The following is a 144179-nucleotide window of genomic DNA, read 5'->3' on the forward strand; positions in this document are numbered from 1 at the left end:
CTAGAGGGCAAACGGTTGGAAATAGGTATATACCATCGCGGACTTTTTTTGTAGAGGTTTCTATGCTCTACAATTCGTACACTTACACTTGGGGTCTATCGTTGATGGTTCACGCAGCGTAAGCCAAGAAAGCAAGTAAACGACCGACATTTTTGTCTCTTGAGCCTCGAAATATATTCAGAAATATAAGTTATTTATTAATGTTATTGGTTTTACGTCCCACTAACTATGAATTTGAGCACCTTCACCACAGGACTGAGACAGGATCGAATTTGCCAAGTTGGGCTATAAGAGGGCCAGCGCTCTACCATCTGATCTGAATCCTTAGCTTAAACCTCAGTTTCATACAGCTTAAGCCAGTCACAGATAACCTCGGCCTACCACTTGCACTCCCCACTGTGAAACTCGTCCAGCGTTTAAGCTCCCGCTTAAGCCCGATCCAAGGCTTAAGCGTATACTGTGAAACCGGGCCTTAGAAAGATGAATGAAACGATGTTTTACGTAATTAGATGCCTTGAGAACACCAGCAGTCGATGGGAGCAGGGAGCACATCCAGCACTGTGCTCGCACATCCAGCGGGGAACGGCCTCTCGTTCAACCTGGCGAGATAGACCGGATGACGAGTATTTATGAAGTTCATTCCAGAAGTTGCGAGACATAGAATTGACGTTAGGTGAGAGGGAGAGTCAGCTTATTGTCCGAGATGGCGGTCTGTAAGAGCAAAACAAGGCCGGCAGAAGGTAGTGAACACGAGGTGCCGGGCGTACACAAGCTAAGTTCGGGGCATCACAGCACATACCGACGTCTATGTCAAGTTCTGTTTAACATTTGTCCGTTTCTGTTTCAGAATCACGGGAAAATGGATGGGTGGATTTTAATGAAACGTAGTATTGAAATTTAAAGTAAGGTCCAGGAAGACTTTAGCTATAAGTGTTTCAAAACTTTTAGCAGGACGGGGAGCTTCAGAAGGAGTCTACATCATAAAACTCGATGTATCTCTCTTGCTTTTATACGAAAATACCAGATAGGGAATTTTTATCCTATACCTTTTCCCGATACAGTGAAAAATAAGGGAAATATAAGTAGCAGTCGCCTGAAATTATAAGTCCTAGAACCGATAATTAACTTTGTAGAGAGTTGCTGTGGAGATCATTACAGCAACGTTTCAAAGGCTTTGTAAATCTGTCAGCATTATTTAATGTTCAGTCTTCAGCCCTAAGGCTGGTTGGATCCTCAACAGCTCTGCCATCAACTGTCATAGATTGCCTAGGCATCACTGAAGAGGCATACTAGGGAAACGAGGAGTGAGGTAGTTTCCCGTTGCTTTCCTCACTGAGCCAGAAGTTGCTCTTACATATCAGTCTGCCAAGCCCACTGATATGCACGCACCAACCGACCCTATGAGCAATATTTTCACACCATTCATAGCAGGGACTGGCTGCAGAAGGAATGGCATTACTATCATCGCTCATACCTCAGTCACTTTCATATTGTCAAAGCCAAAGATAAGACAAAGACAGATTAATGAAAGTAACAAAATTGCTCTAGCCCATACCAGAAGACATAGTGCACTGTAAACACTAGGTCCTGCCAGTAAAGGCATCATTATTTAATACTATTCTTTATGCCGGAAAAAAGGAATCAAATCATGATCAACAATCATGCCAAAAAGATATGAAACTGCAAATGGCCACAGAGAGTAAGGAAGCGAGTACATCAGAACAAGTCACTACAGGGAGAAGGCCACAAATGTGCCTCAGAATCTGGGGAACATTATGAGGGGTGGACAAAATGTAATCAATCATTGGCATGCTGAATGATCGACGGGTGATACAGTTAGTTTTAAAATAAGTTTCTTAAGATTCTTTTTTGCTATTGGCTTTATGTCGCACCGACACAGATAGGTCTTATGGCGACGATGGGTCAGGAAAGGGCTACGACTGGGAAGGAAGCGGCCGTGGCCTTAGTTGAGGTACAGCCCCAGCATTTGCCTGGTATGAAAATGGGAAACTGCGGAAAACCATCTTCAGGGCTGCCAACAGTGGGGTTCGAACCTAATATCTCCCGAATACTGGATACTGGCCGCACTTAAGCGACTGCAGCTATCGAGCTCGGTTTCTCAAGTTTTAGTATCGTCAGTGCGAACACTAACGGGAAAACGGACTCTTCGAATTTTTCATGAACTGGAAATAATTTCGCCTCGTACTTTTGAGTGTATCGTCGTAAGTATGATCCTACTTCTACAAAGAATTCCAATGCTTCCAAGATCAAACTTATGTTATGATTACCCAAATCCGAATCAAAAATTAGGAACTGTTAACCCTTGGTGCTGGCCCCATGGTGTAGGGGTAGCGTGCGTGCCTCTTACCGGCAGGCCCCGGGTTCAATGCCCGGCCAGGTCAGGGATTTTTACCTGGATCTGAGGGCTGGTTCGAGGTCCCCTCAGCCTACGTGATTAGAATTGAGGAGCTACCTGACGGTGAGATAGCGGCCCGGGTCTAGAAAGCGGAGAATAATGGCCGAGAGGATTCGTCGTGCTGACCACACGACACCTGCAGGCCTTCGGGCTGAGCAGCGGTCGCTTGGTAGACCAAGGCCCTTCCCCGGGCCATGGGCTGGGTTGGTTGGTTGGTTGGTTGGTTGGTTGGTTGGTTGGTTGGTTGGTTGGTTGGTTGGTTGGTTGGTTGGTTGGTTGGTTGGTTGGTTGGTTGGTTGGTTGGTTGGTTGGTTGGTTGGTTGGTTGGTTGGTTGGTTGGTTAACCATTGGTAGTTTAGGTAAACGGGTATATGAATCTTATAACACTAACTCTTGCAGCGACTTATGTTAATTGGTCCTGTGTCGATTCTGAGCCCTGTCGACAGTTCTTCTCAGGTTGTTGCTATCTGATAAACTATATAACTTATTTATACTGAACGACGTTGAAAACTGTACGCACAGTACGCTCTGAAGGTTCATTCGGGTGTTTAGCTCACTCAGCTCACTCAGCTCGGCTTAGTTCGAAGACCTGTAGCTACTGAGGTCGGTATACGATCTGTAGATAAACAACATACCTTGAGTGTCATCAAACCCTAAATACAGTTGAGGTCAAAAGATCCTAGAAACGAAGCTTAGGGAACACAAAGGAATAAACATAATATTAAGTTTTGATGTGATTTTTTTATTTTCAATAACTTCACTCAGCATACATGTAATAAATAAATACAATTAGATTTTTTCTTTGAATACGTGAAACATGAGTTACAACCAAATATACCCCGAGAATACTTGGTGCTCATGCGATTTTACAGGAATTACTGACGAATGAAGTCCAATAATACCATAATTCATCTAAAAATATGATTGGATAAATGTGAGTTCGAAAGAAATATATCACAGAAAGGACCTGCATCATAAAAGTACTTAGGAATAGCTTGTTGTTCAAAAGAGTACTTCTTATCTTTGTTCCAATGAACATACCGTAGTTAAATGTAACTTAAACTCGTAGACGCGTCGTAGCGAAATATCTGAACCAAGACCGATTTACTTCAGATATAGTGTAAATTACCTTCGACCGTCCGGCTCCATGGCTAAATAGTTAGCCTTTGGGGTTTGGCCTTTGGTCCAGAGGGTCCCGGGTTCGATTTCCGGGCGGGTCGGAGATTTTAACTTAAATGGTTAATTCCCTTGGCTCTGGGACTGGGTGTTTGTGCTGTCCCCAACATTCCTGCAACTCACACACCACACATGACACTATCTTCCACCACAATAATACGCAGGTACCTACCCTAGAAATAGCCACACGAAATTATAATTATTATACCTTTGACCAACCACTTATTTGTTCCATGATTTTGCTATTTTGAACAACTTGCTATTCATATGTAGTTATATAGGAGTGAAATATTATTCAGTAACTTAAATATCAGATAAAGAGCCAAATATTTATGAGTTACCATTGACGATCTCCTTAATATAACATCTCTAATGCATTATTCTAGTTTTCAATCAGATACTCACGGTCATCGCTACCACGGAGCAAATTGCGATTACCGAGTAAGCTAGCTGCGTGGTGCTGGTCGTATAGCTGTGAGCTTGCATTCGGGAGATGGTAGGTCAGAATATTTCCGTTAGCAGCCCTGAAAATGTTTTCCCATGGTTTCCGATTTTCACACACGAAATTGGTAGTTCTGTACCTTAATTACGGCCATTGCCACTTCTTTCCAAATCCTAGCCCCTCCCCATCTTTACATCACCGAAGACCATCGATGTGTTAGTGCAACATTAAAAATCTAGCAAAAATTAACGGGAAATTAAGGTTCTTACAACCGGAATATAATGAATAGAAGAAGAGCTCTCCTAGCTATTAAATAACGAGCGATACTACTGACGAACCCGTGCGATAAAAGAATTCATTGTGTGCTGCGAGACAAAGGAAAATATATGCAAAGTATATTTTATAGATTCCTTAGGATCATTTGTTTTCTCATTGATAACTAACTTAAACCTCGATCCCATAGATAACTGCCTCGTTTAGAAACTGAAGTTCATCATGCAATTTCCAAGAATAGTAAATTTCACTTCATACTTAGAATTGAACTGTTCTTTTCCTTTTATGGACTGTAGACTAGACATGATTACGTTACCTATCAACAAAATAACTTGCCATAAGGCAAAACCAAACTTTCAATTCATCCAGAATGTAAAACTGAACTTTTTACTTAAAGTGACAGTAATCTATATATCTATATAAAATAGTTGTGTATGTCCGTATATTTCACCTTGCAGCGAAAACTGCCCACCGCATATCACTGATGTTTTTGTGTAGTAGTAGCTTCGAATCTCCCATCGTGCACTATGGTGGTTGCGTGTCGGTAACTGTGGTGGTTTCGGGGATGTGGGGATTGAAAGTGACTGATTTCATCGTTGAATGTATTAAAGTGAGTGAGAATGTACTCCAGAAGACTGTAATGTGTACTCCTTTTTTTTACACACCATATTTGATTCATCTGGCAGGAGTATGGTGATCTCAGAACGGTAACAGTTTGCCGCTTGAGTACATCTGTGAGTATTTTCTGTAATTCTTGAATATAAAGCAGATACTTACTGAAATAGCTCCTTAACAATATAATTGTGGCAGTAATCCTAACCGGCATAGAAGAAAGTAAAAATCAGTTTTCATAACAAGAATTCCATTGACTTCAAATGATTTGTCCTTTTGTTTCAAACGATTACAATTTACAATGGGATTAGATTATTGTGTGACTATCAATAAGGCTCAGGGTCAAGTGTTCCACAGTTGCGGAGTTAATTTGAAGGATTCCTGTTCCTCACATGGTCAGCTCTACGTTGCTTTCTTGTCTGTCGGACGGGCAGAAAATCTGGTTGCGCATGCGCCAGACAACAAGACATCAAATGTAGTGTATGTGTTTTTATGAAATTACTAAGAATATAAGGTATGTATGTACCACGAGAAAAGAATATAAGTAAAAGAAACAGAAGAAGAGTGGTCTTTTAATGCACGTCTTCTGTATTATATAGGGAAAATCTCACGGATGTACAAAAAACAGCGAAGCGGGTTGTCTTCATCAAATGTAATATTAAAAATCATGTGTAGGCCCTACAACTCCTGCTTGATTCAAATTCCCGCACTCCTGGTTTTCACTATGGCGCTGTTTTAGAAGCTAGTGTTACCTCATATGATTATTATTATTATTATTATTACATTTTTTTACATCGTTATGTCCTACTTAGGAGCTCGATTGAGCCAGCTTAGCTGATGTGTTGGCCTTCTTCTCCTCCGAAAATCTCTTCATACTCTCGCTGAGCTTCTTCCTTCGTTCTTCTATCCAAGTTATAATGGCTCTGGTGTTGGGTTTGTCTTCAAACTGGTGATTGTCGATTTTGGTTCTGGTTTTGCATCTGCCCTGTATAATGTCTTCCGAGATGTTGATTTCCTGGAGATCTGTTTCAATTTCACGAAGCCAGGTGTTCTTCGTTTTAGATGAAAGGGCCAGGTTGAGAATTCCTTTAGTTAGTCTGTTACTGTTCATTCTGATAATGTGACCATAAAATTTCAGCCGTCTTTTCCGAAAAGTGTGAGATATTTTTCAGAATGACAATATATTTCCTGGGATGATTTTTCCTCCATATTCGCTCTATACAAACTGGGCCAAAAAAATTGTCTTAACATTTTCCTTTCCTGCTTCTCTATGTCTTTGGTTAAAGACCCGCCACCAATGATTTATGTTTCTGAAGTATATAATGCTTCAGGTTTGAATACTATACCATAGTGTCTAAGTTTTGCTTTCTGATATATTGATTTTTTTTGTACCTATTTCAAGTGATCCTGTAAGCTTTCTGTAACTTGGAGATAATTTCTCTATTTGCTTGTTTAAACCAGACGGCTGAATAATTTCTCCTAAATATCTGAATTGGTTCACCTGAAAGATTTTGCCGAATTTAGTTATCATAGGCTGTCCATCTAAATATCTTGAAGCTCCTTCCGTGTATTGAGTTTTCTCACACGAGATTTGAAGTCCCGTTTTGATGGCAATTTCATATAATTTTTCAATGGAATGAATTGCTTCTTGTCTGTTATTGGAAAGGATTGCTATGTCATCCCCAAAGGCCAGACGATGCAAGTGAATTCTATATTTAAGTAGTCTGCCAAGGGTTATTCCTTTAATTTCCTTTTCCCAGGTCCTGATTACTTTCTTAAGTACGAGACTGAACACTAACAGAGACAATCCGTCTCCTGGGCGGACCCCGGTGTTAACAGTAAAAGGCTCAGATATTTCGCCTAGGAATTTAACTATTGAAGTAGCGCCAGTTATTAACGCCCTTGCTCTTTTTATCACCTTGAAATTCTTCTAGAGTATTCGAAAGTATTGGACTGTCTATAGAGTCATATGCTTTTTGAAATATACAAAATTATTGACACTTTGCCTTGTTTTGCGTATTTGTAGGATCTTTCAAGATTAAGGAATTGTTCCGTACAAGATCTTCCTTTTCGGAAACCTGCCTGGTATTCACCAATTAGATGGTCTGTTTGTTTCTCAAGTCTAGAGAGCAGGGCTTTGGAAAAAATGTATAAGCAACTGGTATCAAGCTAATTCCTCTATATTTGCCGGGCTGAGTGGCTCAGACGGTTAAGGCGCTGGCCTTCTGACCCCAACATGGCAGGTTCGATCCTGGCTCAGTCCGGTGGTATTTTAAGGTGCTCAAATACGTCAGCCTCGTGTCGGTAGATTTACTGGCACGTAAAAGAACTCCTGCGGGACTAAATTCCGGCTCCTCGGCGTCTTCGAAAACCGTAAAAGAGTAGTTAGTGAGACGTAAAACAAATAACATTATTATTATTATTAATTCCTCAATAATTATTGATGTTGATGTTATCCCCTTTCTCGTGTAGTGGATAGATTAGTGCACATTTCCAATCTTCAGTGATTTCTTCATTGCTCCAGATGCTTTCAAGAATCGAATGGATTTTCCGGGCTACGCTTTCACCTCCCATCTTCAGCATTTCGGCAATTATGCCATCTTCCCCTGAGGCTTTGTTATTTTTGAGACCATGGGTTATTCCTTTGACTTGTTTCAATGTTGGAGGTTCTGAATCTTGATTATATGAGAGAGTTTCAACGGGATTCACAGTTTAAAAGATCCTTGAAATACACTGCTAGAAGTTTGCATTTTTCTTGATTATTCGTTTCTAATGTTCCATCCGAGCACTTGAAGGAAAAAATAGCTTTCTGAAGAGTAGGCGGTATCTCTAAATCTCTGTACGAGTAACGACATAAATTGATTAGATGGCTTCTGTAGCTTATAGAAGATACGCCGGGTGTCTACTTAAACATATCCTAATTTATTTACTTCAGCGATCATCCCCCCACCACCACGTTAAAATATCCACAAAGTTATAGCTGGTATACTGTACTAGATTTAAATGACATAACAACGATGCTATCCGACTTTAACAATTCTATAACAACGATGCTATCCGACTTTAACAATTCTATAACAACGATGCTATCCGACTTTAACAATTTTATCAGTTTCATCTGCGCTCAATTTGAAGGACACTTAGATTTCTTCTAAACTTGATTGGGATATTTGTTTGTTTAAGTTCCTAACCCAGTTCTGATATGTTGATATTCTCACCAGTACAACTTTAAACTAATTGAAACGAGTGGAATGTCTTGACTAATTTTCATATTATGTTAGCAATTAAACTAAACTTCATGGTGTGGGTTACTGTAGTCATGTCCTAGTTCGTGAACCATGGGCAACGGCTGAGTGGCCTAGTAAGTGGTCCTGAGTGTCGGGATACCAGTTGCTATGGAATGGGAGTGGGAATCTCGCACATATTCTGAGTCATGGTCCTCCTGCTCAGGCAGCTAGGACTATACAATCCACCGGTGGTCCATAACCCGTTAGAGGAGAGATCCTCACTTGGACTATGTGTAAGTAGGGTAGCATCCTGCTTCATAAATTTACCGAGCTCAGAACATTTTAAGCAAGCCTTGGACATATGGGAGTAACGGAGTCCCACTCCCATTTGGCAGGCGACGGACTCCTTGGAAACAACTTGGCGAACGAAATGGAATTCGATGGGGAGCTATCAATATTAATGGGGCTTATGGAAGAAAGAAAGTAGAACTGGCTGAGTCAGCAAAGAGGATGCATTGGATGTGCTTGAAGTAAGTGATATTCGGGTAAGGGGCGATACCGAGGAAGAGATAGAAGATTATAAAGTATACTTGACGGGTGTTAGAAAGGGAAGGGCAGAGTATGGGGTAGGGCTATTTATCAGCAATACCATTGCACGCAACATAGTTTCCGTTAAGCACGTAAATGAGCGAATGATGTGGGTAGATTTGGCAGTTGGAGGAATTAGGACGAGAATTGTCTCAGTTTATTCACCGTGTGAGGGTACAGATGAGAATGAAGTTGACAAGTTTTATGAAGCATTGAGTGGCATCGTGGTCAGGGTCAACAGCAAGGATAGAATAGGGCTAATGGGCTATTGCAATGTGAGAGTTGGAAATAATACTGGAAGATACGAAAGGGTGATTGGTAAATGTGGGGAAGAAATGGAAGCTAATAGGAATGGGAAGCGTTTGCTGGACTTCTGTGCTAGTATGGGTTTAGCAGTTACGACTACATTCTTCAAGCATAAGGCTATTCACCGCTACACATTGGAGGCTAGGGGTACCAGATCCATAATATACTATATCTTACCAGACTTCGAATTCGGGAAATCTGTTAGGAATGCACGAGTTTTCCGGGGATTTTTCGATGATACAGACCACTATCTGATCTGTAGTGAACTAAGTATCTCTAGGCCTAGGGTAGAGAAAGTGAAATCAGTCTGCAAACGAATAAGGGTAGAAAATCTCCAGGGCAAGGAAATTAGACAGAAGTACATGGATATGATCAGTGAGAAGTTTCGAACAGTGGACAGTAAGCAGGTACAGGATATAGAAAGAGAATGGGTGGCATACAGGGATGCTGTAGTAGAAACAGCAAGTAAATGCCTAGGAACAACGGTGTGTAAAGATGGGAAAAGGCGAACCTCCTAGTGGAATGAAGAAGTGAGAGCAGCTTGTAAACGTAAAAAGAACTCTTAGCAGAAATGACCCCAAATAAGGGCCGAGGAAGAAAGGGATTTCTACGTAGACGAAAGAAACAGAGCGGAACAAATAGTTGTTGAGTCCAGGAAGAAGTCGTGGGAAAATTTTGGTAATAACCTGGAAAGGCTAGGTCAAACAGCAGGGAAGCCTTTCTGGACAGTAATAATCATAGGAAGGGGTGGAAAAAGAAATGAACAGTGTTTTGAGTAATTCAGATGAACTCATAATAGATCCCAGGGAATCACTGGAGAGGTGGAGGGAATATTTTGAACATCTTCTCAACGTCAAAGGAAATCTTCCTGGTGATGTTGCGGACAGTCAAGCTCACGGGGAGGAGGCAAATGATGTTGGTGAAATTACGCTTGAGGAAGTGGAAAGGATATTAAATAAACTCAATTGTCATAAAGCAGCAGGAATAGATAAAATTAGACCTGAAATGGTGAAGTATAGTGGGAAGGCAGGGATGAAATGGCTTCATGGAGTAGTAAGATTAGCATGGAGTGTTGGTAAGGTACCTTAAGATTGGACAAAAGCAGTAACTGCACCTATCTATAAGCAAGGGAACAGGAAGGATTGCAACAACTATCGAGGTACCTCATCGAGTAGTATACCAAGCAAAGTATTCACTGGCATCTTGGAAGGGAGGGAGCGATCAGTCGTTGAGAGGAAGTTTTATGAAAGCCAGTGTGGTTTCAGACCACAGAAGGGCTGTCAGGTTCAGATTTTCAGTATGCTTCAAGTAATTGAAAAATGCTACGAGAGGAATAGGCAGTTGTGTTTATGTTTCGTAGATCTAGAGAAAGCGTATGACAGGGTACCGGAGGAAAAAGATGTTCGCCATACTGGGGGACTATGGAATTAAGGGTAGATAATTAAAATCAATCAAAGACATTTATGTCGGCAATTGGGCTTCAGTGAGAATTCATAGTAGAATGAGTTCTTGGTTCAGAGTACTTGCAGGAGTTAGACAAGTCTGTAACCATTCACCTTTGCTGTTCATACTTTACGTGGATCATCTGCTGAAAGGTATAAAATGGCTGGGAGGGATTCAATTAGGTGAAAATGTGGTAAGCAGTCTGGCCTATGATGACGACTTGGTCTTAATGGCAGATTGTGCCGAAAGCCTGCAGTCTAATATCTTGGAACTTGAAAATAGGGTGCAATGAGTATGGTATGTAAATTAGCCTTTCGAAGACTAAATTGATGTCAGTAGGTAAGAAATTCAACTGAACTGAATGTCAGATTGCTGATACAAAGCTACAACAGGTCAAGTTCTCCCAGGATAGTAATATAGTGAGATTGAATCAAGGTGTAGTAAAGCTAATGCAGTGAGCTCACAGTTGCGATCAACAGTATTCTGTAAGAAGGAAGTCAGTTCCCAGACGAAACTATCTTTACATCGGTCTGTTTTCAAACCAACTTTACTTTACGGGAGCGAAAGCTGGGTGGACTGAGGATATCTTATTCATAAGTTAGAAGTAACAGACAAGTAAGTAGCGAGAATTATTGCTGGTCAAATCGGGTGGGAAAAATGGCAGGAGTACTCGGAATGAGGAGATAAAGGCTAATTTTTGAACGAACTCAATGGATGACGCTGCACGCATATAGCGGCTTAGGAATTGGTGCCATGTGAGGCGAATGGAGGAGGATAGGTTACCTAGGAGAATAACGCACTCTGTTATGGAGGGTAAGAAAAGTAGAGGGAGACTAAGACGACGATGGTTAGACTCAGTTTCTAACGATTTAAAGATAAGAGGTATGGAACTAAATGAGGCCACATTACTAGTTGCAAATAGGGTATTTTGGCGACGTTTAGCAAATTCACAGAGGCTTGCAGACTGAGCACTGAAAGGCATAACAGTATTTAATGATTATGTATGTATGTTCCTTTAGACACTGTCCTATCACTCAAAATATTAATGATGTTGTACTTGGATAATCATGAGGATGACTAGTTGAACGATCTACTAATTACCCAGCATGTTTGATGAAAATTGTTCGTGGTGCTGAGCAATTAGCGCTAGTCTTTAAATAACGTAATGAATTTAACGCTCACTGGTTGTGCTTGGCTGCATTGGTTTTGGGGTATGAGAACATAGACAAGCAGTAAAAATAAGAGTTAAAGGAAGCGGAAAGCATATTCATCAAAATAAAAATCTTACTGTGCAGCAAGGAACTCTTTCTTGATCTTAGAATTCTCATTTTAGATAAATCTTCTGCAGGCCCTTGGCGCAGGGGTAGCGTGCCTACCTCTTACCCGGAAGCCCCAGGTTCGATTCCCGGCCAGATCAGGGATTTTTACCTGGACCTGAGGGCTGGTTCGTGGTCCACTTAGCCTACGTGATAAGAATTGAGGAGGTATCTGACGGTGAGATAGCAGCCCCGGTCTAGAAAGCCAAAAATAACGGCCGAGAGGATTCGTCGTTCTGACCACACGACACCTCGTAATATGCAGGCATTCTGGCTGAGCAGTGGTCGCTTGGTACGCCAAGGCCCTTCAAGGGCTGTAGTGCCGTGGGGTTTGGTTTGGTTTCCGTATATTTCTGTATGATATTAAAGGAGGGATTGTAAGACTGAGTAACTGTAAAAATGACTTTTGAAATGTGGTATTACAGGTGTACGCTTTTTCATCTAACGAAAAATATGGAATGCCTTGGTTATGAAAGGGATGAATAAAATAAGTTTATTTCTTGCAAACTTGTAGATCTTGTTCACAACATGAAGGTAGGAAAGTAAAAACGCCTGTAAATGATACTACGTGGTGAGATTTCTGGGAAACCTGGAGCTGGGAGACGTCGCGAATAAGGGCTTGGATATCTGCAGAACTGATATAGCAAAAGTGCGAATTATCTCCCAAAAGTTGCTAAATCTGAAGTTGAAAAGACCAGAATGTTCGAAAACTTTCAGAAGAAAATGGCACCTCAAGAAGAATGATTTTGGCTTATACAATCATGCAACATGGTAAACATTGAGGGGGAGGTACACCTTTGAAGGTAAAAATTGCACTTTTTGGTACTAAATAGTTAGTAGACTTCGCTCTTTCTAGTGGTGAAAGAATTGTTAATATAACTGGAATAGTTTCCGAGATACAACAAAAAATATGTACATGTGTCAGCTGATCTGAAGCACTGCCACGCCTATGTGTCAGCGCCACATCTGTTTGAATTATTTCGCTCCTTTTGAAAATTGGCGCTACTAAAACTCTCTCATGCTCCGTATTACACTTCTCTTTCTATATGAGGAACAGGAAGTCACGTTATGCTTTTGTTTACAAATATATCTTGGTTCCCGCGGTAACGGAGCACATGTTATCTTGAGAGAATAAGTTATAATAATTCGCCTGTGTTTTAGTACAGTGTTTGCAAGTGGTTGTTCTCAGAACTTTGAAATGGTAAACACAAAGCAGTATATAGGACTAAGAAAGCGAATTTCCGTGGAAATAGGCATACAATTGCAAAAAATAACATTCGTGATTCACCTGACCTAAATAGTGCCTCAGCTAAGAAGCTTTTGAAAGACTGTGGCAATGTCAGTAGTGGTTTAGATGATGCAAATATTATTTTTAACTAGCAAATGAACCCGTGCTTCGCTACGGTATTCTACATTGTATACGAATATCGACGTAAATATTGTGCGTGCAGTAAATGAGATTGTTTTAAAATTGCATGTCTCTTAGCCTTATCCGAGAAATAGCATGGGGAGGTCCCCATACGTTGTTTCCAATGTAAAGTGAGGGTTGCGGAGTTGTGATGATAACGGCAGGCTCACTTGTCTACTGCCATTCACAATAGAGTTGGCAAGTTTACATTATAATTGCAGGCCCCATTGCCTACTGCGCGGTCACAATCGATTTGGGGAGTTTTAGTTTCAATGGCAGACCCATTTCCTACTTTCAGACAGGTTACAGTTGAGGACTTTTTATTATAATAGCAGGCAACTTCCCTACCACCAGTCAAAATTGAGTTGTGAAGTTATAATAATGACAGGCCGTTTTTACTGCTGCCAGCCAGCTTACTGCCAGTCACACAGAATTAGTGAGTTTCCATGAAAATAGCAGGTCACTATGTCTAATGCTAATCAAATTTTAGATTGGAACATTTCTTTATAATGGCGGGCACCCTGGCCTAGAGCCAAACACAATAGGGTAGGGGACTATCGAACAAAACTGCATGATCCCTTGCCTTCTGCAAGACAAATCGAGAAGTGAATTATTCATTAAAATGGTAGGCCCTCCTTACTAATGCCAGTTACACAGGAGTTGGAGAAGGACCCCATTCCTACTGCCAGCAGTCAAAGTCGGTGTAGGGAGTACTGATTACAATAGCAGACACACACTTTCTCGATCGCTACAAATCGACATCAATGAATATATATAGATGGACATACGAAAGTATATGCATGTTTACAATATTGCAGACCTTCATTTACAGATTAACTGCTGCTAAACTGGACGCCATATTGACAAAGGATTGTACCGTAAGGCGCAGTATTTAGCGATCTAAGTGGCTGGTCCTATGATATTTTCTCGCATCTCATCTATTCATGGGTCAGATTGAGTCAGAAACGTTGAATAGGTTGAAATTTGTGTAAGATTACCTTACATTGCATTACTTTTCGGATAAAATTATGTGACATAGCATTTGGCTCACATATGGGTACTGGGTGGGCCAATGTTCGTGTAGAGTTTGATCATACTACCTTTCCCTTAAGTGATTGAAAGTATGAATTATATAGGTAAAGAGTCCAAATTTACTTAAAATCGAGAAATAGAGACGAATCTAACTTATAAGCGATACAGATACGACAAAAAGTCATAAGACCAAGGTTGAAGATCACTCCTAATTCAACGAAGATTGTCCCATCCGTTATGTGATAGGACTTCCCGTTTATCCCAAGAAATACCTCGAAACGAAGGTCTGCACCATCATTAAAATTGCTTCCATATTTCGATATTATTCGGGGATAAAAAAATGAAAAAATTAAAGATCTGTGAAGTTTTTCGTTCGTTACAGGCTGAAATGTATAATTTTGCCAAACTTCAATTTTCTTGCTTGTCTGGCAGATTATGCTGCAATCTGCATTTTGAGTGAGGGGGTAAAAGTTATGATTTTCAGGAAATTAACCCAAAAATATGCAGACGATCATTATTACCCCTCAAACAGGTATCTGTACGAAAATTTCACCAAAATAGACAATGTACAGGCACACACAGTCGTTACGATTTTATTTATATAGATAGATAAGGAATCTGCTCCACGCACAACACATTTTGGCTAGGTCCGCTGGACTTAACCTGCAAAACCAACCGTTCATGATATCTCACTTATTAATCCTCCTGTCGAAAAATTCACAAGAGAACAAAAGTTTTAGAAATGGATTGCCATTAAGGATTGTAGATTGCGATTAATTTCGGATGTGCATATTTTGAGGAAGTGCAAAATCACGGTTACGGTATCGGATAAACCCCCGGTAAATTTAGGTATTCAGAAATAATATTGGCCCTAAAACCTACACAAGGACAGGTGGATTGTAAATATCAAGTTTGGTAGAAATAAATTCAGTAGTTTTCAAGTTATGAAAACGTATACAATCAAACCGACAAACAGACACAAAAGTTAAGAAATATGCAGACGGTCATTATTACAACTGAAACGGATAACTGTACGGAAATTCCGCCAAAATAGCCAATGTATCGACACACGGTCGTTGCGATTATATTTATATAGATGACAGATAAGCATGGGCACCTTTGAAAGTGCAAACCTTCATTTCGAGATTTACTGCTCCTAAACGGTGCATCATACCAACAAACGGTTTGCACCCTCAGACGTCCCTTTTACCGCTCTACATGTTTGGTGTTAAAACATTTTCTCGCATCTTATATATTTATGGGTTCGATTGAGTTACGATATTTGAATGGGGTGAAATTTGGGTACATTTTCATCATTTTACATTATATTTCACATACTTATGTGGAAGCTAGAATCATGAAACTGGGTTCGCATATAGCCATTGGCCGTGTCAATGTGCGTGCCAAATTCGATGACTCTCCCTTTCCTATACGTGTGTCAAACTAAGTAATACACGTGTAAAAAGCACAAAATTTACGAACCATCGAAATATACAGCCAAATCCACCCTATGAGGAAGAGAGAGAGATACGACAAAATATCAAAGGACCAAAGTTGTAGATCACTCGAAATTGAACGGAAATCGTGCCATCCGTTTTGTGGTAGGACGTACCGTTTAGCCGCGAAATACCTCGAAACGAAGGTCTGCACCGTCATTAAATTGCCTATATTTCGATATTATTCGGCATGAAAAGTGAAATATTTAAAGATTTTGGAAGTTTTCCGTAGGTTACCGGCTAAAACGTATAAATTTGCTTAATTTCAATTTTTCAGCTCGTGTGGCAGATTGTGAGGCAATCTTGATTTTGGGCGGGGGGGGGGTAAAATTTAGGGTTTCCAGGGAACTATAGCTAAAAAATATGCAGGTGGTCATTGTTACGGATTTTTCCGTGGTAGGTAGAGGTGAAAGAAGGTGCGGGTGTGAATAGGTCTCCAGCTACGAAAGCAAAATTAATTTAAAATTTAACAAGGTTATATTTTCTTTTCAAAAACAAAGAAATAACAAGCATGGCAGGTACAAAGTAGCAAATCAAAAAGGGTAGTTACAATATTTACAGGGATTGGGCTTCGCGCCCAGATTTTACACTGCTTGGGCAATCAGCTCAGTTTTACCCCAAACACGAGTTTTAACAGAGGGGCAGAAAACCCCATTCATACCTAGGAGCCCTTGCTCCAAATTACACAGAAAAGCCTCCACGAGGCATACAACATTCAATTTTCAAAAGAGCCACTCGCTCTCAAAATTTAAACCAAACTCCACCTTCAAGTTGTCCTCAACGGACATAAACACAGGGGTAAAATACCCAATCTACTGAGGTCTATTAAATGAAAAGCAGGTTAATTAAATGACCTCTAAAATAACAATTTGAGAGGAGGCGAGCTTGCACTCCTAATACACTTTGATTAAGACCTACTTGGCACTAGGCCGTTAATACAAGGGCTAATCCCATGCTAAAGAGGTGACTTAAGAAAAGAACAATTTGTTTTACATTAACGAAGAATAGGTTGAGAAAATAAGTTCACCTCAAGACAATGTGAGTGGGAGCTCGAGAGGGTTAGCACTCTCTATCCCAATATGCAGCTTAAAAGAGAATAGAAGAAAAGATCGTTACATTTTAGGAAAAGGTTACATGGAGGAACGCCTCGCACCCGCCCCGAGAGTTAAACTGCTGAGCTAGCAAAGAAAGAATTTATTAATCGGCCATTACCTTATTGATGACCGCTGCCGAGGAAAGAGGCGCTTCCCGCCTCCTGCTATGTACTTTATACACTGAAAGATGGAACAGAAGTGGCCCGGAGACCCTAAAATCAGCAGTTTATATCCTCTCGCGGATGGTTCTAGGCGTTAGGGGAATGAAAACACCCTCCCACAAACTTTTTATTGGCTCGGGTACAGAAACATATCCAAGTTGGGGGAAGATACATCGGATTGGTCGGAAATAACTCAAAGAAATTCAGGATTGGTTAAATGCAAAACAAGGGGAAAGAGAGGGGTATACAGCCAACTTAAACAATAACTGAAAATTGTTTTAGCAAAGACAAACATTTGAAATAAAAATTTCTCCAACAAAATAGTTCTTTGACTCCGCACTAGGTTGCACTATTGTTGATCTTCAGTAGTGTCCTCTAGAAGAGAAAGTTCACACTTCTTACTTCAAGTGAAACAAAACCACATCAAAAATGACACAGTTCAAAAACTCAAAATTTTCCAAGTGGTGACATCTTCTGAGAAAGTAGAGAATTAATAGCGTAGATAAAGTTCAGACTTCCCCCAGCAGAGGAGTTTCAACTGGCGCACATTTTAAATTAGCGGAGTGGAGGTGTACCGCCCGGTACAGACCTCCCCCCCCCCCCAAAAGTTCCTCCCGGGGTGACACATGAAATTGTTTGAAAACAAGGTCCAAGTTTTGATGTAGATATGGAGATTAATTGCCAAAAAAATATTTATAAGATTTTCTTAATTTGGTTTGATTCAGTTTCAAACTTTTGTTGTTGCAGGTGAAGTAAAGTTTTTAAGTTTGTCGAAGTAGAATTCCGAAGATGGACTTTTAATACTTAGAAGTGATGAAAAATTTTGCAATGTCCACCAAATATTGCTGTTGAATTTCCAAGTGTAGTCATTGCTTATCGTAACTGTTCATGTAGTTGATGTTAATGAAGTTGGATGGCCAGACCGGCCGTTGCAGCTTGCGTCCAAAGGAGGCCGCTCGGACCCCTCAAGTACCCTGAGATACCGCTCGCCCGCACTATGAGGGGAGCAGAGGTGTTGAAACACGCCGCGCCCGCGGAGATAATATACAGGCTGCGGGCAAGTAGCAGGTCGTGCGCCGCACATCAGCCTTGGCCGGGAGGAGAGCTCCGGCTCGCCGTGCACATGTCGTCCTCACTGGGGCCGAGGGGGCCCGTCCTCGAACCCAGCCGCGGCACAGCGCCGCGCGGCTGCGGGGGCACTGAAACATTAAAGCTAGGCGGCAGAATTGTGTTGGACCATCATGTTTCTTTGGAGGGCACAGGCATGTAGAGAGATTGAGGGGCCAGCGGCGTGCAGATATCCATGGCATTTCATCTAAGCCAGCCACTGTGTGTAGTGGAGCAGGAGACGGGAGCGTGGTAATGGCCGTGGCAAGGACAGGATGGCAGTTTAACAAATCGGGGGAGGTTTACAAGAAATGCTTAAATATAGAGAAATATAATAGAAGGAGCAGAAAGCCTTAAGAGTGGAACTCACAAAAAAAATGTAACCTTCATATTCCTATCAAATTATATGAAGCAAGTTGAAACAAAATTTACACCGGTTTCACCTGGGACAGGTGAACCCTAAATATCCTCTCGGTGGCTGTATTGCTTACTAACAATGTAACCGGAGTAAGAAAATCGAGAATAATGCATGGCCGATGAAATCTGGGGGCAAGCTTGATCGCGGGAACAAAATTCTTGACCATCACCTGGTCACCTACCTTCAAAGTGGTGGGTCTCCGTCCACGATCATACTTTTCCCTAACCTTTTCATGAGATACCTTAAGATTGGCTTTAGCCTTCTTCCAAAGATCTTTAATATTATCCGGATCTATTGTCTCGGGTAGAATGTCACTCAGAGACCAAAGGTTAGAGAGCGGCGTGTTGGGCACAAACTTGAACATCAAGGAAGCTGGAGTGAACTTATGAGATTCATGAACCGCCGAATTCAAAGCAAAAGCTAACCAATGCAGGGACGTGTCCCACCTAGAATGATCTTCATGATGATAGGCAATAAGTGCGGACCTGAGATTACGATTAACCCGTTCAGCCAGAGATGGTTGAGGGTAATAAGCAGAAGTAGTTACATGAGAGATGGATAAGTCAAAACAGAATTTACGAAATAAATTAGATGTAAAAGCCTTAGCATTATCAGATACAATATATTGGCACGGACCAAAAGAAGCAAAAATAGAATTTAAGCAAGTAATGGTAGACTGAGCGGTAGCCAGCTTAGTCGGAAATAACCAGGAAAATCTGGTAAAACCATCTACACATACAAAGATGAATTTGTTGGCATTACCCTTTGACTGGGGGAATGGTCCTACATAATCAATATATAGGCGTTCCATGGGGCGCGACGCTTGCTGGGAAGACAAGAGGCCTACCTTGGTGGACATGGTCGGTTTACTAAGCAAACAGGATTTACAAGCCTTTACTAGTTCACGGATTTCACCGTCCATACCTTTCCAGATGAACATTTCACGAATCTTTTCACGAGTTTTAAAGATACCAAGATGCCCTCCTAATGGGGTCTCATGATAATACTTGAAGATCATAGGTACAAGAACCGCTGGAACAACAACCTTCATCATCTTATCATGCCTCGAAGGGCAACATAGAACACCATTCCTCAGAACATAAGGGACAACATGTTCCCCAGAAGAAAGGGTTTCCATTATCGGAGCCAGCGCCGGATCTTCACGTTGGTATTTCTCGATATCCCTAAAGAGCATGGGAGCATCCGTTAAGATGGCATTAACATCAGATAGTATGGACTCGGGAGGTGATGAACTGTCGACCGGTTCTTGGGTCTCGACGTCGTTTGAAAACATACGGCTGAGTCCATCAGCGACAATATTTTCGGTACCTCTGATATGTCTAACATCAAACTGGAAGGCAGAAATACGGATGGCCCAGCGGGCTATACGACCAGTACGACGCGGCCTACCTAAGACCCAGCTTAAGGCTTGATTATCTGTCTCCAGGTCGAATTTAACATGTTCCAGATAGAGACGGAACTTCTCTAAGGCGAATAAGACTGCCAAACCTTCGAGCTCATAGATGGAATACTTGGCTTCTTGAGCCGACAATGTCCTAGACGCATAGGCGATGGGGCGCCTCCCTAGTTCAGTCTCTTGAAGAAGGACTGCAGCTACCGCTGACGACGACGCGTCGGTTTGGACGATGAATTTCTTCGAGAAATCAGGCATAGCAAGTACAGGGGCATTACAAAGTGCTAATTTAAGGTCTTCAAAAGCGGCTTGTTGAGAAGGTCCCCACTCGAATTTGATGCCTTTCCTACGAAGAAGGTTTAAGGGCGCCGCTCTATTAGCGAAGTTAGGAATAAACTTCCTGAAGAAATTCACCATACCAATGAACCTGGCGATACCTTTAATGTCCTTGGGAGGTTTGAAATCACGGATGGCCTGTGTTCTAGAATGATCGACTGCTACACCATCAGGTGACACAATATGCCCTAGGAAAGACATAGAGGGCTTAGCAAAGGCAACTTTGGACAACTTAACAGTTAACCCAGCCTTACAAAGGCGATCGAGAACCTCTCGCAGATGATCTAGATGTTCTTCAAAAGTCTCTGAAAATACGACGACATCATCCAAGTAGTGATGTAAGTACTCAAATTTGATGTCGGAGAAGACCCTATCTAGTAGCCTAGTGAGTACAGCTGCTCCCGTGGGGAGCCCGAAAGGCACGCGGTTGTATTCGTATAAATTCCAGTCCGTGGCAAACGCTGTAAGACTCTTCGGCAAGGGGAATTTGATTATAGGCCTGATTCAAGTCCAAGATAGTAAAGAACTTGGCCTTACGAAACCATGAAAAACAAGAATGAAGGTCGGGAAGGGGCACAGATTGTAACACCACCTTCCGATTGAGAGCCCTGTAATCAATGACAGGCCTGAAGCCTCCTTGGGGTTTCGGGACTAAAAAAAATAGGCGAAGAATACGCTGACTTAGAGGGCCTAATAATACCGTCCTTCAACATCTGATCGATGATTTCTTTTAGAGCCTTCATTTTAGGTGGAGATAGCCTATAAGGTGGAAAACGGACAGGAATCGAATCCGTGACCTCAATTTTGTATTCAATAAGGTCAGTAACACCAAGAGTATCAGAGAACACCTCGGGAAACGACTGACACAATTTGCGAATACTATCAGCCTGCTCCTCAGGTAGATGTCTAAGGTCTAACAACATCTCATCCTGGGTAGGCGAAATAGAAGAACATGATGCAGAATTACACTTTAATAGAGGGATATTACAATTAGAGGCAAATTTGAAAGTGCAAGACCTACTCTGAAGATCGAGCACAAGACCAGTGTGAGAAATAAAATCCGCTCCCAATATAATGGGGCAAGACAAATGCTTGGCCACAAACAATTTAACTTTCCATGTGAATTGAAAATACGAATTTTGACATATAAGGAACCGAGAATTTCTAATGGAGAGGAATTAGCCGCAACGTATTGGATCGCCGACAAACAATAGTTAGGAAGCTTGCAAACAGATTTCAATTTTGAATACCAATCAGCCGAAATAATAGAACAAACACTACCTGAATCTAAGAGAGCTGTTATAGGCTCGTTATTTAACTCAATTTTGAGAAAGGGGACCGGTGCGGGGGAATCCGCCGCAATCCTAAGAAACTCTTTGGGACCTTCAAAAGATGAATTTGAAAATTGCTCGTTCCCTGAAGTTACAACCTGTTTACCCGGGGCTGAGTCTCGGGAAGATGGATTAGTCGACTCAGCCGAAGCCACTAGTCACTTTTTGTTATTGGCATAGGTGGAATTTGCACCAGAAGTTGAGCAGGAGGGGGTGCTATTCGAATTGGGACAATTCTTGGCGATATGTGAGAAAGCCCCACATTTAAAACAGCCTTGTGATGACCCGGCTCCATTCCTTGTCCCACTTGACTTGATCAGTGGACACTTGTTGCGCAGATGGTCAGGCGACCCGCAAGCATAACATTTACGGGGATTGACTGGTCGGCGAGGTGGAGGCCGAGTATTACTAAAGGAAGGCGGGGGTTCTTTCGCGACACGCAAAGAATCGGCGTATCTAACTCCTTCCGCTGAGACGGCCAATGCTTCAAGTTCAGAGAAAGTTTGCGGGCACGCCGCGAAACACAAATATGACCTGTAGGGTGGTGAAATCCCTTCCACAATAGCTTGTACAATCTGATCCTCAGGGAAATGAAGAGCAAACACCCTAGTATAAAACTTAATGTCCTGAATGAAATCAGCCAAGTTTTCATCCAAGCGTTGTACACGGTAATAGTACTTCTGAATAAGGGAGGACCTGGCCCTAGCCGGGATGAAGTTAGCTAGCAAATGGGCATGGAAATCCTCAATAGATGATTGCTCGGCAATGGCTCTTACGATTTTATCTGAGAGAATACCAATAGCATACATAGATAATTTGCAAAATTTGACATGGAGAAAGAGAAAACACAAGGGCATGATCCTGAAATTCAACTAGAAATCTTAAAAAAGAAATTACATCACTGGTGGTATTAACGGAAAACTTAGAGATACCTCTGAGCAACATTGCCAATGGATGAGGCAAGCTGCTAAACCCGGGTGACATAGTAGGTAAAGGTTTCAATGGCAGAGAAGTTAATTCAGAACGGATGTTACTCAATGATGCACGACGTTCAGATTCGTTGTCCAATGGGGCAGGGATAGTTTGAGCAGCAACGGTTATCCTATTCACTTCTCCCTTGGGAGGCGCTTCCTCACTACCTGCATTCACTGTGGTGGGTAGATCGCTTTTGGGAGGAACCTCCCCTGTTAACAATTGAGTGACCTTGCTAGATAATTCAGACATATTTTCAAGCAGCGTACTAGCTTCCTTCTTCTGAACGTCATTCAACTTTAGAGACAACAGATCGTTAACCCTATTCGAAAAATGATATAGCCTAGCTTGCACACGCTTAATTTGATTAGGAGAAGGATCATTTTCATCAAAAAAACTAACTACAGAAGCTAGCCCAGTAATATTCTCCGTGATCGTGGAAAGAGAGTCGTCAATTTCTTTCTCTCCCAAATTGGGGATGGAAATAGGCAAATCTAGGGACTCTCTAAGCTTGTTTGTGTCTACTGCAACCGTGCCTCCAGATTGTACATTTCTAATAGTCAATTCATAGATCAACTCCTCCTTGCGCAAATAGTTAAGATGGAGAACATCGCGAGGGCCGGGCATGGTGACAGAACAATTTTGAAAAACTCAAAAAATTCCAGCAACTGGGAAAATAGTTAGAGTTCGGAACAAACAATATTTAGCCGTCAAAAGGGGCTAAATTGAGACCCATTCAACCACGCTCTGCTACCACTTGTTACGGATTTTTCCGTGGTAGGTAGAGGTGAAAGAAGGTGCGGGTGTGAATAGGTCTCCAGCTACGAAAGCAAAATTAATTTAAAATTTAACAAGGTTATATTTTCTTTTCAAAAACAAAGAAATAACAAGCATGGCAGGTACAAAGTAGCAAATCAAAAAGGGTAGTTACAATATTTACAGGGATTGGGCTTCGCGCCCAGATTTTACACTGCTTGGGCAATCAGCTCAGTTTTACCCCAAACACGAGTTTTAACAGAGGGGCAGAAAACCCCATTCATACCTAGGAGCCCTTGCTCCAAATTACACAGAAAAGCCTCCACGAGGCATACAACATTCAATTTTCAAAAGAGCCACTCGCTCTCAAAATTTAAACCAAACTCCACCTTCAAGTTGTCCTCAACGGACATAAACACAGGGGTAAAATACCCAATCTACTGAGGTCTATTAAATGAAAAGCAGGTTAATTAAATGATCTCTAAAATAACAATTTGAGAGGAGGCGAGCTTGCACTCCTAATACACTTTGATTAAGACCTACTTGGCACTAGGCCGTTAATACAAGGGCTAATCCCATGCTAAAGAGGTGACTTAAGAAAAGAACAATTTGTTTTACATTAACGAAGAATAGGTTGAGAAAATAAGTTCACCTCAAGACAATGTGAGTGGGAGCTCGAGAGGGTTAGCACTCTCTATCCCAATATGCAGCTTAAAAGAGAATAGAAGAAAAGATCGTTACATTTTAGGAAAAGGTTACATGGAGGAACGCCTCGCACCCGCCCCGAGAGTTAAACTGCTGAGCTAGCAAAGAAAGAATTTATTAATCGGCCATTACCTTATTGATGACCGCTGCCGAGGAAAGAGGCGCTTCCCGCCTCCTGCTATGTACTTTATACACTGAAAGATGGAACAGAAGTGGCCCGGAGACCCTAAAATCAGCAGTTTATATCCTCTCGCGGAAGGTTCTAGGCGTTAGGGGAATGAAAACACCCTCCCACAAACTTTTTATTGGCTCGGGTACAGAAACATATCCAAGTTGGGGGAAGATACATCGGATTGGTCGGAAATAACTCAAAGAAATTCAGGATTGGTTAAATGCAAAACAAGGGGAAAGAGAGGGGTATACAGCCAACTTAAACAATAACTGAAAAATTTTTTAGCAAAGACAAACATTTGAAATAAAAATTTCTCCAACAAAATAGTTCTTTGACTCCGCACTAGGTTGCACTATTGTTGATCTTCAGTAGTGTCCTCTAGAAGAGAAAGTTCACACTTCTTACTTCAAGTGAAACAAAACCACATCAAAAATGACACAGTTCAAAAACTCAAAATTTTCCAAGTGGTGACATCTTCTGAGAAAGTAGAGAATTAATAGCGTAGATAAAGTTCAGACTTCCTCCAGCAGAGGAGTTTCAACTGGCGCACATTTTAAATTAGCGGAGTGGAGGTGTACCGCCCGGTACAGTCATTATTACCCATTAAACGGAAAGCTATACGAAAATTTCGCCAAAATTGTCAATGCACGGACACACGGTCGTTACGATATGATTTATCTAGATAGATAAGGAATCTGCTCCACGTATAACACCTTTTGGGCTATGTGCGCTAGACTTAACCTGAAAACCGACCTTTCATGTTATCTCCCTTATTAATCCTCCCGTCAAAAAATGCACATGAGAAAAAGAAATTAGACTTAGATTTCCAAACAGTTTGATCGATTTCCAGTCAGGTTGGTCTTGTACTTTATATATTGTGGGAGAGTAAAAATCACCATTTCGGTCCCCTATAAAACCCCAGTCCATTCCGGGAATTTGAAATGGTATAAACCTTAAAACCTCCCCTTGGAGGGGTGGATGCTAAATATAAAGTTTGGTTCAAACATCTCAGTAGTTTTCATGTTGTAAGAAATACGCTTTACGCGCACCCGCTCTTGCGTTAAGTCCAGTGGGACTTGTACCGAAAAACGGTCCGTTAATGATATCTCCGTTATTAATCCTGGTATCTAAATGATGCACATGAGAAAAAAAGGTTCAGAAATTAATTTCCATTAAGGCAGGTAGATTTCCATTAAGTTTGGTTGTGTATATTTTGAGGGAGTGCAACATCACGGTTTCGGTTTCGTATAAACCCCCAATTAGTACAGGGATTTAGAAACAATATTTACCCTAAAACCTACCCAAGGACAGGTGGATTCTAAATATGAAGTTTGGTGGAAATATATCCAGTAGTTTTCAAGTTATAGAAAGACAAACAGACCAACAGACAAACAAAGAAACAAACAAACAAACAGACACCAAGGAAACCTACCCTTGGACAGATGGATGCAATATATAATGTTTGGTTCAAATATCTTCAGTAGTTTTCAAGTTGTAAGAAATACGCTTTACACGCACCCACTCTTGCGTTAAGTCCGCTGGGATTTGTACCGAAAAACGGTCCGTTAATGATATCTCCCTTATTAAATCCTGTGATCAAAAAGATGCACATAAAGAAGGTTTAGAAATTAATTTTCATTAAGGCAGGTAGATTTCCATTAAGTTCGGTTGTGTATACTTTGACGGAGTGCAAAATCACGGTTTCGGTTTCGTAAAAATCCCCACTCAGTTCAGGGATTTAGAAACGATATTTGCTCTAAAACCTACCCAAGGACAGGTGGGTTCTAAATATGAAGTTTGGTGGAAATATATCCAGTAGTTTTCAAGTTATAGAAGGACAGACAAACAGACAAACAGACAAACAGACAGACAAACAAACAGACACAAAAGCTAAAAATTATGCAGATGGTCATTTTTACACCTGAAACGGATAACTGTACGGAAATTTTGCCTAAATACTCAATGTACAGACACACGGTCGTTACGATTTTATTTAAATAGATGTAAATATTATCATCGAACAGTTGGAAAAGTGTCTTTGGTGTGTATGTGGGGAAAATGTGAAAACTCAGTGTACATAAAATAATAGGTTTAGGTTGTAATGTGACCATAGTGTGCTAGAGATGTGGTGTAATTGGTTCCTTTGACAGTTGCCATAAATTAGGAAAAAAAACAACCAAGTTTATTCCATAAACAGGCGTACAATATATGCTATGAGGTGTTTAGGGCAAAGCATAGCAGGATTAGGTATGTTTTGTGGTTTAATGAATGTACCATCACTTGTAAAGAAGTCTACTTACACACTGGTGTACCAGAGAATTCTTGCTGCCACCAACCAAGTAGCTAAAGTATCTCTAAGTAAGGTAGCTGAAGAGGAAGCAAGTCTTACAGGCAGTAGGGATATATCTGTAAGCAGTGATGGCACATGGTTAACGAGAGGTCACAGTTCACTACATGGTGTGTGCACTGTTATAGGAGCAAAAACTGGGAAAGGGATAGATATGCAGGTTCTGTCATCGTCTTGCAAAGGATGTGATCAGTGGAAAGACAAGACTGGCACCCTAGCTTATCAAGAGTAGTGGGAGACACGTGAAGAGGTCTATGATATCAACCACAAAGGAATTGCAGGAAGCATGGAGGTGGAGGGAATAGAAAGGATTTTCAGTCGAAGTGTAGCCAATCACAATTTACGGTCCGTCAATTATATTGGGGATGGAGATACCAAGAGCTACAAGGCTGTTTCTGATGACCAGCCTTATAGGCCAGGTATTCATATAGTGAAAAAGGAATGTGTTGGACATGTCCAGAAAAGAATGGGATCTCAGTTGAGGAAAGTGAAAAAGGAATATGTTGGACATGTCCAGAAAAGAATGGGATCTCAGTTGAGGAAAGTAAAGGAGAATATGAGAGGAAAGAAGCTGAGCGATGGGAAGCCACTCGGTGGCAAGAACCGGCTGACTGATGCTGTGATATATACCCTCACTGTCTATTATGGGAATGCCATTAGAGCTAATATTTTATCTGCATATAACATGAGATCAGCCATCTGGGCCATTTGGTACCACAAGGCTTCCACAGATGATCAGCCACAGCATTACTTTTGTTCAAAAGGTCTTGACTCTTGGTGTCTTTACCAGCAGGCTGTGGTACAAAGCACTGCAGACAAGTATAAGCATAAAAATAATCTTGCCCCTGCCATTATGGAGACAATTAAATCAGTTTTCAAGAATCTTGTGAAAACAGAACTGTTAATAAGATGTGTTGGTGGTTACACACAAAATAATAATGAGTAATTCAACTCTAAAATCTGGAATATATGCCCCAAAACAATGTTTTCTGTAAGGAAAACTGTTCAGATTAGTGTTAACGATGCTACTATGACTTTTAATGATGGAATGAGGGTTAGAATTAAAGTGTTGGAGCAGTTAGGGCTTGTGATTGGAACATATTGCTCCCAGTTTCTTCAAGATGGAGATGAGAAACGCATACTTTCTGAAAATAAATGGGTTCCAGAGACTACAAAAGAAGCAAGAAAATGAAAAAAGAGACTGAGGTTGGAAGAGGAAGCCAAAATGAACCAGAAAAAGGGCCCTGTGTGTGCAGCTGGGGAGTTTTAATGAACATCCAACTCTTTGGAATGTTTATCATTCATTTTCTCAAACTTCACTTTTTACACAGCGTTTTCATCATAACTCTCTCAATTTTTTAGATAATCCAATACAATTTTTCATGACTGTGAACTTTAATCATATGAACAACATGCACTAGGATCTTTGGATTAATATGTGCCATTATTTTTTTTAATTCGAAAAAAAGGCCAAATATTTCCTCGTTTTATTTAAATATCAAATATAAATATTGTTTCCAGTGCTATGTCTTAGATTCTAGTGCATGTCGTAGACTTGGGTCTTACAAGCAACACAAAACAAGAAAAATATAAATAATTATATAATTGGGGTAATTATTGTGTAAACGCTGCCTGATTGCACAAATTACACCAGATTGTTTTACAGTCTATTGATAACCAATGGATAATATTTTTAACATTTTAAGAATGTCTTAACGATATATTAGTAGTAAACATTTAACCTGCAAATTTTCATTTTTCTAAATCATAGGACTGCAGAAATAAAAAAAATTTGAATTTCATTAAATTTATACTAGCGAATGGTGTACCTCTCCGTTTAACTTACCCAGGTTATCGTACAAAATAAAATTGATGGAAGAAGAATGAGATGGACAAAGGAGAATTTATAATTAAAATGAAAGGAATCTGCGGGGTTGTTGCACAATAAGTACACCTACATCTTTTATGTTCCAGAGACCAAATAACGAATTATCTGATGATAATCGACTCCCCACGATATAATGGTATAATGTAGGCTTCATCAAATGAAGAATTCAGAGAGCACCCATCATCCATCGGTGAAATAGTTTAAGGCAGAAACTCAAAGACGCTGTTTTTTGGCTGAATATTGTTCATTTGATTTCTAGGAACCTTTAGCTCTTGAAACCTTATAGGATGCTGTATTGGTATCACTCGAGAGATGCCAGCCTTGCTACTGCTGTCTCTCTTCATGAAGTAGGGCGTGAGGCTCAAATCCAGAGGAGGTTTCTCAACCTTTTCGTACTCCTCCTGTAGCTGTTTCAGCTCATTCTGGTTGCGCATCACCATACAGCAGGCCCGCATCGTGAAGAAGTAGAGAATCTCCACACCAGATAGCAGACTGAATCCCAGGAATAAGCCCGCGATACCACCAAACGATACTAAACAGAGAGATATTAGCATTAAGCATTGTGGAATTTCCTTGCGTTTTAGAGAGAATATTTCTAAAATGAAATGTACTTTTTTCCTACAATATATTAAAATTAGAGCATTCATATAATTAGAGATATAGGCACAATTTGTGTACGAAGATACATCGAAAAGTACCGAACAATATTTTTAACTAAATATTAAATGAGGAAGATAAGACAAAAGGCATACACAAAAACCTACAGGCTTTGGTCGTTTTCAACGTATGAACCAAGGTTTTTGGAATATTTCTCCCATTTCTCCCATCAACTAAAGGAAGGTAAGTTGTTGAACATTCCTGACTCTATGCTACAGTACCTTTCAAAATCATTGCACAGATTGGCAATAGGGCTTGCAACAACGTATAAGCTGGTTCGAAAAACTCTGAAAATTTTTCCGCACAAAGTAAAAACGGTACAGAAAATGAAATGTGAGGGTCATGAAAAGCGTGAATGGTTGACAGTTTCTATTGGAAGAAATACTGTTGATATTCGTCATGTCACCCTGTACGTAAATGAGGCCTGGTTCCATATCTCTGGTAATGTTAACTTCAATAACTGCTTACATAAGGAACATATTAAAAAAATGATCTGCAGAAAGTGTTTTCTAATAAAATTAAGTAGGTTGAGGCTTGTACCGCTCGTGGACGTCATTTCCAACATTTTTTACACATTTACAGTGACTTTCAGAATACTGTATCCGGCGCCCAATTTTGTGTGCCGGCTTGCAGGTCACGCTAGCGGCTATCTAGTAAGAGGCAATACAAGAATTAGGAGTATGGCTGTGAGAGTGAAAGACACTGCTGACTTCTTGTTAAACGAACCGTGTGCTTAACATATTTCAGTACCATATGAACGCTGAAGCAACCCCAATTTTATGTTTCCTATTTATTTTCGTTACTTGCCAAACTGATAAGGTAAATCGCAACCATCAAACAACAAACACTCAGTTACAAATAATAAAAGAAGTCGATAATCCTGTTGTTTTCCCCCTTAATCCAACCTCCACCACCACTACATAATATTTACTTTTACTGTAAATGGACCCAGTAAACCCTGAGCTCAAGAAGACAAGTGGACACTTTGTAGCAATGTGTCCTTGTTCAGCACACTAATATCTCGCTGGCTGGTGAGATCTGGAACAGTCCCCGAGTGCGAGAGAGTAATGGCACTAGGTTTACGGGACACGTGCGGCTTATAACTGGTTGTGATCGGTACGCACGTATCACTCACCTCCACGACCTGTGTCAGATTTACACTGTTAGGGAGGGAATTGGCCATTATGTCAAAACAATCTGTGTGGAAACCCACTCATCAATACACTAGGCTCCTATGAGACCCACGGCCTAAAGTACAAGAGGCCGCGAGTTGTCATAGATTGATATCGTCGCGTACCTCGCGAATTTTACATTCTAGTCCAACAAGCGCCTAGCGCTACTACTGTATAAACTCCGATACACAGCGCTCATGCACCCAGCCATACCCTGGCCAAAGATTGACTCTAATTCTCACCCTAACCCACTCATCAGCAAAATTACAGCCAAGGGACAAATCCATTAGGACATAGCGCCCAAGACCGGATCGGTGGACGGGCTAAAAAGTCCTTGCATTGAGTCTGTCTGTCTGTCTGTCTGTCTGTCTGTCTGTCTGTCTGTCTGTCTGTCTGTCTGTCTGTCTGTCTGTCAAATAACGAACCCCTTAGAGGGTAAAATTCAAACAATTATCTCATAAGACCATCAATTGTTGCAAATGGAGGATTGTGCAGGCTTTGAGTTAATTCACAAAAGCTTGCAACTAAATGGTGAATCGCACAATAGACAATAATGATGTCAATCAATCAATCAATCAATCAATCAATCAATCAATCAATCAATCAATATTGATCTACATTTAGGGCAGTCGCCCAAGTAGCTGATTCCCTATATGTTGATTTCCTAGCCTCTTCTTAAATGATTGCAAAGAATTTGGAAATTTATTGAACATCTCCCTTGGTAAATTATTCCAGTACCTAACTCCTCTACTTATAAACGAATATTTGCCCCAATTCGTTCTCTTGAATTCCAACTTTATCTTCGTACTTTGGTCTTTCCTACATTAAAAACACCATACAAACATATTCGTCTACTAATATCATTCCACGCCATCTATCCACTGACAGCTCGGAACATACCACTTAGTCGAGCAGCTCGTCTCCTTTCTCCCAAGTCTTCTCAGTCAACTTTGCAACATTTTCATAACGCTACTCATTTGTCGAAAATCACTCAGAACAAATCGAGCTGCTTTCTTTGTATTATTTCCAGTTCTCGAATCAAGTAATCTTAGTGAGGGTCCCATACACTGGAACCATACTCTAGTTGGGGTCTTACCAGAGACTTATATGCCCTCTACTTTACATCGTTACTATAACCCTTAAAAACCCTCATAATCACGTGCAGAGATCTGTAGCCTTCATTTACAATCCCATTTATGTGATTAACCCAATGAAGAACTTTCCTTGTATTAACACCTAGGTAGGCCTACTTAGAATACAGGATTATTATTATTATTATTATTATTATTATTATTATTATTATTATTATTATTATTATTATTATTATTATTATTATTATGATTAGCCTCATCTCTGTTACAGAGTGGTCTGTAACAACAGCAGGACGATTAAATCTACTATACGTACTCACCTAGCAAATCGACCCAGCCGAATAGTACCTCCCGCTTGTAGCGCACCATCGGCCACGAGACGAAACTCAGTTCAATTTTTCTCCTGTAGAGGAAGAAAAAAATTACTTCACAGGAAATATGAGTCAGGACTAACGATATACCTATAAAAAGTTGACAAGGCACATGAAGTAAGAGCAGTAAGTAACATGAACTAATAACAATCGAGGAAATCCTTTCCGTTTCTTTAAAATCGCCCAATCATTATTGCTGCAGAAAACCTGTAGAGAAATGTATGCACATAGAAATTTAATCTCTTCTTACGCGCCTTAGTACGATATTACAACTATTTTTAAATATAGTAATATGGAATGTTTTATAGCACAGCAACTACAAAATCTTCTGAAACAAAATGTCGCATACGTAACACACATCAATTGCAATGTATGGAGAACTGGTCAGATTTTTAAAGCCTTGTAATAACTTGTAAAATTTTAATCAGAGTTAAATATTATTTTGTACAGCTAACTGGGGTTTGCACTAAAAATATTAAAATTCATATAATATCCACATGATTATTTCCCTAAAATACTTACTGCACATCAAAAACATATCCTAGAATATCTGGGATATTCCTTCAAAAATACAGTAGTATAATTGCCTTAGTTTGTATCCTCCACATCAATTATTTTCAAATTAGTAAAGAATTAATTAGTATTATATGTTAAACTATGGGCTGCCTGGCCGAGGCGGTAAAGGCGTGCTCGGTTCGCCCGGAAAGACGTGGGTTCGAATCCCCGTCAGGAAGTCGTAAAATTTAAGAAACGAGATTTCCTCTTCCGAAGGTGCGTAAGGCCCTGAGGTTCACTCAGCCTACGCTCAAATGAGTACCAGGTTAATTCCTGGGGGCAAAGGCGGTCGGGCGTAAAGCTAACCAGTTTACCCCATCACGTGCCGAGGTTACGAATAGTAGAAATCCGTTACCTTCCACCCCTCCAAGGACCTTCATGGCCTCTAAGGAGATGCTTTTTATATATGTTAAACTAGCTGCATTACCCATCGTTGACGGAACAATCATACAGAATGTGCAAATTATCCAACTCCCCAGCTATTTTACGCCAGTATTCAGGGAGGCTGTTCTATTCAGGACGCAGCAGTAGTCCCAATCATCAGATATGAGTGGCAGCAGAAGAGATAAATCACATCACAACAATGGTCAATATAATGTTATTGTTGATCAGTTTTATGAGCTTTCGATATTGTAAGTCTTCATATTCAGTTTCCTCCCAACTCTGGTGGACTATATTAGAACACCTAATGTAAAGAGAGTCCTTACTCCTTTCAGAACTCCCTCTTGTCTTACTCTTCAAGCGATCGTTTCTTTACGGGTTTTTCTCATTTTTTATAATCATCTTCACATTTTCTTTGTCGATACGGAATGATGACCACACCTTAAGACAGTCGTAATAAAATCCATCGCCATTTAACACGATTAAACAATATTTTTATGTTAACAATGCTCGGCGTTTATGTGGACCAAGCAACAGAAGTCTAAATTCATTATTCTATTATCATAGTCGGAGCGGTAAAACTGTATAACTTTAACTTTTGTCACGGTGTGTAATTTTTGATAGGATCAATAACATATGCATTTTTAAAACATCAATTTTAGGCACCTTCCCCTAAACTACCATTTCATCCAGCGTGAATGAAAATGATTTATAATCTATACTGTAACACATATATACTGCAGCACCTTATTCTCAAACTCTACAATTAAATTATGTTCACCCATATTCTCATGGTTCGGCGTTCATATGGACTTAACAAGAAAAAATATCAAATTCACGAATATCTCTGTTATCATACCCGGTATGGTAAATATGAATAAGATAGCAATAATCGGAAATTTAATTCTATATAATTTTAGTTATGTAGTATTTATTGATAGGACGATTAATAACATAACAATTTAAAACCAAATTAAATTTTAGGCCTTCCCAAAAACTACAATTTAATTCAGCGTGAATAAAATTAGGTTGTAGTGCATCATTCCCCGACTTAACATCCCGTTTTTCATTAAATTTTCTTCAGCCATTATCTCGTGATGCCCGTACATACATACAGACAGACAAACAGAAATTACGGAACATTAAAAAGTGCATTTCCTTGTTACTGTGGACACGACGATACAGAAATGCCATTATTTTTTAAAATTTTGAGCAATGTACAGACAAAACTCTTATTCTATATTTAAAGATAAGCTTCGGGAGCCGACCCACGAATCTTTAGAACATTTGAATATCTGCCTCAGAATATGCTGCATAAGTATAGAACGCCTCTGATCATGAGAAGCAGGTAGATGTTTATATTAATGAAGAAACCGAGCTCGATAGTTGCAGTCGCTTAAGTGCGGCCAGTATCCAGTATTCAGGAGATAGTGGGTTCGAACCCCACTGTCGGCAGCCCTGAAGATTGTTTTCCGTGGTTTCCCGTTTTCACACCAGGCAAATGCTGGGACTGTACCTTAATTAAGGCCACGGCCACTTCTTTCCTATTCCTAGGCCTTTCCTATCCCATTGTCGCCATAAAACCTATCTGTGTCTGTGCGACATAAAGCAAATAGCAAAAAAAACTTCGTGTCGAATGCAGTAGACGATTTGGCAATTCCGGATACAGTAGACGTAGTAAATCCTATAAGCCGCTAATACACACTGGGCTGCCGCTGGAGTGTAGTGGTGTGAGTCGAGGTCGTCATGTTTTGTTCCCAAGTATAATTGAAATCCTCCTTGGCGAGGACGAGGATTATTTATTTATTTATTTATTTATTTATTTATTTATTTATTTATTTACTTATTTATTTAATTTATTTATTTATTTATTTTTTTACTTGTTTATTTATTTATTTATTTATTTATTTATTTATTTATTTATTTATTTATTTATTTATTTATTTATTTATTGTCCACATTACTACGAGTTTACCTCTACCCGAGGCGACTGCATTCCTGCTTATGACATTGCATATTATGGGGATACGTTGAAAACCCAACAACGGCTGTTAATATTGTCTTGTTATTGACGAATGTTAAGAAGTTTTTCTAATCGTGTTTACGATCAAAATAAATAAGAAATGAAAGTACGGGTATATTCAACATAGACTGCAATATTATTCAATGAAGCATCATTTATCCTTTAGACTTTGAAACTAAAGCATTTAAGTGTGTACTACGGGGCGAAAAATTCAGTTACTGAGTCGAGGGGAATCCTTAAAACTTCAGACGGATTTTCATTAGGATATGGCAGCAGAAAAAAATCCGGCTTTAAGTCCTCAAGTTCCAAATTTGGTCCTGTGTGCTCCCCTTATGCCGTATAAAATTGAGAAATGTCAATGAAGGAAAAGAAATAATGATGGTCTCGGAGCTCTAATACGGATGTTTCAGCTAATCTTCGTGTAGCGTAATATCCACGAGTTACTCATTTTTACAATAATACCTCAAGTTTCCTTCTATGATAAAATGTTTACTTACCTGTGTGGACCCTCCTGTATCTTCTCCACTTCGTACACGGTGTTCATGCAGCCCAAGTCACACATACAGCTCTTCTGCCTCGACTGTATTTCGTCTGTAAGTAGAACATGTCCACTTATTCACACAAAAGATGATTGGTTGAAAATGTCTACAACCCCAAGTAACAGCACGACCGAAATGGAGCACATTATCACAGAGGTTTCTTGTCTAGTAAGTACAGTGCTCACAAGGAGTAACTACAATTTTTTTTTCGCAGGCAGATTTCATGGCGACGATGGGACAGGAAGGAGCTAGGAGCGGGAAGAAAGTGGCCGTGGCCTTAATTAAGGTACAGCCCCAGTATTTGCCTGGTGTGGAAATGGGAAAACACGGAAAACCATCTTCAGGGCTGCCGACAGTGGGGTTCGAACCCACTATCTCCCGAATACTGGATACTAGCCGCGAAAGCGACTGCAGGTATCGAGCTCGGTAAGGAGTAACAACAATTCGAGTGTCTGTTTTAATGCAACCTGCACGGTAGTTTCACCTCATAGCATCTCACTGCATTCACTGGGAATATTAGGGATACTCTTTTATGTAATACTAGCAAGATACCCGTGCTTCGCTACGGTATTATATTGACATTCATAATTGAATGCTTATTGTTTTATATATAATCCGCCAAAATTCGCGATCTGACTCGTTTTCTAATAGATTACGGCAAGTTTCCGCCCAATTTTTAATCTTTCTTTCCAGCAATCGATTTCGTACTTCCCGGGCTAGGTCCAGGTATTCAACCCGGTCAGTCGGGTCCCTAAATCTTTGCCATTTTTCCTATAAGCATTTTTAATATGGATCAAATCTTTCAGGAGATCCGGCGTGGTGTCGTCTTGGGTGCCTTGGCGGTACTGAACCCGCGGCCGGACTGCATTCTTAGACATTACCCGTCCAGGACCCGTTTCCAGCGTGGTCCGCACATTTGACGACGGTCCAGAACATTATTATTATTATTATTATTATTATTATTATTATTATTATTATTATTATTATTATTATTATTATTATTATAGATATTCTGGACCCCTCAGCAAGATGCAAGACCGCTACTTGGCGGTAAATTACATCTTCTGCCATTGTCATTGTTGACAATGTGACCAGCACCATTGTCGCGCGTAGGCAAGTGTGCGAGATTTCTGGCGATACGAATGACATACTTCCGTGCATTATTGACCTTATTATAGAGGTGAATAATTTGACGGTCAATCTCATTCCTATCATTTATTTCAAATGTGTTTAAATTTTTATTCATATGCCAGGGGAATGTACTGTAATCCAAGAGCGTTCTCCGAAGGTAAAGGAGGCTGTTGAAAACGAACCCAGGAAAGATTAAAAAAGATCGGTTTATGATCAGAATAAGTACATCGAAAATATACAGCCTGTTTCCAGTCATTCGACATGGTCAGGAATGGAATGAATAAAGCCCCATCTACCGCCGACAATAAGAATTGTGCCGGCTGCCGAAGCACACCTCTGGGGCGATGATCGATGAATGACAAATGAAATGAAATATTGGACAGTGTTGCTGGAATGAATGATGCCATGAAAACCGAAGTATCCGGAGAAAAACCTGTCCCGCCTCCGTTTAGTCCAGCAAGAATGTCACATGGAGTGACCGGGTTTTGAACCACGGAACCCAGCTGTGAGAGGCCGGCGCGCTGCCGCCTGAGCAGCGGAGGCTCCTTATAAGTACATTATGAACAGTAAAATCAATTGGTCTCACCTCCTTTTACACCCCACCGCCGTTAAGTTTATTTACCCTCCCTCCCCCCAAAAATTAAAAGAAGGCAAGTTTCTTTACGTTTAAAGGAGATTAAAAACCCCAATGTTTACGTCTATTACCTTCAGATTTGAGATATAAGTATCCCCATAAAAATATTTCACTTCTTTTCATTTCCTTTCACACTCCTCCCCCTCCCCCTAAGTGTACTTTCCGGCAAAAATACTTGTTTCTTTAATAGTAAAGGATCTTCTAAATACTAATTATCACGACTCTAACTTCTTCAGTTTTTGATTTATGTGTCCTCATGAAAGGAATTCAACTCCTTTTCATTCCCGCCCCCCAAGATGGTTTCCCCTCCAAAACGCATTTTTCTTTGTTTTTAAAGGGGATCAAAATACCAATTTTCACGTCCGTAAGAACTTTAGATTTTATTAGATGTATGTAATTCTCATACAATTAAGTCAATTTTTCAATTCTTTCACCCCCCATCCCTTCATTGCATTTTTCGAGAATACGTGTTTCTTTACTTTTAAAGAAGATTCCAAATATCAAATTTCACGTCTGTAACATCTTCATTTTTGAGATATCAGTAGCATAATTAAAGGTATTCAACACCATTTTCAGTCACTTTTACCCCCCTCCTCCACCCAAGTCGTATTTCCGAAAATACACGTTTCTTGTTTTTTAATAGAGATAAAAGTACCATTTTTCACTTCTGTAACATGCTAAGTTTGTTTTAGATATACTGTAGAAATTCTCATTTTAAAATTTCACCCCTTTTTTAGTTCCCCTTAAGTGGAGTTTCCAAAAACAAATCACCTATGTTTCTTTACATTTACAGGAGATTCCAAATACCCACTTTTTACGTCTAACATTTTACGTTTCTCAGATATTCTGTAGATATAGTCTTTTAAAAATTCACCCCGATTTGTCAGTCCTGTTTAACCGCCATTAATTGGATTTTCCAAAAACAAAACAATACGTGTTTCTTTATTTGTAAAGGAGATCCCATACACAAATTTTTAGTTCTGTAATATCTTCAGTTTCTGAGATATATGTATCCTCATTAAAGGCATTCAACCCATTATTCACCGTTTTACACCCCTCCTATTGGGATTTACAGAAAACAAAAAATACGTGTTCCTTTATTTTTAAAGGAGATTCTAAATACCAATTTTACATCTGTAAACTTTTAAAGTTTTAAGATGTAGACACACTCATTTGAAAAATTCACTCCCCTCTTCACCCCCCATTATTTGGATTTTCAAAAAACGAAAAAATACCTGTTTCTTTATTTTAAAGTAGATCATAAATACCAATTTTCAGGTCTGTAATATCTTCAGGTTCTGAAATATAAGTACCCTTATTAAAGGCATTCAACCACTTTTTCACCCTTTTCCATCCTTCCTATTGGGATTTTCCGAAAACAAAAAAAGTGTCTGTTTATTTTTAAAGGAGGTTCTAAATACCAATTTTTACATCTATAAACTTTTAAAGTTTTGAGATATAGTTACATTCATTTTAAAAAAATCACCCCCTTTTCAACCCCCCCCCCATTAAATGGATTTTCCAAAAACAAAATAATACGTGTTTCTTTTTAAAGGAGATCCCAAACACCAATTTTCAGTTCTGTAATATCTTCAGTTTCTGAGATATAAGTATCCTCATTAAAGGCATTCAACCACTTTTTCAACCCTTTTCACCCCTCCTATTGGGATTTTCCGAAAAGAAAAATATACGTGTTTCCTTATGTTTAAAGAAGATTCTAAATACCAATTTTTTACATCTGTAAACTTTTAAAGTTTTGAGATATAGATACACTAATTTTAAACTTCACCCCCCTTTTCACCCCCTTAGCTGCGGAATATCCAAAAATCCTCTCTTAGCGAGCACCTAAATCTTAATATGAATATATCCCCAAAATTTCATTCCTTTATGTCCAGTAGTTTTGGTTCGGCGATGATGAATCAGTCAGTCAGTCAGTCAGTCAGGACAAGTTATTTTATATATGTAGATGTCAGTTGGCAGCCTGCACAAACTAATATGGCAGTTGTTTATATTTACCATTTTAAGAGTAACTAGCTTCAGTACCCGTCGTTGAAGGGACAATGACATATAATGTGCAAAGTTAGCTAACTCCTCAGCTACTTTCCGCCAATATTCAGGCATGCTGATTTACTCACGACACAGCAGTAATCCCATCTATTGGAGACGAGCGGCAGCAGAAGAGGCAAATCACATCATAACGATGATCAATGTAGTGTTATTGTTGATCAGTTTTACGAGCTTTCAATATTATAGTCCTTAACATTTAGTTTTCTACCGACTCTGTGATATTAGAGCACCTAATGTAAAGGCAGTCCTTCCTACTTTCATAACTCCCGCTTGTCTTATTCTTCAAGCGATCGTTCCTTGACAATTTTTCTCATATTTTATAATCATCTTCAAAATTTTCCTTAACGATATGGATCGAGGACCACGTGGTTTTAAACCTTAAGACAATCATGTCAAAAACCATCATCATTTAACATGACTGAACATTCTATTCTTCTGTATTGTACATCTCTCTCTCTCTCAATTTCTACTTTATGTTTTACCTTGACTTTTTATATTTATTCTACTTTTTTAATGATTTGCTGATTTTCACATGTTACTCAATTCGTGCGCCGCTAAACTTGTACCATAAGCTAAATAAATAAACAGTATTTCCATGTTAGCAATGCTCGGCGTTGATATGGACCAATTCAACAAAACTCTAAATTCATGCATTATATTATTATAATTGGTACGGTAAAATTGTTAAAGTTATAAATGATTGGAACATGTATTCCCTATAATTGTCGTTATGTAGTACCAATAACATAGGTATTTAAAAATTAAATTTTAGGCACCTTCTCCTAAACTACTATTTCATCGAGCGTGAGTAAACTTATTTATATCCCAGAGTGCAGTGGCTTATTCCCTGACTTTACATGCCGATTTTCATTAAACTCTGTTCACCCATTTTCCCGTGTTTCGGCGTTGATATGGACTAACCAACAAAATTCGAAATTCATGAATATCTCTGTTATCATAGCCGGTAGGGTAAAAATTCACAAGACATAAATGATTGGAAATTTAATTATAGATAACTTTGGTTGTGTAGTATTAAACAATAGAGCCACTAATAATATATATTTGAGAATTAAATTTTGGACCTTCTCCTAAACTAGCATTTCACTCAGAGTGAATACAATTATTTATAACCTAGATTGCAGTGCCTTAATCCCCAACTTTAGATGCATATTTTCATTTAATTATCTTGAGTCATTTTCTCGCAATGCGCATACATACATACATACATACATACAGAAAAATAACGGATTTTTTTAAAATTGCTTTTTCTTGTTACTGTGGACATGACCGATACGGAAATACCATTCTTTCTAAATTCTGAGCAATGTACAGACAAAACTCTTATTTTATATATATAGATGAAAGCATTCATACTAGTATTGTTTTTCTTTTATAGGAAAGGCGCGGCTTTCGGAACGAGGTGTACAAAGATTGACGCTGATTCTTCTGTACAAGTTCACTCATTTTTTGAGTGAGGAAGTGCATATCGTCGTTGCGTCTCGAAGTGCCGTTATGTGACAATGTTGAGGGGAGAAATACTGACCCGCATCACATACAGGGTGGTCGGAGACAATGTGAACCAGGTATATGAGCCTTAGAGGGTTGGTTATTCTGATATACAATTTGAAAAATATAAATCGATATCTCGCGCCGTTGTCATTCTATCAGCTGTTGAAGTTATCCAATCACATCGCTTGGTGGGCGAATTCAAATGAACGTTGCGAGCCGGTGTTGCTAAATCTTCACCTGGCTGGAGAGGACTAATCGAAGAAAAGCGATTCGCCAGGGGTGATAGGTTACGTCGCGCATTCCTATCTACAAAATGTCACTGTAAAATTTGTCACAAATGGAACATAATAATTGCTTTTACTTAAATGGAGTGAAAAATCCGCGGTAAATTAAGAAATACCGTCGTTATTAGAGAAATATGAATACATACTGAAGGCCTGCACACAGGACTCCTTTATGTCGTGTTTCGCTGCTGGTGCCGTCAAGAGTGGCCAGTTCAAACAGCAAAATGGAGGTCAAAAGCATTCACGATGTTATTTCGTTCTTCAATGAGGCAAATGACCATGTTCTAGTGATGTGGCTGGAACTCAACGGAAAAACAACTAAGGACGCATTCAACAACTTGGTGCTGCACATTACAGAGAAATATCGTAAGTACTGCAAAAATGATTTTTGTTGAAAGAAAAATAGGATGATCCCTGGACCAATAAATCACTAGTCCACAGAATTCTTCTTATGTACATTGGCCATAGCTTTTTGTCTCCTATTAAATCTTGCATATCGCGATACAATTCAGGAAATGATGTCATTGACAACTGAAGCAATGAAACGGAAGCAAAGAACTTCAGTGAACACAGACAACCCACACGAAATTGTTGAAAGTGTAAGACAAACAAAAGATATACGTGTGTTACTGTGAGCGTAGCACCAAAAGTCCTTGTAAAGTAGTAAAGTACTGTAGATATAGACAATATTCTCCAAAAATAAAATATTTCTTAATTTCCAGCATATTTTAGACTTCAACTGTCTAAAGGTAATTATTATGTTCCATTTGTGACTAATTTTACAGTGATATTTCGTAGATAGGAATGCGTGACGTACCCGGGCCTCCGAGCTGACAGGATCCCGTCCTAGCAAGGACACTGTGGTGACACCCACAGTATGTTTGTGTTTCATACTGATTTCTCGTCATGGCCGTTCTTTGCAGATTTAGCAACACCGTCTCGCAAAGCCCACTTGAATTGGCCCGCGAAGCGATCTGATTGGCTGACTTCAGCAGCTAATAAAATTACAACGGCGTGACATATCGATTTATTTTTTAAAATGATTTATCAGTACGAGACGCCTCCGTGGCTCAGGCGGCAGCGCGTAGGCCTCTCACCGCTGGGTTCCGTGGTTCAAATCCCGGTTACTCCATGTGAGATTTGCGCTGGACAAAGCGGAGGCGGGATAGGCTTTTCTCCGGGGACTCCGGTTTTCCCTGTCATCTTTCATTCCAGCAACACTCTCCATTATCAATTCATTTCATCTGTCAGTCATTAATCATTGCCCCAGAGGAGTGCGACATGCTTCGGCAGCCGGCACAATTCCTAACCTCCCCGCAAGATGGGGGCTTCATTCATTTCATTCCTGACCCGGTCAAATGACTGGAAACAGGGCTGTGGACTTTCATTCATTTATCAGTATAGCGCTCATATACCCGATTCATGTTGTTTCCGACCAACAAAAATCCGTTATATAGTTGATGCAATACTGAACCTTAAATGACAAAACGTTTCTATTCAGAGTTTTAAACTGAAATATTATCACATAGCGGGTTTTCTAGGCGCACCGACAATGTCTGTAAGAAGTTATGTCGACTTCGTCTGCGGCTGAGGGCAGTCCTTGCTCGGCTGGACTCCCATTATGTGCCTGTCACAGTAACTCCAACGCTGATGGTTGCACGTGAGTTGTTAGTTGCATTTTGTTGCAGACTTCCGTTCCTCGACAACGGGTACATGGAAAAGAAAAATATCAAGACGCTTTGAGAACGCGCGTATCGCCGAGAGTGTTCAACTTAAGATTATGTTTAATATCTCAATTGACAAATAAAAGTGGACGCTACCTGTTGCAAAACAAACAAACAAAAATTGAAAACATGAAATTTAGTTTCAATGAATTAGCGCTTTGTCCGCCTCTGTGGTGTAGTGCTTAGTGTGATTAGCTGCCACCCCCGGAGGCCCGGGTTCGATTCCCGGCTCTGCCACGAAATTTTAAAAGTGGTACGAGGGCTGGAACTCAGTCTCGGGAGGTCAACTGAGTAGAGGTGGGTTCGATTCCCACGTCAGCCATCCTGGAAATGGTTTTCTGTGGTTTCCCACTTCTCCTCCAGGCAAATGCCGGGATGGTACCTAACTTACGGCCACGGCCGCTTCCTTCCCTCTTCCTTGTCTATCCCTTCAAATCTTCCCATCCCCCACCAAGGCCCCTGTTCAGCATAGCAGGTGAGGCCACCTGGGCGAGGTACTGGTCATTCTCCCCAGTTTTATACCCCGACCCAATGTCTCACGCTCCAGGACACTGCCGTTGAGGCGGTAGAGGTGCGATCCCTCGCTGATTCCGAAGGAAAAACCTACTCTAGAGGCTAAAGGAAGAAGAATAAATAAATAAATAAATAAATAAATAAATAAAAAATAAATTACCGTAAATAAATAAATAAAGAAAGAAAGAAAAAAGCAGCAAACCTTAAATGGTCATAATCCAACCCGAAAAAAGTGCATTACAGTGCATTGATTCTGTCTTATAAGCTGAAACAAAATCTTGAAAATCGGCATGTTTGACAAAGTATCCGAATGAAGACCTCTAACAACTAATGGTTCTAATTTTGTCACATATTAACCAGTGATCAAACTCCTTGCTTCTCTCTGACTTTTGGGTTAAAGCCCGATATGTCTATTCCAATCTCGCCTAGAGGGCAATCAAGTTCTTCGTAACATTTTCCGATGACATATTTATGTAAGAAAGGATTTTCAAAAACAAATACCGTAATAGACTACTTGTGCAGGTCGACCTAGGCTAATATTGAACAAAATTCAGCCTGATGTAAGAAAACTGATTTCAGTTCTGGAAGCTGAAGTGTCTCATTAGTATTACTCTGTGATATATAGTATATATCTACTCACTTTTTGAAATTGAAGTATACAGTGTTACTAATCACTTACCTAGCCATTAGTCTGAAACCGGTATCGTTTACGTACCTAGATGGAACCATTTCTTATCTTCTGTATCAATACCAGTGGCCCATTTCTTTGCGGAGTTACACTTTCCATTTTCCCTAGTGTAGTTCAAAAGCAAAGGCTTGTTGGACTTAATATATCCTTATTAGTGCTATTCTGAACATAATGTAGCATATTGAACTTACCGGCATGGTTGGCGAGACACTTCACGCCCTCCACATCGCAGACAGTGTACCCCGCTGTAAACACACCAAGCGATAATTAATATACACATTACGTGAACGTACAAAAAAAGTGAAAGTACTTGATTTTTTTATAATTGGAATTTGTATACATTTGCGACAGAAGATACAGCTCTCTCTCTTCCCCAATAATTCACTACGGTTCAGTCGTATACAACGACTTATCTGAAATTTTGATCATAAAACTACAGACGGTACAAAACGCATGTGTTCGTTACGTGACAAATGCCAGGCGTGAACACATAACACCCTACTACATACAGCTGCAATGGATGAAACCCCTTTAACGTCGGGAAATCCCAGTAGCTATTGCTACGCACAAAATTCTAAAACTGAAGACCCGATCCTGCCCTTATAATGCATTTAAACCTATGGAGTCGGTACATAACGGAGAAAATAGGTTTACAAAACTACCCTTCTAATTCCCTTCATCGTAACACTAAATTTAACAAATCCTTCGTTTCCACTGCATCACGTATCTTTAATGTCTTTAATCTTCACCGTTTCGCAAAAACACTAACTGTACCCAACTAAAACAGTCCTTAACGTCTATCTTTCTGGAGGAGTACGCAAGGGACTGAGATCAGACATTCTTGTGTCTAACAATCGGAAATATGTATATTTCTAAGAAAATTGTTTCCCCTGCTTTAGCTTTGTATTCTTTAGATCCTTGTAGTCTAAAATAATAAATAGTCTTTTAATGATTCACTTTCTTACTTATTATATAATGTATGTTTTAATTTTACTGCATTTGGTACCTGCATTTTTTCTTTAGATCTTTGAAGTCTAAAATAGTAAATAGGCTTAATGATTTACTTTCTTACTTAGTATATAATGCATGTTTTAATTTTACTCCATTTGGTACCTGTATTTTTTTTCTTTAGATATTTGAAGTCTAAAATAGTAAATAGGCTTAATGATTTACTTTCTTACTTATTATATAATGCATGTTTTAATTTTACTGGATTTGGTACCTATGTTTTTTACGTTTAATGTTTAATTTAATAGTATAAGAAATGCAGTTAGTGTGTTCATAAAGCTGTATTGTATTATATGAAGACGCTATATAGAGGGGCTTTTCAGCCTCAGTGGCATATAGATCATCAATAAATTCAATTCAAAGTCAATTCAATTCTCTCTCTCCTTGCCGTAAATGCAGTTGATCTTCAGCTGCTGCCTTCAGTTCGGGGTCGGCAAATACGGGGAAATTAGTCTCTTCGTTGGTGTTCCAACTTTTGTGGACTATTTTGTTTCTTGATCAGCTCTTCACAAAATCTTTTCCACGAACCTCTTGGTCGTCATATACCTGCTGGTGGTTGTTCGGTATTTTTCCAGTTGCGGTTCAGCTTGCGAGGTGAAAGGGCGCAGTATGCTGAACGGGTAATAAGTGTACGAGTGAGCTAACATGGGAGTTTCAATTGAGCAACATAGATGTGCTATAGGCAGGTGGAAAGTGAAATCTGCTAAAATGGTGAATAATAGCTTCAGCATCACGCAAATGGTATTTTCATCAGTTGAGGAAATAGTTAGCTCCCCAAGTGAATCCATTTTACAGGGTTATTCACCTAACATGTTACACGGAAATAACTTCTAAACCATTAAAGATATCAGCATTCTGTTTTCATATAGGTAAATGGTACGCAGGGTCTTGTAAAACAACGTGCTACTTAGTCTCATGGGGTAATTAACAACCGAGATATTGATACTAACTCCATATTTTAAATAGAACGGCACAAATTCATACAGCTGATTTAAAAGTTCATCTGCGTACAAGTTCAAATATGTAAGTATTTCCATAATCGGACAATTAATTTTTGAGATATAAATAAGAACAGCATGCGCTGTTTTGCATGCGGCATCAGATGGCGTGAAGTCGGGCAAGGATATATTGAGGCGCAAGCAGTTTCCTGGGAGTGAGTTCAGCCACAGAATAGATACCAGGCGTGTAAGCACCTCGTACACATGCGATGGGTTTGCAAAGTGTGTATGACAGGCGAACACATGACAGGATAGGGAGGGTTGATGTGCTGTTACTGGTTTAGTGTACAGTTCATACTACTCTACGAGTTGAGAAATAAACATAACACAAAACACCGGAAGAGCTCCTTCTAGAAAAGCAAATGTTCAGAGCTGATCGTAGTGAGATGGCAGCAACACTATTATTTATGTTTTATTTTACACGCATTAATCTCCGCAGAGCTCCAGAGCGACTGTAGTAGCGTGCATTCGGGAGAGCGTAGGTTCGAGTCCTGCCTCGCCCAACCTGAAAGTGATTTTCATGGTGTCCTACGTTCAACACCAGGCAAATACCGGAAATGGTACCTTTGTGATAGGCCACGGCCGACTTTCTTTCCAAATTCTTCCCATTCCCATCCGTGGGAAGAAAACGCTAAACTGAGCGCAACCTGTTACATGTCAAAACAAAACAATACAACTTTAATCTCCCTTCCCCGTTGTGTGTTTGCCAGTCATACAATAACGTTGCACTCCCAGGGTATGTTACGGTACATCCCATTATGTTTACAGTATATATGCCTGGTATCCGTTCTGTGGCTGGAATGAAGGCCAGGAAGCAGCTTGCGCCTCAATATGTCCTTGCCCGACTTCACGCCGTCTGATGCCGCATGCAAAACCGCGCATGTTGTTCTTATTTATATCTCAAGAAGTAATTGTCCGATTTTGAAAATACTTACATATTTGAACTTGTACGCAGATGAACTTTTAAATCAGCTGTATGAATGTGTACCGTCCCATTTAAAGATATGGAGCTAGTATCAATATCTCGGTTATTAATCACCCCATGAGACTAAGTAGCATGTTATTTTACAAGACTCTGGATACCATTTACGAATATGAAAACAGAATACCGATATCTTTAATGGTTTAGAAGTTATTTCTGTGTAACGTGTTAGGTGAATAACCCTGTATAGTTAGAAAAAGCACGAACGACGAGAAGTAAGGCCTTGGCTACAGCAGACATACCCACGAAAAATAACTAGACTGGGTCGTGGGGTTAATAAATATCGAGGGTATATTGAGTTAACTGGGAAATCATGAAGTTAGAGATCTAATGCGAGATAATGAGATTACTGGGATGGTAGAGACATGGTTGTCGGGGGGTACAAAGTACAAATACCGGGTTTTAAGGTATGGAGTAGAACGAAACGTAAAAGGAACCTGAAAGGAAGTTACCCGGGGGGGGGGGTGTCAGTGATCGTAAAAGATGAAATATGCAATCAGGTAGAGGTGCGAGAATCAGGATGTGAGGAAATGATTTGGGTAAGTATAAAGAAAGGAAATCAGAGTGGGGAAGAGATTTTCATAGGTTTTGGCTACAGCCACCCACCAGGGTCCCCGTTTGAGAAAAAACTTCTGTGGAGGTCGTATTGAAGGTGTAAACCAGATTAAATTTTAAAATGAAGAAGCGGTAATGATTATATTTGGTGATTTCAACACAAGGGTCGGCAGATAGTGGGTTCGAACCCCACTGTCGGCGGCCCTGAAGATGGTTTTCCGTGGTTTCCCATTTTCACACCAGGCAAATGCTGGGGCTATACCTTAATTAAGGTCACGGCCGCTTCCTTCCCATTCCTATCCATTATACGATATAGAAATTGATGAAATATTAATAGAAGGATGGAGAAGTAAAGACAAAGAGTGTAACAAAAATGGACAGAAATTACTGTAAATGTGCGCTATAAAGGAATTGTACATTTTGAATGGGGGTTGATTGTGAATGAATCAGGAAACTTAACGTACATAGTCGAGTTAGAAGTGAGTGCTATAGACTTGATGTTGGCATCTCGGGAGGCTCTAAATTATGTTAAGTACATTCAAGTAAAAGTTGGACAGCGTTTCATCGTTTCCCAGTTACTATCCGGTTACTGAGAGGTGAAGGTAAACCGGAAGAAAAACATGATCTTAACTATGCACAGAGAAAGTTAGTAAGGTACAGGCGCAGTAAGGAACATAGAGACGCTAGTTGCTTTACGTCGCACCGACACAGATAGGTCTTATGGCGACGATGGGACAGGAGAGGGCTAGGAGTGGGAAGGAAGCGGCCGTGGCTTTAATTAAGGTACAGCCCCAGCATTTGCCTGGTGTGAAAATGGGAAACCACGGAAAACCGCACTTAAGCGACTGCAGCTATCGAGCTCGGTACATAGAGACGAATTTAGGGACTATTATAGAGGCAATCAATCTTTTTGAAATTTTGAAGCGAGGTATTGAATATATGATAGAGGATAATAACATAGTTGAAGGAATGAAAATGGTTTAAAGATCAATAGAAAGCTGTAAAAGAATGGTTGTGAGAAAGAGAAGGGAAAATAAAAAACTAATGGTATAATGATAACTGTAAAGAAAAGGAGAATGACCGGGTGAGTTGGCCGTACTGTTAGGATCGCGCGGCTGTGAGCTCGCATCCGGCAGATAGTGGGTTCGAACCCGACTGTCGGCGGCCCTGAAGATGGTTTTCCGTGGTTTCCCATTTTCACACCAGGCAAATGCTGGGGCTATACCTTAATTAAGGTCACGGCCGCTTCCTTCCCATTCCTAGGCCTTTCCTGTCCCATCGTCGCCATAAGATCTATCTGTGTCGGTGCGACCTAAAGCAACTCGCAAGAAAAATGTGCAAAAATGAGGGATCTCAGGATTTACGAGCAGTTTTTCGTAAAAATGAGAAGGAATACAAAGATTTAATAAGCGAAAATAAAAGGAACTGGCAGGCTAAGGAGGTAAAATTATGATATAAGTATTGTAAAGAAAATGAAACAAAAAATGTATGAAACAGAATTATTAGTACTATATGTAAGGAACATAAGAGCAGTAATGAAGGAAGCATAAGCGATGAGGAGTGGTTAATGTATTTCAAGGGTTTGCTAGGGTGTCAAGATACATGGGAAAGAAATAAAACTGGGACTGGCTTACTGAAACATGTGGGGTTCACTCTGCCTGTACTAGATGATAAAATAACCACAGATTAGGTACTAGACACATTTAAAAAGGGAAGAGAAGAAAATCCGGTGCTGTCAGTGGAATTACGTATGAATTCTGGAAAGAGCTAGGGAATAACAGCCAAATGCTAGAAATAATAACTAAAATATTTAGCAAAATCTTTAACGGCAGAAAAATTCCAAGTTGATGGCAAGAAGGAATACTATGCCCGATATATAAAAGAAAGCGGGAAAGATCAAACACGAATAACTATAGGGGTATCACCGTGTTGGATACACTCAGAAAGATTTACCTCGGTATTTTGGCAAAAAAAATAATTATGAAATGGGCAGATGATTACTCTATACTCTCAGTGTACCAGTCAGGATTTTGGAAAGGAATGAGAACCACAGATAATATATTTATAATTAAAACAATAATAGATAAATATTTGAAGAGGAAAGGAGGTAGATTATATATTGCAGCAATAGACCTTCAAAAAGCTTTTGTTTCGCTTAGCAGGTGAGCTGTCGTTGCGAAGCTGGCTGGGATAGGGATGTCAAATAAAATTATTAAAGCCATAGAAGAACTATACGCAGAAGTGATATGCTCAATTAAAGTAAAGGAAGATCTAATGGTAGGAAGGATATATTAGAATATTGGACTTAAGCAAGGATGTAAATTATCGCTAATATTGTTTTTACTGTTTATTAATGATGTAATGGACTGCCAGAGGAAGGAGGAGAGGACAAGCCCCTTTTTAAATAACGAAGAAATTCCTGGCCTAGTTTTCGCAGACGACATCCTTCTGCTCTCACTAACAACAGTCGGTACGCAAAACAGTCTTAAGAAAACTGCTGAATATTGCAGAAGATAGAATTTGAAAATAAATATCAAGAAAATAAAAATAATATTTTGTAAAATAGGAAGTAAATTAAAGAGAAACGAAAGGCGCTGGTGGTTAGAAGGTGAAGAATCAGAAGTTGTCAACAAATTAGAATATTTAGGAATTAAAATAACATCGAATGGGATTTGGAAGGAACAAATAAGACGTGCGAAAATGAAAAGACAAGGTCTTTAGAGAGAAATATGCCAAATATTTAATACAAGTTGCACAAAAATGTATTAAATGCTTTTGTGATATCAAGAACATTGTATGGAGCAGAAATATGGGGTAACAAAGCAGACAAAAAAGAATTAGATATAATAAGTAATACATTCTGTAAAATAATAATAATGGGTCTACCAGAATGCACAGCAAATAGTGGAGCTAGAATACTATGGGAAGATATCAGCATCCAAGCAGATATAATCAGGAAAGTAGTAAAATATTGGTTAAGATTAAGAAGGAGAGATGGGAGAGAAATATTGAACCTGTCATACCAACACCAGATGTAACATCTAGCTGATGATTATCGGATGACGAAAGTGAAAAGTAAGCTAGACAGAAAAGGAATGGGATAATACTGGGATAAAGAGATGTATAGTTAAGAGAAGAGATTGATCAAAACAGTAACGATCAGACTTAACGACATGGAAAAACGTATGATTGGGGCAGAATGTGAGACTTAAAGAACATTATCAGAATTTTGTGAAATTATTCAAAATATGTCGATAAGGAAAGACATATTATTACCCTAATAGAGAACTAAGAGGTATCGTGTGGTGGCTAATGGGGTTACAAGATTTCGAGCCTTCCAGTTGGAAATGGCAGCTAAATTATTGTACATCGCTATTTTATAGGTCTCCTCGTGGTCTCTGTGAAATTTTATTGTCGATTTCGATACGACACTATGGACAGTTAATTAGCTATTGGCTAATAAGGGGGACACTATGGACAGTTAATTAGCTAATGGCTAATAAGGGGCTGAGATAGAAACATAATGAAAAATCATTGCTTACTGTGTGGTGAAATAACGGAAGAGACTCATCTATTGAGAGTAAGTAAGGGAACTAATGCACTTAGAATTAAATATTTTGGTGGTGCATATAAATTAAAAATAGAAAGAGAGAAGGAATTTTATACAATAGCTAAATTGTTAAACAAGGAATGGATCACACCAGGACTGTAGGACTAGAATTCACGGTATATATTGTAAATTGAGGAGAAATCTGTTTGGACTCATAACAAACAAATACTCGCGCCAATTAACAGTAAAGGTAAGAGACTTGTTGTCCAAGACAATAAAACACTGTTAATGCCTAGGACAAAAATAAACAGGTTCTTTCCTTTTCTTAACTACAATTTAGAAATTAGGTGGAAATAGTAATTAGGTGTAAGTGTAATGGTTAAGGTAGTAGTAGATAAATGTAAATGTAATGAGAATAGTATGCATGTATCAGAATAATATGAATTGCAATAAATTATTACTCTCTCTCCCAGTTCCAGGCGATCCGGAACTAGTGGATGGGTGTATTCTATTCTATTATATTGTTCGGTTTTCATAGCTCAATGGACCAGATGGCTTTCATTTATACGTAGAACATGGCCGTACAGTTTTATATCAGTGATGCCTATGCTCCGGACTACACACCGCATTTAAAACTTACTTTAACTAATTTCCAAAACTTATTTTAACTGTATATTTTAACTGATTTCCAAAAGTTTTGACTACTGGGGGTAGATCCATGGAGGCAATTCGACCCTCACTCCGAGCTGACCATGGTCCCAACTCAACCTACTTTTTACGGACATCACGGACGGTGAGGCCAACTCAACATACCCCAACACTTCCACGATTCGTAACCTCGGCACTAAATGAGTGGTTACCTCAATGCCTGACCACCGTCCCTCTCAGAAATTAGCCTGGTACTCATTTCCGTGTAGGCTGAGTGAACCTCACAATCAGGGTCATATGCCGCACCAGAAGAGTAAATTTTGTTTCTAAATGTTTCTACTTTCCAACGGAGAATCAAATCTACGTCCTTCTGTGTGATCTGAGTACGCCTTTACTACCTCAGCTAGGTAGTCTGTAATTGACAAGAAGATTAAGTACCTGTAGTGCTGTAGAAGAAGGGCACACAGTTACACATCTTCCGTGCCAACCTCATGCGGCACTGGGTCATACAGGCGCCGTACGTGTACATAGAATCGGTGTCCAGCTTGATCTCGTCCGGGAACACACATCGTCGCTGTCTGATACTCAACTGTCGAGCGTCTTCTGTCGTGTACGTCTGTTTGGCTGAGAATACCAATTTACTGATCTCATAGTGCCATTCAAGCTGTGGGTTCACATCCAGGACTGGAATCTCGTCGTGGCTCTGCACGTACAGCTGGAAATAATAATAATAAGATGAATATTACTGCGAAAAAAAATATATTTTAAATGAGTTGGCTGTGTGAAATCAGAATGCCTGTATGCCAGCGAATGTCTAGCGCTGAACTACAAGCTTGATAAATTATAAATATTAGAAAGAAGAATCATAAGGAAATTCCTGCAGAGTTTTGGAAATTAAGAAGTAACAATGAAATTTACCAGAACATAAAAAACATATCAGAAACAATAAGAAAAAGGAGATTGCTATTTCTTGGACACATTTACAGAATGGATGACAATAGACTAACTAAACGAATCTTCGAGTACTTTTGGAAAAAAGAAATCAACCACAACCTTGATTCAAGAAGTCAAGAAAGACCTGGAAAGGAACAACATACGAGAAGAAGAATTATTGGAAAGACGTTTAGGAAGAAAGTCTTTCTTTTTTTTTCTTTTTTGGCTAGTTGCTTTACGTCGCACCGACACAGGTCTTATGGCGACGATGGGACGGGAAAGGGCTAGGAGTTGGAAGGAAGCGGCCGTGGCCTTAATTAAGGTACAGCCCCAGCATTTGGCTGGTGTGAAAATGGGAAACCACGGAAAACCATTTTCAGGGCTGCCGTCAGTGGGGTTCGAACCTACTATCTCCCGAATACTGGATACTGGCCGCACTTAAGCGACTGCAGCTATCGAGCTCGGTGGAAGAAAGTCTTACAAATGGAAGGTTTCCAAGGGAGGAAGGAAAAGAAAACAGGCACAAAGTGGACTGAAGACAGGAAAAAGAAGCACAGTGAAACAATGAAATAATAGTGGAAGAAAAGGAAAGAAAAACTAAGGAGGAAGAATTGAAATTGTAACGTGGTGCTTAGAAGGCCGGAACGCAAGAAGAAGAAGAAGAAGAAGAGATTGGCTGTGTGGTACGGATCTGTAGCTGTAAGACTCCATTGAGGAGATAGTGAGTTCGAACATCAATGTCGACATTGCTGAAATGGTGGTGGTGGTGGTTATTATTGTTTAAGAAGAATACAGCTGGACAATGGAGCCCTGCATTGTCGCGTTTCGCTCGAGCGTGAGCAAGGGATCAGTTTGTTTGCTGGTACACGGCTAGATGGAGTGACCGTGCGAGGCTTTTCCGCCCGCCAGTGAGGTAGGAGCGAGTGATGCTCGTGACGAGCAAGCAACACTCGTGGTAATAGTTGCTTAGTCGACACGGAAGGGGAAACTAAAGAGGTGAAGGATAAACTTTTAAGTCACGATTATAGTTTAAGGAAGCCAGTAGGCTTCAAAAGTGATGTGTGGGAAAAGTTTTCTCTTGGAATGAATCATGATGGTAAGCAGGTAGACTATATATCCTGTAAACAGTGTTCTTCATTGTGAACCCTCGAATATCTCCGACAGTTCACAACTATACTGTATCAAATCGCCTCCACACTTTACCACCTCACCCTTCCCCACAACTTCCCTTTAAGCACTCCCGTATAAACGTCCATTTCTTCCCATCTTCATAACCAAGAGAACCCATCTTCTCTTCCTAATACATATTCACATCGCTTTACCCACCCTCTTCATTCAGCCACATCGCACTGCTCTCTTCGCATCTCCCGGCCCGAGCGAGAGCGTCACTCTCTAAGGGGCCCGCCCCACCCCTTTCAGGGTGGGGAATGAAAACGTGATAACGTAACGTTCATTGTGAACGTATAAGGCTACAACACCACATCTGAGGTCACACGTTAGAGGGGAATCAATTCAATAACATTACTATTGCGGTCATACGTCTGTAAAGTACGTGTCGACAGAATACAGAGTACTGTACAACAAGTTGTTAAAAAGTGTTTACATAGAAATATGTAAACAGGTACACTTCTGATTTACGTCCTTTTAGTGTCGTGTAGGGTGATGGCTTTCGCGAGATGTCCCAAGAACTAGTAAATACTGGTGCGTAGTACGGAAGAGTAAATGGGGATGATATTCCACCCCCTTCTAAAATCATCTCGCATAACACAAACAAAGGCCGCTGAAATAAGTGCAAAGGTGATCGTTAGGTTGATTCTAAATGGACAAAAAGCCTTGTTTTAGCGAAATCCGTTTTCCCAGACAAGAGAACAAAGTAGAGAAAATATCAGAGAGGAAATCAAAGACAAGCTTATCAAACTGGGAATAGAGCCTGAGCTTACAGATATCTGTTTCACGTCCGATCGACGATCAAATATCTTGAAGGCCCTTGAACCTTACCTAGTGTAAGGAAATTGTTATTAATTTTTTTTTTTTGAAATTTTCTTTTACACACAGTTGTAGCTCTTTTATTTCCTTAGATTGCTCCCTAATTAAATCCCTTGTTTTCTCGTACTGGCATGCTTCTTTGACCACATCCTTTATCATTTCGAATTCTTCCCAGCCAAATTCGCCCACTGGCTCAGGCCCCGGATTTTATTCAATCCAACAAAACTACTATCACCCTGCTACCATCAAGGTTGCTAATATTCCAAGTTGCTGACCATTTTTCTTCCCTCCTATCACTCTTTTGCATTTCATTCCTCCATTCCATCTTCCTATAGCTGACCTATACTGATCTAATGAATTACCCATATTCAGTACTCTCACTCAGCACATCCGCTCACTCCACTGTCTCGATCAAGACTGTTCGAACTCACTATCTCACGAATACAAGCTCACAGTTGCGCGACCCTAACCGCACTGCCAACTTGTTCGGTCAAATTATTTTTAAAAGTGCATTTATTCTATATCTTTGTTACTTTTTAACCCAAAACATAATTTAATTTACGTTCGGTCTAGTATAAAAGAATAAAAATAGTTAGTATATACATTTAAACAATTGCAACGGCAAGCAAAATATAAGAAATTGAATTCAATAAACAGAAGGAACACAATTTACTATTTTAATTCGTTTTTCAGAGTTCTAATTCATATATAATTTATCCAAGTGTATCGTTTAAAATAATAATTATATTTAATGTTGTTTACAAGGTAAAAGTTACCTATGTAATTTTCACTGATTCAGTGCCTGTAATACGAAGATGGCGCCGAATATAAATTATAAGTAATAAAAGGACAAATCAGGAGAAACATAAATGTTAGGTCATTATTTTATCGCTTTCTATTAAAAATTCAAACGATTCCCTGTTGTTTCCTGCGATTGTCCTCATGAGCATAACTTAGTTCGTGAACATTGTTTCAAGCGCTCTCCAGTTGGGGTAAACCCACTCGAGTCCACGATCTTCGAACGAATACGAGCGAGTGAAAAGCATACATTGCAGTGCTCTACTGGGCAACCATCCTTTATTAACACTATTCAGGTGGAGGGTGGTGGGGGGGGGGGGTATAGAAGAAGTCCGACAAATTGAAGAATGAAGGTTTAGGCAAAAGAAAGGTAAGGGCCACGAAGGGCATGAAAATGAAAGATTCTCTAGGCCTCGAAACTTAATACCGTCGGCGTCGGTAAAAAACAAGAGTTGACTAAGGCAGGTCGGATAGGATAGATGAAAGTGAGGAGCTAGCTCAGGTGTGGAAGCATTGCCAAGTTAAGATCCCCTGTGCACCTTTTAGTCGCCTTTTTCGACTGGCAGGGTATACCGTGGTGTTATTCTGTGTCAGTTGGATGTAAAGCTAAATGTAAAAAAAAAAAATAGTAAATGGTTGAGCCGAGTCAAGCCATTTTTCCTCCATTTCGTGTAAAATTAGGATTGTTGAAGCGACTGATTGCAAACTTGGATATGGAGTCACCACATCCCAAATGATTGCTTTACGTCACCAGGGTTGTAATGGAAATGGAAATGGCTAGTCATATGCGATATGCTGATCGCGAAGCCGCCCAATCCAGCAAACGTCGCGTCGGAATAATAATCTAAAGGAATTACGACATCGATTCCGATAATATAAGGAATACTATATAATAAGTTAAGGTGTTCTCTATGACAGCAGATTCACCGAGTTACTGATACGGACACAACGACTTCCACATTGTATTTATACGTAACAGTGCTGACCAATTATAATTGACAGGAGAAAATTGGTGTGCCTTTTTTTTCCATTCTGGATACTTTCGTGTAACGGATGATGTATCGAACAATAATTAAATATGAATAATAATTATTCGTCTTCTTTTTTCATTTCCTCCTAGGATTCCGTTTGTTTGTGTAAGTCAAGTCCACAGATTTCTCGTTCGACCCGACCGGAATGTGGGAAAAGCGTTGAAGAAAGAAGATGAAATATATTGTCATCATGTAATGACACAGCCAAGATAAGTTGACTATTGTTCGATTATTTTCTCACTGAAGAAATATTTGTTCTGATTGGCATTTACCTTGGAATGCAATAAATTATCAAGAAATTGAAGTCACTGATTAATTCAGCTAGTAGTTAGCTAGAGAAATAAACAATGTAAAAATATAAACAACGATTGGTTTGAAAACTTAACCTATTCGGTTGCTCTTAAACTGAAAGATAGAACACTTACCCGGATCATTCCAGTATTCACACCAGCTTTGACGCCAACCACCAAAGACCACTTTTCATCCGTCTCTCGGATATACTCTGGCGTAAACTTAGTTTTCGTCCTGAAAACAATAGGATATAAGATAAGACTAATCACTATTATTCTTTTTCCATTTACCATAACTCTCGTAGTAATATGAAAAGTGGTACTGAAGTTGCAGTAGCCTCATGTAATCCAGTATGGCAGTACTGGGCATAATCAACTATTTCCTATCGATTGATCATTCAACTAAAATTTCAATTCTGACAAATTAATCATATCTAAATTAATCATGATTGAAATGTGTTTGTAAACATGACTAAGTTAAATAACCATTAAACATTCATTTATTAGCTTCAATCTTTACTACTACAAACTACACGAATTTACATGTAAAAAACAAGACAATCTTATTTATGACAAGGAACGCCCCGGGATTCAAACGGGTGGAACCACACCGGGGGTTCCGTCAGAAGTCTTTTATAATTGTCAGACTGCTATGGTGACATTGGTTGTTTTGTAAAATGCCGGAGTGAGCCAGTATACGATGTTTCCAAACATGTTAGAACTAATAGGTGGGAGGGGCAGGGGTTGAATTGAGCCAACGGCACGTGGTGTTCCCAAGCGGTCACCCATCCAAGTACTGACCACGCCCAATGTTGCTTAACTGCGGTGATCGGACGAGAACCGGTGTATTCAACATGGTACATCCCAAAACAACACAAAATGCTCCTGCGAACATACGCTCTGCGGTCTATCGTTTACAAGTTAAAGACTTCTCAACTTTGTACTTATACCGTTTTCGAAGACACTGAGGTGACGAAATTTTGTACTGCAGAGTTCCTTCAAGAGCCGGTAAATCTACTGACACGAGACTAACGTTTTTGAGCACCTTCGAATATTGAGGCAGGTTCGAACCTCCAGACTTGGATGTGCGAGAAGTGTCGCTAATATACTTACTTAATACATCCCATGTCGAGTTTCTTACAACTTGCTTTATGTCGCACCGACGATGGGATAGGTGAGGCCTAGGAGTGGCAAGGAAGTGGCCCTAGCCTTAATTAAGGTACAGCCCCAGCATTTTCCTGGTGTGGAAATGGGAAACCACGGAAAACCATCTTCAGGGCTGCCAACGGTGGGGTTTGAACCCACTATCTCCCGAATGCAAGCTCACATCCGCGCGATCCTAACCGGACGGCCAACTCGCTCATTAGAGAGAATGATAGGAATCTTACGACACTCAGGACTTGTTCAGTTATTTTTTGAGGGAAAGTTGTAGGCGGTAAGAACGGTAGGGATATGCCAAGGTATGAATACAACAAACAGATTAGAGTGAGTGTTGGATGTAGGCCTAGTAGTTCCGTAGAAATGGAAAGGTTAGCACAGGGTAGTGTGGCGTAGAGAGCTGCATCAAATTAGTCTATGGACTAATAGCCCAAACAACAACAACAACAACAAACTAGTTTCCCACTTCATTGAAAGTTTTAAACAGTCCCGATTAATTGGGATTATTGCCCCATCATGCCACTACCTTCATCATATCATATGTTTCTACTGAACATTAAATAATTTGGACTTTAGTTGGTTATTGAAAGGAAGTTTTGCTCCTTGGCTGAATAGTCAGAGTAGTGGCCTTCCGTCAGTAAGGCCTCGGATTCTATTTCTTGGTAGGGCCATGGTTGTTAGACGCGTTAAGTTTATTTCTCTAGTTCGACGCCTGGGTGTTTGTGATTGCCTGAACATACATCTTCATTTAAGTACGACAAATCACAATAACAACCACAAGAGAAACGCACAGTAGTGAATAGCCTACATCACTTTGTACGGGATTGGTGTCAGGAGTGGGCATCCGGCCGTAAAGCTAGACCTGTCTGAATCAGTGTCGATCCCAGATAAGGTCAGGAAAAGAAGAATGATATGGAAAAATCAAACCACTCAATTCCTTTTGTGAAGAAATTCAAAAATAATGGTTCGTACATGGATTTTTTTAACTTCAAATATTTTTATAGTAGTACTAACTGAAGTCCCCGTTGTTGACGGGATGATTTCTTAGCATGTGCATGACTTTATTTTTTGTCCACCCCTCATGTTTTTTCCCAGATTCTGAGGTCAAAATGTGAGTATGCCTCTCCCTTGCTACTTTTCTCTCTGTGACCTGCAGTTTCATACTGTTTTGTATTATTGCTAACCTTGATATGATCTCTTCCTGCCTTCTACAAAACAAATCCAAGCATCGGGTTCCGGTATTGTAGACTTTCACTCTAACTGTGATAGTAGGACATCCAATGTAAAGGGAGCTCTTCTTCCTCCTTTAATTACGTTCCTTCACGACTTTTTTCATCTTTATAATTTTCCTTGCCGATATACGTTGCTGAGGACCGTTTGGGGCCATTGGCAGGGCGTTTTCTGTTGATGACAGCGACGGAGCACCCTACTGCGCGGAGTACAGATACCACGTCAGGGAATATGTGATCTCGGAGGGGTTCCTTCAACTTCGGGAACAGGTCGAAGTCACAAGGACTCATATCTGGTGAGTACGGAGGGTGGTACAAAACCTCCCAATGCCACCGTTGCATTGTTTGCGACATGACAACGTACATTGTCATGAAACACAATAGGGTGATCGTCTCGCATAAACGTGGATGTTTGCGCCGCATAGCCAGACGCAGATGTTATTCCAGCAATAGTAGTCACTGTTGACGGTTTGTCACCCCGGAACGACTTGCGTAAAAATAACACTCTCTAGTAGTATTCCACAATCACGATAAACTTCACCCGACTGGGTTCCTATCAACATTTTTGTGGACATGGCGAACCTGGATGACGCCATTCATTCGATTGACGCTTTAATTCAGGCTCGTAGGCTCGTGTCCACGCGTCATCAACGGCGACAATACGCTGCGCAAATGCGTCTCCTTCGTTGCAGTGTCTGACCAGGTGGAAGCCAGCCAGTGTATACCAGTGCCATTTCTGTACGTTGGTGAGTTGATGTGGAACCCGAGGGGACGCAATTTCCCACATGTTAAGATATTTCGTCTGTGTGTGCCACACCGTTTGATGACTGAGACCAACCTCAACGGATAATTCCCTGACAGTCTATCGACGGCCTACGGAAACGAGACCACTTACAATGTCAATCTGGTCTTGAGAAATGAACGGCCGTCCTGTGCAATGCAAATCAGCATCCTCATTCCGACCCGCACAAAAAGCCTTGACCCATCGTTCAACCGTCTTATACAGTAACGCATTCTCACCACAGGCTTCACGTAATCCTCGATAACATTCTGACGCATATTTTTGCCATATGCAACCTCTATTTTAATCCTAGAACGCCGATCACCTTTTAAAAATTTGTTTTGGTGCGGTGAAACCGACACTCTTCACTTCAACGCCACACAGCAACAACACTCCCAAATGTATGCCCGTCAAATGAACACTGTAAATCGATAACAGCGTCATGTGACCACATGGATATCCTATTTGCTCAGTCTCCTGCAAGTATCTGTACTACGTTGTCGCAACTTTAATTACAACACTCGTAAAACTTTTGTTATGTAGTGTTTATCGATAGGGCCTATGATAATATAAATAATTGAGAATAAAATTTTAGGCCTTTCCCTTGAACCCATGACCTTTGTGCCCTAAGAATTTTAAGTATTAAAGTTATTACAGGAGGCCCATATCAATTGTAATGGGAAGATCGAAATTTTATATATATCCGAGGCGACACGTGGCAAAGAGGGGTGGCTACCTTAATTCCCACGCGATGATGCGTGACGTCATCCGCACGTGTCGAATGTGGAAGGATACAGAAGAAAGTTTAGGTTGAATAAATATATTTAAATAAAAGAATTAGTGGTGAACGCTGTATAATGATGTTCCTGTATTTATCTATAAGACACTTGGTCTTTAGTAAGACGGACTTGAGACTGCTAAGCCATTTCGGTGGATTATTTCAGAACGACGCGCGTGTCTAGTTTACCCACGCTAAGTCGACAGAAAATAGCTCCTATCAAATGAGGTCATTTAACCGGTTAATTTAATGAGAATAAAATTTAAATGTTCATGAACACTACTGCTAACGAGTTAGCAAGTATGTGGTTACATCAAAAACTCTTTTAAATACAGTTCATTTAAGTCGGAAAAGTTACGCAAGTATCTTGGCGGCAAAGGGAAAATGCCTGGAGAGAGGGGGTAGTGTCTATAAATAAGAAGGGTCGCCATGTTGAAACCCCCTGCATTTGTATCATTGAAGCGTGAAAGAGAGGGTTGAACTGTGCAAGTAAATCGTTCGTCAAAAGAAGACTAAGTACTACAAACCTACATTTTGCCGATGTGGCTGGGTCTTGACTCCATGTAGAGATAGTTTGTTTGAGCAGAAGTAAATTTATAAAAAGAAGGTCAAGATACCGAAGAAGTATTTATAAAGTTGTTTTGTGTTGTAAAGAAAGTAATTCGTGTGCGGGTAATAAATACAATCAGTCGAGTGCGATCAACGAAGACGCCGAGTGAAAGGGCATTTCTTTTTTTAATGCTTTATTTCCAGGAAACATGAAGAGAATTCTATGTACAGCCAGAAAAGTAAAAAGGGCTAAATAAATGACAGAGGGTCAGAGGTGAGCCCAAAGATGAACGCTGACGTAACCTAAGGTATGTGACATGCCATCTTACCGCCTACTACCGGGTGGTACAGCTGCCCCTTTTCACGCAGTTTTATGCAACCCGCAGATTATAGTCGAACCTAAAAATATTGACCTTGACTACTCACTACAATGTCTGCTCTTACAACGCTTTCCATAATTCGTTTATTCGTGTCAAGCAAATCAGCATTAATGATAAAATTCCTATTGATGGTAAAGAATCGTGCAAATTATGTGTCGCAGAAACGTCCTGTACAGAGAATATTATTGGTGAATGACTAGAAAAAGCAGCAACACAACAGCACTAAACAGCAACTCGTGATAGCCGAGCTTGCTAAAAGTTAGAGGAGAGTACCGGTGTTCGTTAGTAGACGGTTCGAGTCCTGTGTACGACGAATATTTTTATTGCGTTGTTGGTGTTCGTGAGAGTCGTGTTGTGGACGACAAATCTAAATCATGATCAGTTCTCATATTGCAGGTACTCAGCTACGTTTGTTTTTTAAGGAGCTCTTAAAAGAGCTATTTGCAATAAAGTGAGATTGTACCGACAGCGGTGCGATGGGCTTATGCATGGCCATTCGATTAATGAAGCAAATGTTCAAAATGACCACCTGCTTCGTTAATGCACATCTGAGCACGGTGGAGGAGAGACATTCTTGCTTGCTGCAACATATGTGGCGGAATCTGAATGCAGGCTTCCGTGATGAGCCGCCGTAAAGGATTCGGGCTCTCAGGCTCCTGCTCATAGACTCTTTCCTTTAAATAACCCCAGAGGAAAAAGTCAAGTGAAGTAAGGTCAGGTGATCTAGCCGGCCATGTGACCGGACCCCCTCGTCCAATCCATCGTCCAGGATATGTCCTATGCAAGTGGTTCCGTACTGCCAACGACCAGTGTTGGGGAGCTCCATCCTGCTGGAACCACATCCGTAACCGTGTCATAAGGGGCACATCCTCCAATAAGAGTGGGAGGTACTCACGAAGAAACTCTAGATAGCGTCGTCCCGTGAGGTTTCCTTCGAATAAATATGGTCCAATTATCTTGTCACCTAGTATCCCGCACCACACGTTGACGCCCCATTGTACCTGAAATCGAGCTCTCCTGATCCAGTGAGGATTTTCAACGCTCCAGTAATGGACGTTGTGACGATTAACAGTTCCGTTGTTGTGAAATCTGGATTCATCACTAAAGAGAATGTCCATTAAGAAATTCGCATCAGCTTCAACTCTTTGTAATATCCATTGCGAAAATTCTATCCGTTTTGGAAAGTCATCTCCGTGAAGTTCCTGGTGCAGCTGTTGATGGAAAGGGTGGAATTTATGGCGGTGCAATATTCGCAGTACAGATACATGACTGATGTTCAGTTCATTTCCTATGGCCCGTGAGCTTGTGTGCGGGTTGTATGCAATTGCATTTTGAACAGTTTCATCGTTATTTCCAGACGTCACTGGAGCATCCCGAACGGGGGGTAATGTATGAAATGACCCCGTTGCACGCAACCGTCTTTCAACACGTCGAAATGTATCTGCAGTTGGCAGCCTTCGTCCAGGAAATCGTTCTTGATACAAGCGTCTTGCTTCTCCATAAAGTAGTACCATATTCACATAATTATCCCGTGAATACATAATGTTTGCTTTCGTGCTAACCGTACAGTACGTGCTCACACGTTGCTGCTAGGATTACGATATGCTGTTTCATGTGCCCTACGTATGAAGTGTAGACCGCTGTTAGTTGGTCTTCGAGTCGAACGTGCGCAGTTGCTTGGTTGAATGGGTGGGTCAGAATGTTGACAACACGTGCACTACGCTTCATTCTCTGTAGTCGTTTGCCATATGGAAGTCGCATGTTATTATTCCTTTCGTATGTATGCTTTCTTTGTAAAGGTGGAAAATTACTTTTGAGACTTCATCATCATCATCATCATCATCTGTTTACCCTCCAGGTTCGGCTTTTCCCTCGGACTCAGCGAGGGATCCCACCTCTACCGCCTCAAGGGCAGTGTCCTGGAGCTTCAGACTCTTGGTCGGGGGATACAACTGGGGAGTATGACCAGTACTTCGCCCAGGCGGCCTCACCTGCTATGGTGAACAGGGGCCTTGTAGGGGGATGGGAAGATTGGAAGGGATAGGCAAGGATGAAGGAAGGAAGCGGCCGTGGCCTTAAGTTAGGTACCATCCCGGCATTCGCCTGGAGGTGAAGTGGGAAACCACGGAAAACCACTTCCAGGATGGCTGAGGTGGGAATCGAACCCACCTCTACTCAGTTGACCTCCCGAGGCTGAGTGGACCCCGTTCCAGCCCTCGTACCACTTTCCAAATTTCGTGGCAGAGCCGGGAATCGAACCCGGACCTCCGGGGGTGGCAGCTAATCACGCTAACCACTACACCACAGAGGCGGCACTTTTGAGACTTAAGAACGTTAAATGTTTATTACGAATGGCCTTACAAGTATAATATAAAAATAAAATTGAAAAGCTCGTAACTAGATTCGAACTCTAAGTGCCTGCTAACTTACCGTACGCTCGCTGCGATTGGTGCCATGCAGCCACTGCAGGCGACAAAGAATAGGTCTCGTAGCTCTATACTAATGGAATTACCTAGGCTATCGCTTCGATACTGATCGTTGATGTTAAAAATTCTGAACTCGAATGTGCAAACACCACAGTGAACTAAAGAATCGCGTCTCTCTTACGCCCAGATAGTTGCAACCATTTTCTACGCGTTACTTGGTTGAATGAGTCCAGCGTTATGTTTCAGGTGGTATTCACAATCGGTGCGTATGTGGCGATATTTATGATACCTGTTTATTATAACTTCCGTAGAAGAATATCGGAGACTTCAGAAAGGTCTTCGTAAACGATGCCTAGGCGAATACGAAATGACATTAAAAAATGCATGACTCAAGAATGGTTGGAACCCTTCCTGCTTCAAGTAACCTATCGAGGTATGTCTTCCATACGTAATTCCGCGCAGCTATTTGCAACGTACAAGCACCATCCTTGTAACTCTGTATTCACGAGGAGAGCGGAAGTTCCCGCTTCGACAAGTTATGATGAGTTACAGCCTTATGGTCCCGTTTTATGCCTTTTATGATCGCTCTAACGGTAGTAATTACATGGCGTAAGCTATCACATCTGCTGTACAGCATTTGCGTGCCACAGATGATAAACTACAGTGCAAAACACGTTTCTATCAATTTCGATGTGATGAGACTGTACAAAATGGTGGTGCATTGATATGTCTGTAATTGGTCTTACCCTATCACGTTTTCTATGATACCACGACCGCCCTTTCTGTCAAAAGAAAATGGCCTCTTGGACCAATCAAGTGCGCAATTCTCTACCGACAGCTATAGGCGTGTTTATGGTTTGTACAGTATAGTAACATTTCGTAAAAATTAGTAGAGTATTGGACACCGCTCTACATAAAATGGTACAGTGTTTTTGAGATGGACCTCACTTACTGCCTCTTGTACCATTTTTCCATTGTGCGGAGAAGTCTACATCGGGTTAACTGCACATAACATTGCTGTAAGGTGTTGCGCAAGATGGGACTAAGAGGCATTTACGTCCTAGCTGGTTGCATATATTCGGGAAAAAATAGGGGCAGCTGTACCACCCGGTATATCTTGTTTTATGATGTCAAACTTATAAGTATTTGAAATGGGTATTTATGACGCAGTTGGTCATCCATATGTTTTTCATGAATTTTAGAAATATGACGAAAGGTCATTTGTTTTCTTTTCTGCTTGGATAAATTTTTAAAGTATTGGGAGTGCCGTGTAATGTTGTAAAAAGTTATTGATGGTTTCGAAGTGATATCACGTCCAAAGTAGATCGTCATTTCAGTGAAATTATTGCCTATATTTTGTGATGTCAAATTAAGATGTTTACTCTACGTAAAATTTTTGCTGGAATTTTGATGGAATTGGTGCAAAAGGATCCGTGGTTACCCATTTTCAATCGGGTGGAAGCGCTGTATGTAGTGTTGAGTAATGCAGATCGGTGAATTTTGTCACGTAGTGTAACGTTATTTATGTACGTTTAAACTAGGTCTATGTGACAATAAATAACAGTAAATTTTGTCAGTCATTTGTGTGAAAATCCAAAAAGTTTTAAAATACGAGATCATTTTATGCGAAGTTGTTCATTATTAAAGTATTGTGCGTTATTAGGCGTCGGGGATTCTAGTAAGGATTTTTATTCCAGAGTCGTCGAATTGAAGGCAAGAGTTAGATTTACCGTATGAGTTGAGATAGGATTTGTGAATCAGGTGATTGGAAGCCTGTAGTGAACCCAGGACTTTGGTGTGAGCACGAGAAAGATTTTATAATGTTTGGGATGGAAAGTAGAGTGCTTCAATCCCCGCCGGTATTAATTTGCGACGTGTACAATTATTGTAGGACATTTAAAAGTAAAATCTATGTGCATATTTGTTTGGTCAGAATATCGTATTTTTGTTCTATTTTGCGAAGTCAAAGGGGTTCATTCTTAGAAGCCAGTCAAGCGTGGCGATAGACATGTATTTCACATTAAACTGACAGACAGGGTGAGGGTCGTTTGTTTTCAATGCCGCCAGTTGATCGGAGTTCGCAGCTCGGATAACGGGGTTGTGCGCTTGCTCCGCGTTAAAAAATCGGATTGCCTTCCTTGGAACAGAGATCATTATTTGCGAGAACTAGTTGATATTTTCATCCGGGAATAATGTGTAGGTTATTAGATACTGTGATTTTGTTTAATTGCGATCGTAATGTATATTTGAAACCACGAAGTTAGAGTATAATGAGCGAGGTTAGCCAATTTCAGGGTTGTCCAAAATGTAGAGTGTTGGTAGTGATGATTGTTTGTGTGTGAGGGGCGCACAAAGCTTTATGGAATTTTATGACAAGATTTGACATCGTAATCGGCTTACATTGTACGGCGAGTTATTTATGGTTTTGTACTTAATTATTAGGGTTATCCAAGTATTAATAATGGTTAGTGTTAGATTAGATTAACCGAGCTCGATAGCTGCAGTCGCCTAAGTGCGGCCAGTATCCAGTATTCGGAAGATAGTAGGTTCGAATCCCACTGTCGGCAGTCCTGAAAATGGTTTTCCGTGGTTTCCCATTTTCACACTAGACAAATGCTGGGGCTGTACCTTAATTAAGGCCACGGCTGCTTCCTTCCCACTCCTAGCCCTTTCCTGTCCCATCGTCGCCATAAGACCTATCTGTGTCGGTGCGACGTAAAGCAACTAGCAAAAAAATAGATTAGATTAAAGTGTGATGTCATGAAACAAGATATAATACTGGAAATAAATGATGTAAATTTTTTCCAGCTGCACGATGACAACAGATGATAAACGTGAGCGAATTGAAATTTAATTCCATCAAAATTTTAGTAGTGACTTGTGAAATAAACCATTCGTCCGTGGAGATAGAATTTGTTGTTCATTAAGATTTCATTAAACCATTTAAATTTATTTAATTATTATACTCAGTGGAAACCGTATTTGTGAAACAAATTTAAACCAAGCGAATAACTTGAAGATGCATTCTGGAAATCTTAGTTTATTTTTCTGGGAATATTTAAATGTTAACGTTACGATTAAGGGGACATATCCGAAAGTAATGGATTTTACTGCCACAAAGTATTGTGAGCGTTGTTGTTGTTGCATTATTTGACTTTGATTGATTGAGCAGTAAATGTGCTGGTGTTAGTAAAGTGGAAACTTCGGTCATCAACCGATATAACTTCTTAGCCTTCAGCTTAGAAACTTGTATGGTCATGGGGTCATCAACCTCAGGGACTTATATTAGGGCCATATGCCACTGTAGCATCATTTTCCTTGCGGTCATCATCCACAATGACTTTAAAGTAACATAGAAGTTTAGAGGTCGGTCCATGACATAGTCGTAGGTCACATCGATTCAATTAAGGGTCCATGCCGTATAACCACTGTGTGGCACACCAATTGGACTGCCTTAATTATACCCAGAGTCCAGAGTTCGTGTTATGAGGGCTGGACCATAAAGAATCATTATGATGGTACAGGTAGTCTCACATGGAAGCTGAAGTTAAGGATCTCCAGACTTTCTTTTCTTTATTAATAATTCAGACAATGATTTCTAGTAAGGATGCCCATCAGGCAGTTAAGTGAAAGGCTCAAACCAGCGTTCGTCCCCTCTTTGTAAAACTGATTGTTGTATTAAGTGGCCAAGATGGATACATGGATTACAGATTATTAGTTTCTTCAGTAAATTTTTCCAAAATAAAATACAAATATTTTATGAATAGACCTTTCAATTGAGTAGATGGATTAGGATTACTGAACGCTACCTTTTACCTCAGCAAGTGACGAAGTACCCGAAACGACCCAAGAGTCAAATCTCATGAAAATTGCTGATAGGTAAGGAAGGTAGGTATCCATCATAGTGGAAAAAGGGTTCACCCTAAACTATAATTTTATCCAACCTGAATAAAATTATTTATAGCCTAGATTGTATTGCCTTATACCTCGATGTTGCATAGGCATACCGATTTTCATTACAATCTGTTAATCCACTCTTTTGTGATGCGTGTACAAACATGCATAGTCTTCAGACAGACAGACAGACAGACAGACAGACAGACAGACAGACAGACATGACGGAAAACTAAAAATCGCATTTCGTTCTTACTGTCGACACGACCGATACAGAAATGCCATTCTTTTTTATTTTGAACAATTTACAGATAAAACTCTTATTTTATATTAACAAACACTAAATCAAAGGTCAAGTTTAGAGGAGAATTATCCGAAGCATTCACAATCAGAACAGGAGTAAGACAAGGTGATATACTATCACCACTTTCGTTTAATTGTACTCTGGAATAGTTGATGAGAAAATGGTATAAGGAGAATAACAAAAATTTAAAAAATCGATACAATAAATATGAAATTAACCTAAATTGCTTAGGATTTGCAGATGATCTGGCACTACCTTAATGAAGCTCGGAATCAAATCACAAGTTTCCAAACTATTGCTGGAAAATTAGGATTAACAATTTCATTTGAAAAAACTGAAATAATTGCAATAGATCCCCTTTTAATAAGCAGTGTTCTGATATGTGGGAAAGAAATAGAAATTGTAAAACAATTAAAATACCTCGTAGAAACTATAACATACAATATAAATGAAAACATTTCTTGGACAGAGAGAACGAATAAATTATCCAGAGCCCAGAAGTAACCAGAAATACATATAACAAGAAATGTTTGTCAATAAATACAAAATTCAAACATTACTAGACTCTAGTCCAACCTAAAAAACTTATCGAAGTGAAACATTATTTAAACTAAAGCAAAAGAGTAACATAGACAACATTTTAAAAGTAGAAAGAATAATAGTAAGAACATGCATTAATAAGAAGCACCAAAAAGAAGGAGGATGGCATATCATCCTAAATGCAGCAGTATATCAGGAAATAGAACCTATAACGGATTTCACAAGAGAGAAAAGAATAGCATTCTTTGGTCATCTGCTGAGAACACCTCAAGACAGGTTAATACGCAGAATTTTGGAAAAGCTTTGGAAACAAAAACAACAACCTGCCTTGTTAAAAAATCAAAGAAGACATGAAATAATTATACATAACACTGGAGGATTTAAAGAATAAATCAAACAAAGTAAATAAATTGATGAATAGCGAAATTAGATTCCTACCAAAATGTGATAAAAGAGAAACAACTCAAAGGGTATTTTCAGAAGAAGAACGACAACGAAGATCAGATAGAATGAAGAAATACTGGAAGGACAGAAAAGAAAAAACCATAAAACATCATAGAAGACCGGACAGAAATTGACTACAGTGGTCCAGTGCTGCCATAAAAGCACAATAATAATAATAGAAGTCAAAATAATTGTTACCCGAAGTCAACGAATAAACCTGAAAGTAACAGGATAGACCCTACAGTCGGGAGCCCTGAATATGCTTTACCGTCGTTTCCCATTTTCACACCAAGAGATGCTAAGGCTGTTCCTCAATTAAGGCCACGGGCGCTTTCTTCCCATTGATAGCCCTTTCCTATGTCATCGTCGCCATAAGACCTATCTGTCTCGGTGCGACATAAAACAGGTTGTAAGAAAACCAAAAAACAAGCAAGATATTGACATCGGACGTAATGCGAAGCTTGATTGTTGATTCACTCTTTCCTCATAGCACAGCTAACTGAAACTGACTATCTCTCTACCAGCGTTGCTGTAGTGAACAAGAGGAAGTACTCACTCTGATCTCAAGTGCGCATGTCGAGAGTTGAAGGCGTAGCAGAACCCCATTTCAGTAGACAAGGGCTTGAAGAGCTTACAGCAATTCGTCTTCACCGCCTTATACTCACAATTTTCAAAAATGGAGCAGTTTCTCGCGAACTGAAACACATAATATAGATACAATTCATATTATTATTTTATTAGTGTCCATAAGTATAATTCATTAAGATATGAGAATGTTCACATTGAACACGTTTCTTCCAAGGACCTACTTGGTCAAAAGCGATACACAAACAGCTTTATAAAAAGCCGTATAACTTATACTCTACTGAAGTGATAGTTACCATAATCCATCCATCTACTGTATATTCTGTAGCTATACTATTAATAATGAGATGCTATGGTGTTTTGTTTTGTTTTGTTTTGTTTTGTTTTGTTTTGTTTTGTTTTGTTTTGTTTTGTTTTGTTTTGTTTTGTTTTGTTTTGTTTTGTTTTGTTTTGTTTTGTTTTGTTTTGTTTTGTTTTGTTTTGTTTTGTTTTGTTTTGTTTTGTTTTGTTTTGTTTTGTTTTGTTTTGTTTTGTTTTGTTTTGTTTTGTTTTGTTTTGTTTTGTTTTGTTTTGTTTTGTTTTGTTTTGTTTTGTTTTGTTTTGTTTTGTTTTGTTTTGTTTTGTTTTGTTTTGTTTTGTTTTGTTTTGTTTTGTTTTGTTTTGTTTTGTTTTGTTTTGTTTTGTTTTGTTTTGTTTTGTTTTGTTTTGTTTTGTTTTGTTTTGTTTTGTTTTGTTTTGTTTTGTTTTGTTTTGTTTTGTTTTGTTTTGTTTTGTTTTGTTTTGTTTTGTTTTGTTTTGTTTTGTTTTGTTTTGTTTTGTTTTGTTTTGTTTTGTTTTGTTTTGTTTTGTTTTGTTTTGTTTTGTTTTGTTTTGTTTTGTTTTGTTTTGTTTTGTTTTGTTTTGTTTTGGTTTGGTTTGGTTTGTTTTGTTTTGTTTTGTTTTGTTTTGTTTTGTTTTGTTTTGTTTTGTTTTGTTTTGTTTTGTTTTGTTTTGTTTTGTTTTGTTTTGTTTTGTTTTGTTTTGTTTTGTTTTGTTTTGTTTATTCCAGAATGGCTCGAAAACTACTGAACTGAATGAGCTGAAATTTCTTAACGGTATAGCTTGAAATCTCTAGCCAACACAAGGGATACTTTTGATTTTGATACAATTCACCGTTTGACAGGAGTATGTCCCAAATTTGGGGAATTGTTACCCTTTATCATCTAAAATTACGGGTGAACGGTTTGCCCTACAGAAAAGTGAAGTTCACGCTGTGGCCTTGAAATTACAATTTTCTATAGGAAACGTCATATGCATTTTCTTCGTATTTCTAACTATTTTCGAAAAAAATTAGCTTTCTTATGTTTATGAATGCGGTCCCCGTCACTAACGAATAGGTTGCTGATTTCGCGCATAATTAGAGATCACGTGAGACCATGTTCGTCATTATTTATGTACAGTCGTTGTTCGTTTGTTAACAGGCCAAGTGGAGTGCGTCACTCTGCGGAAAGTTTTTGGAGGCTACAGTTGTATTATTGAGGGTGTTAAACGTGCGTGTCCATATTTAAGAACTACTGTCAGCTGTAGTTGATTTATTCAGTGATTTTCATTATCATTGTCATCGTGTTAAATAAGGCGTGATCAAAAAGTTTCCGTTTGAGGGCGTTGCTGCAGCGGACATGCAGCGCAGCACGACTCTGATGCGGGTAAATAAGTACGGAAACGTAGTGTGGCAGTTGTGTCGTGCCGAGGTGCGTGCGTTAAATGGGGCCGCGTGAACTATGGCGACGTTATTACTAAATGCGTCCAAACAGGACCAACGTATTGTTATTCTGTTCTTGGCTTCCGAAGGGCAAATACCGGTGGACATCCACCGGAGAATAAAGATTGCGTATGGGGCAGCATGTCTGTCGAAAACCACCGTTGAGGAATGCTGCACCAAGTTCCGTGACGGTCGCGTTCCTAAAAAGATGCCGGTCGATCTGGTAGGCAAGCCTCATGCAGCCAAATCAAGTGGGAGATACTCGAGCACCCGCCCTATAGTCCTGATCTCTCCCCATGCGATCATCACGCCTTCGGTCCCCTCAAAAAGACCGTGAAGAGCTTCCTGTCGGACGAGCATGTGCAGCAGGCGATTGCGGACTTCTTCAAGCAGAAGGACACGGTGTCTTACCACACAAGGATCTTCAACCAGATAAGTCTAGTGATGACGACGGAAAAGAAAGAGGTAGGATTTGGAAGGAAGCGGCCGTGGCCTATATTAAGGTACATTTTTGATGTGAAAATGGGGAAACACGGAAAACCGCCTTCAGGACTTCCGACAGTGGGGTTCGAACCTGCTATCTACCAATTGCAAGGTGATAGCTACGTGGCCCGCACCGCGGGGCTACTTGCTCGGTAACGGTTACTTTCGCTAGTACTTGTATAGCAAGTGTACTAGTATAAAGCCACACGGCTGACTCCATGATATCAATGTTAACCTCTTTTAGATGAGCTAGACACTTGCATTTTTTCTGGTTTCTCGTTAGCTAACCTGTATTCTTGGACCATTTTTTGTTCTTTTGCAAATGTCTATTCCGTACCCTGAAGGGGTACAGGAGGCCTCTTGGAGGTTAAATTCCCCTTTCAGGCCGACGAGATCTTTAGGGATCCACGTCTGTGGTGTAGTGGTTAGTGTGATTAGCTGCCACCCCCGGAGGCCCGGGTTCGATTCCCGGCTCTGCCACGAAATTTGCAAAGTGGTACGAGGGCTGGAACGGGGTCCACTCAGCCTCGGAAGGTCAACAGAGTAGAGGTGGGTTCGATTCCCACCTCAGCCATCCTGGAAGTGGTTTTCCGTGGTTTCCCACTTCCCTTCCAGGCAAATGCCGGGATGGTACCTAACTTAAGGCCACGGCCACTTCCTTCCCTCTTCCTTACCCATCCCTTCCAAACTTCCCATCCCCCCGCAAGGCCCCTGTTTAGCATAGCAGGTAAGGCAGTTTGGGCGAGGTACTGGTCATTCTCCCCACTTGTATCCCCCGACCCAGAGTCTGAAGCTCCAGGGCACTGCTCTTGAGGCGGTAGAGGTGGGATCCCTCGCTGAGTCCGAGGGAAAAACTGACCCTGCGGGGTAAACAGATAAAGAAGAAGAAGAAGAAATCTTTAGGGGTGAGTTGAGGTGCGGAGAACGTGCGGGTAGCGTCCCTGTCCTATAAATGGATATATTTCCTCATCTGCCTTAATGCAGAAGAATGGGATACCACTGTAAACCATTCTCAAAGACACCATTCTCAAAGACAGGCGACGGTGTTGACCAGTGCCTCCATCTCCCGAATGTAGAGATGTAAGGCTAGCCTACTTTACTCGGTGTGGACCATTTCCAACTACTGCAACTAAAATGTTTTCATTCTGTCCCTTAAGGGGCCTCCTAGACGGTAACGCCGTCTCTCAGGTCAGGGAGATGTGATACGGTGAAGGAGATGTTCATGGAAGGTGAAGGGTTTGGCGGCCTATGTTGGGGTTGTACAGGCCACGGTCGCTTCATTCCCGCTCTTAACCCTTTCTTAACCCATCGTCGCCATAAGACCTATGTACGTCGGTGCGATTTAAATCAACTTGTAGAAAAACATTTTCATTCCACTTTAATGCATCATCAACCATCTTGCTTCCACAGAGAACCGAACTATCCTACCAGCGTCCATGTATCTATCTCTTCATGTAAAAATATAAGCCGCCATTATTCTATGAATAATGTGGTGGAGGTAATACCAGCCCAGGTAGCTTTCAGCCAGTTTATTGACAATCGCCTAACTGAGTGGATGAGAAATACCGCAGCTTGTCATTTCTTGAGCAACAGGGTTTCAACAAACCCCAGCTTACCAGGAATGTCAAATTTTATGCTTGGATAGTATGATGTATTTTTGTGTACTTCATGGAGATGGAATTTTAGTTTGAAATTCTTTTTACTACTCAGATGTTCCTTGTATTTTATTAACGACGTCCTCAAAAATAACTTTAAATGTGAATGATCCTGTGCTTGGGGTAAATGATATTATCTACTATGAAGAGAGCTGTCCGCCTCTGTGGTGTAGTGGTTAGCGTGATTAGCTGCCACCCCCGGAGGCCCGGGTTCGATTCCCGGCTCTGCCACGAAATTTGAAAAGTGGTACGAGGGCTGGAACGGGGTCCACTCAGCCTCGGGAGGTCAACTGAGTAGAGGTGGGTTCGATTCCCACCTCAGCCATCCTGGAAGTGGTTTTCCGTGGTTTCCCACTTCTCCTCCAGGCGAATGCCGGGATGGTACCTAACTTAAGGCCACGGCCGCTTCCTTCCCTCTTCCTTGTCTATCCCTTCCAATCTTCCCATCCCTCCACAAGGCCCCTGTTCAGCATAGCAGGTGAGGCCGCCTGGGCGAGGTACTGGTCATACTCCCCAGTTGTATCCCCCGACCAAGAGTCTGAAGCTCCAGGACACTGCCCTTGAGGCGGTAGAGGTGGGATCCCTCGCTGTGTCCGAGGGAAAAGCCGAACCTGGAGGGTAAACAGATGATGATGATGATGATGATGAAGAGAGCTATTATAGTGACGATGCACCAAGTTGCTACTAATTTTCAAAGCGATCATGACACCGAAACAGAACAATATATCGCCAATAGTTAATAGTGAGTAAAACGCTAGGGGCGAGTGAGTCACGTGACCCGAACTCGCGAGCTGGAGGCTAGGCCGCGAGTTATACGCACGCTAGCCAGCACTAGCACCTGCGTTTTTGGGTGCTAATCACTAGCTACTAGTAAACCCACCTAGTGTGATAGATCCTCTGTTCCTGTGCCATGTCCGGTCTAGTGCAGCATTTGACCTCCCGAGGCTGAGTGACAGAGCCGGGAATCGAACCCGGGCCTCTCGGGGTGGCAGCTAATCACACTAACCACTACACCACAGAGGCGGATAATTACTTTTATCAAATTACGAAATCCATGCGAGAGAAGGCGTGGGTAACAGCTAGGTGTCTACAAAGAATTAGTATACCATAGCTTGCCCAGATATGTCAAGCTATTCTGCGATAACCCGTGCAGTGTTAAGCGTGATTGCTTTTTATACAGCAGTAATTGATTGGTCCGCCTCTGTGGTGTAGTGGTTAGCGTGATTACCTGCCAGCCCTGGAGACCCGGGTTCGATTCCCGGCTCTGCCACGAAATTTGAAGAGTGGTACGAGGGCTGGAACGGGGTTCACGTAGCCTCGGGAGCTCAACTGAGTACAGGTGGGTTCGATTCCCACCTCAGTCATCCTCGAAGTGGTTTTCCGTGGTTTCCCACTTATCCAGGAAAATGCCGGGACGGTACCTTACTTAAGGCCACGCTGCTTCCTTCCCTCTTCCTTGTCTATCCCTTCCAATATCCCCATCCCCCCCGCAAGGCCCCTGTTCAGCATAGCAGGTGAGGCCGCCTGGACGAGGTACTAGTCATCCACTCCAGTTGTATCCCTCGACCCGATGTCCGACGCTCCAGGACATTGCCCTTGAGGCGGTAGAGGTGGGACCCCTCGCTGAGTCCGAGAGAAAAACCAACTCTGGAGGGTAAACAGATTAAAAAAGAAAGTCATTGATCGGTGTATTCCGTTGAAGAACGTATTTCCGTGTGCTGCATGTTTTTAAACGCAGTTCGCCGAAAGTTTGAAGATTCAAGAGGTTGAATTACAGAGAGTGTACCGGAATATCATCACACGCTACACCGCCTGTGTACAGACTGAGGGGGAGCATTTTCACCAATTACTGTATTGGGATAATGTTATTGTTTCTCTATATATTTCTCAGTGTGATTTTTCATTTATCGAAGTTGATGGGTTATCTACGAGCGTGCGGACGGCCGATATGGGGCATGCGTGAAGGTTGCCAACCGTTGTGGGTCTGTTGACTAGCGAATGGAACTAGGAGATGCCTAGTCGAGACTTAGGTGGTATGCTCAGTTCACCCAGAAGGACGTGGGTTCATTTCTCCGTCAGAAAATTGAAGAATTTAGAAAAGAGATTTCCAATTCTGGAACTCTGAGATTCACTCAGCTTATACCAACAATGAGTAACAGGTTAATTTCTGGGATCCGACCGGGCACACACGTAACCACACCATCTCACAAGGAATCTTTCGGGCTTCCCGACGGCAGTCGTCACGATGCTAGTGCCGTTGTTTGCATTCGATTTCGGAGTGATGTAATGGTTTTGTTAGCCTACATAATTTATACTGCAATACAGAATTGCATGCAGGAAATGTGTTCGAGAAGAAATTCATGTTTACACGTTGATAATTAAGTAGTCGAAGTAGTCCGCCTCTGTGGTGTAGTGGTTAGTGTGATTAGGGCAAATATATTTCCCTGGCAGGTGGGAATGTTTCTTAGATGAAACGGAGCAATACTTTGACGTGGGGAGGGGGGGAGGGGGCAAAACACCGTCTTGTCGTTAATTCAAACCCTGTTTTAGATGGTAGCCAAATATTCTTGTCAGCTTCTATACTATACCTGGGATTGTAATTCTGGCAGTGACCTGGTGTTGATCATAGCCTCAGGTTTGGACATCAGCGGCTTGAATTCTGCGAGGTTCCAGACAGAAATGTTGGTCACTAGTGTCAGGAACGTCTTCACATCCTCATTATCGTTTTCTGACCTGTGGAAAATAGTTCTTAAGTAATTGTTTTCTTTGACAGAGAGATATATTAAAGGTAGTGCACCACAGGAATTAGGTGGCATATAATAAAGTTCCATAATATATATGGTCCTCCTCCCCAGTTGAATTCTCCGACCCTAAGTCTCACGCTCCAAGACAATACCCTTGAGGCGATAGAGGTTGGATCCCTCACTAATCCGAGGGAAAAAAACAACCCCGGAGGGTAAAGGGATTAAGAAAGAAAGAAAGAAAGAAAGAAAGAAAGAAAGAAAGAAAGAAAGAAAGAAAGAAAATATATATTTTAACTGCTCAATATGTAAAGTTCAAGCCAGTCTCTTTTAGCCTCATACGGAGTCTTCTACATTGTCTAACGTACAGCACAAGAAATAAGTAATGGCACACATGAATTTCGGAGTCCCATATGGTAGACAGGGCGAGTTGGCCGTGCGGTTAGGGGCGCGCGGCTGTGCGCCTGCATCCGGGAGATAGTGGGTTCAAATCCCACTGTCGGCAGCCCTGAAGTTGGTTTTCCGTGGTTTCCCATTTTGACACCAGGCAAATGCTGGGGTTGTGCCTTAATGAAGGCCACGGCTGCTTCCTTCCCACTCCTAGGCCTTTCCTATCCCATCGTCGCCATCAGACCTGCTTGTGACGGTGCAACGTAAAGTAAGTAGCAAATAAAAACATACAGTAGACACTGTGCATGGACAAATGGCGCAAAGCACTATTTGCACATTGACGCAAGTCGAACTTAGTTGTATCTCGTTAATACATCTATAAACCAGTCTGTAAAATACAAAATTTTATCGCCACAACGAATCCTAAATAGATAATACTGTATTTCGTTGAAATTAGTCGAAGTAATCCGCCTCTGTGGTATAGTGGTTAGAGTGATTAGCTTCCACTCCAAGAGGGCCGGGCTTCGATTCCCTACTCTGCCAATAAATTTGAAATATGGTACGAGGTCTGGAACGGGGTTCACACAGCCTCGGGAGGTCTACTGAGTAAAGGGGATTCGATTCCCACCTCAGCCATCCTCGAAGTGAATTTCCACTTCTTCTCCAGGCAATATGCCCAGATGGTACCTAACTTAAGACCACGGTCACTTTCTTCCCTCTTCCGTGTCTATTCCTTTATATCTTCCCAATCCACAACAAGGCCCCTGTTCAGCATAGCAAGTAATTCCTGTAACTAGGTCGCTCGAAGGCAAACTGCAGTAATGTTAGTATAACAAACGATTTTCTTCATTCACGCACTTTTTTCTACGTAAAACCGTCATGCTAATCTTTGAGGTCCTGCCGCAAGGTAAGTGCTGTGAAAAACTGACCTTCCTAACTAGTGGTGATAACACAGTAAGTAAGATAAATAGAGAAAACAATATTCATCGGTAATTATCTTCCTTAACTTAAATTCATGATTCTAACAATGAATGGTCATCAAAAATTTACTCGACGAGGATGGGATTCGAACCCACGCGTGCAGAGCACATTGGATTAGCAGTCCAACGCCTTAACCTCTCGGCCACCTCGTCGTATAATTGTTGCAGTGCATCTTTGTTATATATTCTGGGTCACACTGTTTTTAATTTTAACGTATTGTTCTATTTTTTATATGAATGGTACTTTTTTGCTATTTGTTTTACGTCGCACCGACACCTCCCCCGTTGTATCCCCCGACGTAAAGTCACATGCTCCAGGACACTGCCCTTGAGGCGGTAGAGGTGGGATCCCTCACTGATTCCGAGAGGAACACCAACCCTGGACGGTAAATGGATTAGGAAAGGAAGGAAGTAGTCGAAGTAACGTATAGTTTGAGAGGTAGACAATGACACAAGTAAAATACGAACGCCTTCACACCGAACGTCCAGCTCAATGGCTATGTGGTTACTGTGTTTGTCTATGCTCACTGGGGTTTCGGATTCAATTCCCGACCGTGTCGGGGATTCTAACTTCGTCTGGTTAATTTCTCCGGCTCGGGGTCTGGGTGTTTGTGTTCGTCTTAAATGTATAAGTTAAATTTATTCAGTCAATTCACAATTAATAACCATAAACATACAAAATTGTAGACCGCAAGCCAAAATTTAAGAAAAATTTCTCTCCATCGTACCTCAAAAATTAAAAACAAAGCGGTAGTGAGCTCACTCCTATACCCAGAAATCGAAGGTTCGAATCTCACATTTCACTTACAGTTGTTTGATTTTATTATTCTTCTTCTTCTGCATCTGTTTACCATCGAGGGTCGGTTTTTCCCTCGGACTCAGCGAGGGATCATACCTCTACCGCCTCAAGGGCAGTGTCGTGGAGCTTCAGACATCGGGTCGATGGATACAAGTGGGTAGGATGACCAGTACCTCGCTCAGGCGGCCTCACCTGCTATGCTGAACAGTGGCCTTGGAGGGGGATGGGAAGATTGGAAGGGATAAGCAAGGAAGAGGGAAGGAGCGGCCGTGGCCTTAAGTTAGGTACCATCCCGGCATTTGCCTGGAGGAGAAGTGGAAAACCACAGAAAACCACTTCGAGGATGGCTGAGGTGGGAATCGAACCCCCCTCTACTCAGTTGACCTCCCGAGGCTGAGTTGATCCCGTTACAGCCCTCGTACCACTTTTCAAATTTCGTGGCAGAGCCGAGAATTGAGCCCGAGCCTCCGAGGGTGGCAGCTAATCACACTCACCACTCTCACTCATCTTCTCCGGCGAGGTATGCATCTCGATTGACTGACAGGGTCTTGTCAGAGTGGATCATAGATATGCCTGGCACCTCAGAATGTTATTCCCAGCAGAATAACTATCCGGCGCATGAACCCCAAATTCGTTCATTTTTCTTAGAATTTGCTTTACGTCGCACCGACACAGATAGGTCGTATGGACTTTCTTCCCACTCCTAGCCCTTCCCTATCCCATCGATGCCATAGGACCTATCAGTGCCTGTGCGATGTAAACCAAGTTGCTTAAAAATACATTTCTTCAGGTAATTTTACAAAGTGTATATCAACATTACCCGTAGTGTTAGTGTGAATTCACTCAGCGAACTTCCACGTCTCGTATGACATGTGCTATATGACAACAGCTGGGCCATTACTTATTTCCACCATTGTAAGAGTAGATGTCTTACAATATATGACCTTTGGAATGAATACGTACGTATGGTAGCCCCGTGGTGGGTAGGTGGCATACCTACCTCTTACCCGGACGCCCTGCGCTCTAATCCCGCCAGTCTAGGAATTATAATTCTTAACTGAGGGCTGGTGCAGGATTAATTTGGTCTCTCAAGGCCTCCGCTCTAATATGAGGAAGGATAGCTGGTCGCGAAAACCGAGTTATTCGGCTGAGGATGTCCTCACAACGTAGCACTGTAAGAAATCTTAGCAAGCTAAATTCCAAAATGGGATTTATGAGCCACAGGTTTATTTTAGGGTACAAATGTATCAAATTTCACTTCTCTAGCCCATTCCACCTTCGTCCCTGCTCCGATCTACCCAGCTTCTTGGCTCGTGGTCTGTTATAAGTAATACTTACTGTTTAACGTATTCGTCTATAGCTTCCTGATCTGCAGGGTTCGAAAGGCACAAGGTGATGCAAGGGAAGGGTACGTCCCAGTTGTGAAAATCAGTGTCCAGTCCCGTGATGGTAGGATTCGTCTGGAACTTCTCCCAAAGAGAAACGATGATAATAAGGGTGGCCACCCCACCAATCGTTGTGAAGCAGAACCACATAAACCTGAAGAAGAAACATAGCATTAATTAGGATCATGTTATCTTCATGGAAAACTACTAAGTCAAAGGGAGTTAAAGCGCTGCGGAATACAGAATTCCACGTGTTAATTCCAGACTGGTGGGCGAGGATTTAAAATATATTTGTGCCAATACTTATACATCATTTGGGGGAGCTTTTAGTAGTTACCTGATCCGGTTGATAGGAACAGTAGGATTAATCACTAAATATATTTTTTACTAACTCGGGACGATCTGTATATGTTACGGGTTTAGATATCGTATATACTATTTGCAGGTAATACTGATCACATCTCACATCTACGTGACCTAAACCGCACAGCCAGCTGGCTTGGTCCTCATGATTTTATATTTATGGAAATTATCTGATATGTCAAAGTAAAATGTATTCTATACAGATGTAGAATTCCTTTTGATATTCTTTTTCTATATTTTTTGGTCATTATTGGTATTTTATTACCGTTGGTTTCGTAACTAAGGATAATTTAGTTTCTGAGGACTTTATCCGTTGTTTTCATCATCATCATCATCATCTGTTTACCCTCCAGGTTCGGTTTTTCCCTCGGACTGAGCGAGGGATCCCACCTCTACCGCCTCAAGGGCAGTGTCCTGGAGCTTCAGACTCTCGGTCGGGGATACAACTGGGGAGTATGACCAGTACCACGCCCAGGCGGCCTCACCTGCTATGCTGAACAGGGGCCTTGTGGAGGGAGGGGAAGATTGGAAGGGATAGGCAAGGAAGAGGGAAGGAAGCGGCCGTGGCCTTAAGTTAGGTACCATCCCGGCATTCGCCTGGAGGAGAAGTGGGAAACCATGGAAAACCACTTCCAGGATGGCTGAGGTGGCAATCGAACCCACCTCTACTCAGTTGACCTCCCGAGGCTGAGTGGACCCCGTTCCAGCCCTCGTACCACTTTTCAAATTTTCGTGGCAGAGCCGGGAATCGAACCCGGGCCTCCGGGGGTGGCAGCTAATCACGCTAACCACTACACCACAGAGGCGGACATCCGTTGTTTTACTAGTGTTTATTTCAGAACGAGTGTTATTCAACTAAGGCTATGTCATAACATTTTAAAAGTTTGTCATATGGAAGAAAAAATATGAATATTGTATAGTATAACAGACAGTAGGTGTAGTGGTTAGCGTGATTAGCTGCCACCCCCGGAGGTCCGGGTTCGATTCCCGGCTCTGCCACGAAATTTGAAAAGTGGTACGAGGGCTGGAACGGGGTCCACTCAGCCTCGGGAGGTCAACTGAGTAGAGGTGGGTTCGATTCCCACCTCAGCCATCCTGGAAGTGGTTTTCCGTGGTTTCCCACTTCTCCTCCAGGCGAATGCCGGGATGGTACCTAACTTAAGGCCACGGCCGCTTCCTTCCCTCTTCCTTGCCTATCCCTTCCCATCTTCCCATCCCTCCATAAGGCCCCTGTTCAGCATAGCAGGTGAGGCCGCCTGGGCGAGGTACTGGTCATACTTCCCAGTTGTATCCCCCGACCAAGAGTCTGAAGCTCCAGGACACTGCCCTTGAGGCGGTAGAGGTGGGATCTCTCGCTAAGTCCGAGGGAAAAACCGAACCTGGAGGGTAAACAGATGATGATGATGATGATAACAGACAGTAGTAAATGAAAAACATATTTCAATATTTTAAGACACTTTTATTCTATAAAGGTTAAATAACATGACGTGTTATAAATCTCACCTTTCACAGAAGGGTCGTCCCTCCTCCCGGATATAGCGAACACCATGGAGCGTGCTATTATCGAAGAATTGGCTGGTCTGGTAAGACAGGCTTGTTTTGAGCAGCTCATATTTCGAAGCTCTTCTTTCTTGAGAAGGTGGTACAGAAGGACGGACACCTGGCTGCGGTAACCACATTATACTGGAAAGAAATTAAAATAATATGGAGCGGCAATTGAACAGAAATCCACTGTTGTTTTCACAGTTAGTAAAGCACGATATCGTTTAGTAATCGCCTGCTCAACAATGATATGTTACTAAGATTAAGACGAACATGTGTGCTGATTTCTCAAGGTGTAACTGGAATTTAAGAAAAGGAATAAGAGTAATTGTTTATTAACTCCTGAGTATAATTTCCCGTTAATTTATTGGACTAGAATATTGTCTCAAATGAGTGACACGTCAAAATACTCACTGTTTCAAACTGACCCATTTCGGTTTTATTTTGAATTTACTACTTTTTTGATATTAATACCTACATTCATAAATTACTAAGAAACTTACGATAAATAGAACTAAGTGTTTCAGAAGACATATGGAATTAAAACTGGATCCGTGACAAATGTAGCTCTACGAAGTATCTTGGTCTGTCAAGACTACTATTACCTAGAAGATATTGGATAAGAACAGGGTCAGCGTGAGGACTTCATCGCTTAAATTACGTGTCTTCTTGACCGTATGCACTACCTCCCTTATTAGACAGTTTCTCTTTTGACCTCATGAGGCTGAGTGTACCCTGTTCCCGCGCTGAGTCCGAGGGAAAAACCAACCATGGAGGGTAAACAGATTACGAACGAACGAACACCTGACTTACCTCTGACCCCAATCAAGAAGCAGACCTCAACCATACAATTTTAGGATGCACTAGATACAAACCACAAGTGACCAACTTATATCAAACGCTTATACAACTGATAGTTCCACTTCCCACTTCCGTTTCGTCGTTGTTCAGCAGCTATGACACCCGTATATATCAAGCAATAGCCAAATTTTTAAGTGAAACTAATTTAACATTGTGATAAGTTTGTTCTGTAGTCTGTAGTTAAACTGTTCTCATCCAACCAAAGTTCCTGTACCGTGGCTTTCCATCACCAATTAGTCATAATGCCATGAACGGTCCCATGTTGTAAAGATGCTGCTCTTTGACTTTCCTGTTTTCTAAATGTACAGAGCTGGCAGCATGGTCTTACGGACCAAATGCCAAAATTATTTTTTTTTTTTAAATAAACACCTGACTTCTCCTACCTCTTATTAGCATTATACACTGTTGTCGACTAAATAAGTTCAGTAAACTACACATCAAAAAAGTATAACTTTCTAACGAAAATATGATATTTTGGTATTCAGTGCTGTAATTATTTTTAAATAATTTTGTGCAGGCCTTGTGTGAGGAGCGTGCTACGGTGTTGCGAGAGACGGCAAGGGCAGAATCTTTATCTGACCCTGTAATACAGTATATAAGAGGGGAATTCCTCAAGACAGTATTATTGGACCTTTATGTTTTCTTATATATATCAATGATATGTGTAAAGAAGTGGAATCAGAGGTAAGCCTTTTTGTGGATGATGTTATTCTTTATAGAGTAATACTCAAAAATAAGTAACAAGATTGTGAACAACTGCAACATGGCCTCGATAATGTGAGATGGACAGTAGGCAATGGTATGATGACAAACGGGGTTAAAAGTCAGGTTGTGATTTTCACAAATAGGAAAAGTCCTCTCAGTTTTAATTACTGCCTTGGTGTGGTTTTAAGTTCCTTTTGGGGATTATTGTAAGTACCTAGATGTTAATATAAGGCAAGATCGTCATTGGTGTAATCACATAAATGGGTACTGATCTCTCCACGTGGTTATGAGACATTTAGGGGTTGTAGTAAGGATGTAAACGAGAGGGCATATAAGTCTCTGGTAAGACCCCAACTAGAGTATGGTTCCAGTGTATGGGACCCTCACCAGGATTGCCTGATTCAAGAACTGAAAAAAAAAATCCAAAGAAAAAGCAGCTCGATTTGTTCTGGGTGAATTCCCCCAAAAGAGTAGCGTTACAAAAATGTTGCAAGGTTTGGGCTGGGAATACTTGGGAGAAAGGAGACGAGCTGCTCGACTAAGTGGCATGTTCTGAGCTGTCAGTAGAGAGATGGCGTGGAAAGGTATTAGTAGACGAATAAGTTGGAGTGGTGTCTTTAAAAGTAGGAAAGATTACAATATGAAGATAAAGTTGGAATTCAAGAGGACAATTTTGGGCAAATATTCGTTTATAGGAAGGGAAGTTAGGAACTGGAATAACTTACCAAGGGAGATGTTCAAAGGTACATTTCCAATTTCTTTGAAATCATTTAAGAAAATGCTAGGAAAACAACAAATAGGGAATCTGCGACCTGGGCCACTGCCCTAAATGCAGATCGGGATGGATTGATTGATTGATTGATTGATTGATTGATTGATTGATTGATTGATTGATTGATTGATTGATTGATTGATTGATTGATTGATTGATTGATTGATTGATTGATTGATTGATTGATTGATTGATTGATTGATTGATTGATTGATTGATTGATTGATTGATTGATTGCGGCTATGCTGTGTTTCACTCAACACAAATATAATAACTACAGCTAGATGCAAACAAATGGCAACTCCTCTACGTGCAATTTGTGAAACAAACTATTTCGACTGATTCTACAGTCTAGGCTAGATATATATATTTGCGAGGAGTCTGTGGCGGCTCCTTAAAGGCCCGGGACTGCCTGCATTGCAGGCCCTCACGTTACTCCCCTGCTTCTATTGCTAAGTGAATTTTGTATTTCGTTTGTCTATTTGTGCGTTTGAAACATTGTTGGGGAAAACAATAACTGATTATTAGAGTAAAAGAGCAATGGCAACAACTGTAACACATTTCAAATAATCATGTAATACTAATAAAGAAAATTATGTCCAATCTCACGGGAATCCGTTGCTAGTTGATACCAGGAATAAGTGAATGCACCTTTAAGAAGGAGTGAGTAAATTCACATAGCAATTACAATTACAATTTTTTATCGTTCCATTGTTATACAAAACGAATTCTACATATATATTTTTATGAAGACTGTTCATTCTGTTTCAAATAATAATCTCAATCTCTAGGCCTTACCCTATGTGGGTGAAGGTGGCAGAATAACATCCCCGGAATCCCCTTCCTGTTGTTTAAAGACGACTAAAAAGGGGATCAGGGGATCTGAATTTTTGAGCGTAGGTTCGATACCACAGTTCCCATAGCTGAGTCTGGCGTTGCTTGCCAGGCTGTGTCAAGCTCTTTCCTTTCCTATCCGACTTTGGGCTGGGAAGACTTGGTAGAAAGGAGACGAGCTGCTCGACTAAGTGGTATGTTCCGAGCTGTCAGTGGAGAGATGGCGTGGGAGGACATCAGTAGACGAATAAGTTTGGATGGTGTCTTTAAAAGTAGGAAAGATAACAATATGAAGATAAAGTTGGAATTCAAGAGGACAAATTGGGGCAAATATTCGTTTATAGGAAGGGGAGTTAGGGATTGGAATAACTTACCAAGGGAGATGTTCAATAAATTTCCAATTTCTTTGCAATCATTTAAGGAAAGGCTATAAAAACAACAGATAGGGAATCTGCCACCTGGGCGACTGCCCTAAATGCAGATCAGTAGTGATTGATTGACCTCCGTTAGTCAGCTGTATCCGACCTCGATGGTTTGCGAGGCGTAGGGTGCCTTTCATTTTCACACCCTTTGTTGCCTTCACCTTCTTTTTTGCCAATACGTTCATTCTTCGAAGTATTGGACCTCTTCTAATTTCCCTGTGATTAGTGCTAATAGAGGATGGATGCCTAGGTGTACTTCCTCTTGAAACAATAATCATTAGCACCAGTTACCTACGCCTTACTCTCATTTCCTATCCAGATTATTTACATAGAGACGATAAATCTTTAATTTATAAACACTCCTTACCTGGGTTTGATCAAACGCTGCCGCTACAGCCGTTGCTAGAACACACAAGACGACAACACGCGAGTGAATCTATACCTCAGTGGCGTCATACAGTGGCGTGCTCATTGCTTTCTACGCGCAAGGTAATCCTCATTTCTCCAATATTTACCTTTGGCCATTCATGCTATCGCGATACTACCACAGTGAATGTCATACTAGATAACCTAGATAGTGTCAAAAAATATCTTCACACGGGGACTGATCCCATTTCATTACTTTTATCATTTTTTCGATTCGTTATGTCCAACTGAGGAACGCGTGTGAACTTATTTAAAACAACGTTTCCTCTTACCTTTCCAAAACCTCTTCATCCTTTCGTTGTCCTCCTTTTTGCGTTTTTCAGTTCATCCTGTAGCTTGTCTTTTAGATTGATCAGTAAATTTTTGTTTGTTTATGAGATTTCTGAATTTTCTTCTGTCTTCCAAGATTTCTTCATTTATACCAATTTTCTTAAGATCTTTGTTTATTTCTGTAAGCCAGTTGTGATATTTAGAGATACTGCGAGATTTAATATTTTCTTTGTCAGCCTATTGTTATCCATCCTGATCAGGTGACTATAGAATATTTTCTTCTTCTTCTAATGGTGTCTGTGATTTTTTCTGTTACTTGATAGATTTACTGTGATTTCCTTTTCGTCCAAATACCATTTTCGCATTTAGGTCCTAGAATTTTTCTGAGAATTTTCCTCTCTTATTTTCGATGTTTTTATTTGTGATTTTCCGATAAATTATCAAAGTTTCTGATGCATAAAAGGCTTCTGGCTTGGTAACTGTGTTGAAGTGTTGTAATTTTGCGTTCTGGGATATGTATTTTTTTGTATCTGCTCCAGACAATTTTGTATGATTTTTGTAATTTTGTAATTATTTCTTTGCTTGCTGATTTATCCCGTTTGGTTGTATAATTTCGCCTAGGTATTTGAATTTATGTACTTGGGAGATTTTCCCATATATAGTGATTAGAGGATGGTTGTTAAATCATGAGTTTGTACCTTCCGTATACTTTGTCTTTTCATATGAAATTTGTAGACCTGTTCTTGCCGCTATTTCATGAAGTTTGTTTACGGACAGGAGTGCTTCCAATATTGAACCCTTTAGTTTAATACTTCCCTTCTCGAACCACATTATTCCAGAAATAGATTGAATAGTATTGGTGATAATCCATCGCCTTGTCTGACCCCTGTTGTAATTTCGAAATGCTCTGAAATTTCTTCTAAAAATTTAACTTTCGCTGTTATGCCTGTTAGAGTTTGCTTAATCAGTTCCTTTGTTTTTCTATCGACTTTAAATTCCTCAAGTATGTTGAACAGATCCTGTCGGTCTATTGAATCATAAGCTCTTTTGAAGTCAACATAGGTAATTATTGTTCGTTTTGTTTTACGAATTTGTAAAATAGTTGTTAGCTTTAAGATTTTTTCTGGGCATAATCTTCCTTTTCGAAACCCTGCCTGATATTCTCCAATGAGGTGGTCGGTTTGTTTTTCTAATCTATTCAATAGGGCTTTAGAGAAAATTTTGTAGACGACTGATATATAGAAATCCCTTTATAATATTGTTTATATCTGACAAGCTGATGTACCCGTGCTTCGCTACGGGATTCTCAGAAAGACTGACTTTGTGGTTTTCCTAACTGAAATCAACATAGGTCATTACAAAAACGTAAGTATGAATATAGCGATTGAAAGCAATGCTATCATATAAAATACTCGATCAAATGGAAAGCCGCACGTTTTATCACTTTTAACGAACAGTGCTGCGGTTAGATTGCGATGCCAATCTAATAGTCCAAAGTTCCAGAGCTGGGATGACCAGGCCGCAGATTGCCATGAACACTCATCTGTCATTATTCCGCTAAATATGCACACTGTTCATTCCAATCAGTGCCTCAAGAGTGGGGATTGAGTAGCCCCAATGCTATGACGATCCAGTGTGTTACGTCCCAGTAGTATCAGAAAATTTATAAACCAGGGGAATGGCATGCTAAAGAAGAAAGTTATCTAACTCCCCAGCTACTTCCCATCAATATTCAGGCAGGCTGTTACACTCTGTCCGACTGGGCGAGTTGACCGTGTGATTAGCGGTGTGCAGCTGTGAGCTTGGATCCGAGAGATAGTGGATTCGAACCCCATTGTCGGCAGCGCTGAAGATGGTATTCCGTGGTTTCCCCACTTTCACACCATTCAAATGCTGGGCCTGTACCTTAATTAAGGCCTAAGGCACTACTAGCCCTTTCCTATCCCATCGTCGCCAAAACCTATCTATGTCGGTGCGACGGAAATCGAATAAAAGGTACTCTGTACATAGCAGTAATCCTATCTACCGGAATGAGGGGCAACAGAAGACACAAAGCACATCACGACAAACAATGGTCAATGTATTGTTATTGCTGATCAATGTTATGAGCTTTCTATATTGTAGGCCTACATATGTAGTTTTCTTTCGACTCTGTGATTTGTAAAATATTTTATACCATAAACTGTAGTTTCTTATTCTCCGACTTTACATACCGATTTTCATTAAATACTGTTTACCCATTTTCTCGCTACTCGGCGCTGATATGGACTTAGTAACAAAAATCCAAATTCATGAATATCCATGTGATCATAGCTAGTACGGTAACAATGTATAAGACATGAATAATAGGAAATTTAATACTATATAACCTTAGTTATCTAGCATTCATCGACTACACTTCTAATAAGAAATATTTGAGAATTACATTTTAGGCCTTCCCCTAAACTACCATTTCACTCAGCGTGAATAAAATAATTTACAGCCTAGACTATAGCGACTTATTTCCTGACTTTGCATACCGATTTTCATCGAGATAGGACTACTAATAACAACAATATTTGAGAAGTTAAATTTTAGGCCTTCCCCTAAACTACCATTTTTCTCAGCGTGAATACAACTATCGATAGCCTAGATTGTAGCAATTCATTCCCCAACTTTGCATACCCATTTTTTTTAAAATACGACCACTAATAACATAAATAGTTGAGAATTCAATTTTTGCTTTGCTAGGGGCTTTACGTCGCACCGACACAGATAGGTCTTATGGCGACGATGGGATAGGAAAGGCCTAGGAATTGGAAGGAAGCGGCCGTGGCCTTAATTAAGGTACAGCCCCAGCATTTGCCTGGTGTGAAAATGGGAAACCACGGAAAACCATCTTCAGGGCTGCCGATAGTGGGATTCGAACCTACTATCTCCCGGATGCAAGCTCACAGCCACGCGCCTCTACGCGCACGGCCAACTCGCCCGGTGAATTCAATTTTAGGCCTTCCCCTAAACTACCATTTCACTCAGCGTGAGTAAAATGATTTATAGCCTAGATTGTAGCGGCTCAACCCCCGACTTCACATACCGATTTTCATTAGACCACTAATAACATAAATAGTTGAGAATTCAATTTTAGGCATTCCCCTAAACTACCATTTCACTCAGCGTGAGTAAAATGATTTATAGCCTAGATTGTAGGGGCTCATCCCCCGACTTCACATACCGATTTTCATTAAATTCTCTTCAACCGTTTTCTCGTGATGCGTGTACATACATACATACAGACAGACAGACAGACAGACAGACAGACAGACAGACAGACAGACAGACAGACATTACGGAAAAGTAAAAAGTGCATTTTCTTGTTACTATGGACATGACCGATACAGAAATACCATTATTTTCAAATTCTGAGCAATGTACAGACAAAACTCTTATTTTATATATATATTTACACCTTTCTTGTGGAGTGAGTGAATTAAGGCATATTTTCAGTCTTCTGGAATTTTATCAGTATTCCAAATGTTCTGTAGGATTTCTTGAATTGCGTAAGCTATTTTCTCACTACCTGTTTTCAACATTTCATCAATTATCCCATCTTCTCCTGATGCTGTATTATCTTTCAACTCTTGAATTATTTGCTTTATTTCTTCTAGAGTGGGAGGTTCTGATTCTGGATTTGGTGCAGGTTTCTCAAAGGTTAAATGGTTTTGTGGACTTTAGCAATGTTTAAAGTAGTCTGCAAGAAGTTTCCAGTTTTCTTTGTTATTTGCTTCTAATGATCCGTCTGGACTTTGAAGCAAAGACTGGGCGCTTGGTAATGTTGGAGTTCTTCTTTAAAATTCTTGTAGTACTTTCTGGAGTTGTTTTTCTGGAAGTCTTGGTCTATTTCCTTCAGAAGGGTTTGGTCTTGTTTTCATTTTCCTGCTCTAATCATTTTGGATAATTCCTTCTGTACTTTAAGGAATTATTTCCATTTGATTTCAGACTTACGAGAGTTCCATATTTGCTATGTTATAATATTCTTAGTTCTATTACTTTTTTACATGTGTCATTCCACTATCTGTGTTTCCGTTTACTAGGTGGAGTGCTAATTTTCTGGGATGCCTTGCATACTATATTGTTTTAGATTATTGCAGTCTGAGGGGACATTTGATGGTAAATTTGCAAGGAAAATATCGGAATTTCATTTGAAAAATTCTGGGTCATTTTTTGGTGTTTTCAATATTCTCATTTTAGACCCGTTAGGCTCAAACTTCACTTTTACTAAGGACAAGTAATGATCTGAATCTATAATTCCTTTTTTGACTTTAACATTCATGACTTTTTTTAGTGTTGCCTGGTGATGGCTACATGATCAATTTGAAATTCACCTAGATATCGACTGGGGGATCTCCAGGTCATTTTCTTTCTGGGTAGGGCCAAGAAGTGTGTTGAAATTAGTTTTAAACTAAAGATTTTGCGGGTCTATTAATCTTTCTCCATATTATTATTATTATTATTATTATTATTATTATTATTATTATTATTATTATTATTATTATTATTATTATCCAACGGCTGTAGCCGTGATGAAACAGCGGATCCCGTGAGATGTCCTAAGTTAAGCAAAATTGGGCGTGGTCAAGATATGGGTTGCCACGCGCTGTTGGAGGGTGGTAAGGGAATGGTGGAGCGGAAAAGAACTGGCCACCCTACCGTACGTAAACTCCGGCTCAGGCACACCTCTGCGGAGGTTCGGACCTGCCTTCGGGAAGAATATACCCTTACTTCTTCTTTTTTTCTTCTTCTTCTTCTTCTTCTTCTTCTTGCGTTAGAGCCTACTAGGAACCACGTTCCAATTTCAATTATTCATCCTTTGTTGTTGTCCCTTCGTTTTCTTCCAATATTTCTCCATTGTTTCACTATGTTTATTTTTTGCTTCTTCAGACTACTTTGTGCCGGTTTTCTTTACCTCCCTCCCTTTGAATCCTTCCACCTTTAAAACTTCCTTCCTGAAAATTTATCTTTCCATTACTTCTCCTTCCCTGACGTTGTTTCTTTCCAAGTCTTTTTTTTTATCTCTTGAACCCAGGTGGTTGTTGACTTTTTCTTCCAATTATTATTATTATTATTATTATTATTATTACTTTGACTTTCAGTTTTGTGCGACCATGCAGCCAACCTCAGTTTGTAATTTTGTCGATGTTGATGAAGTATCTAGTTTTACGGAGCGAGTTGGCCGTGCTGTAGGCCTAGTGTCGTGCAGCTGTGAGCTTGCAGACGGTTCGAACCCCACTGTCGGCAGCCCTGAAGATGATTACCCGTTGTTTCCCATTTTCACACCAGGCAAGTGCTGAGAGCGTACCTTAATAAATGCCACGGTCACTGCCTTCCCAACCCTAGCCTCTTACAACCCTTCCGTCGCCGAAGACCTTCGATGTGTTAGTGCGACATTGAACCAGCACCAAAAACGAAGATTTAATGATAACTTACTTTACTAATATTGAAATAGGACGTGATGTAATGAACTTATTTTACGAGGAACACGAACACCCAGTCCCTGCACCAGAGAAACCATCAAGACGTGTCTAAAATCCACGGACCGGCCCGGAACACAACACGGGGTCCTCTGGACCGAAGGCCGCTATGCTGACCCTCCTGCCAAGCAGCCCGATCTCAATCATTATTAAAATCACGATGACGTTCTTGGATTATTCCAATCCAAAAAGAATTAATATCTCCAATTGAATCTTTGAGTGTTGTCTGATTCATTTGAAAATACGTTACTAGAAAATATATGCCTGCCTTAGCCATGCCAATGTACGTTGAATTTTATGTTCTGTTTCCCTGTACACGCTTTACATGAAGACTTCGCAGACTGTGATATCGCGCGCAAGCGCTTCGAATTCTCTCGTCCATCAGTTTGGCATTCTAGACCGCGGCCGCTCACACTCAAACAGCTCCACCTCAAACCAGCCCTCAGGTCCAGGTAAGAATCCATGACGTGGTCAGGGATCGAACCCAAAGAGGCAGGAATGCTACTCCTACACCACGAGGAAAGCCATTATTATTATTATTATTATTATTATTATTATTATTATTATTATTATTATTATTATTATTATTATTATGGTTCGGGGACCGGATGTTTGTGCTTGTACAAATATTCATACAACGCATCACATTACCAACCACCACAGAAACAAGCAATAATAATAATAGTAATAATCGTAATAAATACGGAAATATTCGCCAAATTCAATTCTATAGGCTGTTAGTTCGATGGGCTCGCCACACCCAAAGAAGTTCTGCATTCGACTTGTTATGTACCGGTACTGATATGTGCAGCAGGACCGGTTCGTTGACTGAACGGTCAGCGTACTGGCCTTCGGTTCAGAGAGCCCCCTAGTTCGATACCCGGCCAGGCCGAAAATATAGTATATTGTATGTTTCACTGTTTCATTTCGTACTCACCACAGCGGAAACACAGCAGAATAGCTACAAGCACTTTGACACATGCAACGTTGTCGTTATAGCTTCCAATATAAATAATCCCATCAGGGTAATAATAATTTCTCTTAACACTCAAAGAACATAAACGTTAATGTGGGACTTCATGTAGATTTCACAGATAGCAATGCACTGATTCCTCAATCGAAACCAAATGTACTAAGTAGGAGTCGATTGATACTTGTGAAAAATGAAATGGCGTATGGCTTTTAGTGCCGGGAGTGTCCGAGGACATGTTCGGCTCGCCAGGTGCAGGTCTTTTGAATTGACACCCGGAGGCAACCTGCGCGTCGTGATGAAGATGAAATGATGATGAAGACAACACATACACCCAGCCCCCTTGCCAGCGAAATTAACCAATGATGGTTAAAATTCCTGACCCTGCCGGGAATCGAGCCCGTGACCCCTGTGGCCAAAGGCCAGCACGCTAACCATTTAGCCATGGAGCCAGACGATACTTGTGATGTTGCATTATTGAGGCCTGTTCTATGTCCCATACACCCCACTAAAAGCCTTGACCTACCAACATGATTCGTGCACAGCCAGATGGCCTGCGGAAATTTGGGTCCAGTGGCATCAGCCTGACGACTACCTCAGCCATACTGCTTCACCTTATTGATCAAGTAAACTTCTTGTTATATCAGAACTCAGCAGCTCACGGGGCTGAGTGAACCTAATTCCAGCCCTCAACTTAGAATAACATTCTTGGACGAGTCAGGAATCGAGCCGGGGGGCCTAATAGTAAGAGGTAAACACGCTGCTTCTCCCCCATAGAGCTGACAACATTGGTGTACCTTTACCCAGTACTTCACTACTCTATTTCATGTTATTGTACAAGCAAGTCTCCCAATGTAGGCTGTGTCAATAACAACATCCAAATACAGAAATATTCTAGTAGATCATTAATTTGTTAAAATTAAAAGTGCTGAGAACATAAAAGAAAACTACTACCATCCAACAACAACATTGAAATCACCAGACCTATCTTCTCCGTACTGGTATTTTCCGACTTAAACTAACGAATTTGAAAATACATTTAAAGTTTAGTCCGTACATTTTTCTTTTTTCTTTTTCAATTTGCTTTACGTCGCACCGACACAGATAGGTCTTATAGCGACGATGGGGTAGGAGTGGGAAGGAAGCGACCATGGCCTTAATTAAGGCACCGAGCTCGATAGCTGCAGTCGCTTAAGTGCGGCCAGTATCCAATAATCGGGAGATAGTGGGTTCGAGCCCCACTGTCGGCAGCCCTGAAGATGGTTTTCCGTGGTTTCCCATTTTCACACCAGGCAAATGCCGGGGCTGTACCTTAATTGAGGCCACGGCCGCTTCCTTCCACTTCCTAGGCCTTTCCTATCCCATCGTCGCCATAAGACATATCTGTGTCGGTGCGACGTAAAGCAAATATCCTTAATTAATGTACAGCCCCAGCATTTTCCTGGTGTGAAAATGGGAAACCACGGAAAACCTTCTTCAGGGCTGCCGACGGTGGGGTTCGAGCCCACCATCTCCCGAATGCAAGCTTATAGCTACGTGACCCAAATCGTACAGCCACATGCTCGATAAATTGTATTTATTGTGGTGGAAGATAGTGTTGTGTTTGGTGTATGCAGATATGTTAAGGGCAGTATTCCCCAAGTCAAGGGAATTATCCATTTCCCGGCCGGGAATTGAATCTGAGGTCTTGAAGACCGCAATTGAAGACGCTCGCCAGTCAGCCGTGGATTCCGACATCGAATGTGACTTAAAATCTTTTCAGTCTGACAAACACACAAGTGTTCTGTGTCGGCCAACTCGCTCGGTTTTACAGGTACGTTGTAGTATAATATTTATATCCAATTGGGAACATGCATCATTTTCAAAAATATTTTTTTTGAAAAGTACACCAATGAAATAGTATGTAAACGTATTACATTGTGGTATGTTGCCTTGTTTTCTACCATTAAAAAAATATTTAATAGTGCCTTTCCGCAAGGCGAGTGAAACGGCCTCTGACGTAAGCGGCGCGCTGTGACGTCACGATCCAGTACCGCATGGAGCTCAACCAGCCGTTATGCATCAGCCGTTGCTAAAAGCCGATTGTTTATTATTCATGATCGCGAATAACTTCAAAATGACAGAAAGAAGGTTCAAAACAGCACAATCAGACAATCTATCATGTGTAGATGTCGTCATTCTTGAAAATTAGTGACTTTTGTGGCCGCAGAATTTCGCGGATAAAAAACAAGTTTGTAAGTGGCATCTTTTATATACGTGCAATGTACTGTAACCCATAGTATTAGGATAACAACTGAACCTGGATAGATATCACATCACTTTCAACATTTCCTTCTAGACTGATTCCCCTATTAAAGAATAACATTACATTTTCGGGCTTTCAGCATTAGTAAAGTAAGAGATCGGATTTCAGCACTAACATAAACATATAGGTAGCATTGTATTACTAGTCCGCTTCTGTGGTGTAGTGGTTAATGTGTGCCACTCCCGGAGGTCCGGTTTCGATTCCCGGCTCTGCCATGAAAGTTGTAAACAAATAGTACGAGGGCTGGAACGGGGTCTACTCAGCCTCGGGAGGTCAACTGAGTAGAAGGGTTTCAAATCCCACCTCAGCCATCCTCGAAGTGGTTTTTCGTATTTTCCTACTTCTCCTCCAGGCACCTAAGGCCACGGCCGTTTCCTTCCCTCTTCCTTGTCTATCCCTTCCGATCCTCCCATCCTCCAACAAGGCCCCTGTTGAGCGTAACAGGTGAGGCCTCCTGGACGAGGTAATGGCCCTCCTCACCAGTTTCATCACCATACTCAAAGTCTCACGTTCCAGGACACTGCCCTTGAAGTGGTAGAGGTGACATCCCTCGCTGAGTCCGAGAGAAAACCAACCCTGAAGGATAAACTGATTAAGAAAGAAAGAAAGAAAGAAAGAAAGAAAGAAGGAAAGAAAGAAAGATCATAGTACTATAGGGCTATAATCTTTCATTCCCCAAAAAATATATATTTATGGTTGGGACAACTGGCCTACCCACTACCGAGGCCCATGAAAGAGAATTAAATATCTTTGTGGAGGGAAAAAGTTAAACATGATAAAGGTAAATATGACTTCATCTAGTTTTCACAAGTCGGGCTGAGTGGTTCAGACTGTTGAGGTGCTGGCCTTCTGACCCCAAGTTGGCAGGTTCGATCCTGGTTCAGTCCGGTGGTAGTTGAAGGTGCTCAAATACGTCAGCCTCGTGTCGGTAGATTTACTGGCACGTAAAAATAACTCCTGCAGGACTAAATTCCTGCACATCGGCGTCTCCGAAAATCGTAGAAGTAGTTAGCGGGGCGTGAAGCCAGTAACATTAATTACATTTGGCTTTTAACAAGCTGAGCATATCAGGAAAGAAAAGTGTCCTGGTGACATTTTAGTCGCTCAATACAGGAATGTCTTTGGGTGCTGTGACTTTAATTTTTTTCTGTTTGCTTTACGTCACACCGTCACATAATGGCGACGATGGGACAGGAAAGGCCTAGGAATGGGAACAAAGCGGCCGTGGCCTTAGGTACAGCCTCAGCATTTGCCTGGTGTGAAAATGGGGAAACCACGGAAACCATCTTCAGGGCTGCCGGCAGTGGGGTTCAAAACCCACTATCTCCCGGATGCGAGCTCGCAGCTGCGCGCTCCTAACCGCACGGCCAACTCGCGCGGTATTTTTACCCTTTGTTTTTACCAATTAAGCTCTTCAATAAAGACATACATAACTGTCCCATGCCAAGATATATTGGTAGAATTAGAGCTGTCAAAATGGTTCATAACCCCTTTGATTTATTATCTTGACATGGATCACCCAAAACATAAGTTAGGTTTGGAGAATACTTTAATAATCAGCATTATTTAATGCACCATTTATTACTTTCATATTCCAAGATGTAATTGAAGCATTTAAATAAAGCATCATACATTAAAATTTAAAGTTTTACCACTAGAACAGCTGACATGGAAAAGTTATTTGAAAATTCAAACAAATTCATCTTACGTTAAAATCTTCAAAAAAATAAACTGTAGACTTTTCCGATATATCACCAGCATTTCTCCAGCTCGCCAAAATCCATTTCTCCCTAGTTTTAGCGTCTTTGGAACGTTTATAAACAATTTGTTTGGGATGGTATGCGATGTGCTATTGCACATCGGAACTCTACACCATTTATAAGTTTTCTGCCTCACTGTCTGCGCAGGATTCATTTTAAGTCTAAAATATACCACTCAGATTATTATCCAATGTATAGACCTCGAATTTAACCATACTAGACACTAACGTAAAGTAGAAATACGCGAAGTGTATCCTGCTTCTCACAGCACACTACGTGTTATTTCGTCTGCTAATTCAGTCAACCTGTACGATGACGTCAGGCCAATGAGATCGCGTACTTGCGTGACATGACATTTTCGTAGATTTTTATCATGTTTGGAGTTATTATTTGTACATTCTGATCACATTTTTGAATTCTGCATGTATTTTTGTATCAGATTAGCATATTTTTAATTAAAACCCCGGATCATGCATGTTCCCTATTTGTGTGTACGACAGACTGTAAAGTTTTTAAGTTACATTTAACTGAGTCGACACTTCCTTCTTGAAGAAACAAAAGAGTCGGACATCGGATTAATACATAATAATTTATGTACAACTATGAAGCATGATGGCTAAAGTCCTGTAATTGTGTCTTTTTTTGCCCAGTAGGAGGCGACAGCGATACAACTAGGGGTGGCTGAAAGTAGGGCTTCCAAAGTGCATATTCACAGGCATAAGTTATATTGACAAAGGTGCTGAATAGTCTGTTATTCCCCACAATCATAAAGGAATGTACGACATGAAGTTGAGTTAGACGCTGTCAATAGCATCAGGGGTCCTGGAACATAGAATGTTAAACGCCGCTCACCCTCAACGGAGGGTCTGCCCTATTAGGCTGCTATGACCTCATGAAATTATTAAAGCCAGAAAGAAGATGGAAAATACTGATTTTGATTTAGCAAAGAAGATGTGTGTCTGGGCGTGCTAAGAATTAGGAATATTTGGGTAAGGAAGTAGAGATAAATTGTAAGCTGTTCTTAAAAGTTGTTAATTTCTTCAGGAAGGCCATGGAATGCAACAAATTTCTATAAGATAATAAATTAACGAATGGTATGCTTTGTTTTGTTTTTTGCTAGTTGCTTTATGTCGCACTGACACAGATAGGTCTTATGGCGACGATGGGACAGGGAACGGCTAGGAGTGGGAAGAAAGTGGCCGTGGCCTTAATTAAGGTACAGCCTCAGCATTTGCCTGGTGTGAAAATGCGAAACCACGGAAAACCATTTTCAGGGCTGCCGACAGTGGGGTTCGAACCTACTATCTCCCGAATACTGGATACTGGCCGCACTTAAGCGACTGCAGCTATCGAGCTCGGTGGTATGGTTTCAGAAGTAGGATTGTCTCAGTGCATTCGCCATGAAAAGTGGCAGCTGAGGATGAGGTTGATAAATTTCATGAGATACTTAGTGACGGGGAAGCCTCGGTCAACAGCTGGGGCAGAATAGGCTAGTGATAATTGCAAGAACTGAAAATAAAACGGTAGGTAATGGTTAAATGTGTTTAAGATATGGAAGTTAACAGGAATGGGGAACTCTACGACTTCGTTGATAGTATAATATTGTCTAGGTCATCAGTCCAGATGCTTAATGGATCCACAAATAACAAAACTGAAGGTTATTTTGTTGTAGGGAAACGAATAGTGACATCATAGAGATGAAGAGTGAGGTGGTTATCCATTGTTGTTTTCATTGAACCAGAAAGGAAATCAATTTCTTCAATGTGATGGTCGCTGTCGGTATAACGTAATCATTACGGGAGACTTTAAAATGCCAACAGTAATTAATGAAAACAGTGATTTAAATTTAACGAAACAAACCTAAGAACTAGAAATCTTCCTCAATCTACACGACTTGAATTCCTATAATTAATTCCGCTCCTAATAGTAACGGTAAAAGTCGGGATTTAGTACTCGCCAGTCAGACAATAACGAATGTCACATGTAAAAAGAATACTGATCCGCTGTTACCTTAGGACATCCATCACCCCGCCCTAGAGTAGAAGTAAAGATTACTCCAAACCGTAGAAACTTCAAACGGGAAGCTCAAAATACTTATAATTTTAAAAAATCTAATTTTGAACTCTAGTTCCCCAGACTAAGAGATGTTACTTGGGAAGACATGCGCGAATGCACTGATGTAGACAAAGCAGTGGCCTGTCTCTATTCTAACATTTAAACAGTGTTAAATGAGACTGTTCCTGAAAGCGGCTCGTGGAAAGTCAGGACATACCCAAGTTTGTTCACAGAGAGCATAAAACAAAAACTGAAAGAGAAAGAATATTACCGAAAACGTAAGCATTTTTCAGAATATGAAATACTAATATAACAATTATGTAAGAGCCTCCGTGGCTCAGACGGCAGCGCGTCGGCCTCTCACCGCTGGATACCGTGGTTCAAATCCCGGTCGTTCCATGTGCGATTTGTGCTGGACAAAGCGGAGGCGGGAAGGGTTTTTCTCCGGGTACTCCGGTTTTCCCTATCATCTTTCATTCCAGCAACACTCTCCTTTCTCATTTCATAGCATATATCAGTCATTAATAAATCACTTTGGGAGTGGCGACCCCGTCGTACTAATAGCCTATATCCGCTTCATTCATTCCATCCCTGACCCGATCAATGACTGGAAAACAGGTTGTAGGTTGTTTTCATTTTCAACAATTATGTAAAAACTGTAGAGCAGGATATCGCTGATAACACTAAAACCTTTTGGACGTGGGTGAAGAATTTAAAAAAAAACAATAATCGCAATACCTAAGTATTAGAGAATGATAGAAACATTACGGAAGGGTTTGCAACAAACTTTCAGTCTGTATATTCCCACAGAAGAGCTCATTATAACATTCCAAAGGTTACATCTGTAACTACTGGCAATATCCACATTGACAGCATTACTGTAGAGGATGTTTAGCTAGCATTAAGAAACCTCAAGCCAAGGTCTTTCGCGGGACCAGATCAGATACCGCCGTATGTTATAAAAGGTTGCAAAGATGTACTGATATATCCTCTCCTCTTCATTTATAACTTAATTCTCAAAACATCCGTATTTGGCACAGTACGGAAACTGTCCCTAGTACATCATGTGTTTAAATCGTGTAATCCAATGTTAATAAGAAAAACTACCGACCAGTATCAATTCTTTCAGCTATAGCAAGGTTTTCGAATTTATATTATGTCATAGACTCACAGTCTATACAAGACCTTTAATATCAGAACAGTAAGATGGATTTATTTCAAGACTATCTACAGTAACAAATCTCGTAAATTTTACGCAGTCAGTATCTGCAGAACATGATAGAGGTGACCAGATAGATACAATATTTACTGACTTCGAAAAGGTCTTTGAAAAAATTAATAGTGGGTTCGAATCCCACTGTCTGCAGCCCTGAAGATGGTTTTCCTTGGTTTCCCATTTTTACACCAGGCAAATGCTGAGGCTGTACCTTGATTAAGGCCTATGCCATCGTCGTCATAAGACCTATCTGTGTCGGTGCGAGGTAAAGCAAAATAGCAACAAAAAAAGTTAAATATGCTTGGATTATCTTACCCACTACTATGTCTTTTCAGCTCCTACCTAAGAGATAGAAAGCTGTATGTAATTTATTAAAGACACTCATCCAGAGAATACCCTGTAAATTCAGGAACAGTCCAGGGCTCCAATCTAGGGCCGTGGATGTTCCTGCCACTAATCAATGATTTACCTGAACGAATAAAATTATCGGACTGTCTCTTATACGTCAACGACTTTAAGGTATTCAAATCCATTGTCACCATTAACGACTGCGAACTACTCCAGGCTGACTTAAGTAATTTACTACACCGGATGACTGAGAATCAACTATATCTAAATGTACTGTTGATAAATGTGTATCGATGTCCTTCACCCGAAATAAAACGTGCATTTCCTGTAATTATAAACTAGGTTACGATGATGTGAAACCAATAAAATAGGTTAAAGACCTCGGGATATTATTAGACCGAGAATTCACCTTCACCCCACATATACAGAAGGTAGTTGCTGTGTCATACAGGACATTAAGATTATTGTGATGAGGAATGTCAAACCCTCTAACCGCCTAAAAACCTGTGTACACCTCTATAACTCTCTCGTAAGGCCCAAAGTAGAATACGCAAGAGTTGTATAGAATCCATCAAAAAAGTGTATATTGCATAGATTGAAAACATCCAAAAGATTTGAAATACTTATATTTCAAAAACCGGTAACTAGCCACAAACAGCATACAACAAACTACTTCTAAACTTCGAAACAGGAAGCTTGGAACTGAGGGGACAAAAGGATGACCCAAGTTTCTATACAAAACTGTAAATTTTATTATTGACAACCCTGACTTTTTATGCCTCTTGAGCTTTCACGTGCCCCGTTTTAATGCGAGGACAAAATAATTTAAAAAGTCAGAACAACCACTCACAAGAATTCCCCACTCTACAGGCTATGCAACGTCTACAACAGTGCAGTTCAGAAAAATAATTGTTTAGACTTCTGTATACCTCTAAACCTGTTTTTACAGCAAATCACCATCTCCGTAAAAGCTCTTTAAATAACGTGTAATGCTCATTTGAACCACAAAATGTATTGTAAACATTCTGCATTAAGCCCTATCCCATAAACGTAGTTATAAGTGTTAGAACGTGAATAAAAATAGTTTAGATATGAAATTACGTTTCTTATTTTTTATTTTACTCTTTCTTGTAAACAGTAAACTAGATTAGATATGAAATATTGTTCCTTTCTCATTGTAAATACAGTTTTACAATAGTTCATATATTATGATATTAGACTAGTTTAGATACGAAATTATATTTTATCTACTTGTTTCTTGTAAGGATTAGATATGAAATACTATTTAAGAATTAGATATAAAATGTTATTTCTTGCTCAATGTAATTATAATATTAGAATAGTTTATATATTAGATTGATTCGAAACACTGAAAAATAAACATATTTAAACATATTTAGAACGTGAATAAAATAATAGTTTAGATATGAAATTACGTTTCTTATTTTTTATTTTACTCTTTCTTGTAAACACCGGATGACTGAGAATGACTGTGGTATTGCACACAGCATTGTCTCACGTGCATAGAGAGCATCCCAAACCACAGGTACTGCTGCCCGAAGGAGAGTAGGGAGTCGACCAACGTGAACCACAGCAGAAGATCAGAAGATGACCGCTACATTGTGAAACAGGCAAGAAGTCTCACGTCAAACAGCGGGTGCAATTGCAGCCACATTTAAGAGGTCTGCAAGGCACCCAATATCACGCTCCCCAGTGACACGGTGACTGCATGGGCGTGTTCTGTTTGCCCGACGACCATTAAATTCTGTACCGTTGACACCCGTACATCATGCACCGTTTACGATGGTGCCAAGTGCATCAGGTCTGGACCGACGAGGAGGTCGCGTGCTCTTCTCAGATGAGAGCAGATTCAGTCTGAGGAGTAGGGAGGCATAATGTTGCATGGGCGTACCGACCTCCAAATCTTTAAACTAGGTGCATTCATCAGTCAACGTTATTGTGACAGTGTACTCCTACTCCATATGCGTCTTTTCAGGGGTGTATTCGGCCCTGACTTCATTTCTATAGATGAAAATGTACGACCGCATCGAACAGCGCAAGAGGAGGAGCTCTTGGAACGAAAGGATATTCGGTGAATGGACTGGCCTGCCAGTCCCCCCCCCCCTCCCCGACTTAAATCCCATCGAGCACGTTTGGAATATGTTGGGTAGACGTATTGCAGCACGTCCACATTCACCAACGACCTTCCAGCAGTTGTCAACCACGCTGGTGAATAAATGGAAATCCCTACTACAAGAACTCCTTACCCATCTTGTGGCCAGCATGGGAACATGTTGCATCGCTGTCCATGGTGATCAGACACCATTTTAAGAATCATGCCCCTTCTTTTGTGATGTACAGAGGACCATTATGAGTCGCGGTGACTTACGTGTAGTTTATCGTCTCTGTATAAAAGTGTCAATTTCTGTTCTTCTTATCACATATTCCTTTCAGTTGCCTACCGTAACATACTGTAGCATTTCTTTCTATGTATGTTTCAAGTTTCATCGAGCTACCTTACTTGGCAATGACACAACATGGGAAAATTACTTTCATCTTTAAGATATATATAATTCTGAATAAATTATGAAATTATGAAGATATCTCTTGATTCTACGATTTACTCTAAGTTATAAAGATTATCATTCAAGTCAGAATCATAATCCTTCATCTTCCTTCAGCCCGAGTTTTGTCCCAGCTCTCAACCGGCCGGTAGGCACATTCCTATACTTTGATCGACCTCAGTTCGGGGGTTGATCCCCTGACACAGCACATGGCTTATTTTAGTTAATATTAGTGGTATAATATTACTTAGTATATGTGCACTCCCATAGAAATTCAGTTTTCATACTTACCAATTTCCTTTAATGCCTGGAGTGTTCAGGAGTTGTCTACGATTCCATATGAACTTATATGTGGCAACCATCTTGAAGACTCGCCTCAAACTTGTATCTAAAGAAATATGTAACGATACATCGGGCGCACTTTAATACGTGGTAATGCCAAATGCATAAAAAAATGAAATAGCGTATGGCTTTTAGTGCCGGGAGTGTCCGAGGACAAGTTCGGCTCGCCAGATGCAGGTCTTCTGGTTTGACTCCCGTAAGCGACCTGCCCGTCCTGGTGAGGATGAAATGATGATGAAGACGACGCATACACCCAGCCCCCGTGTCAGCGAAATTAACCAATTATGGTTAAAATTCCTGACCCTGCCGGGAATCGAACCCGGGACCCCTGTGGCCAAAGGCCAGCACGCTAACCATTTAGTCATGGAGACGGACGCCAAATGCATAATAATGGAAGCATAGAAGGTCTATTCCACGTATACAATATTTATATTGCGAATGTCACCCATGTCTGCTTTTAGCACTCGCTTCTCCGTTCTTTAGTCTGCCAAATCTATACACAATATTCTAATTTGCTGCACCATGCAACTTTTGTGCATTGATTTCTGTCGTATATAATTATTAATATAACTATGGCAAAACTGCATTAACAGTGTTTCAACGACGATAAATATTTCTTAGAATATCACCAAAAAAACAAGAGAATAAGAATAATATACTTATGGCTTCGTCGTTGTCGTTTTTAGAACAACACATCGTTATTTGGGAATAAGACAGCGCCCGCTGAGGTATATAGTTGATCAGTATGTAGACAAAATTTAAGGTGACATTTTCTTGAATGAAGAGAAAGATAATCCGGTAACAAGAAGTATTTGATGGGTCGTAAGAAAGCATGTCATTCTCCGGACCACATAAATATTAAAGAGGTCAGTTTGAATAAAGAGCAAAGCAAGATTGTACTTTTATCTGACTGTTAATATCAGTGTAATAGCAACGGGACTAACAATTTTACGCGGAATCCGAGTCATGTAAACCTGCCGGGCCGGGATTCAAACCACAGCCGCCTTGCTGAAATAAAAACGATGATGTCACTCGGCGTTCTCGCCCTTGAGCAGAAAAACTAACTGAAAACTAACTAGTCGAACTGAAAGAGAATTTCTTTTAATCCACATGCTCTCCATAAGGACTAACAATAGAAGAATTAAATCCCATCTATTGAACTCATTCCTTTATGTTTAAGTACTTCAGGTTACTTTATACTCTATGTTAAAACTACGACCAGGAATTTCTTGCTCTAATACTGTACTTTAGGTTAGAATGAAATCGACCATCAAGTATATTCTCGCCCATACGGCGGTGTTGTAGGGAGCATTACATAAGCAATAGAGTTTGTAACAGGTCACGCCCAAAATATCTACGGAAATCTCATAGTAAAAGCGTGGATCAGGCAAGAGAATTCTCGTCTGGATTCCAACCTACTATTGCATGGAATTCCCGACCCTAGTTATCTCCTTAGTAACTTTCTGGATACCGTACGCAGTACAACACAGCTGGAATGGTTGTCTATATTGAAATGTTACAAGATCCTTAGGTTGAAATAAACAAACAATGCAAAAATGGAGTTGGATATCATTTACAAAATACTTGCTGGTAATTTATCAGTCAGGGAACATTAAAAGTCAATTTCGGGGCAATAATAGCAGGGCCAATCGACAGAGTAGCTACTTTTTAAGCTTCAAGAGTGAAAAAAATATATACAGAAGTTAACAATCAAATGAACTATTCGTAATAAAACTGAAGGCTAGAGTAAGGGTGTCTATTTTAGGTATAAATCCAATTTGTGGTATTTATTTTGATAGATTGTTTGATTTATTGTGCCTTGTCGTGTAGGAATCCTGCTAAATAGCTGGATACTGTACGCAATACGTTTCTGGTGAAAGAGTTGCCTACCCAGGTGCTGTACTAAAAGCAACAAACCGCAGTCAATGTTAAGTTTTTCAAGAGCTTTCTCTTTTCCTCAAATTTTAGAAGTAACCAAACAGAGTTACTTTTTGAAATAAAAAGTAATAAACCATAATAGACCTATTGTGAACATTAAAGTATTTACCACTAGAAGGACCTTTCCGGTCATTATATTTAATTCCTCTTTGGGTTTAATATAATACATTATCTCAGGCTATTGTTGTTTAAGGTTACCAGTGTGTTATGATAGCCATCTTATACAACCAATTTAAAACATTTAAAAAATACGAAGACAAGAATAATCAAGCATAACCTGGTTATGAGAAACTAATTTCATTTAACATCGTTGTCCTATGTTCAATCAAATCCACCATCTTTGTCAAAACACTTAACACAATGGTACTGAACACTTCCAGAACGTGACACACACACACATAGTTTTGCATTGAACAAACAGATATTGCGTTTTGTTGGGATGTTTGCATCTTCCAATCTGGCAGGTCTTGTATACCTTCCTTGGTTCAATGTTATCGATGTTTGCACAAACAGGCCATTTCTTTGACAGCTTATACGCAGATACGCTGAAGAGAGTTCTTCTGCTAGTTTTAAAAGAATCTCACGTCAGGTAACGTCTTCTCTTGTTGTCTCTCTATAAATGATCCAGATATTGATACCAACGTGGTTTACAACTCCACATTTAATTAAGTTGTAGACGGACACAGTTTCAGGAAATTTCTTGGGCCACTGCAACTAATTGATGCATTGTGCTTAGAAGAATGACGTTTTTCCTTGGTCTTCCCATGATAAGATGTAATTGTTGTGTCACCTGATTTGTATAGCACAGTATCATACGAAAGTCTGGCAGTAGACTTTGCAGATGGTGGAACTTATCTGTGAGCCTTCTTCAGCGCGCCTACTATGATTGCGTTCTCTTGCTTCCTCATGTCTGCAAGATGTTTGGTCCTGAAGTAATTGACGCATGTGACATTTCTTCGTTTTCCAGTGGAATGTTACATGAGGCGTGTAAGAAAATTATCTGTCACAGATATGTAGGGGGAGGGGGTCTATCGGTATGTTTATCCAAAAAAGGAAAACCGTTCAACAAATATTTGCTGTTGGCATCAGCTACAAGCCAGAATTTCAAAACCAAATTTATACGGTTTATTTTTCATGTATTGGATACAGAGGCAGAAAACCTCGCATGGGTATAGCTGCTCATCTATGGTTATAAAGGCACCCGGTTTATAGTTCAGGATGCAGTTATCTACGAACGGGTTCCAGACTGCGGTAGCCGCTGCGAATCTCTCGGGCCGTGTGTGCTTGTCATAAATTCTGAGGTACCGCATTATTTCTATGAATTTACTTCCACCCATAATGCCTGAAAAAAAATAATGTGACCGCAGAAGTTTAAGAGAAACATTCTTTCCTCCAGAGACTCCAAGTGCATACATTATGTCTGCAGCGCCTTCTAGTAGGTCAATCTCTAGTACCCGCGTGTTATCTAATTTCTGTACAGTTTTATGTTTTGTGGAATATTACTATCTATCATCACTTGCCACGCACTCAAGTAATTCCAGCTGACTATAAGTTTTTTAGTACGACAAATGGGTTCTGGAGTTCTCACCAGTACATTGTGATGCCCTTATCTTCCAGGTGCATGTCCTAGTGCAATTCGTGTCCACACTATACCATCGGCGTCAGTCTCATCACTTCCTGCAGCAGCTTGTTGAGATGGAGACAGATGTGAAATGTAACGTTTTCTTCCTTTGCTGACAGCAAACTGTACCTGTAGGCCTACTATATCTTCTAACTGTTTTTGAACAGGTTCATCTTCCTACTCCGACTATTTGCCTTGATCTGAATCATGAGGTTCATATTCTGGGTCATGTTTATAATTCAACCCTCATCGCATTCAAAAACATCGTCTCCTTCTGAATCCCTACCAAGTAAACTATGGAGGTAATTCAGTAATTCGTCATCTCGCATGAAATGCTGACATGCCGTAATAATGAGCAGCATTAAACTTTAGCCACACTGGCAGAGAACGGGCTTCTGAAAACACTCGACGCTTACACTAAACAAAGTAAAATGAAAAGATAAAGAGAGAGAACGGGACCGCAACGACAAAATCCAAGAGTAAAAGAGAGAGAACGCTGCTATAACAAAGAAAGATAAGAGTAAAGCATGTAAGTTCATTGACGTGTGTACAGTGAAGTGGAATTTTTAAAAAACAAAATTAATTTGCGGTGGTACTTCAAGGTTAATGTTTTATATATCTCGCTTAATATAGTCTATGTAATAAACGTTTGTATTTTACAGAACATTTATACCACAAATGCACACTAAAAGTCACGAAATAAATTAAACCTCACACGATTTACGTGGCCGTAAGGAGAGCCAACCTGTCAAAATGACCGGTGCGGTCCTTCTAGTGTTAAGCTCTTTTTGAAATAATAATAATAATAATAATAATAATAATAATAATAATAATAATAATAATAATAATACAAGTTTAATGCTGATGGTGTGTTGATTGTCGGAATTTTAACCTGAGTGATTTTAATGTGCTTCTAAGTCAGACACGGATCTCTGACATTTAAGCACCGTTAAATGTCAACAATACGTGTTAGTATTCGAAATCCTTGAACCCTATGCACAGAACCCCCCTGTGGGTGGGGGCGGTAGAATAACACCCACGGTATCCCCTGCCTGTCGTAAGAGGCGACTAAAAGGTGCCCCAGGGGCTCTGAACTTTGGAGCGTGGGTTGGCGACTACGAGGCCTTAGCTGAGTCCTGACATTGCTTCCACTTACTTGTGCCAGGCTCCTCAAATTAATCTATCCTATTCGACCTCTCTTGGTCAACTCTTGTTCTTTTCCGACCCCGACGCTATTAGGTTTGCGAGGGCTAGGGAGTCTTTCATTTTCACGCCCTTCGTGGCCCTTGTCCTTCTTTGGCCGATATCTTCATTTTTCGAAGTGTCGGATCCCTTCCATTTTTTCCCTCTGATTAGTGTTATATAGAGGATGGTTGCCTAGTTGTACTTCCTCTTAATAATCACCACCACCACCACCTATGCACAGAAGAAGAAGCCATTCTTCATAAAAGCACGCTAAGAGTATCATTCTAGCTGAATATAGAGAAGAGAAGTTTATTGGTTTTACATATCACTATCAACTACCTGCTTTTACGGTTTTCGAAGACGCCGAGGTACTGGAATTTTGTCCCACACGAGTTCCTGTACGAGCGGGCAAATCGACGAACACGAGGCTGGCGTATTTGAGCATCTTCGACTATCACTAGACTGAACTGGGATTGAATCTACCAACTTGGACTCAAAGTACTAGCGCTATACTCTCTGAACCACTCATGCCGACTCGTGCTACACCAGCACGACGTTTAGAATGATGAATGAGTGTGCCACTCCTAGCATCAGGTGCTACTGTACATCGTGCACCTCAAGTGGCTCACAGTACGCTGCAGAATGTGAAATTGGCGAGTGATTCTCGGATGTAGGAATCTCTCCTACAAAACTACCTTTGTAGGATACCTTCTTCTTCTTCTTCTTCTTCTTCTTCTTCTTCTTCTTCTTCTTTACTGTTTACCCTCCAGGGTCGGTTTTTCCCTCGTACTCAGCTTGGGATCCCACCTCTACCACCTCAAGGGCAGTGACCTGGAGCTTCAGACTCTGGGTCGGAGATGAAACTGGGGAGGATGACCAGTACCTCGCCCAGGCGGCCTTGCCTGCTATGCTGAACAGGGGCCTTGGAAGGGATAGACAAGGAGGAGGGAAGGAAGCGGCTGTGGCCTTAACTTAGGTACCATCTCGGCATTTGCCTGGAGGAGAAGTGCGAAACCACGGAAAACCACTTCCAGGATGGCTGAGGTGGAAATCGAACCCATCCCTACTCAGTTGACCTCCCGAGGCTGAGTGGACCCCGTTCCAGCCCTCTTACCACTTTTCAAATTTCGTGGCACAGCTAATCACACTAACCACTACACCACAGAGGCGGACGCTCTGAAATACCTGTCAAGATATATCTGAAAAGTGTTTAGTCACGCTACTGGTTTAACGCAGCACTAAGGCCCTCTACACACGGAGCTATCATAGCTGGTCTGTGACTTGGGGCGTAAATTGGTTAGTGACTGAATAGTGACTCGGCGCCACACAGGAAGCTACTGCACAGCGGTGGACGTTTCCTAATTAGTCACGAAGTTTGTTACGGACTCGCTAGATCGCTTCTCTGCTTGCTAGAATGTCAGCTACTGACTCAATTGGCGAAGAAGACATGGTAACGCCATGTGTGGCTTTCCACTGAATTGCATGGGAATTGGCTCCCAGGTGGGCTAAAAACTCGCGTTACCGATCAGTTTCTAACGAGTAGCTCCGTGTGTACAGGGCCTAACACACCATACGTTTTTCAGGAGAAAAATAGTAGTGAGTTCCATGGAAAGAACATCCACCGCACATAATCCATAGCAGGAAAAGAGCTCGAACAAACAGATGCTAAATTCATTTCTTTCTATCGTATGATCAAACACAGTTATATGGACTTGGTACAGCTTATACATCATGAAAACGCACTTGAACACTAGAAACTGAGAAACTAAACTCACTGGCGACCTGCTCGGCGAGTCACCAGGAACTGTTCACAAACTAATTGCTAAACGGATTACTAACAGGTAGCGCTGTATGTGGCATTCCATTGAATGACACAGGAAGTATCTCCCAAGTGATCGGCCACAAACTCGATTTACCAGTCAGTTTCTAACGGGTAGCTCCGTGTGTAAGGCGCCCAACACATCATAGGTTTTCGGAGACGGAAGGATGGGAAAGTGCTAGGATTGGGAAGATAGCGGTCGTGGCCTTCATTAAGGTACAGCCCCAGTGTGAAAATGCTAAACCACAGAAAAACATTTTCAGGTCTGCCGATGGTGGGATTCAAACCCACCATCTCCCGAATGCAAGCTCACTGCTGTGCGGCACTAAACGTACGGCCAACTCGCTCGGTAGTATTTAGTTAAACATGATCAAAGCTTACCCAGCAGCCTTCAAGTTTCCGTGCTCAGTACATGGCGGTGAGAAACTGATATATCTTGTCGGAAATACGACAAATATTAAGAACATAAAAACTACTTAAAGTAGGTGTGAAAATACGTTCGATATCTGTTCAGTAACGTTGGAACATGCTGGTTTATGTTGACAGAAGTTGAGAAATCATCAATTCAAAGTGGGCATACAACACCACCACGATCGGGAAGAAACTCTGGTACACCCCAACTCGGCAGGTTCGACCTTGGTTCAGTCCAGTGAGTGGTATTTGAAGGTGCTCAAATACGTCAGCCTCGTGTCGGTAGATTTACTGGCACGTAAGAAAACTCCTGCGGGACTAAATTCCAGCAAGGTGGCGTCCCCGAAACCCGACATGAGGCTTACGTATTTGCTAGTGGCTTTTCATCGCACCGACACAGATAGATCTTTTTCACGTATTTGAGCACCTTAAATACCACCGGACTGAGCCAGAATCGGACCTGCCAAGTTGGAGTCAGATGGCCAGCGCCTTAACCGTCTGAGCCACTCAGCCCGGCAAGTACTTTATGCAATATCGTGGTTAAGAATATTATTCCAGTCAAACTCATCCTTATAATATGTTGAAGCTGAAAGATTTATCCTTAATATCTCCTCGACCATACTTTTATAAATCGTATGGATTTCACGAGTGCTAGGATACGAGTTTTGGCGGCACTGTACGTGGAGAATTAGCACAGCGTTAAAAGTTTTGCCATGATTTCTTTAAGTTTATTTATTTACTTATTTATTTATGTCGTGTCAAAAGCTGAGTTATATAGAAAGTAATAAAAACTTAGAAACCAGAAGCAAAGAAGTTTTTAAGTTAGAAATGCTTGGCCTTCTACTCAGTATACATGCAAACTGTTAGGTAATCTGTATTGTCGTAGTGTTCGTGAATAACAGAATGCATAACGAACTGTAAATACCACAGATTGATGAATGCTTTTCAGACAGGTATATGGCGTTAATCCTCTGCCCTAAACAAAGCAAAAAATCTGGAATAAAATGAAAATATATATCATTCCTTGGATGACTAATTCACACAGCCTACACTCAAGGAGTCATTTCAGCTTTTCAAATCTCACTCCTATCTCCCCACAGTCCATAGTGCGAAATATCAGTCCACACGACAGAACAAATTACAGATCATCCATCTGACAAAGAATAACATGCTCTCCTCTTTCTTGGGGAAGTGGTATTTTCACAAGCCTCTATTTCCGGGCTAAAAATATTGAGACTCTTTTGACAGAGTAATCCTCGAGGATTTCATGTACTCCCTAATGTCAAGTTTCCGGTGGCGTCGCGGCGGCAGTCTATAATTATCTTCTCTCTGAGTGACGTGTTGATACTTCAAAGATCCAGTTCGGGCATGCTGCACTTGCGAAGAGGCTCCATTCTCCATTGTTTAACTGGCACAGTCTGACACTCAGTCCTTCAGATTAAGTGATTATTCCGATAAGGTTATTATTACTTGCCTTAAGTCGCACCGACTTATATAGCTCTTATATTGACGAAGAGATAGGAAAGGGCTAGGAGTTTGAAGGCAGCATCCGTCGTCTTAATTAAGGTACAACTCCAGCATTTTCCTGATGTAAAAATGGGAAACCACGGGAAATCATCTTCAGGGCTGCCGACAGTGGGGTTCGAACCCACTATATCCCGAACTGAAGCTCACAGCTGCACGCCCCTAACCGCACGGCCAACTTGCTCGGTATTCCGACAAGAACTAAAGAAATAAATGGCTAAGAACGAACAAGTACAGTGATTTTAATCGCTTTTCTGCCAATTAACAGTTGACTAAAATACAGTAGGCTGTAGTTCACAACATTATTATTATTATTATTATTATTGTTATTATTATTATTATTATTATTATTATTATTATTTCTTAATCTGCTTACCCACCAGGGTTGGCTTTTCCCTCGGACTCAGCGAGGGAGCCCACCTCTACCGCCTCAAGGGCAGTGTCCTGGAGCTTCAGACTCATGGGTCGGTAGATACAACTGGGGAGGATGACCAGTACCTCGCCCAGGCGTCCTCACCTGCTATGCTAAACAGGGACCCCGGTGGGGGATGGGATGATTGGCAAGGATAGACAAGGAAGAGGGAAGGAAGCGTCCGTGGCCTTAAGTTAGGTAGGCCCTACCATCCCGGTATTTGCCTGGAGGAGAAGTGGGAAACCACGGAAAACCACTTCCAGGATGGCTGAGATGGGAATCGAACCCACCACTACTCAGTTTGACCTCCCGAGGCTGAGTAGACCTCGTTCCAGCCCTCGTACCATATTTAAAATTTCGTGGCAGAGCCTGGAATCGAACCCGGGCCTCCGGGCGTTGCAGCTAATCACACTAACCACTACACCACAGAGGCGGACTATTATTATTATTATTCTTTCGAATGGGCCTGTTGTAACCAAGGTTGAAGTTTACAGAACACAACTTTTATTGCTTCACTTTATGATATTTACACAAATAACAGAAATTTATTTTGAAGCAAAAAGGAATATTGAATCTTGAGAAAAGTTGGTATTTATACAATATGTACAGGTTTACAGTCTTTATATACACTTCTATCTTGAAAAGATAGTCTTTGTGAATTGACACGTTGATAGTCGAGAACTATCTGGCACACTAACATAAATGTCTTTGAGAGTCCTTGTTTGTTGAAGTGCCTGAATTCCTAAAAAGCAAGTTCAATTGATTGAAGAAATTCCACCTAGCGAAACTAAGGGAGCTTGCGTACATTAGGGAATGAAAATGGCTTGTAAAAGAATTACGGAACATAGGCAGCGGAAACAGGTAAGGGAGCGGTGACCAGAGGTGAAACCTCGTACTGCCAGAAATTCAGTCCACCTGGTCGAAGCACATTTTCAAGAGGAGTAGCCTCCGTGCTCGACGTAGGGTGTATTCTGGAGCTGGACACCGGGCGAGTGGGCAATTGAGCAGACAGGGAGCTCCTATTTATAGTACACTCGATGGTCAGGCACGCGCACTGAGGGCTGCGCGTCGAAGCTAGCAGAATGATACACAGGCGCGCGTGCAGCTGGCTGGAGGAGCGAGAAGGGGAGCGCCGGACATACAACACCCTCCCCTCCTAAATACGCCGGTACGGCGTGAAACGGCGGCGGCGCTGGCGGCGACTGCGATGCTGGGGAGGAGCTGCAGATGTCTCTGTTGTATTGTCCGGAGCTGGAACTGGGCGGAGTGGCGCTGTCTCGTCCTGAAAGGAACCCATTGTTATTAAATGATCTAAAGCGCGTTCAGCAATAGATTTATCTGGTTTAGCAATAGCATCAATAGCTGGACAGGGGCGGTAGCGCAGACGTATCTGATCTTGATGGCGGCAGATACGTTTCTCCGTAGTCTGTATCTCGTATAGACGATGACCCAAAGATCTGCAGATGACTCCAGGTATCCAGAGTGGGTTGGATTTGAATGTCCTGGTGTAGACCTTGTCGTTGAGGGAGAACTTCGTTGGTGAGGTCTTATGCTGGGTCGGAAGAGGCTGTAACAGAGAAAGTAAAGTTCTGTGAGGTCGTCCATGGAGCTTCTGTGCAGGAGTGATATTATCAGCGCCGGGTAGAGTTCTGTAGTTGTTTAAGAGTTGGAGCAAGGCTTGGTCTTTATTTAAGCCTGAAGAGACAGCTTTCTTCATACTTCGTTTAAATGTTTGTACGAAGCGTTCAGCTTCACCATTAGATTGAGGGTGAAAAGGTGGTGCTAGGATATGACGAATGCCATTATGTGTACAAAAGTTCTGAAAAGCAGTAGCTGTAAATTGAGGTCCGTTGTCCGAAATGAGTACTTGCGGTAAACCTTCTGTAGTAAAGATTTTCTGGAGAGCACGAATGGTAGCTTCGGTTGTAGTAGTCGAATGCATATCCACGACATATGGAAAGTTTGACAGTGAATCGATGACTATTAACCACATGGAATTGAGGAAAGGACCTGCGAAATCAATGTGAACTCGTTCCCATGGAGTAGTAGCAGGAGGCCATGAAGCAAGATCAGAAGACGGGGCGTTCTGATTCGTTTGACATTGCTCACAATGACGTATTAGCTTTTCGATGGCGGCATCAATACCGGGCCAGTAGCAGTGTTGACGGGCGAGTTGCTTTGTTCTGGAGATACCCCAATGGCTTTGGTGTAATAATTCGAGAACTTGTTTCTGTAGGCTAAGTGGGATAACCACTCGGAAGATGGTGCCTGCTTCTAGTAATACAACTCCGGCACGAGTCGTGAGACGATGCTGCATACGATGATAAGGTGCCAGGTGGGCAGGAAGTGTGCTCTGAAGAGGCCAACCGTTGCGGATGTAAGTACGTACAGTAGCAAGTGTACTGTCCTTATCCGTAGCTTTAGCTATGCAGGTAGCATCAATAGGAAAACTGGATACAGTATCTTCAAGTTCGATGTCCAACTGAAGACATTCAGATTCTTGAGAATCGAAGGCAGTATCAGGACCAACGGGTAAGCGAGAGAGGGCATCAGCATTACAATGCTGGGATGTGGCTCGATATATAATCTGATAGGAATAATCAGAAAGGAACATGGACCATCTTTGAAGCTTTCTGAGGGAATTCTCTGGGATCTTATTACCAGGATGGAATAAGTGTACGAGAGGCTTATGATCGGTAATGATCAGGAAATGGTTGCCATAGAGATATTCATTGAAACGGCGAATACCAAAGATGATGGCTAAAGCTTCTTTCTCTATCTGTGAGTATCGACGTTGATGGTCATTAAGTGTTTTCGAAGCGAAGGCGATGGGGCGTTCTTGTCCATGACGATCCTTCTGGGAGAGAACGGCACCGACACCGTAGTCTGAAGCGTCAGTAGCTAGCGTGATGATCTTGTCGGGCTGAAAATGAGTGAGTTGTATAGCTTGAATTAAGGCGTTGTTGATTGTTTTCCATGCCTGTTGGCATTGCGGAGTCCACTGAAACTTAACACCTTTTTTACGTAGAGCGTTTAATGGAGCTGCCACTGTAGCGAAGCGTGGAATGAACTTATTATAATAGTTCGCTTTGCCTATGAAGGACTGAAGCTGCTTGAGGTTCTGAGGTGCTGGCATGTTTACTATCGCTGAGACATTCTGTGTACTAGGACGAATTCCATTCTTATCAAGTATATGTCCTAGGTAGTGAACTTGAGGTTGAAAGAAGGTACATTTAGCTAGATTCGCTCGTAGGCCATTGTCTTTCAATGTCTGGAGAAGGAGGCGTAGATTGGTTAGATGTTCCTGATGATCTTTTCCAGTAACAATAATATCATCCAGGTAGTTAGCACAACCGGGAATGGAGGCGGTGAGTTGAGCCAAATAGCGCTGAAAAATAGCCGCTGAGGATGAAACACCGAATGGGAGCCGCTGGAGCTGGAGCAGTCCGAGAGGAGTGTTGAGTGTGAGAAATTTCTTAGAATCTTCGTCTAAAAGTAGCTGGAGATATGCTTCTTTAAGATCAACTCGAGAGAAGAATTGTCCACCAGAGAGACGACGGAATAAGTCTTCTGGACGTGGAATAGGAAAGATATCTGTGTCGAGTTGTGCGTTGACTGTAGATCGAAAATCGCCACAAAGTCGAACATTACCATCAGGTTTCTTGATTACCACGAGTGGAGTAGCCCATTGACTAGAAGTAACTGGTACAACAATTCCAGTTTGTATCCATCTTTCTAATTCTTTCGTGACCTGGTCTTGAAGTGCTAGGGGTATTGGACGAGCTTTGAGGAAGCGAGGCTTAGCTCCTGATTTCAGCTGTATGTGAGCTGTATAGTCTTTTGCTGTTCCGAGCTGAGAGTCGAAGACTTCAGGAAACTGCGCTAGGAGAGCGGTAACGTCAGAAGTAGGATGCAATGTAGATACGACGTTAATGTTGTCATGTATCTGGAAACCAAATAAGTTAAATAGATCCATGCCCATAATGTTTGATGCAGTGTAGTTGTTAACTACGAGAAGAGGAATGGCCTTCTGAATTCCTTTATAACTAGCCTGAAGCTTGATTTGACCTTTGATGTCAATTTTCTTCTTGTTAAATGTCACGAGCTGGATGTCAGCTGGAGAGCATGAAGGTGAACCTAAGTCGTGGTAGGTAGTCAGGTTAATAATAGAGACAGGTGAACCCGTGTCTAATTGAAAATCGACAGATCGATCAGAGAATGAGAGAGGAATGATGATTTTGTGAGAATCCTTTGTGGGAAGAATAAGATTGATCTGATCAACTTCCATGTCTTGGCGGGGCTGTATATGCTTCCGGCGTGCTGCAGTAGTCTTAGCAGGGCGGAGCGAACTTTGACAGACAGTCTTAATGTGTCCAAGTTTATTACATCGTTCACAAGTAGCTTTGAAAAAACGACAGTCACGACGTTCATGATGCTTGAAACAACCTCGGCAGGAAGGCAGGAGTTTCGAGGTGCTTTTAGAATTGGGCTTCCGTGTAGCATTACGAGAGGGAACTTGGCGAGAATGCTTGGTGGAGAGCGCCTTATCCGTACGGTTCACTGTAGCAGAGGACTTGCGGGCCTGAGGCGAGACTTGTGCAACTTCGTGTGGAGAAGCTATGGCTGCGGCAGTCTGGGTAGTAAGCTCATAAACCGTAGCAATACGCTGGACGTCTTCTAAAGAAGGGTTACTCTGCTTGACAGCGTCAAAACGTATTTTGTCTTCAGGAGTATGTAAAATTATCATGTCCCGAATGAGAGAATCAGTGTAGGATGAACCACAACCGTCCTTGGAGCAGATGAACTGGCAGGGTTTAGCTAGACCACGCAATTCAGTTATCCATTCAGTATGTGTCTGATGGGGTTGCTTTCTGCACTGAAAAAATTTATAGCGAGCAGCCACTATGTGAGGAGCTTTGGCATAGTGTTCTGTGAGACGGGCCAAGAGCTGCGTGAAGGGTACCTCAGATAAGTGTTCTTCCGGACTTAATTTACGTAGTAATTCACACGTAGCATTGCCAACCGAACTAAGAAATAGTGCGCGGCGGCGTTGATCATCTGTGACAGAATGGCAGATGAAATGCTGTTGTAAACGGGCTAAATAAACTGACCATTCTTCCTTAGCTGGATCAAAAGCAGAGAACGGAGGAATAGCTGATGGCTGTGTAGAGACAGAAATAGCTTGAATAGCCTGAATTAATGCTGCCTGTTGTTGTTGCATAAACTGTTGTTGTTGCTGCTGTAAGGCTTGGAAGACCGTAGCAAGTTGTTCCGCAGTAGCCATTGCGAGATGCGTGCAAGAAAGAGTAAGGTAAGCTGTGTGTCAGAACTGGTTGGAGTGTCGTTGTTGTTTAGCACGTCGCCGTAGAGTTGACAACTGGGCCTGGTGAATTGTAGTGTCGTGTTTACCTCGTTGCTATAGAGTTGGCGATTGGGGCTGAGGACGTGTAGTTTGTTGCTTTTTTACTTCGTCGCCATAGAGTTGGCAACTGGGGTCGAAGAATTGTAGGTTGTTGCGTTTTACCTCGTCGCTATAGAGTTGGCAACTGGGGTCGAAGAAGTGTAGGTTGTTGTTTTTTTTACCTCGTCGCCATAGAGTTGTGTTGTAACCAAGGTTGAAGTTTACAGAACACAACTTTTATTGCTTCACTTTATGATATTTACACAAATAACAGAAATTTATTTTGAAGCAAAAAGGAATATTGAATCTTGAGAAAAGTTGGTATTTATACAATATGTACAGGTTTACAGTCTTTATATACACTTCTATCTTGAAAAGATAGTCTTTGTGAATTGACACGTTGATAGTCGAGAACTATCTGGCACACTAACATAAATGTCTTTGAGAGTCCTTGTTTGTTGAAGTGCCTGAATTCCTAAAAAGCAAGTTCAATTGATTGAAGAAATTCCACCTAGCGAAACTAAGGGAGCTTGCGTACATTAGGGAATGAAAATGGCTTGTAAAAGAATTACGGAACATAGGCAGCGGAAACAGGTAAGGGAGCGGTGACCAGAGGTGAAACCTCGTACTGCCAGAAATTCAGTCCACCTGGTCGAAGCACATTTTCAAGAGGAGTAGCCTCCGTGCTCGACGTAGGGTGTATTCTGGAGCTGGACACCGGGCGAGTGGGCAATTGAGCAGACAGGGAGCTCCTATTTATAGTACACTCGATGGTCAGGCACGCGCACTGAGGGCTGCGCGTCGAAGCTAGCAGAATGATACACAGGCGCGCGTGCAGCTGGCTGGAGGAGCGAGAAGGGGAGCGCCGGACATACAACAGGGCCACCAGAGGACCACGTGCCAATTTCAATTCCTTCTTCTTTGTTCCTTCCTTTTCTTCCAGTACGCTTTCATCTGTTCACTATGTTTCTTCTTTCTGTCTTCAGACCACTTTGAACCAGTCTTTATTACTTTCCTACCTTGGAATCCTTCTATTTTCAATACTTTTTCCCGAAAGCCTTCTCTATTATTTATTTCTTCTGTTGTTATATTGTTTTTTCTAAATCCTTTCTTACTTCATTGACCCAGCTTGTCGTTGATTTCTTACTCCACAAATATCTGAAAATACTATTATTATTATTATTATTATTATTATTATTATTATTATTATTATTATTATTATTATTATTATTATTATTATTATTATTATTATAAGGGCCATGATAGTCAACTGGGAGACCACTTGTCACACAACTCAGGGACATTCTTTTTCAATATCCCATAGAGACACCAGTTTAAAAAGAAAATTGTGGATATGGTTTATGACTTAAAAACCTTCATCAGCTCGAAAATTTATTTATATTCTAATTACTGTAGATGGATTTTGAACAGATTTTAAAAGTTATTGTTCAATTTTGTTACTTTTTTTAAGATTCCAGCTGGGAACATAATAAACATATCAAAGAAAGCTTCCAGCAAAATTTGCATTACTAAATAGAGAAAATATGATAGAGAACAGGACGATAAAGAAAGTCTTCAGTGGGAAACCAGAAGGACGTCGTATGAGGGGAAGACCAAGGATCAGATAGTTGGACAACGTGGAGGAGGATTTGAGAAGGATGGGAGTTAGAAGATGGAGAACCAAAGCAGTCAACTGAGAAGAGTTGTATCCCCCAGACCCAAAGTCTCACACTCCAGGATACTGCCCGTGAGCCGGTAGAGTCGGGATCCCTCACTGAGTCTGAGGAGAAACCAACGCTGGACGGTAAATAGATTAAGAAAGAAAGAAAGGAACACAAAGATAGTTTTTAAAATGTCTAAATTCAGCCTTGGGCCTCATTATATTGGGGAATATGTTCTCAAATCATAACCATCTATATATATAAAATAGCTTGTCCTGACTGACTGACTGACTGACTGACTGATTCATCATCGCCGAGCCAAAACTACTGGACATAATGAAATGAAATTTTGGGGATATATTCATATTAAGATGTAGGTGCTCGCTAAGAGAGGATTTTTGGATATTCCTTCGCTAAGGGGGTGAGAAGGGGGCTTAAATTTTAAAATGTGTGTATCTATATCTCAAAACTTAAAAAGTTTACAGATGTAAAATTTGGTATTTAGAATCTTCTTTAAAAATAAGGAAACACGTATTTTTTTGTTTTCAGAAAATCCCAATAGGAGGGGTGAAAAAGGGTGAAAAATGGGGAAAAATGGGTTGAATGCCTTTAATCAGGATACCGGTACTTATATCTCAGAAACTGAAGATATTACAGACCTGAAAATTGGTACTTTTGATCTCTTTTAAAAATAAAGAAACACGTATTTTTCTGTTTTTGGAAAATCCAATTAATGGGAGGGTGAAAAGGGGGTGAATTTTTAAAATGAGTGAATCTATATTTCCAAACTTTTAAAGTTTGCAGATCTAAAAATTGGTATTTAGAATCTTCATTAAAAATAAAGAAACACGTATTTCTTTGTTTTCGGAAAATCGCAACAGGAGGGGTGAAAAGGGGTGAAAAATGGGTTGAATGCCTTAATGAGACTACTTATATCTCAGAAACTGAAGATATTACAGACCTGAAAATTGGTGTTTGGGATCTCCTTTAAAAATAAAGAAACACGTACTTTTTTGTTTCTGGAAAATCCAATTAAGGGGGGAGGTGAAAAGGGGGTAATATTTTAAAATGAGTGTATCTATATCTCATAACTTTTAAAGGTTATAGATGTAAAAATTGGTATTTAGAATCTCCTTTTAAAATAAAGAAACACTTATTCTTTTGTTTTCGGAAAATCCCAATAGGAAGGATGTAAAAGGGTGAATAATGGGTTGAATGCCTTTAATGAGGCTGCTTATATTTCAGAACCTGAAGATATTACAGACCTGAAAATTGTTATATGGGATCTACTTTAAAAGTAAAGAAACACGTATTTTTTCGTTTTGTTTTTGGAAAATCCAATTAATGGGGGGGGGTTTGAAAAGGGGGTGAATTTTTAGAATGAGTGTGTCTACAGCTTAAAACTTTAAAATTTAGAGATGTAAAAATTGGTAGTTAGAATCTCCTCTAAAAATAAAGGAACACGTATTTTATTGTTTCCTGTAAATCCCAATAGGAAGGGTTTAAAAGGGTGAAAAATGGGTTGAATGCCTTTAATGAGGATACATATATCTCAGAAACGGAATATATTACAGAACTGAAGATTTGTATATGGAATCTCCTTTAAAAAGAAAGAAAAACGTATTTTTTAGTTTTCGGAAAATCCAATTAATGGTGGTTAAACAGGACTGACAAATTGGGGTGAATTTTTTGAAAGACTATATCTACAGAATATCTTGGAAACATAAAATGTTTAAAGACGTAAAAAGTGGGTGTTTGGAATCCCCTGTAAATATAAAGATACATAGGTGATTTCTTTTTGGAAACTCCACTTAAGGGGAATTCAAAAGGGGTGAATTTTAAAATGAGAATTTTTACAGTATATCTAAAAAAAACTTAACATGTTACAGAAGTGAAAAATTGCATTTTTTAAATCTCTATTAAACATAAAGAAACGTGTATTTTTAGTTTTCGAAAATACCACTTGGGTGGAGGGGGGGGTAAATGTGACTGAAAATGGTGTTGAATTATTTTAATAATAATAATAATAATAATAATAATGTTATTTGTTTTACGTCCCACTAACTACTATTTTACGGTTTTCGGAGACGCCGGAATTTCGTCCCGCAGGAGTTCTTTTACGTACCAGAAAATCTACCGACACGAGGCTGACGTATTTGAGCACCTTCAAATACCACCGGACTGAGCCAGGATCGAACCTGCCAATTTGGGGTCAGAAGGCCAGCGACTCAACCGTCTGAGCCACTCAGCCCGGCTGAATTCTTTTAATTAGGCTACTGATATCTCAGAAATGAAGATGTTACAGACGTGAAATTTGGTATTTGCAATCTGCTTTAAAAGTAAAGAAACACGTATTCTCGGAAAATCCAATGAAGAGGGGGGTGGGGTGAAAGAATTGAAAAATTAATTGACTTAATTGTATGAGAATACATACATCCAATAAAAACTAAAGTTGTTACAGACGTGAAAATTCGTATTTGGATCTCCTTTAAAAACAAAGAAAAGCGCGTTTTGGGGGGGGGAAACAATCTTGGGGGGCGGGAGTGTGAAGGAGTTGAATTCCTTTCATAAGGACACATAAATCAAAAACCGAAGAAGTTCGAGTCGTGATAATTGGTATTTAGAAGATCCTTTACTATTAAAGAAACAAGTATTCTTTGCGGGAAAACTCACTTGGGGGGGGGGGGGAGTAGTGTGAAATGAAGTGAAAAAATTATTTTTTTTTATGGGGATACTTATATCTCAAAACTGAAGGTAATAGACGTGAACACTGGTGTTTGGAATCTCCTTTAAACATAAAGAAACACGCGTTCTTTTGACTTGGGGGGGGGGGGGGTGGCGGCAAATGAACTTAACGGCGGTGGGGTGTAAAAGGAGGTGAGACCAATTGATTTTACTGTTCTTAATTTACTTATAAGGATCCTCCGTTGCTCAGGCGGCAGCGCGCCGGCCTCTCACAGCTGGGTTCCGTGGTTCAAATCCCGCTCACTCCATGTGATATTCGTGCTGGACAAAACGGAGGCGGGACAGGTTTTTCTCCGGAAACTCCGGTTTTCCCTGTCATCATTCATTCCAGCAACACATAATAATAATAATAATAATAATAATGTTCCGGACCGTCGTCAAATGTGCGGACCGCGCTTGAAACGGCTCCTGGACGGGTAATGACTAAGAATGCAGTCCGGTCGCGGGTTCAGTGCCGCCAAGGCACCCAATATGACACCACGCCGGATCTCCTGAAGGATTTTATCCATATTAAAAATGATTATAGGAAAAGGTGGCAAAGATTTACGGACCCAACTGACCGGGAGGAATACCTGAGCCTAGCCCGGGAAGTACGAAATCGATTGCTGGAAAAAAAGATTGATAAATGGGAGGAAACGTGCCGTAATCTAATAGAAAACGAGTCAGATCGGGAATTTTGGTGGATTCTCGCAGAAAACGAGTCAGATCGCGAATTTCGGCGGATGATATATCTAAAACAATAAGCATTCAATTATAAATTTCAGTATGATACCGTAGCGAAGCACGGGTATCTTGCTAGTGTCATATAAAGATACTAGCATTTTCCTTTGGGCTTCGCTCGTAATGTATCATGTTGTTTATTAACATCCTCACGAATGTACAAGTTTCGACGTAATGAAATAATACAAAAGATCTGTTTTGATAACATAATGGAATATTATATCAACGAATACTTAAGAGTAAATCGCAAAATAGAAATTGAATTACATTTATTTTTCTGCAGTTTGGTAACTTCTTGAACGTACTGCGTACTACGTACTTTCCCCGTGGTATAGGGGTAGCGTGCTTACCTCTTACCCGGAGGCCCCGGGATCGACTCCGGCCAGATCAGGGATTTTTACCTGGACCTGAAGGCTGGTTCTAGGTCCACTCAGCCTACGTGATTAGAATTGAGGAGCTATTTGACGGTGAGATAGTGGCCCCGGTCTAGAAAGACAAGAATAACAGCCAAGGGGATTCGTCGTGCTGACCACACGACACCTCCTAATCTGCAGGGCTTCGGCCAAGGCCCTTCAAGGGCTGTAGATTCTTTACTAACTGCAAAATAACGAATTCATTGCCGTAGGATAAACAATATTACGTGTCACACTATTAGGAGCGTAAATGTAAAAATTCCACTGAATTTCAACCCTGGAGCAAGCTACATAAAATTGATAATGTGAGAAACACGGGGTTTCCAAGTTAATCCCTGCTACTTTCAGCGATTGCCATTGAGCCTTGCTTACAATCATCGCGAAAGCTTCGTTACGCTGATGTAGTACAATCTCAGACCAGCAACAGTTTCTACTACTAACCATCTAGTTATGATTTACCCTAATGATGAAGTTGAGGTGAAAGATTCAGAGCAGACTTCCCAGTTGCTGCCGTCTGCGACAAAAACGAAGTCTCTACGGGATGGAATAAACTTAGTCAAGGAAATACGTAATAAAGGCATCGTTTTAAGACTAAGAAACGAAGAGGAATGCAAAACCAGTGGCGGTGATTAGGGGTGACGAGGGGTTGTAGTCGCTCCTCCTCACCCCCCCCCCTCACCCCCACACACACTTTGCGGAGAAAACATTACATTTTGTTCCATTTTTATTAACCGACTGAAACTATGAATTACAGGAATATATCCCTATATATTTTACAATTTTCTTTACGTCGCACCACCACAGATAGGTCTTATGGTGTGAAAATGGGAAACCACGGAAAACCATCTTTAGGGCTGCCGACAGTAGGGTTCGAACACACTATCTCACGAATGAAAGCTCACAGCTGCGCGCCCCTAACCGCACGGCCAACTCTCCCGGTAAATACATTTTTAGAGCAATTTGTACAGACCCTGTTGCCTTCTCACCTATTTTTTTTTCCTTTAATTTATTTAATTGTTAAGAAAAATACTTAGCAGAAATACGCACAAAATATATTCGTCGCGACTAACCGATTCGTACAGCGCCACAGCAAGTAGTGGAGACTTGTGCAGCGGGGTGTAGCATGTGTGTGAGAAAGCGTAGCAGGGGTGTGACTCACCCGCTCGCCGCGCGTATTCGTCAGTCAGGCAGTCTCATATAATGTGTCTGTGTAGTTCTACAGTATCTAGTGTCTGTTACTTTGTTACTAAATGGCTTTTTTATTGTAAAATTACGCCGTACTTCTATTTAATTGCAATACATGTGTAATATTGATCCTTTAGTGAAAGGTCTATTCCTATTGTATAACTTCTCCTTCTGTTTACCCTCCAGCGTCGGTTTTTCCCTCAGACTCAGCGAGGGATCCCACCTCTACCGCCTCAATTGTCCTGGAGCTTCAAACTTAGTCGAGGGATACAACTGGGGAGAATAACCAGTACGTCGCCCAGGCGGCCTCACCTGCTATGCTGAACAGGGGCCTTGTGGAGGGATGGGAAATGTTTTTCTATTTTTGCTAGTTGCTTTACGTCGCACCGACACAGATAGGTCGTATGGCGACGATGGGTCAGGAAAGGCCTAGGAATGGGAAGGAAGCGGCTGTGGCCTTAATTAAGGTACAGCACCAGCATTTGCCTTGTGTGAAAATGGAAAACCACGGAAAATCATTTTCAGGGCTGCCGACAGTGGGGTTCGAACCCACTATCTTCCGGATGCAAGCTCACAGCTGCGCGCTCCTAATCGCACGGCCAGCTCGCCCGGTGGGAAAATTGGGAGGGAGAGGTAAGGAAGAGGGTAGGAAGCGGCCGTGGCCTTAAGCTAGGTACCATCCAGGCAATTTCCTAGAGGAGAAGTGGGAAATCACGGAAAAACCACTTCGAGGATGGCTGAGGTGGGAATCGAACCCATCTCTACTCAGTTGACCTCCCGAGGCTGAGTGGACACCGTTCCGGCCCTCGTACCACTTTTCAAATTTCGTGACAGAGCCGGGAATCGAACCAGGACCTCCTGGGCTGGCAGTTAATCACGCTAACCACTACCCCACCGAGTCGCACAATCTTATAACTCAGTACTGAATTTTTAAAAAAACTGTTATTACCACACTTTTAGTTGATAGACTTCGAACCTTCACCCTACTGTCGAAATTTGCTCTGAGAACATCAAAATACTTACATTTTTGTCACTTTTGATGTAACACCTCTTGCCGGGTAATATTTGTTGTCTATATTTTGTCCTCCCCCCCCCCCTTTCTAATTCCCAATCACCGCTACTGTGCGTAATCCGCACCTGAAATAAACTTCTTCACTCATTCATGATATTGAGATTTTTCCAGAGAATGAATTACTATAATGTATCATAGTGAACCCTTGAACTTACCATTCCATCGTTGGTCGGCCACGGCTGCTATAGTAGAACAATCTAGAACTCTTAAATCATGGGTCGTTGCGGGAATAAATTCGGTCACGATCTTAACCAAACGATGGGGTTCAGAAGAGAGCCTAACTACTTGAAATGAGGAGCAAAATGTGCTTACTAACTTTTATTAAATTGAAAATAGCACGATAACATTATTAATTTAATATGCATTGTTGAAATAAAAAAATTATGAATTGTTGATTTTTGAATGTTCCAAACACAGTCACATTACATAGCGTTGATTTGTTTCTTACAATATCGAGGAGTTGCTTCGGAGAAGTTAATATATTAGTGGACAGCGAAACTGAAAAACTGAAAAAGGAAAGACCTGAAAACCGGGCACCTATTATTCCAAACCAGAACTGAGAGTTAATCCACACGATCCGTGGAAAATCTGACTTTCAACAAGTAGAACGCCTGATTTTCTCTCAATTAAGGTTATCCACCAGTCGAATACCCTTAACGGATACGGAACACCCGCCGAATGGACCCTTAATCGAACCAAACTGACTATCAGTTGCTTTGGATAGGTTGCGAAATATTATGTGAAAGCATGGTGTTCACTACGAATTAACAGCATCATTCACAATTGAAATAAAATTCCACCATGTATTTGTCATTCATGACACCCTTAAGTGATAAGGTAATCCCGATGCTAAATGTGCATCACCCAAAAACAGCTGTTCGGAAGGAACCAACAACAACATGATCCATGAGGATCTTACGTTATGTCGTTCTAAAGGAACAAAACTGCGAAATGCAGGAAACACTTACTAATCATGCATTTAGAAGAAATGCCAAACACTGAAGTTAATTAAAAAGTGGAAAGTCACTTGGAAAATATTATTATTGAACCGATTTTCAGGTTAGAAATGGTTTTGTTATGCTTAATAAAATTACCAGTCCACGTTAAAATTTACTACAACTTTAAGGAATTCTTTCCCTTGAAAAACAATGCTACCCGTACAGATCTATCTATTTATTGTCTGTCCCAACACACTACTTGTAAAGTGATTACTTAATTAAATTTAACGATGAATAAAATGAAAATACAACAAGGGTTGAAAATAAAATATTGTCACTGGCTGACGAATCGAAACCGCATTCGCAACTCAAGTCTCACATTAATACACTAAGTGTCAATATGCACACTATCAAACGAAACGGACGTCAAAACGATAAAACAATTAAGTCCGTAAAAATAAATTAACATATCGAAGTCATTAAAGCTTAACACGCGCGGAGAATCACAGTAAAAATATTAAATCTATATCGGGCCGATATCCAACATTTGGACAACCCTCACTCGTCGATAGCGGTCCCGTTATCTCAATGGAGAGCTACGCATTGACCCTCTTCATAATCATATCATACTGTAGATGCTACCTTCGTCCAGGCCACTTCAACAAAAAAACAAAAGAAACATCTAATCTGAGACTTGAGTGTGTACAGCTGCCATCCCAGACCTATCGTCGGGCTCACTTGAAATCTGTACATCCTAACACTAATCACTATGTACATGATACCTTCCAAATTCTATCGTCGGGCGTGAACTAGGACGTCTCATCATCAGTGACACCAAGGATAACATGTGACGTCCTAAATCTATCGTCGGGCGTCAAAGTGGGTCGTACCACGCATCCCTTAACATATCAGGCGAACTAGCAATTTCAAACAACTCCGACATTTAATACTAAATCTGGTCAGACAAATAACGCACGACGGAACCAACGTCTCTTACTATCAAATGAATGCAAGTCGAAAAATACAGTAAGTCTCTACCTCATTACAATACGTGAACTCAAAAATAAATATACGTGACGAACGATTCTCCACCTCGAACACAATCTCAGCCTGTGCATTGAAGTTTTAGGGAAGCAAATGAAAATTCCCAACACACGTCTACCATTTCGTGGATGCCTACAGAATAATAATCATCACTACCGCATTCGTAATTCTCAGATCGCCTATCATCAATTCCAACTATTTTTATCAATGACCTATCCAGTGAACAAATTCAATACAACACCAACCGTGTGTCCAAAGTGCTCTTTTTATCCTTGAGGTCGCATCATTTTAATATTCATACAGGCTTTACGTAACAAAATCACTGGACGTTTACTACCAAGATTTTAACCTTTTACTAGAATCGTTTTCACTTGGGATCTTTCTATAAATTTACGGTGCTTCACACAGTAGTCGTCTCAAATTCGGATTGATTGCGGAAAACAATACAGCCTGCCTCAACACAGCCTGTTTCCTAAATACTTCCTCTTTAAAAATATAGCCTGTCTCAAACTCATTCTCCTCGCTTTATTCCAGCGGTATCACTTAAAATCCAAGCTTCATTTCATCCATCTCTCTCATCTCCACATACATATAAATTCGTCGCCCTCAATCCCTTTCTCTTATATTTCCAAGACCCTTTTTCATAATTCAATCCGCTGGTGAAAACAACAACCATTATTAAACACATCTCTTACTTTACTATTATTACGACTTTCAGACCTCGAGAATCCAAGAGCACACAGCGACTTTTCGTATCATTGATATACACGATGTCTCAAAATTTCCTTCCCATTAATAATGGTAACTCTATCAAATTTCACCGAAATTATCTAAATATACCTGCGATCCTTGTAAAATATACTGATTAAATGCAATTTTAACATAGAAAAATTTATTTATCCCGCGGTAGACATTATTATTATTATTATTATTATTATTATTATTATTATTATTATTATTACCGACCAACATTTCTGAATTCAACTGATATTTGAAATTTAGATATTCGCCACGACTAATTTACACTTATAACTTTCCAAAAAATCCACACTTTGGACAATATCTCATCGAACATTTAACACCAAAATTTTAAGCGTCGCATTTTCCGTTCTTGACATGAAATTTACACACTGAAATTTTCACACGCTGACCCAAAATTACAACACCTTTCGCCTGATAATTACGAATATCAACCCGACAATCATCTTGAAAATTTTGTTGGGACAGAACAATTTAAACTAACTACAACATAATATAAATATAGACAGACCTGCACATGGTACCATTCCCAGCATTCTGGTCACATCGTCACCAGCAGACCTCGTGCTTAGCCGTACATTTTCACAGATAACATTTTCATTTCCAAAATCTCACTCGTACAAACACTACCCTTCTCACACACGATATTAAAATTACCACATAAATCAGGCACTTTCTCTGTAATTTGCACCACGACTTCCCTCGTTCTGCAGTCGGCTATGACTGTCTGACTCGTTCCCAGAGTTGTCTCTCTCCGTTACTCCAATAAACAGGTATTCAACAGATAAAGGGAGCAGAACTACTCTGAATAGCTTCCCCAAACCCTCTTCACTTTCAAGCGTACATGAGACGATATAAATAAAACCTGCTGTGTATATTTCAACCAGCCTACACTTTCCTAGTTCGTCGGCTAACGTTCAGAACTTTTCCAATCACTTTCTCTTCTTACCCGAGTATGTGGACCTTAGCCACGGACATGTATTTAATTATTTGTCGATCAATCTGGCGCGAATTTCCAAGGACGACGGGCACAAGCTCCCGCGGCTTCAAGTTCCAGATCGACACTGAAAAATCTACGGTGGGGGGTTTCTTTTATAATCTCAGGAGGGACGCTATCCCCACTATGAGGCTTGACTGTGTAATCTGCTAAATTTGTGTCTAATAGACCGATTTTGATGAGACTTGTCCCAGACTTCCGGACAGACTTGCACTTATTTTAGATGTTAATCTCATAATTTTACTACACACACAACAGGGGAAATAAATTATTTCTGCCCGTACGTTTCGCGCGTTTTCTTCATCCCCTGACCTTGGCACGTGTAGCTAGTTCACTGATCTTATACTGACATGTACTTAGGCTTAACTGCATTTATGTTTTTCCCGGGTGTCTCTGTCTTCACGTAGGGTGTACGAATAATTTAACTTATTTATTTCTTTATTTGCTGTATTGCCAAAATCCCTCGTTGTATAGAATTCCATGAATTTAAAGAATTGTCGGGCACTCGAGTTCCACCGAGGTGTCCCGGTATTTCACGAGCTTGCCGTGAGATCCTTCCCACGCGACATCGGGGCTCTTAGGAGCGCAACATGGCTGCCCTCAAACATAAAAGTAGTTTCTTGATACAAATAAATATTGAGGAAAAAAAATATTTTTTTCTCTCCGTAGAATTATGGGTTCAATAGAGCAAAATCTAGCTGTAAAGCTATCACAGCAGACCTGGAAGACTTAAACAAGTGGTATTTGAGGACGTCGAGAGATGGCACCACAAGATAGTTATAGAGGGTATCCCTGCCATTATTTTCGCAATGCCTCTTACAGAGCTAGAGGGAAAGTTGAATGCGTCATCTAGAGCTGCCGTTATCATGGTTATGGCTAGCCATTCCTTAATCTGTTTCCAAAGTGATTTTTAAAAATATAATCGTGGAAACAGTTGATTTTAATGCCTTAATATTTTCGTAGTCCCGGAGGAAACTAACATAGTATTGTTTCGCGCAGTGAGGGGGCGTAAAATAAGCTGCCTTTGATCCTTCTACGACAAGTTGTATGTTTTGTCTATTTTATGGACTTTTTTTTCTCTGGTGCCCCCTTACAACATGGAGTTAAAATTTAAATTTGACTCTACGACCCGCCCAAGTGCCTCACACATCTTGGTGTAAATGTTGGTACTGATCAGTGGAAACGTGTAGATGTGTATAGTTCTAACGAACAAACTTACGTTTGATTGTATAGATATAGGCCTATAACAGGCGATCATAAAGTTTCTTTTCGACGGCCATGCAGTCCTGAATCGGGATGCCAATCAGGCAAAATCGCCATGAGCTACGAGGGACTCATCCCACCAACGCACCAAGTTGAAGATCCCCGTGTGGTACAACACCGTGCTTGCTGTTGATCCTCGTCCGACAGGAAGCGTAGACCCTTCAAGACCTTTTTGAGGGCACCTAAGGCGTAATAATCGCATGAGAAGAGATCAGGACTATAGGGCGGCTGCCCGAGTGTCTCCCACTTGATTTGGCTGGATGAGGCTGGCCTCCCAGATCTACCAGCGTCCTTTGTCGAAACGCGACCCGCACGGAACTTGGTGCACTATTCCACAACAGTGGTTTTCGACGTACATGATGCCCCATACACATTTTAAATTCTCCGGTGGATATCCACCAGTATTTGTCCTTCAGCAACCAAGAAGTGAATAACAGCATGTTGTTTCTGCTTGGACGCATATGGCAATAACGTCGCCATAGTCTACGCGGCTGCATTTAACACACTCACCTCGGCCCGACACGACTGCCACACTAATCCCTTTGCCTACGTGTCCGTGCTTCTATATCGGAGACGCACAATGTTGCATGTCCCCTGCAGCAACGCCCTCAAACGGAAACGTTCTGATCATGTATTATATATTTCGAAAAAATGCATTTTTTACAATTTTCTGTCATCATCTCCCATTAATAAGATGCTGGACCACCTTCGGCTTGTACTTCAGCTTGTGTGCAGCATACAATAGATTAATGCAAACCAAGATTGAACAGCTCAGGCACTATGCAAGATTCCATCCTATTAGAGAACAACTTGTGTTCTATAGGATGCGCCTGGTCTCCTCAAATGCTTCCATCGAAAGTAATAAAAAGACCAAGAGAATATCAGGATAATACTTGCCAACTCCCCCACTAAACGTGTTTCCTACGCATTACAGGTTATATCGTTGTACTCAGGAGTGGTGGGTTCCATCGCCGTCATCAGCATACCCAGAGAAAGTTCGCTGTAATTTCAAATTTTCAATTCTAAGTCTGGGATTTTTCCCGTTTTCTGGGACCTGTATGACAAGAGAAAATTTTGTCACGACTTCATCAGAGCCTAATATTCCTATCGAAATAAAAGTCAGTGTTTCAATTCTTATTAAATTTACTTTGTGTGTTCGTACTACTTAGCAGTTTTTACTCATTTTACTCACGATTCACACTGATTTCAATCCTGGAAGAATCAATCTCTGGAATACAGATTTTATTAAGTGCTGGCGAAGAAAATAGTTTGCCATTGAAATTTACGATTATTCAAACATTTATTCATCAAAACCTCTCCTATTTATGCATTTTTATAGCTTATGTATTTCTAATTAAGGCCACGGCCTCTGCATAGGGTTGGTGTAAAACTGGGTGAAATCCATATGTACTGTAGTGTCAATTCCAAGTAATTGAACAAAAGGACATGAAGCCTATTTAATCTAATTTATGTAGACTACTGTATAGTGCAATTAATGTTTATTTGTAGAAAAATATGTTCGGCCCCGTTTCCAGCACTTCACGCCCTACTGTATGACATCCATTCTTTCTTCTTCTTCTTTTCCTACCGCTTTTTCCCACACCTGTGGGGTCGCGGGTGCGATCTGTGTCGCACATGTGGATTTGGCCCTGTTTACGGCCGGATGCCCTTCCTGACGCCAACCCTATATGGAGGGATGTAATCACTATTGCGTGTTTCTGTGGTGGTTAGTAGTGTAGTGTGTTGCGTGAATATGAAGAGGAGAGTGTTGGGACGGACACAAACACCCAGTCCCCGAGCCAGAAGAATTAATCAGAAGCGATTAAAATCCCCGACCCGGCCGGGAATCGAACCCGGGGCCCTCTGAACCGAAGGTCAGTACGCTGACCATTCAGCCAACGAGTCGGACACTGTATGACATCCATTGCTCTGAGCTAATGTCAGATTTCTACCTTAATTAAAACCATGTCCGCCTCTGTGGTGTAGTGGTTAGTATGATTAGCTGCCACCCCCGGAGGCCCGTGTTCGATTCCCAGTTCTGCCACGAAATTTGAAAAGTGGTACGAGGGCTGGAACGGGGTCCACTCAGTCTCGGGAGGTCAACTGAGTAGAGGTGGGTTCGATTCCCACCTCAGCCATCCTGGAAGTGGTTTTCCGTGGATTCCCACTTATCCTCCAGGCAAATGCCGGGATGGCACCTAACTTAAGGCCACGGCCGCTTCCTTCCCTCTTCCTTATCTATCCTTTCCAATCTTCCCATCCCCCCACGAGACCCGTGTTCAGCATAGCAGGTGAGGCCACCTGGGCGGGGTACTGGTCAGTCTACCCAGTTGTATCCCCCGACCCAGAGTCTGAAGCTCCAGGACACTGCCCTTGAGGCGGTAGAGGTGGGATCTTTCGCTGAGTCCGAGGGAAAAACCAATCCTGGAGGGTAAACAGATAAAGAAGAAGAAGAAATTAAAACCATAGTCGTTTACATTCCCAGGCCTACCTCATAGTATGCACAAAACCAGCCCTGTTACTACAACATTTAACAAGAGAAAATTTTGTCACGACCTCATCAGAGTCTAATTTCCCTGTCAAAATGCAAGTCAGTATTTCAATTCTTATTGAATTTACTTTATATGTTCGCACTAAGCAGAATACCAAGAAATTTAATGGCAAGAGGGCTGGTATGTGGTTAAAATGGCACATGCAGCTCATCTCTATTAGGGGGGTGTGTATGAAAAGAGCTGCACCACCTCGGAATGAGGACACGAGTTTACTTTTACTTAGTAGTCATATACGCAATTTCTGTAATTGGAGTGATGGGGGGGGGGGAAGAGGTCCTGTATTTTCATAGCCTGACCTGCATACTAATAATTTGTGTGTAATAATCATTCCAGAATTGCTTTTGTAGCATTTTTTCTAAATTCATATTGTGTGCGTGTTTCTTTATTTCTATACCTTCTCAGATAAGAAAAATTCAATGTGCAAACAATAACAACACTGTCTAACCAGAAAAAAGAAATAGCAATGTAATATACCGTACCGTGGAAACTTCACATATAAGGAAAAGAAAATATCTCCACTAGTACGAAGTATAAGAACACTCACAGAGAGCAGCTGAAATCTCTCCAAGTAAGTAATTAATTTAGCAACATAAGACAGTGGCAAAGTAGGTTAACTTACTTTTACAACCAAACTAACACAAATATTTAATACCTTTTTTAACACTTTGTGTTGCGTCACACCGACACACATAGGTCTTATGGTGACGATGGGATGGGAAAGGCCCAGGAATAGGAAGGAAATGGCCGTGGCTTTAATTAAGGCACAGCCCCAGCATTTTCCTGGTGTGAAAATAGGAAACCATGGAAAACCATCTTCAGGGCTGCCGACAGCTGAGTTCGAACTCACTGTCTGCCGGATGCAAGCTCACAGCTGTTCGCCCCTTATCGCACAGCCAACTCACCCGGTAAATATTTACTACTAGCAAATGTACCCCTGCTTCGTTACGGTATTCTATATTATATACGGGCTTCTGTGCGAATTACTGTACACGTAGTGAGTAAGATTATATTAAATTGCATGTCTCTTACCGTTATCCCAGAAAAACCACGGGGAGGACACCATAAGTTATTTCCGATGTAAGGTGCGCGTTGGAGAGTTTTGATGTTAATGGCACTCCGTGTTTACGACTACCTTTCACAGTCGAGTTCGGGAGTTTCTACTAAAATGGCAGTTCACTTCCCTACGGTCATTCACAATCGAGTTGGGGAGTTTTCATTATAATGACAGGCCCCTATTCCTAATACCAATCAATTAAAGTCAACGTGTAGAAACTTTCTAACAACTTAAATTCTAACTGACCTTAGGATGGTTCGTGCGTTCAAACAAAACTGGCACTGGAGATCTCTTGTAGTGACCGTCGAATTGTAGTAAACTTATGTATTGTCTCCTTTTGGGATGAAACTTGAAGTCCCACTGAGCTTAAAGATGTCGGAATGTTTGCTGCCTCTACTGCGGAGATATTTCTAACCAGAACACAACACAATCAGTACCTCACGCCGTATTCATTTACACGCACCTATATGTCATGAATTGACACTGGAAATGCGACTAGTGTTGTGGTAAGGGGAAAGAAAGGCACGAATCAATCCTTTCTTTGTGCGCTATAAATCGTAGACATTAACAGTGCATTGTTCCGGAGCCACTTAGCGTGCTGATGTTAGCGTGCAGAGTACGAAAATAGCTCGACTGCTAATGGACTTCATCACTAGTGTGTGCTCGTCTGGATGGTATCTTGTTGGACATGGCAACCATAAAAACATACTATTATTTGGGAACTTCATTCTACATGCATCATACAAACACACATCTTCACTATAGATTTACAAAGTAGCTCTGTGTCCTTGCTTAGTTCCACACCTGTTATCATCAGTCATTGAACATTGAGTCTAACGAACGTCGCTCCCACTATTTTCCTTACTGGCCGAGTCCATTATTCTCCTAGATAAGCTAACCTCCTCCATTCACCTCACGTGACCCCACCAACGTCCGGCTCCATGGCTAAATGGTTAGCGTGCAGGCCTTTGGCCACAGGGGTCTCGGGTTCTATTCCCTGCAGGGTCGGGAATTTGAACCATCATTGGTTAATTTCGCCGGCACGGGAACTGGGTGTATGTGTCGTCTTCATTATCATTTCATCCTCATCACGAGACACGTAGGTCGCCTACGGGCGTCAAATCAAAAGACCTGCACCTGGCGAGCCGAACATGTCTTCGGACACTCCCGGCTCTAAAAGCCATACGCCATTTCACTTACCCCGCCAAGGAAACCGGTTTATTAACAATAAGAAGAAGAATTTATGAACAAAGGAAAAAATAATGACATGATAACACAGTAGTTAAAACAGAAGCACTTTATGCATCTGAAACTATTATAATTGGTGGCAAATCTGGAACAGAAATGATAGAAAAACAAGAAAGGAAAATCCACAAAATAATCTTAATAATGCTATGTGTTTGAAGTCCCACTAACTACTTTTACGGTTTTCAGAGACGCCAAGGTGCCGGAATTTTGTCCCGCAGGAGTTCTTTTACGTGCCAGTAAATCTACGAACACGAGGCTGACGTATTTGAGCACCTTCAAATACCACCGGACTGAGCCAGGATCGAACCTGCCAAGTTCGGGTCAGAAGGCCAGCGCTCAACCGTCTGAGCCACTCAGCCTGGCACAGAATAATCTTAGGACCAAAATGCGAAAAACAAAATTTGGATGAAAAAATAAATCTCATGAAATCGATCAAGTTATAGAAAAAATCACAATCAGGAAACGGCGATTACAATTTTATGGTCACTTATATAGAATGGATAATACCTGGCTCACAAAGACACTTTTAAACTTAACGTTATCAATGAAAAAATCACAATAATTGCTAAAAGAAATAAGTGAAGACCTAAATTAAATTGGATAATGGCGAAACCATTCAGATAGAATAAAATTCAGAACCTTAATTCACAAACACACATTTTCTGTGAAGCCCGCCCGACTAAATACTGGATGGACTGAACAATGTAAAAAGTAATACAGCGAGGGGATGAAAGGATAGTGGGAAGAGAAGAAGGAAAAACAAAAAAGTAATAAAAAGTTCAAACGTGGTCCTTACTTGGGCATAACGAATCAAACAATGAAATTAAATGAAATGTCGTAGGATGGCTTTTAGTCCCGGGATATCCCAGAACGGGTTCGGCTCGCCAGGTGCAAGTCTTTCTATTTGACGTCCGTAGGCGACCTGCGCGTTGTGATGAGGATGAAATGATGAAGACAACACATACACCCAGCCTCCGTGCCATTTGAATTAACCAATTAAGGTTAAAATTCCCGATCCGGCCGGGAATCGAACCCGGGACCCTCTGAACCGAAGGCCAGTACGCTGACCGTTCAGCCAACGAGTCGGACAAATCAAATAATAATAATAATAATAATAATAATAATAATAATAATAATAATAATAATAATGGTTTAAGTCCCAGTAACTACTTTTAAGGTTTATGAAGACACCGAGGTGCCAGAATTTCGTCCCGCAAGAGTTCTCCTACGTGCCCATAAATCTACTGACGCAAGGCTAACGTATTCGAGCACTTTCATGTACCACCGGACTGAACAAGAATCAAACCTGCCAGCTTGAGCTCAAAAGACCAGCGCTCTGCCGCCTGAGCTATTCAGCCCGACTGAAGCCGGTTTATGCATCCATCGAGTTTATTCGTAATTTAGCCTTTATTGAAGGTTTCTAGTACGGATATATTCCAGTAATTGTCGCCGCCTGTTTTTATAAGCAAACATTCTCCCTACATTCATGCATATTACTTTTAACTTATTAATAAGATATCATGAGTCCACCCAGCTGTCACTCCCGTACAGTAAAGTCGGGCTGAAAACAGAGAGAAGAATGGATGCTTTCGAACGAGGACTCGCTTCTTTCTTACAGAATACCGTTGATCGCAACTGCGAGCGCGTTTCGCATTTTCTTTGTCACTCAGTTCCCATTGCCAACTGGGGCAAGTAAGGTAAAGAAGTTCTCCAACCGCATAATTTATCACCGGGGAGTCTCCGCGCTCGTTCTGCTTCATCTCAGATCGATTTTTACTTTCAAAACACTATGTAAGTGAACGGATTACTGTATTCGTGCAAACTTTCGAATTCCTGTTTTTAAGTGGAACGTCTTTCAAATTGAAGCCGGGTTCTCCGGCGAATAATCGTTTCATGTAAGACAAAACGTACTGTTGTTATAGCCCAAAATATGTTACATATACAGGAATGGTTTATTATTTTAAAATAGAAGGGTGAGTACACAAGGTATGACTGCGGTAGCTGACGTATTACGCATGACATCATCACAAGATGACCGCCTTAATTAAGGTATGTTTTTCGCGGTCGAAATGCAGACAATGCGCAGTGTAACTTGATATGTAGATGCATCCAAGAGATAAAAGGTGCCATTTGATTTTTCTTGACGAGATATGTCAGTAAGTATCACAAAAATAAAAACTTGACCATACTGTAAATTAGGGAGAGGTTTTGTGACGGAAAATGTAGGAAATTAAGCGTTACAAAAGTCAAATATATCACTAATGGACGCTTTCCAAACAATAGGCCTATAAGAAACGCGTGTAAGAGGAAACTAGACTCAATAAAGTATGGAAATAGACCAGAAGTACCTCTACAGAACGAATTAGGTGGCTTACAGAAGCTTCGGTGCGCAGAATGGTGCCTGTGAATGACGGGGTGGTCGCAAGTAGCCTACTTCTCGAGACCAGTAGGAGACCAATGCAGAGCCAGTAGGAATTGACGGAAAAGGTGTACAAGAAGTAAACCTGAATGATCACATTAGTGTACAGGAAAATATAGCCCCCAATATTGGAGATGCAATGTATGAAATGATTTGGCAAAATGCATCAAAATACTTTGAAAATACCTTTTATAGCAACGAACTGAGACTCGTTTGGAATAAAACACTTCAGTTCAGCCCACCCCTCTGGTAATGAAGCGACTACATCGAACATAACTTATATCCTGTTATTTCATTTTCTTTAGCACATTCTTGAATGGCAGGAAATAGTACGTAACTTATCAACGATTTCTCTCCCGTGAATATATTAACTCTGGAATTCCACAGGGTCAAACCTGGGACTGTTGCTGTTTTCAGCTTTTATAAATGACCTACCCTTCCTATCTTCACATCCCCCTAAAAGGCCCCTATTCAGCATAGCAGATGAGGCCACCTGGGCGATGGATTGGTCCTCCTCCCCAGCTGTATCCCCCGACCCAAAGTCTCACGCTCCAGGACACTACCCTTGAGGCGGTAGAGTTGGAATCCCTCGCTGAGTCCGAGGGGAAACCCAACCCTGGACGGTAAACAGATTAAGAAAGAAAGAAATAATAAATAAATAATATATACAATTAATATAGATTTAACGTTTGTAAGAAACACGGATTTAGAATTGTAAATCACACATCTCTCGCTTCTCACCATTGTTCAGTAGCCTACGATTGGGCAATTGATAAGAATTATGCAAATGAAAATTTCAGTGAGTAATTAAAAGGATATGAAAACTTTAATTTGCTGATTATTCGTAATTACAACACATGATTGACGTTTCACGTAAATAAACATATCAACTATGCCTAGTAGGGCCTACAGCCTACTACGTCTCTTTCGACTCATCCTGACGTGTCATGATCACTAGACACCAAAAACATGGGTTTCGCAAAACTATGATTTAACACGTCCTGAAAGCTGCTTTCGGGGGCATTTTGGCCAGACTTGGTCTAAAACGACGTTACGTTACTTGTCCCATACTGACTTTTCCCCCGAATGGCTGAGGTTTGATTTCCAGTTGATTTTCGGTAAGAATGTTCTCGTAAAAAACCACATGGCATGAGGAAGGGCATCCAATCTTAATCCGCCGATCAAAACTAGAACAAGCATGAGTAGCTGCAGCGACCCCAAAAGTACAAGGAACAAACAGATAAAAATATTTTTTTATGTTAAACGTGGTACTTAATGACCTACAGAACCAATGAGCAAACACAGAGGAATACATGTTGAACTTTTATTTTATGCATCCCACCTCTACTCCAAGGAAATCGAACATCTCTTAGTGATTTTCCAAGCCAACGGCTACATCAAGGAATCCTTACTCCACCCGAAGAAAGATTTCAAACGGTTGGGAGAAGCGTTCTATATAGCCTGTTTTTTATACTCTACACTTTCCACGCCAGTAAATTCCTCAATCGCCATAGAATCAATGCTATTTTACCACCAGCGTAAAAACTATTCCTCCCTCTTACTTGAAACAAAAACAAAAGTAATATTTTAATTTGTATGTATAAATTTGCGTTTACATTGCAAAGCATCGGTGGTTCTAATTATCATTCTTACCAGGCATGGTAAAACGTGACGGAGCTTGCTGGAAAACAGGGGGCTGAGGAATGCGATGAGAAGGGAAGGCAGCAGCAGGTGTATTGTGTCCTCCCCGCATGCCATTTCAGGGGGCTGAGAAGAAGCGGGCGGCCCTTGAATGAGAATAAGTGAGCGACGGCTATGCCGTCCAGAGCAGGCAGAGCACACAGCTGTCATTCTGACAGTACGGTGCGGTACAGGCGAGTCGTGTGTTGTGTTGTGCGATAGGCAGATAACGAAGTTGTGTCGTTAGGGCAGTGTTCGTGTCATGCGAGGGAGTGATATTAGACACGCAACATTATTACTTCTAGTTCAGGTAATGTGACAACTTTTTGATTGATGCCTGCTTCTTTTTTTGTGTGTGTGAATAAATGTTTCCTATTTTCTGACGGTTTACTAATCACCAGAAATGTATTCTCTAGGTTAATGTTTCCTAGATTTTCCACATTTGTGTACCACTTTTAAAACAATTTCTACAGATTTTACCCATGGTTTTTAAAATCGTAGCTACCGAGTGAGTTGACTGTTCGGTTAGGGCCAAGTAGCTGTGAGCTTGCATTCGGGAGATAGTGGGTTCGAATCTCAGTATCGGCAGCCCTGAATATAGTTTTCCGTGGTTTCCCATTTTCACACCAGGCGAATGCTGGGAATATGCCTTCATTAAGACCACGGCCGCTTCCTTTCCAATCCTAGCCCTTTCCTTTCTCATCGTCGCCGTAATACCTATTTGTATCGGTGCGATGTAAAGCAATTTATAATAAAAAAGAACCTGTTTAAATAGTGATACCTTCGTTCAGTGCCTGTCTCAACATAAACTGTAGAAATGAGTTGGAAAAGGAAAATGACAACACTAGAAGTACAAAACACGGATCAAATTTTACAGCATTCGGCAAAACAGAAAGAAATATAGCTCGATATTAAATATTGATGATCGTATTTAACAAACTCTTCGATATGTATTATATGTTCTGAACATGACCTAATACGGTGACAGTTTTTTAGGGTACAATGTGGTCGTGAAAATATAACCATTACTCATAATTTAATAATCATATTTATCTGTTCATCCGACTCATTGGCTGAATGGTCAGCGTTGAGGCCTTCCGTTCAGAGGTTCCCGGGTTCGATTCCCGGCTGGGTAGGGGATTTTAATCGCCTCTGATTAATTCTTCTGGCCCGGGGACTGGGTGTTTATGTTTGTCCCAACACTTTACTCTTCATATTCAGACAACACACTACACTACCAACCACCACAGAAACACGCAATAGTGATTACATCCCTCCAAATAAAGTTGGCGCCAGGAAGGGCATCTGGCCGTAAAACAGGGCCAAATCCATATGTTCGACACAGTTCACACCCACAATCGCACAGATGTGGGAAAAGCAGAAGAAGAAGAAGAAGAAGAAGAAGAAGAAGAAGATGTATATATCTGTCCGACGACTCAATGACCGAGTGATCAGCGTGCTGAATTTCGATTCAAAGAGCTCCGGGTTCGATTCCCGGCCTGTCCGGCGATTTAAATTGCGTGAGGTTAATTCCTCTGGTTCGAAGACTAGGTGCTTGTATTCGTCTTAATACGTTCTCTTCATCTGTATACAACACGCAACACTGCCAACCACTACAGAATCAAGTTTTAGTGAATTTGCCCCTCCATATAGGGTTGGCGGCGAGAAGAGCATCCGGCCGTATACGAAATCCAGTGCCGAAACGTCTGTAATATATTTTACACAGATCACTGGCCAGTATAAACATTCTTAATGAAATTAAGTGAGGTTCAAAAGATGTAAGATTCAGTCTTAAATCCAGATTCGCATAAAGCTTGTTGGGTTGCTTTTTTTTTTTTTTTCGTGAAGGCCTCCTCCACTACTTCAGTCTAGTAAACGAGGCAAATGTTGCAGCGGCTCCAAACAAGTCTTAACTTCAACGTAACTCTGCGTCCGAAGTATTATTTCTTCTCTTCGTATTGATATGCAGTTCCTCTTTTGCGGATTTTATTTGTAGATTTCGTTTTTTCCTCTCGTTATTTTCAGCATACCCGTGAACTGTCCAGGGCGTATCCTCAAGGGTACAAGTACCCACGCTTGGTAAACGCTGCCCTAGGCATGCATTTGTTTCTTGCAGCTTATAGTTCTTGTTTTTGTTGTTGTGTTTTCTCTTTGTTTTGTTATTTTATTCAAAATATATTTCTTATTCATTCGGTAGATCATTAAATAACACATTTAGGAATACCGATACGTTGCGGCTATTTACTTGCTTTGACCGATAGAGTTGCTAAACGGGACGGGTGGTGTGACTGTACAGTTCTATTCAGTAGGTGATAGGTTCCAGTGCCATGACAGAAGTTTTGAAGTTGATTTTCCCGTGTTTCCAATGTAACGACTTAATATACGCAAAAACTTACTGTTTCCTCGTACAGATCCTCCTATTTCCGGCTCTGTCATTAGCTAAAGGTGCCATATAATTTAGAATGGTGAATGTAAGGATGGGATCTCTATCACGGTTCCTTTTTACGGCGAGGGAGGGGAATGAGATTCATACCAAGGTAATCGTGTTGCGAATCCTGATTAATTGCATTTGGAAGATAGTGGGTTCGAACCCCACTGTCGGTAACCCTGAAGATGATTTTCCCTGGTTTCCCATTTTCACACCAGGCAAATGCTAGGGCTGTGCCTTACTTAAGGCCACGGCCACTTCTTTCTCATTCTTAGCCCTTTCCTAACCATCGTCGCCGTAAGACCTATCTGTACCGGTGCGACGTAGGCCTACACACCTTATAAAGAAAAAAGAAAGATTGTAAGATTTGTAAACGGAAAATCATACTCTTGTGCTTCAAATTCCTAAAAATATAAGTAAATGATAGAGCCATTGGCTAAGATGTACATAAGTGAAATATTGTACTAAGAACTTTCTTCGTTTTTCTTCTCGATGCTGGGCTCCTTAGTAACAGGCTACGCAAGGCACATTAGTAGAGACACTACGTGGACACACACCACAAAAACTTCACACAGCCGTGTTGAGTGGCTCAGAGCGCAAAACAACACACACTAAGTGCATGAGGCTGTTGACCACGATGTGTTTAGTATTTACAAGTATATGAAACAAAAACATCATTAATGTAGAAGTATTCTCCAATCTCTTTTTATGTTTAAAAATAATCATACCGAGCTCGATAGCTGCAGTCGCTCAAGTGCGGCCAGTATCCAGTATTCGGGAGATAGTAGGTTCGAACCCACTATCAGCAGCCCAAAAGATGTTTTTCCGTGGTTTCCCATTTTAACACCAGGCAAATGCTGGGTCTGTACCTTAAATAAGGCCACGGCCGCTTCTTTCCCATTCATAACCCTTTTTCTGTCCCATCGTCGCCGTAAGACCTATCTGTGTCGGTGCGACGTAAAGCAACTAACAAAAAAAAAATCATGATCTTGCAAAGAAGTTTTGTGTAGGGAGGGTATTAATACAAGACTGTGAAAAATGAACAAACCGAATAAATCTTCGTCACCATTTTACACATATTTTCATGGAGTCGACTGTAGTTTGAAATAGTTTTTATCCTATTCTTTTCCTACCGCTTTTTCCCACACCTGTGGGGTCGGGGGTACGAACTGCGTCGCACATGTGAATTTGGCCCTGTTTTACGGCCGGATGCCCTTCCTGACACCAACCCTATATGGAGGGATATAATCACTATTGCGTGTTTCTGTGGGGGTTGGTAGTGTGGTATGTTGTATGGATATGAAGAGGAGAGTACTGGGACGTACAAAAACACCCAGTCTCCGAGCCAGAAGAATTAATCAGAAGCGATTAAAATCCCCGATTCGGCCGGGAATCGAACCCGCGACCCTCTGAATCCTAGGCCAGTACGCTGACTATTCAGCCAACGATTCGGACTTTGAGAGAGTTTTTTTTTTTTTTTGCTAGTGGCTTTACGCCGCACCGACACAGATAGGTCTTATGGCGACGATGGGATAAGGAAAGGCCTAGTAGTTTAAAGGAAGCTGACGTGGCCTTAATTAAGGTACAGCCCCAGCATTTTCCTGGTGTGAAAATGGGAAACCACGGAACACCATATTCAGGGCTGCCGACAGTGGGATACGAACCGAACTCTCCCGGATGCAAGCTCACAGCCGCGCTCCCCTAACCGCACGGCCAACTCGCCCGGAGAGAGAGTTTTTACATTGATTGTTGTTCATTTATATTCGAAGCAATGACTATCTCCGATGATAACCCTTACAGGTGCACTTGTTCGAATGCAGACTATCTCTGATTACCTGTGTTCCAGAGGTGCTTACTCTGTGTGTAACAGACATAGCGGTTCCCTGTGTAGATCAGTGGTCGAGTGTCAGAATCTGAATCCCAAGTTCATGGGTTTAAACCCAGCTGAGGAAACCTAATTTTCGAGGGGCGGCGAAAGTTCATTGGTATTTCATGCCGTAATTGGTCGGCATATAAAAGACCTGTGGTGACATATTTGGGGTTTTTCCGACGAAATTAAATAAAATATCGGTCAGAGGTCATTCATAGAGCTCTCTGTGTGTTTTTTTCTATCATTTGGTAGAGAAAAACGAAATATCGAGATTGATACGCAGACAACCTAAATGACGTCAAGATGCCTAAATACTGTAGCTAAGGCCATGCGATTAATATTAGCGAGTGTTTTGTTGCCAGTTGGTGACTAAGGCTTGAAATTAACTAGACCCTACTATTCAAGTACTAGTCTAAAGCCACGGTGAAATATTTGAGCTAGGAGTCGCATCTGTAAATTCGGAATTGTACAAGTTTGAATAATAATAAACCGAGCTCGATAGCTTCAGTCGCTTAAGTGCGCCCAGTATCCAGTAATCGGGAGATAGTGGGTTCGAGCCCCACTGTCGGCAGCCCTGAATATGGTTTTCCGTGGTTTCCCATTTTCGCACCAGGCAAATGCCGGGGCTGTACCTTAATTAAGGCCACGGCCGCTTCCTTCCACCTCCTAAGCCTTTCCTATCCGATCGTTGCCATAAAACCTATATGTGTCAGTGCGACGTAAAACAAATGCCGTAGCAATAATAATAATAATAATAATAAT

General features: G+C 40.9%; 2 protein-coding genes, 1 non-coding gene and 1 pseudogene across 5 annotated transcripts in view; 1 reads left to right on the top strand and 3 right to left on the bottom strand.

The window, feature by feature from the left end:
- Positions 1 to 28636: 28636 nt before the first annotated feature.
- Positions 28637 to 81838, bottom strand: LOC136858434 (sodium channel protein Nach-like). The gene is made up of 10 exons (XM_067137980.2): positions 81663 to 81838; positions 79750 to 79950; positions 76090 to 76234; positions 69609 to 69733; positions 56690 to 56789; positions 51955 to 52231; positions 43967 to 44020; positions 35184 to 35277; positions 31677 to 31759; positions 28637 to 28968 (listed from the first exon to the last, which is right to left on the bottom strand). Exons 1-10 carry the CDS (start codon positions 81836 to 81838, stop codon positions 28637 to 28639), a joined length of 1587 nt encoding a protein of 528 aa, XP_066994081.2.
- Positions 57307 to 57425, bottom strand: LOC137497097 (5S ribosomal RNA; annotated as a pseudogene).
- On the bottom strand, positions 77684 to 77765 carry TRNAS-GCU (transfer RNA serine (anticodon GCU)). The gene has a single exon. It is a non-coding gene; the product is annotated as a tRNA-Ser (tRNA).
- A 57444-nt stretch (positions 81839 to 139282) lies between the features above and the next one.
- The window catches only part of Grip (Glutamate receptor interacting protein), a 475280-nt gene continuing 470383 nt past the window's right edge, over positions 139283 to 144179 (top strand). For all 3 annotated transcript variants that reach the window (XM_067137515.2, XM_067137509.2, XM_067137516.2), the window contains exon 1: positions 139283 to 139429. The gene's annotated coding sequence lies outside the window, so the exon portion shown is untranslated. The remainder of the gene's footprint in view (positions 139430 to 144179) is intronic.

The sequence above is a fragment of the Anabrus simplex genome, chromosome 1, assembly GCF_040414725.1.
Source record: "Anabrus simplex isolate iqAnaSimp1 chromosome 1, ASM4041472v1, whole genome shotgun sequence".
Taxonomy (NCBI): Eukaryota; Metazoa; Arthropoda; class Insecta; order Orthoptera; family Tettigoniidae; genus Anabrus; species Anabrus simplex.

Bases quoted from the DNA above. Each gene is read 5' to 3' on its own strand.
- LOC136858434 (XM_067137980.2), bottom strand. From the start codon at position 81,838: ATGTGGTTACCGCAGCCAGGTGTCCGTCCTTCTGTACCACCTTCTCAA. The intron at 79,951-81,662 runs GTGAGATTTATA...TTTCTTCTTCAG, and splicing joins GGACGACCCTTCTGTGAAAG to GTTTATGTGGTTCTGCTTCA. The intron at 44,021-51,954 runs GTACTTAATCTT...GTGTGTTTACAG, and splicing joins CTTCTTCTACAGCACTACAG to CGGGGTACACTGTCTGCGAT.